The sequence below is a fragment of the Triturus cristatus genome, chromosome 6, assembly GCF_964204655.1.
Source record: "Triturus cristatus chromosome 6, aTriCri1.1, whole genome shotgun sequence".
NCBI lineage: Eukaryota > Metazoa > Chordata > Amphibia > Caudata > Salamandridae > Triturus > Triturus cristatus.
The window spans coordinates 868663615-868807793 of NC_140589.1; the positions used below are offsets into that span (position 1 = coordinate 868663615).

The 144179-nt window shown below is 48.6% G+C and overlaps 1 protein-coding gene across 1 annotated transcript; it reads right to left on the bottom strand.

Annotated features, from left to right (window-relative positions):
• Nucleotides 1–13545: 13545 nt before the first annotated feature.
• On the bottom strand, nt 13546–72098 carry HNRNPU (heterogeneous nuclear ribonucleoprotein U). The gene is made up of 14 exons (XM_085611459.1): nt 71286–72098; nt 70735–70846; nt 70572–70645; nt 66895–67034; nt 65901–66000; nt 65394–65506; nt 64868–65131; nt 44205–44324; nt 43877–44005; nt 43446–43614; nt 42827–43111; nt 42104–42303; nt 14920–14994; nt 13546–14551 (listed from the first exon to the last, which is right to left on the bottom strand). Exons 1-14 carry the CDS (start codon nt 71770–71772, stop codon nt 14498–14500), a joined length of 2322 nt encoding a protein of 773 aa, XP_085467585.1. The 5' UTR covers nt 71773–72098; the 3' UTR covers nt 13546–14497.
• Nucleotides 72099–144179: the final 72081 nt, after the last annotated feature.

Here is a 144179-nt window from a genome sequence, read left to right on the forward strand (position 1 = left end):
ATAAGCGTCTTTAAGGTCTAAAGTGGTTAGGAAGTTGTTTTGGGAAAGCAGTGGAAGTACCTGTTGAAGCATTACCATGTGAAAATGGTCTGAGTGTATGTATTTGTTTAGGGGCCCGAGGTCTAGGATGGGCCGCAGAATCTCGTCCCTTTTTGGTATGAGAAAATATAGGGAGTAGACCCCCATATTTCGTTGGTTGGTAGGAACGTGTTCTATCGCCCATGTCTGTAGGAAGGAGATAACCTCCTGCTTTAGTAGTGTTAGATGTTCTTGTGACATTGGGCGTTGTCTGGGTGGAATGTTGGGGGGGGGGGGGGAGTAGATATTAGTTCTAGGCAGTAGCCTGACTGAATTATTTGTTACCCATTTGTCTGAGGTGATGGTGGCCCAGACAGGGAGGACATTTTGGAGTCTGCCCCCGACCGGAGTGGGATGGTCGGGGGGAGGAGAGTGGAGGGAAGTCATTGGGCAGGTGCGGTGGCAGAGCGGGCAGTGATTGTTTTGTCTCTGCCTTTGTTATTGTTGCCCCTGTAGCCACCTCTTTGGTAGCCCCTTGTAAAGGTGGACTGGGTAGGGGCCTTATATGAAGTGGAATCGGAGGAGTAGCCTCTGGATGTGCTCCGAAAGGAAGAGCGGCGAAAGGAGCGCCTGGGAGGGTGTGATTGTAAAGCTCCCATGGATTTTGCCATGTCGGTGTCCTTTTTCATCTTTTCTAGGGCCTCATCCACTTTTGGGCCAAACAGATGTTCCTGGTCAAAGGGATGGTTGAGGATGGAGGCCTGTACCTCCGGTTTAAAACCGGAGATCCTTAGCCAGGCATGGCAACAGAGGACACTAGTATTGATGGCCCTGGAGGCTGTGTCTGTTGCATCTAGGGCACAACATATGGAGGTATTAATAATGGTTTTGCCCTCCTGAATTAGCTCGTTGGCCCTAGGTTTGTATTGATCAGGGAGATGTTGCAGTATGGCTTCCAATTCGTCATAATGGGCCCTGTCATACCTGGCTAGTAGCGCTTGTGTATTAGCGATACGCCATATGTTGGCAGCTTGGGATGCAGTACGCTTGCCTGATGCGTCCAAGAGTTTAGACTCTGTCAGGTGGTGGTGCTTCGCCTGACGCTTGGGAGTTGGCCCTTTTACGTGCTGTGTATACTACCAGAGAATCTAGTGGTGCTGGCCCTCTGATGTAGGAGGGATCTGTAGGGGCGGATTTATATTTCTTTTCAATGCATGGGTTAATGACCCTGGCTCTGACTGGATCTTTAAAGACTTCTGGCGCATGTTTTATAACTCCCTTGACCATAGGCAATATTGAGGTAGTCCTATGTGTCAAACGTATCTAGGAGGAAATCCTCCTCCACGGGGGCGGAATGGAGATCTACCCCGTGATAGTGTGCTGCCCTTTGTAATAGATGGTTGAACCCCAGTGAGTCTTCTGGTGGGAAAGGTCTGAAAGGGTAGAGATCATCCTGTGGGACGTTAGGGGTCAGGGATATTATAATCGTCCCATGGGTCTGGGGAGCCTGTGGGAGTTGGGTCCCCTGTAGGTAAATCTTGGGGCACGTCTCCTATGTCATCATATGAGTCCCCCGGATGATCATCATCCGGAGAGGGTGTTGGGGAATGATGAGGTGGGGGCGGAGATGCGGAAGGTAGTCTGAAAGGAGAGGTAGCAGAGTCCTTCCTCTTTGGAGGTGGAGCAGGTTTTTCCAGCTGTCTCTATTTGATGGAGAGCATCAAATGTCCGGTTTTAGGATCCTTGGTTAGTGTTTTTTGTAATGGGTCCGGTGTAAAGAGTTCTGGTGATGTTGGTTGGTCCGTCGGCGCTGAAGGCGTCGGGCCGTTGTTTTTTTTGGCTTCATCCGCGCTGGTTCGTTGTTTGGTCGGCACGAGCTGGATTTCAGCTTCGGAGTGTCGGTGCCGAAGATGGTGTCGGCACCAAGGAGCTGGAGCTCGACACAGAGTGTTTCGGTGCGGGGCTCGGTGTCGAAGCAGAGGCCATTTTCTTTTTCGGTGTCTAAGAGTGTTTATCGGCACCGACGGTGGGCTGGCTCGAGCCCGAGCCGCCGGAAGGCTTAATCGGCTTCTTTACCGGGCTTGAAGGTGCGGTGTGGGAAGCAGTGTCTTTGGTCTTGCTTAGGCCCGGAGGCGAAGGCGTGCTCGAAGCTTTTCGGTGCCGGCGAAGGTGTGGGGGGTAGATTAGTACTCACGACCCTCTGTGCCGGAGTGATGTCCTCCACATCTGAATCATCGGCTTCGAAAGGCGCGGACGATTCCCTCGTCGGTGTGGTGTTCTTCTGGAGCGTCGACGCCTTCTCCAAAGAGGTCGTCCGGAATCGCCGACGTGTGCCATGGTTCTTCTAGCCCTTCGGTCTCGAATTGTTGTCTTGGACCGGAAGGACTTACACGCCGGACAATCTCGAGCCTCGTGTTCGGGGGGAGAGGTAGAGATTGCATACTTCATGGAGATCGGTGTGGGGGAACTTGGACCCACATCGAGGGCACTTCTTGAAGGGAGTCTTTCCATTAGCCAGTACAGGAGCTTGGGTAGGCCCGAAGGCCGTCGTCCAGAATCGAAGGTTTTTGCCGATGAGAGGCGCGTCGAGTGAGGAGATCGCGATCGAAAACAATACCGCGAGTTGGGGTGAGGATTGCGCGTCAATCGTCAAACTGGAAGCTGCTCGGAACCGGAGCGCGAAGACCACATCCGAGCCCGATGACGGAAAAAAACAAATCGAGGATGGAGCCGAAGCCCATGCGCAATACGATCCAAAGGAGGAGTCACCGACCTCGTGACTTCCAAAGACTTTCCAAGAGGAAAAACAACTGCAAACATCCGGGCCCAACACCAGATGGCGATCTATGCACAAGTGTGTAATCTGCAGTGCATATGCCTTAAACAAAATTCTATTGTTTTTGTCAAGCAGGGTGTACCTTGTCCCTTTTTGTGAATGTTGTAATGTGTTGGATTTGTGCCTGGTGGTGAGAACGGTCGTGTGTATCATGTATGAAAGGTGTGTGAATGGCCTGTAAAGCGGTTGGTGCCTTGACGTGGCTTTACAGCTCATGAGCTGCGAGTCATTGGTTCCGTTTTTTGACCTTTCAATTGACAGTGCATTTCGTTTTTGTGAAATCTCTTGTTAATATTATATACTGAACCATCACTCGCCCTCGTGCCAAATCCAACAAGTATGTGTGTGTTTGAGGAATAGGGGGCTGTGCAGTAATCCTTGTCAGTTTAGTCTCTGCCAAGCTGTACATTTCATTTAAGAATAACCCAACAACTGTAGGTTGTCATAAACGGAACACCCATTGGAGTGCATGGTGATGTCTCTCTTGTGGATCCCAACAAGTTAGCTTACCCACAATGTCCTGCAAACCTCAATATGTGACTCACATTTTCCTTGCATTATTTTGCCCAAATTTTCACACGGCGGAAAGTAACAACAAACTTCCAACCCCCCTGCATTTCGCCAAGTATCCCAATAGAAATGGTACCTCACTTGTATGGGTGGGCCAAGTACCCGTGGCAGGGAAGGGCCCAAAACCTATTGATATGACATCAAAATTACCTATCACAAACCAACCTGGTTTTGTAAGGGGGGGGGGGTCCCATGAGTTTTTGGTCAGGGGCTCAGCAGCCATCTAAGGAAACCTACCAAACCCACACATTTCTGAAAACTTGACACCCGGGGGCTTCCAGGGAGGTATGGCTTGCGTGGATCCCCCAACGTTTCCATACCCAGAATCCCCTGCAAATCTCAATTTTTGCTGTGAAAAATAATTTTAAAAAACACTTTTTCCACACATTGTGTGGGAAAGTTGTGGCATCACCAGGCTCACACAAATTTCCCACCAGCCAACATTCCCCCAGGTCTCCCGATAAACACGGTGCCTCACTTGTGTGGGAGGCCCACGTACCCGCGACAGGCAAGGGCCCAAAACGTAGTGAGGCGACATCAAAATTGCCTATCAAAAAATGTTTTGGGCCCTTGCCTGTCGTGGGTACTTGGGCCTCCCACACAATTGAGGCACCATTTTTATCAGGAGACCTTGGAGAACGCTGGGTGGTGGGAAATTTGTGTGAGCCCCGTGATGCCACAACTTTCCCCAGACGAAAACGTGCGAAAAAAAGTGCTTTTTTCCAGCTAAAATTGAGGTTGGCAGGGGATAATGGGTAAGGAAACGTTGGGGGATCCACCCAAGCCATACCTCCCTGGAAGCCCCCGGGTGTTGAGTTTTCAGAAATGTGTGGGTTTGGTAGGTTTCCCTAGGTGCCGGCAGAGCTAGGGTTCACAAACTACAGCTAAGCACTTTGCCAAAAAAGGGCAATTTTTCACTGCAAAATTGAGGTGTGACCACATTGCGTTTTGCGCAGTTTCCTGTCGCGGGCACTAGGCCAACCCACACAAGTGAAGTACCATTTTTCTCGTAAGACTTTGGGGAACACGGTGTGGGTGGAAATTTGTGGATCCACGCAGATTCCAGAACTTTCCACCACAGAAATATGGGGAAAGTGTTTTTTTGGACAATTTTTATGTTTGCAAGGGATTCTGGGTAACAGTGGGAGGCAGTCAAGTCACCCCATCCTGGATACATTTTTGAACTTTCCATCACAGAAATGTGGCTTGACAATTTTTTTTTAGGTTTACAAGGGATTACGGGTATGGTGGGAAGTCACCCCATCTTGGATTACCCTGGGTGTCTAGTTTTCAAAAATGTATAAGTTTGGTAGGTTTCCCTAGGTGCCAGCAGAGCTACAACTAAACACTTCGCAAAAAAAAAAAGTGTAAATTTTCATTGTGAAAATGTGGTGTGTTCACGTTGGGTTTTGAGCCATTTCCTGTCGTGGGCACTATGCCAACCCACACAAGTGAGGCACCATTTTTATCAGGAGACTTAGGGTAGTTCAGATTTGTAAAGCAACTGTTATTACCTACTGATTTTTTATGCATTTCTCCCTTCCAAACGAGACTGTGTAAAAAAAAAAAGAAGAGGCCTAGCAGCAAAGTGTTGAAGATGGTGGCAAAATATTTGTATTTAATAAACAAGAAAACACAAGAGAATAATAGACTTCGTGATATTAAGCAGTCTATGAAGTCAATGTTTAAGGAGGTAGAAAGAGGAAGTATTTGCCTGATGTAGCTGAAGATTTATGGTCTGTATCAGCTGAGGAAGATAATTTGAATAAAGGCCACGGGGGTAAGTGCTTAAAGAAAAAGAAGCATAGTTGGAGTAAGAATTTGGTTTCACAGGAAATAGATTCCAAAGCAGCTTGCAAAGAAAAGGATTGCATAGTGGCACGGTAAGAGTGAAGGTATTTGCTGCAAATAAAGGGGTATTAGAGCATACCAATATAGAAGGGAAAAATAGAGATTGGGACAAATAGGTTTTTGATCTGGAAGCACATGACTGGTCAAGTATTGAGTTTGCAGATTTAGATGATGTACAAAGGGATATGAGGAATTCAGTTAGGGACTCGCTGGGACTAAGATTAGTTGATCCAAAGGATGTGAGAATCATCCAAGAAGTTCAGATTAGTGGCCTCAACATCATGTGGCAGATTATATTAAATAACGTATTTGAAGACCTCTCGAGCAAGAGGAGAGGAATATTATATGAGCAGAAAGCTCAAGACCCGTTATAGGTGATAAAGAGTCAATGTCTCCAAATTTAGATCCGGAATATCATCGATTTACTAAAATGTGGGCAAGATCCTAGAAAGTGATCAGAACATGCTTTGAAGCAGTGTGAGTATAGGTTATTAGATGAGTCCGCTGGCTTGTGTCAATGGAAGAGACATGAAAAGTGAGTTCTTAAGAGGATGGAATCAAAGGACAAACTGCATTCTGGAGAATGCAAATGCTAGCCTTATAGAAGAAGAAAGGCAGAGTTATTGGATACAAGTCCAAGATTGGGTAACTTCGCACAAAAAGATACCTCAAAGAATAGCTAAAGGCATACTATTTGGAGAGTGGATAGTAAAGTCCCTTAGAAAATGTGTCCAAATTCAGTGTTGGATAAAGCACACACTTCTATGAGAAGAGTGTTTAGTGGACAGAATTTATATGGTAGGGTCAGAAGGACAAACTATAGGGCTCAGTATAATCAAAAGGTGTTTACAGAAGGTACAAGTTGAGGGGAGGATTTTATCCACAAAGAGGTCGAGGCAGAAAAACAAGGGTCTCAAGAGGGAGAGGTCGATAAGCTAATACACCTAAAGTATGAACAATATTACTTAATCTATCCAGGAAAGAGGTGGGAGGAAGGTTAAAATGTTTTGTGGAAGAGTGGAGAATTACACATGATCCATGGCTGGTTTCAACAATAGAAGGATATGAAATATATTTCAAAGAGGTTCCATTTCAAGGAAATGAGCCAAGAAAGTTAGTGTTCAGCAAATAGCAGAAAAAGGTTGTAGAAAAGGAACTATTTCAGGGGTAGAAATTATACAACAGGAAAAGTATCCTTTTTTGGTGGAGGACAAGGGTTGAAGATCAGTAATTTTAAGAGAACGCAATCGTTGTGTCATTTACGGGCATTTCAAAATGGAGTGTGTGTATTGAATATGCTACTTACCAGTATGCATCTGTTCTTGGCATGTAGGGCTGCTGACATTCATATCTGTGCATAGAGCGCCACCTAGTGTTGGGTCCGGATGATTGCACATTGTTGTCCTGGAAGAGTCTTCGAAGTATCACGAGATAGGTGACTCCTCCCCTGGACCACAGTGCGCATGGGCATCCTCTCCATCCTTAGATTGTTTTTTTCCGCCATTGGGTTCGGATGTGCTTATCTTAGCTCAAGTTAGGAGCAGGATTGGATGGTGAAGTTAGATCTGAAAGATGCTCATTTTTCCGGTCCAATGTACCAAGAGTCAATTCTACAATTCAGATGGGAAGAACAGTTGTATCAATACAATGCCTGCAATGTATTTAGTCTGCACCATGGTGTTGGACGATGGTCTTGAAACCAGTAGTAGGTTTGACTGAACAAGGTGCGAGAATGATTATATATTTGGGCAACATTCTCATCATGAATCAGGATATGTAGGTTTTCTAAGAGCACTTGTGTATGGTGAAGGGACTTCGAGAAGGATGTAGATTTGACTTCTTATTGGCAATTAAACCTACATTTTCCAAACTATGGAGTTTTTAGGTTTTGTAATAAACCGTGAAAGTCCAATTGCAAATGCCAGAAGGAAGATATGTATAATAAAATGGGAAGTGAGGAAGAGAGGAGTGGGCATTAGGAGAGCTGGCATCTGTAAGTCTTCTTTTTATCTTCAAATCCATGTATGTTTCCATGTCTGCCACATACAGGACTCTGCAACGCTTATGAAAACCAGGTTTAGCAAGGAGACAGACTTCAGATGATGGAAAAGGTGAGAAACGAGTAAACTGGGTGGTTGCAAAATTTGGAGGCATTGAATGGTCATGCAGTTTTTGGGATAAGTGATATCTTATATTGGAAACATCTGTAAGCAGTTTTGGCTGGGGAACATAGTGTACAAGTCAGGAAACTGGAGGGAAATGGAACGTGCATGATAGGAAAGAGCATATAAACCCCTTGGAAAGGACTGCGAGTGTTTGCTCTTTGCAGTTTCAAGAACAAGTTGAAAGGGAGGTCTGTCTTGTTAAAGATGGACATTATAACCCCAGTAACCTACATAAACAAGTTAGGAGGGAGCAGGTCAAAGAGACATACAAAGATTGCGATGAAGCTATGAGACTCGTCAGGAGAACATAAATCAAAGGTTACCCCAGTATTTACCAGGAGAGGAAAATTTAGTGGCAGATTGCACCATCCAATCACTCAGATTGAGTTCCAGACAGAAATTTTCAAAACAATAGGAGTCATGTGTAGGACCTATAGAAGTAGATCTCATCAGCGTCAAGTTGAATCGATATTTTACACTAGTTTATAAGAGGACAACGGATAAGTGCCTTAGATTCCCCCATTGGATGATCTCGGTCTTTATAAGCGGCCCTTTACGCTTTCCTGGCAGCACCATCCATGGGCTATAAGAGTGCTTATAAACTTGTGTCAAATATCGACTGGACACTGATGAGAAGATACTTTGGGCATGTGACTATTGGGCCCGGCTTGTGATTTAACTAACACGGGACTATTAAGTCGGTTTGTGTGATCCAAAAAGCCCTGAAGAAGTTCTTGGCTATATGCCATACTGAACGAAACGCATTGGCTGCTTTTTTATGAAACTTCACTTGAAATTGAAAATAAAGGACTAAAAGAAATTTAAAGACTGAATACGTTTTTTGTTCACATGCACCGCTCTACATAAAACCAAATAGTGGTATGTTGACGCGCACCTGACCACGAAAAAAAAAACCTACTATTCCAGACCCAACCACTAGATGGCGGAATAATGCACAGCATAGTGAATCCAGAAAAGATTCCCACTGCAAAAATTGGGTTGTTGGTTGACTGGGGTGTAAAGAGTAAAAATGAGTTTTGTTAATTGTATTGTTCATTTATCAGATTCATATTTTATGATTGTACATTTTAGTCTAAATGAAAATCTGCCATCTCATTTATACTTCTCTACAGTGGTGACAAAAACCGCAAAATCTGTGTTGGCTGTACCTCAGGAACAATAATTGTAAATTGGAAGAACATTTGAACTATGGTAACTCAGAATATTTTCTTTCTTCTGTTAAGAAAACAAAACGGTTACTTACCAGTAGTAAATGTACAGCAGAAGAGTTTTCTGGATTCACATGCTGTGCCTTAGATTATGTAGCGTTTTCCCCCTGCTTGGGGTGGTTGTGGTAAGATGAGGAAGACTGAAAAAGGTACCTTTTGTTCTATTTGAGCTCCCTTAGTCATCTGTATATCCACACAGTAATGTGTGGTGAATGTATGTGGGGACACCCACGTTGCTGCAGCACATATGGTGTCTATTGGCCATGAAGGCCAGGGTTGCCCCTTTTTTTTCGATGTTGAGTGGGTTTTTGGCCACGTGTTGAGATTTTCAGCTGAGGCATATAATACTTGAATTGCCTCTACAATCCAACGTGCTATTGTCCCCTCCGTCACGTCACAGGTGCATCCTTGTTGCACTTTGAGACAAATAATTGACTGCCTTTCTAGAATGGTCGTTTCCTGTAGATAGTTTAGTAAAGCCCTTCTTATACCCAGGGTATGCAGGCTCCTTTCTAGTCGTGTTTGTGGGTTTTGGCAGCTAGATGTATGCTTTGGTTCATGTGGAATTTGCTTACTACCTTAGGTAGGAATTGAGGAGTTGGTCCTTTGCATGTCTGGTTCCTCAATAGTTAATGCTCGTAGTTCACTTACTCTCCATAGGGATGTTATAGCTATTAAGAAGGCAGTCTTTATAGTGATATTTGGAGGTTTTTTGGCAAGCACTCGAATGGTCCTGTCATTAGTTATGTTAAGACTGTTCAAGCTCCACACTGGGGCTAGAGCCTTTCTGGGGGGTGCAATCCTCTTGGACCCTTCAAGGAATAGTTTGTTGACAGGTGCTGTGAAGAAACTTTAACATGAATCTTCCCTGGTGCAGACTACAAATGCTGCCAGTTGCACCTTAAGGCTTGAGTAGTTTGTTACTGTCAAGCAAGTGTGTAAGATATGTGCACTGTTTCCTGGGTGGAAATCAAATTTAGGGCATATTTTTCAGCTGTGTTGGATCTAGTAACACTAGTTCTTCTAGGTTGTCTTAAGGCATTTGTAGCACTTTGCACTGCAACGGAACAAAGTGAATGGATTGCGATTGAACATACGCTCAGTGTTTGTTCCACATTCTGTTAAGATTTGACCAGCACCAGACCTCCGCACATGACAAAGCCATCTCATGAGATATGAGAAAATCAAATTGTAAACTGAAAACATCAGTCAGGTGTAATTCTCTAAAACCCCACCAGTTTCAGACTGCAATGAAGACAAAAGCAATAAGTATCAAGCCAGAACAGTACTCAATTGCACAGAATTGTATGCACCAAGACAAAGAAATTACTCTTGGAAGGGCTGATCTGACTTTGTGGATAGTTCTTGTTTGAGACCATTGTGCAATACTAGTCTATTCCATTTGTGAATTTTTCAAAGAATCATATTTGCCTAGCAAATTCAGCAGACGTGGCAGAATCAACTGCATTGACAAGCCAAAATGAATGTAACAATTTACACCGGCTGCCAGCATAAATTTGGAGTGGTAAATTTTTGGGAGTTGGTCACACAGGGGCTTCCTTCCGGAATGGTTCTTATATTCTTGATTTGTTGGAAGTAATAGAACCACCAAAAGATTGCAGTGGTCACGTGCGCATCCCATATGGCTGGAGGTCACATTGGAAAATAAATATGCTGATCAATGGCAAGGTATTGTGCACTCGAAAATGCACCTGCAAGATCAAATGAGCAAATAACAGTGCAAGAACAAAATGCAGTGAAAGTTCATTATAGTGCAAATCGTTGTCCTGTTAAACCCAATACAGCCCTAATTTTGGCCTGCCAACTCTTGGGTCAAAACCTGAACTTATTTTAAAAATGACATCCTTATATTGATTTGCACAGCTCTTCAGATTGAGGACGATAACTCCAATGGGAATGCCTGCTCAATCATCTGCACGTGAAAAGATGGACACCATTAAAAATAAGCTGGCTAAATTGTGGGCATCCACTAATTTGAAATGGTATGATGATACCTCATGAGATTTATAAGTATCCCAGACAAAAAGACTGGACTTTCGTACAATGAAGTGTTAAAGGACAGAACCATGAGGATGAAAACAAGTTACTAACCTGTAACTTTGGTTCTCCAGGATTGGAAACTTTCCTAGATTCCCATGCTTGAATCATGCCCCATAGTAGAGATGGAGTCCCCGGTATACATAAAATAGCAATAGAAACCATTACAGAAAATAAACCAAGCCCATTCTAGTTTAGCGACAGCCACCTCTTTTTGTAAGAGACCAAATAAAATGAACTAATCCGATTAGCCTCACCCTCTAGAACCATCCTGAGAGAACCTCAGATTTCCTACCGCACGTTGTGCAAGGGAGTCTCCACGGAGCACTGCTCAGTTGTTTTTCACCCGTTTTTCTTCAAGAACTGCTTAGACTACTTGCCAGCATGAATGACAAGAAGAAAGCCCTCTTTAAACCGTGTGCAACCTGCTCTAAGAAGAGACTTTGTGGAGGACAAGCACAAAGATTGCATTAACTGTATGTACCCAGACCATAAGGTAGTAGACTGCAAGATATGCCAGACCTTCTAAACAAACTTTGCGAGACCGTGAGGGGCGTCTCCTGACCTCGCTCCAGAAGCTTAAGTCAAGGAAGGAGCCAGTCTCCAGTGATCGTGATGAGGCCTGCTCCGCTGCATCTTCTAGGTCTGTGAAAAGGGGTAGGTCTTCACCTTCTAAATAAAGACCATCCAAGTAAAGCCTTGAAAAAGACCTCGCATAGGTCTGAAAGGGGCAGTCCTAGCAAATCTCCTCACAGATGTGTAAAGGAGAGGGAAGGACTATCTGTAGGAGTGACATCCAGTTCAGTTCCTCCACCTTCTTTGGCAGGTCCAAAAGCCTTCAAGAAGCCCTCATCTGTTCCTTCTGATGGCAAACCTGTGAAGAAAATGTATCCAGCGACGACTGTCAAGGAAGACTTCAGAGGTACAGTCAAAGTCCTTGTCTCCTTCAAATCTGACTCAGTCGGCGGCGATTTACTCGTCCCCTTCGCCTAGGCGTCAACGGCATACACGCCAATTGTGGCAACTCAGTCGTAATTTGTTGTTGTTGTAATGGTTTCGATTGGTTTCTATTGCTATTTTATGTATACTGGGGACTCCCATCTCAACGACGGGAAGTGATTCAAGCATGGGAATCAATGAAAGTTAAATACTGGAGTAATACATTTATACCTGCCACAGTCTGGCTGATGTGTGGTGAGATCTGATTTATCAGGTGATTTGACAACAGCATCGGTGCCATCAAAGGCACCTAGGAGACTGCATACTGGTGAAGAAGCATCTCCAATAGAGCTGCTGTGGAACGTTTCAAGGGACCATATCACGCCGTGCTTGTTCAGTGTGCCAGTCTTGCACAGTGAATCTAAGCAGCTCACATGAGAGGAGTGATGACTTCTGATAAAAAAAAACATTGATTCAGTCAAGCTCAAGTTTGCGTGTATCCATACAAGGATCAAAAAAAGATTGCAACTGGTGAAGTTGCTGATGATCTTGGTGAAAATACAAGTTTTTAATTACAACTGGAGGATCAGAATGAAGAACTTTTGCTAAGTCACGAGCACCAGCAAGTAAAAAGTCTGATCCAACTCATGGAAAGCTTTTGCTGGAAATTCGAACCGCAAGAACCCGAACAGGAAGAAATCAGTGAGTGAAGTTGCTGAGCAAAGTAAAAGTTCATCTGCGTGAAAATGACTCCGCAGCAGTTGAAAGTAAAGATAGTCATGTCTCATAAGGCAGCGAAGAGAACTTGTAAGAGAAGACACTGGGAAAATGAAAGCTAAAACAGATGACCCAAAAGTAGCTGAAATTGATTCAGAGAATAATGATAGTGAATTATGTTACCCAAAGAACAACAAGGAGAATCCGGATCAGAAAGTTTACTTACTCATATTCAGGTTCTTACACCTGTCTGAAGGACTTAAATGAGAACTACTGCAACTGAACCCCCTCGAAAAAAATGTTATAAGTAAGTTTATGAACTTTGCAAGAAAGAATTCTGTTGAAGACATGAGTTGAGGCTAAGAACAGAAAAACGGTTTAGAGAAAGTGAATTGTTTTTGATGGTTAAAAAAAAAAAAAAAAATAGTAAAAAGTTTCTTGAAGACAATTGAGCCCTGAAATTTTGGTTTAGTCTCATTAGAAATCACAACTTGCATACCTACTAAACCCATACAATCACCCACACAACCCCTTACATACCCATTCATGCACACAAACTACTCCGATCAAATCACCCACACACCAATATAGATTCAAAAACAAAAAAACCCAAAAATGAACCAAGAAAAACTACTGATTCAGACCCAAAAGAAACAACTGCTCATACAACATACTAAGTTTAGGTACTGCAGATTGATGTGCACATCTTAGTACATATTTTGAGAGGGAGAAGTAGAATACTTTTGGGTGATATAGTGTGGCTTGGTGGACGCAAACAGTCTTTTGCGCCAGCTTCTGGAGCAGATGCCACCCGATTAGTACTGAGACCTTACAATGACTTCTCGTGGAGCAAGCCCAGTAACCATACAAAATTAGAACTATCAGCTACTGGAGATAAGTGGGTCATCAAGCTCTGCTGGACAATAAACAAGCAGGACAGAGCAAGAGTAAGCAGTGTTTGACCCTTCACAGTATATGCATTTTAAAGTTGCACAGCCTAAAGACTAAGATTATTGCTACTTAGACAATCAACGAAAATTAATCAGAAGCTAGTCAAGCTATACAACCAGCATTCACTTAGACTGCTTAGTAAATGTGAGTAGCGAACATTCGGGTTTTCCATGCAACAGTAACTTTTGGAAAATTGTGAAAATTCCAAAACTGTGTGATAAAATTATTTTTATTGGGAATGCCTAAACTGTTTGTTAAATAGTAGGCATGTACTGCAACATTAAAGAACCAACATGATTTTAAAAAAAATTCGATAAATGGGTCACATTTTCATTATTACAACCAGGGTGTCTTAAGCTACAAGCACACAAGGTATACAACCATTTTTGGGATAAATACACAAGGTTTTAGATCCCATTAGACAACTCAATTTACAACAACTGTCATTTAATAAGAAACAGGCAGGCAGCCTTTTCTTGTCAGAATCAATACGCATACAAATTGAAAAAAAATCCTTCACAAGTTAGAACTGCCACAGTGCACACACATCGCAACCAAGTATATTTAGAGTGCCTCAACATACACACCACCCTCGCTATTAGCCTGCAATAGTGTTTAGACAGAGCCACTTTATTCTTTAAACTTGCCAAGTACTAAAGAGGGGATGGTGTGTATGACTATTATAGTTCCTTTACATTGAGATTTTTTAAAAGGGCAACTACACAATCTCCTACAATCTGGTGGCTAGCATACTGTAATTTGCGACAGTGGCTCTCGCTATTTGTTCTCAACTAGATGGGAGTGCTAAATCTCTTAATAAATGACACCAGATACAAAGCAACATTTTTTTTACTTGTGGTAAAAAAATTACATTTTATACAGATAAAATGTAGAACCCTGAAATACTGACACATTCTCTTCCGTGCACAATGCTGAAGTTCTTACAAGTTACTTTAAAACGGCAATTTAAAAAATGTACAAAAAAAATTAAACTCTGAAGCATCTAAAAAAAAAAAAAAAAAAAAACCCAAACAAAAAAAAAAAAACGAATAGGAACCCGCAGGCACTTCCTCATGGAATGTTCTTTAAAAAGGACTACTAAAGAAAAGTCGTTTTCTTGTGAAGGATTGTGACATAGGAATCAGTTCATTTTATTTGGGCATTTAGTAATATCCTTGGTGGTATTGCTGACTCCATGGCTTCTGGCCCCAGAAATTCTGTATGGAAGAAAAGAAATAATCAATACTCCGCTTTCTTTTGTAAGCCAATAAAGAGAACATGTACAAGTTTCTAATGGACAGGTCTTCCCTTCTACATTTTGACCTCAAAGCACTAAAAGTGCAAAATTAAATATGGATTGCAAAATGTAACCAGCGATTAATACAGATGTTGACTGGTGGATGAGAATGCCCTCGAGTGTAAAAGTTTGGACATGCAGGTGCATACAGTTGGATAAAGTATTTGGTGTGACAAACATGCATTTACTGTACTATGCACCTTTTAAGCATTTTTGCAAAACCAATACTGGCACTATGATAAATTAGCTAGGATTCACTATAAAAAAAAGAAAATAAACACAACTTACACCCTGCTGCTGCCACTGACTGTAACCCTGAGATGGATTTTTGTAACCACGGTTATTTCCTCTTCCTCTGTAGTTCTGAAATGAATAACAATGTATCAGTGTGAACGTCAGCTGTACACGACTTGCATAACTGATATTTAAATCCCCCCTGGCCTCCAACATGCCTACTCCTAAACACAAATTCAGTTGTGTACCTGCTCCAGTACTATGTTCAAGCTTTTGAAAACTGACAGATTAACAATTAATCCTTCTCGTGCAGAAAGGGTCCTAGTAATCTTTTGCAAAATATTACATGGCCAGTTCCACTAGAGGCATATTTAATAATGAAATAATTTAATTAAACGCTACTGAAACCAAAAATATCGCTGAATGCAGGACCTTTTCAACTTCAGAGTTGTGGGTTGACATTAGAGAGCTGCCGCATGCGTCTTGAACTGTTTTTTTAAAGACAATCTACCAGGCTGTCGTCCGGGCTTTAGCTCACAGGATATTGGTTAACCTGATGTCTCGGTCTTTTTGACTGATGGTGTATGTAGTTACCACCAACAGGGGCAGCCATATTACCTGAACCAGAGGCAAAGTAAAGACTAGAATTCAAGGGTTCAAGTAGTACATTCCATATAACAATCTACAAAAAGATATAGTATATAGATCACAGAACAAAAAAAATAAAAATTCAATAAGGAAGTTATGCCCCATCACAAATTCAAAATATAAAAAATGTAATAGGACAATATAAGAATCGGACAATGGCGCTCTAGGTCACACAAAAAACCCTAAAGACAACAGTTCAAACAAACAGCGGCTGAGGAAACTTACAAAACAAAAAGAATACCAAAGATGGCATCCCATTCAATCAAGGCCACATGTAGGAGTCGACTGAGTTTCGACGACATTAAAACTTGAGTGGTCATCATCAGGACAAACATTTAACAGAGCATCCAACAGAAACATTTATTCAATCTCCTTACCACGATGAGTCCAAGATAATCATCGTAATATACTCCAAGGGCATGTGGTCCATGTACAATTGTGCAATGTAATATATCAATATACACAAGATGAGTGTCAGCGAAGAATCCAATAGCTCTCCCAAATGGGCCGATTAATGCATTAACGGTCCTTTGAAAAGACAGCCATAACTGTTCCAGAACTATGAACAAGTCATCGTCAGGTGCGCCGTGTCAGCGTCTAGGACTGAAACCGGAAGTGAAGGGGTATGTAGACATGGAAGGTCACTATAATGGTCACCATTTATGCTAGAGGGACTCCGTTGACAAGATAAAGAGGTTTGTTGCACGAAAAAAGAAAAAAAAAAAAAGAAAAAAAAAAATGGAATATGCTACTTACCAGTATGCATCTGTTCTTGGCATGTAGAGCTGCAGATCTACACACTTTTGCATAGATCGCCATCTGGTGTTGGGCCCGGATGTTTGCAGTTTGTTTTTCCTCTTGGAAAGTCTTTGGAAGTCACGAGGTCGGTGACTCCTCCTTGGTATTGCGCATGGGCTTCGGCTCCATCCTCAGATCGTTTTTCGCCAGCAGGGAAAGATGGAGCGTAGTAATAACAGCGAAGAAACCCATGTGTGTATCTAAATAAGATAAACTGGAACAGATACAGGTAGCCGGGGAGGCGTGTGTAGATCTGCAGCTCTACATGCCAAGAACAGATGCATACTGGTAAGTAGCATATTCCGTTCGAGGCATATGAGCTGCAGATAACACACTTTTGCATGGACTATATAGTAGTTCCCAACCTTAGCGGCGACCACCGGTATCTGTTGCAGTGGTTTGAAATAATGTTGAGTACAGCCTGGCCCACACTAGCTTGTTGCTTAGTTTGCACATCTACACAATAGTGTTTGGTGAAAGTGTGCGGTGTTGACCATGTAGCTGCTTTGCAGATATCATCTAATGGGATGTTCCCTAAAAATGCCATGGAAGCACCCATCTTTCATGTAGAATGGGCTAGAGGGGAACAGATAGCGTTCCTTTTGCTTTGTGGTAGCAAATCCGAATGCATTTTACAATCCACCTAGCTATCCCTGATTTTGAGATGGGGTTGCCCTTGTGTGGTGGAGAGAACGAGACAAACAGTTGTTTGGTCTTGCGGAAAGGTTGTGTTCTCTCGATGTAGTAGAGTAAGGCTCGTTTGACATCTAGTGTGTGCAGAGCCCTTTCTGCAACGGTCTGTGGTTGCTAGAAAAATACTGGTAGTTCTAGCGATTGGTTTAGGTGAAAAGGGGAAATGGTAGGAATTTTGGGTTGGTACGGAGAACAACCTTGTGATGGTGCATTTGAAGAAAAGGTTCTTGTATGGTAAGTGCTTGTATCTCACTGACCCTTCCAAGGGAAGTGATGGCTACAAGGAAATCCGTTTTCCATGTTAGGAATTATAGTTCGCATTTGTGCAAAAGTAGGCCCCATTAGGCTGGTGAAAACAATATTTAAGTTCCACACAGGTGAGGGTGGTACTCTGGGGGGAATTATTCTTTAAGCCTTCCAGGAAGGCTTTAATGGCAGGTACTCTAAAGAGTGAAAGATGTTGCCAGTTTTGAAAGTAAGCTGCAATTACTGCGAGGTGTAGTCGAATGGACGTATAGGCTAGATTACACCTTTGTAGGTGGAGTAAGTAGCCTATGATGTGTTGAATGGACAGGTCCAGGGGATTGATGGTGTTATGGCAATAAACAAATAGTTTCCACTTGGCAGCGTAGCACGCTCTAGTGATAGGTCGTCTAGCTTCTCTGATGACCCAAATTCTAGCATTTCAGGAGCCAGATCGCAAGGTTGAGCTGAGCTGGGTCCGGGTGTCTGATCTCTCCATGGTTCTGGGTTAGGAGGCATGGCGAGAGGTGTAGTTTTAGGTGTGGTACTACAGCGAGTTCTAGCAGCGTGGTGTACCACGGTTGTCTGGCCCTTGCTGGAGCTACTAGGATTAGTGTGAGGGAGTGTTGTTGTAGGCATCGCACCACTAATGGAATGAGTGGGAGAGGCGGAAAAGCGTATGCAAATTTGCCTGACCAGTTCATCCATATCGCATTTCCTTTGGACAATGGGTGTGGGCATCTGGCAGCGAAGCTTGGGTATTTTGTGTTTGTGGGTGGCAAAGAGGTCTATCTGTGGATGCCACCACATTTGAAAGAAGGGATGAAGAACCTGTGGATGATGTTCCCACTCGTGGATTTGTTGTATCTGTCTGTTGAGCAGATCTGCCACGGTGTTTTGGGACATGTTGAGCTAGGAGAAAGATTGTGGGGAATTGCCCATCTCCATATGCTCTGTGCTAATTGAGAGAGCTGTGGAGAGTGTGCCGCCTTGTTTTTGTATATAATACATGGCCGTCATGTCTGTGCGAATGACGACTGCCTTGCCTGAAATCTGTATTTGAAAATATTTTAGGGCTAAAAAGATTGCTAGTAACTCCAGATGGTTGATATGGAGTAACTTTTGTTGAGGCGTCCATGTGCCCTGCACGGTGAGGTGCATTAGGTGAGCTCCCCAGCCTGGAGAGCGATGCGTCAGTTGTTAGTATTATCTGGGGAACCGGGTCCAGGAACGGTCGACCTTTGGAAAGGTTTGTGGTGGTCCACCACTGCAGAGAGCGATGGGTGCGACCGTCTACCAACACCAGATCTGTTAATTGACCTTGGACCTGGTTCCATTGGCACGCTAAGCACTATTGGAGAGGACGCATCAGGAGTCTTGCGTGAGGTACTATGAAGATGCAAGAGGCCATCATCCCCATTAGTTGCATAAACACTTGAGCTGGAAGGGAGTGTTGAGGTATGAATTTGTGTCGCAAAGTCTGCATGCTTGCAATCCTGGCCGGATTGGGGTAGGCTATCGCTTTTGAGGTGTCTATGGTTGCACAGAGGTATTGTTTTATGTGGGATGGCTGTAGCTGTGACTTTTGGTGGTTCACTGTGAAACCTAGTTGGTGAAGTAGTTAGATTGTGGTGGAGGTGTGTTGTACACACTGATTGTATGAAGTGGCTTTTATTAGCCAATCGTCTAGGCACCACTGCTAGGCACTTGGTGAATACCCGTGGTGCTGTTGTGACTCCGAACGGGAGCACTTTGAATTGGTAGCGTTGTCCGTCCACTACAAATCTGAGGTACTTTCTGTGAGCATGGTGCACTGGAATGTGGAAGTATGAGTCTTTCAAGTCCAGAGTGGTGAGGAAGTTGTTTTGGGAGGAGCGGCAGTACCTGCTGAAGCGTTACCATATGAAAATGGTCTGTGTGTATGTATGTGTTTAGGGGCCGGAGATCTAGAATAGGTCATAGTCTCGTCCCATTTTGGTATGAGAAAATGTAGGGTGTAGACCCCCATATTTTGTTGATTGACAGGAACGTGTTCTATTGCCTGTTTTTGTAGGAGGGAGATTACCACCCGTTTTAGTAATTTTGAATGTTCTTGTGACATTGGGCGTTGCCTGGGTGGAATGTTGGGGAAGGGGGGGGGGGGGTAGATATTAGTTCTAAGCAGTAGCCTGACCCAATTATTTGGGTCACCCATTTGTCTGAGGTGATGGTCTCCCAAACATGAAGGAAATCTGGAGTCTGCCCCGGACAATGGTCGGGGGGGGGGGCCTCTGCCCTTGTTACCCCTGTAGCCCCACCTTTGGTAACCTTTTGTAAAGGTGGTCTGAGTAGGGGATTTGTATGATGTGGACGCTGTGTCTGAGGAGTAGCCTCTGGATGTACTCCGAAAGGAGGAGCAGTGAAAGGAGCGTCGTGGGCGGGTGAGACTTAGTCAAGCATGGCGACGGAGAAGGACGCTTGTGTTGATGGCCCTGGAGGCTGTGTCTGCTGCATCTAGGGCACAACGTATGGAGGTATTCGTGATTGTTTTACCCTCTTGAATTAACTCGTTGGCCATAGCTTTATATTTTAGGGAGATGGTGCATTATGCTTTCTAACTCGTCATAATGAGCCCTGTCACATCTGGCCAGTAGTGCCCGAGTGCTTGCTATACACCTATGTTGGCCGCCTGGGATGCTGTGCGTTTGCCTGATGCATCTAGTAGTTTTGATTCCTTGTCAGATGGTGATGCATCACCTGACACTTTTTTCGTGCCATAGATACTACTAAAGAATCTAGTGGCGCTGGTCCTCTGATGTAGAAAGGATCTGAATGAGCAGGTTTGTATTTTTTTCAATACGTGGGTTAATGACCCTGGCTCTAACTGGGTCCTTAAAAACTTCTGCCGCATGGACAGTATGGAGGTGGACCTATGTGAGGTATCAAATGTGTCTAGGAGGAAATCTTCCTTTATGGGGTCGGTATGGAGTCCACCCCGTGATAATGTGCCGCACTTTGCAGAAGATGGTTGAACCCCAATGAAACTTCTGGTGGAGATGGTCTAGAAGGGTAAAGATAGTCTTGTGGGACGTTGGGGATATCTAGAATATTGTTATCGTCCCATGGATCTGGGGATCCTGTGGGGGTGGGGTCCTGTGGCACATCCCCTATATCACGATATGGGTCCCCCTGATAATCATCTGGGTCGGAGAACAATGAGGTGGAGAGGGCGGAGGTGGGGAGGGGGGGGGGGGGGGAAGGAGGAGGGGGGTGGTATTCTGAACGGAGAGGTAGCAGAGTCCTTCCTCTTTGGAGGTGGAAGCGGAGCAGGCTTCTCCAAATGTCTTTTTGGTAGAGAGTGTCAAATGTCCAGTTTTTGGATCCTTGGTGAGAGTTTTTTGCAAGGGATCCGGTGTAAATAGCTCTGGTGAGGTTATTTGGTCCGTCGGCGTCGTGGCCGATGTCTTTTTTAGGTTTTTCTGTGCCGGTTTGTTGCTTAGGACCCTCCGATCTCTTGGTCTGCACCGAGATGGTCTTCGGCTTGGAAGGATCGGTGCCTGGTGTGGTTTGGTCGGTACCGAAGAGCTGGGTTTCGACCCAGAGGGCTTCGGTGCGGAGCTCGGTTTCTTTTTCGGTGCCGAAGTGTGTTTCTAGGCACCGCTGGTAGGCTGGCTCAAGCCAGAGCCGCCGGAAGGCTTACTTGGCTTCTTCACCGGGCCCGAAGGTGGGGTGTGTGAAGCAGTGTCTCTGGTCTTGCCTATGCTTGGAGGCGAAGGAGTGACCGAAGCCTTTTTGGGTTTCGGCGTGGGTGGTGGGGGAAATTGGTACCCACGACCCTCTGCGCCGGAGTGATGTCTTCCACATCCGACTCGCGGTGCAATGATGTTCCGGATCGTCGAGGTAGTCTCCGAAGAGGTCGCCAGGAATGGACGTCGAAGAGTGTGCCATGTTCCTTCTGGCTCTTCAGTCCCGAATAGTCTTTTTGGACCGGAAAGACTTACAGGCCGGACAGCCTCGAGTTCAGGGGAGAGGCAGAAGTGCATACCTCGGTGTGGGGAAATTTGGACCCACATAGAGGGCACTTTAAGTGGAGTTCTTTCCATGACCCGGGAACGGAGCTTGGGTGGCCCGAAGGCAGCCGTAGATGACTGGAACTGAAGGTTTGTGACGATAAGGCACGTTGATTGAAGAGATAGTGATCAAAACAATACAGCGAATTGGGGTGAGGATTGAGCGTCGAAGATTACATCCGAGCCAGATGGCGGAAAAAAACAATCTGAGGATGGAGCCCATGCGCAATACCATCCAAAGGAGGAGTCACCAACCTCATGACTTCCAAAGACTTTCCAAGAGAAAAAAAACAAACTGCAAACATCCAGGCCCAACACCAGATGGCGATCTATGCAAAAGTGTGTAATCTGCTGCTCATATGCATCGAACATATATATTATATATACACCTACATTTAAGGGGTGGGTAGGTAGTTTCATTCCACCAGCACAGACAGTGCTACATTACAGCACGAAATGCATATTGGCGAACTCCACGTAAAATCGCAGTTTTAATTCAACTCCGCAGAATATAAAGATTGAATATGCTACTTACCAGTATGCATCTGTTCTTGGCATGTAGGGCTGCTGACATTCATATCTGTGCATAGATCGCCGCCTAGTGTTGGGTCCGGATGTTTGCACGTTGTTGTCCTGGAAGAGTCGAAGTATCCTTGGATAGGTGACTCCTCCCCTGGACCACAGTGCGCATGGGCATCCTCTCCATCCTCAGATTGTTTTTCGCCATTGTGGCAGTGATGGAGTAGATACAGAAAGTGATGACCATGCTTACAGTAATTCTGAGAGCTGCAGCTGCTACAGGCGCCGGGGAGGAGGGAGGGCGATATGAATGTCAGCAGCCCTACATGCCAAGAACAGATGCATACTGGTAAGTAGCATATTCAGTTCGAGGCATGTGGGCTGCTGAATTCATATCTGTGCATAGAATGTATAGCAGTGCCCTCTATTAGCGGCGGCCACCAGTGCCAGCTGCAGCGGTCTGAAAAAGGGTTTTGAGAACAGCCTGTCCTACAGCTGCCTGCTGTTTTGATTGCACATCTACACAATAGTGTTTGGTAAATGTGTGTGTAGTGGACCAGGTGGCTGCTCTACATATATCATGCAGGGGAATATTTCCTAGAAAAGCCATGGAGGCCCCTAACTTACGTGTTGAGTGGGCTCGTGGGGGAATAGTTAATGTGCGTTTTGCCTTTTGATAACAAATTTGGATACACTTAACTATCCATCTGGCTATCCCTGCTTTGGAGATGGCGTTACCTTTGTGGTGTGGGGCAAAGGCAACGAACAGTTGTTTTGTCTTCCTAAAGGGTTTGGTCCTGTCGATGTAATACATGAGGGCCCTTTTGACATCTAGTGTGTGGAGTGCCCTTTCCGCGACAGTTTGTGGGTTTTGGAAGAAAACGGGCAGTTCAATAGTTTGATTCATGTGGAACTGCGATATTACCTTGGGCATGAATTTGGGGTTGGTACGTAGTACGACCCTGTTGGCATGAACTTGAATAAATGGCTCTTGAACTGTTAGTGCCTGGAGTTCACTAACTCTTCTTAAAGAGGTGATCGCTACCAGGAAGGCTACTTTCCAGGTGAGGAATTGAATCTCGCACGAGTGGAGAGGTTCAAAGGGTGGACCTATCAGGCGTGTGAGGACCAGGTTGAGGTTCCACATTGGAGCTGGTGGGTGGCTTGGTGGAATGACTCGTTTGAGTCCTTCCAAGAATGCTTTGATGGCAGGCACTCTGAATAGAGAGGTGCTGCCTGGTTTGTAGATAGGCTGATATTGCGGTCAAATGGACACGTATAGAGGTGTACGCCAGATTGCATCGGTATAGGTGTAGGAGGTAACAAATTATGTTTTGGATGGATGCGTCCAGCGGATTAATGTCATTATTACCGCAGTAAATAACAAACCTTTTCCATTTGGCTGCATAGCAAGCTCTTGTAGTGGGTCTTCTGGCCTCCTTGATGTCCATACAGTCAGGTGGCAGGTTGAGGTAGCCAAACTCTAGGACTTCAGGAGCCAGATCGCCAGGTTCAGCTGTTGCGGATCTGGGTGCTGAATCTCTCCATGGTTCTGCGTCAAATGCGCGGGTTTGATCCGCAGCCTTTGATGCGGCACCACGGAAAGTTCGAGGAAGGTGGTGTACCATGGCTGGCGTGCCCACGTAGGAGCAACTAGGACGAGTGTTAGGGAGTGTTGTCTGAGTTTGCGAGCCACCAGCGGTATCAACGGTGCTGGGGGAAAAGCGTACGCAAATCTGCCGGACCAGTTCATCCATATCGCATTGCCCTGCGACTGCGGATGTGGGAACCTGGCGGCAAAGCTTTGGCATTTTGCGTTTTCGCTTGTGGCGAACAGGTCTATCTCTGGATGACCCCACTGCTGGAAGTACGGCTGGAGTACTGATGGGTGTAACTCCCACTCGTGCATCTGGTGGCCGTGTCTGCTGAGCAGATCCGCCATTTGGTTGTCCTTGCCGGGGAGGTGTTCCGCCATGAGGAACATGTTCCTCTGAATGGCCCACTTCCACATGCTCTGAGCCAGATGAGACAACTGTGGAGAGCGCGTCCCTCCCTGCTTCTGTATGTAGTACATTGCGGTCATGTTGTCCGTCCGGATCAACACGACCTTGTTGCACAGATGTACTTTGAATGCCTTCATGGCTAGGAAGATTGCCATCAGTTCCAGAAGGTTGATGTGCATTTTCTTCTGTTGTGTCGTCCATAGTCCCTGCACTGTGTAGTGGAGTACATGAGCTCCCCATCCCTGGAGAGACGCGTCTGCTGTCAGTACTATTTGTGGAACAGGCTCTTGGAACGGTCGGCCCTTGCAAAGGTTTTGTGGATTCCACCAATGCAGAGAGTTGTATGCCCGACCGCTCACCAACACTAGGTCTTTCAATTGTCCTTGAGCCTGATTCCACTGACTTGCCAAGCACTCCTGAAGCGGGCGCATATGTAGTCTCGCGTGTGGGACTATGAAGATGCAGGAGGCCATCATGCCTATCAACTGCATGAACACTCGCGCCGGAAGGGAGTGTTGAGGTTTGAACTTTGAAATCAGCATTTGCATGCTGTTGATTCTCACCAAATTGGGCTGAGCCGTGGCCGCCAGAGTGTCTATAGTCGCACCTAGGTACTGTTGTACGTGTGCGGGCTGCAGATGGGATTTTGGGTAATTTAGTGAGAACCCCAGACTGAAGGAGGTGAATGGTGCGGGACATGTGGCTGGCACATTGCTGGGCTGACTTTGCTTGAACGAGCCAGTCGTCCAGGTAAGGGTAGACGTGTATGTGCTGCCTCCGTAGATGTGCCGCTACAGTAGCTAGGCACTTTGTAAACACCCTTGGTGCCGTTGTCACGCCGAAGGGAAGGACTTTGAACTGGTAGTGCTGCCCTTGAACAGTGAACCTGAGGTATTTTTTGTGTGATGGGTGAATGGGTATGTGGAAATACGCATCCTTGAGGTCCAGTGTGGCTAGAAAGTCTCCCTGCTTGAGCAGCGGGAGGACTTGCTGTAGAGTGACCATGTGAAAATGCTCGGAAAGAATGTATCTGTTTAGGGGTCTCAGGTCTAATATAGGTCTGAGTGACCCGTCCTTTTTCGGTATTAAAAAGTACAGGGAGTACACCCCCGTACCTTGCTCGTGGACGGGTACGACCTCTATTGCGCCTTTTAGAAGCATACTTTGCACCTCCTGCTGTAAGAGCGTTAAGTGCTCTGAGGACATAGGACGGTTTTTTGGAGGTATTGTGGGTGGAGTGGAGGTTAGTTCTAGACAGTAACCGTATTTGACAATATCTTTGACCCACCTGTCCGTGGTGATGGAGTTCCACGTGGACAGGAACCTTCGTAGCCTTCCCCTGACAGGTGTTATGTGGTCGGGAGGAAGGGAGAGGGCGTCACTGCTTGTTCTTGGGGGAGGACCTGGTGTTGCCGTAGCCGCGTCCTCTGCCCTTTGTACTGGAGCCACGAGATCCACCCCGGTTTTTATCATAGGTGGTTTGGGTATTGCCTTTGTTGTATGTCTGCTGTGACCCCTGTCCTCTACCTGCTCCTCTATTTCCGGGGCGACGAAAGGAGCTGCTCCGAAAGGACTGAGTCTGGAGAGCCCCCATGGACTTTTTGGTGTCCGTGTCCTTTTTTATTTTCTCAAGGGCCGTGTCAACCTCCGGCCCGAATAAATAGTCGTGGTGGACAGGTTGGTTCAGTATATAATTTTGCACCTCAGGTTTGAATCCGGAGATTCGCAACCAGGCATGTCGTCGCAGCATGACGCTTGTGTTTATGGCCCTGGCCGCCGTGTCTGCGGCATCTAGTGCACACTTGATGGAAGCATTTGTGAGTAGCTGTCCCTCTCTGATAAGAATTTCTGCACCTTCTTTGAACTGGTCAGGGAGATGGAGTAGTTGCTCCATTGTATCATAGTGCGCTCTATCGTAGCGAGCGAGGAGCGCTTGAGTGTTGGCTATGCGCCATATGTTGGCAGCCTGGGCGGCAACTCGCTTGCCAGAGGTCTCTAAAACCTTGGACTCTTTTCCGGGGGAGGAGCGTCACCTGTTGATTGAGAGTGTGCCCTCTTGCGAGCATTCGCAACGACAATGGAGTCGAGAGGTAATTGGCCTCTGATGTAAGTAGGGTCCCCAGGTGCTGATCTGTACTTTGTCGATCCTGGGGTTTATCACCCGTGCCCTGGTGGGTTCCTTGAAGATGTCCTTGGTTGGTTTGAGGACTCCTTTCAGCATGGGCAGAGTCTTTACATGCCTTTCCGAGGAAGCGAAAGTGTCCATAAGGAAGTAGTCTTCCACGGTGTCAGAGTGAAGCTGCACGTCATGATTATTTGCAGCACGTTCAATAAGAGCGTTGAACGCTGCAGTGTCCTCTGTCGGAGATGTTTTCGCTCCATAGAGTTGTGGGTCCTGTGCATCTAGAGGTCTGCAGGGTCGCCCCAAGTTTGATCAGGGTCCTGTTGGTCATCAGGGTCCATGTCTCCGTGGTAAGGGACTTGGTCATCCATATAGTCTGCCAACGCATCCGTGTCGGAGTGTGTGGGAGAGAAGGATAGTGGGTCCTGGTAGGGCGAGTCGAAAGATTCGCAAAGCACAGGTTCTGAGTCCACAGGCAGCTTTCTCTTTAGTGGGATCCTGAAAGGGTCCAAGGGTGGCTCTGAAGTTATCCTCCGGTCATGGATAACCATCCTGCCGGTGTTGGCGTCGATGTAACGGGACGGAGACGTCTCAGCAGGTGTAACCGTGGTGTGGGTGACCCGTGTCCTGAGTTGGAACATTTTCGGGATCGTGGATGGCGGCAGGCCAAAGGTTATGTTGGCTGGCGCCGAAGAGGCTGTTTGAGCTTTTAGTGGGCCGGAGCCCGATGTGTCCTGGAGGACCGCTTGGGTTTTGTTGCTTTGTGCTGCAACGGTTCGCGCGTGAAGCACTTTCGAGGCCTTAGCGCCCAGGTTGGTAGAGGCGGCTGTGGACTTTTTCGGCGCCGGTGGGTCATCGGGTCGAGGGGCGGAAATGGCAGTCGACGTCTTCGATGCAGGAGGCTTCGATGTTGCCGCGGAAGCGACGTGAGACGCAGCAGGTGGTATGACCTTTGGTTTAGGAGTCGGTGGCGTCGGCGCCGAGAGCCGAGCAGGTTTGATGGCACCGAGGGCCTTTTTCCGAATGCCGACTCCGGCGTCGGCCGCTTCGAGTTCGGCACCGAAGTCTCGTTTGGTGCGCTCGGTGCCGATGCGTGTCGCTGGCGTCGAAGGTGTGGAAGGCCTCGATCCGACTAGCGCCACTTTCGGTTTCATTTGTACCGGTGCAGCTTTCGGTTTGGTAGAAGGGAAACCAGCCGGTGTAGATAATAATGGCTGCCGCTGAACGTCCGAGGCCGGGCCCGAGGGCGGGGCCGGAGAACCGCGGGATAGGTCTCGGGTAAGGCCCGAAGGCGATCCCTCGACCGGAGCCATAGACTGTGGCACTGGGCCCTCGTCAGTCTGAACGGGTAGGCCTTGCTCGTCATTGGAGCTACTCTCTTCGGCCCCTAAGGCCTCATCGTCGTCTCCTACCTCGGCGTTGTCTTCATCTCTGCGAAAGAGTGATTCGTCGACGTCGTCCGAACTGGAGTCATGTTCGGAACCGGGATTGGAGGGTAGGATTTCCAACTCCTCGACATCTTCGGCGTTGAAGATGTCTGCCGGGGCCAGTGCCGCGTGCTGCGCTTCGAGTCTCGCCGCTCGACGATTCCGTAGAGTCTTCTTGGAACGGAACCGGGCACAGGCCATGCATGTCGATTCGTCGTGGTCCGGCGACAAGCATTTGTTGCACACCGGGTGGACGTCGATGTGGGGATATTTCGCATTACACACGGGGCACCTCTTGAATGGTGTCCTCGACTCCATCGTCGGTGTCGTCGATGGTCAGGTAAAAAGCAAAAAGTTGTTTCCGAAGTTAGTAAGCTAACAGGTAGGGTCGAAACCGATCGAGTGAACAGTACCGACGCGAACTAAAGGCCTTTTGGCCTCGACTAACTTTTTCCTAACTGGAGTTAAGATAGCACATCCGAACCCAATGGCGGAAAAAAACAATCTGAGGATGGAGAGGATGCCCATGCGCACTGTAGTCCAGGGGAGGAGTCACCTATCCAAGGATACTTCGAAGACTCTTCCAGGACAACAACGTGCAAACATCCGGACCCAACACTAGGCGGCGATCTATGCACAGATATGAATTCAGCAGCCCACATCCCTCGAACCTATATAAATCTACACCTCAATACTAGAGCGCATGCTTCTTCCCTCGAGTAGCTGGTGAGCGACCGGCAGCAGAGTCAGATACCCATAAGTAGCTCTCCTGTGACCAGCTCAGCCTACTAAAGCAGACACGTTTGAATAAGGAATATGCTACTTACCAGTATGCATCTGTTCTTGGCATGTAGAGCTGCAGAGCCACACACTAAGGATAAGATCGCCATCTGGTGTTGGGCTCGGATGATTGCAGGTTGTCGTCTTCGGAAGAAGTCTTTGGTCACGAGATAGGTGACTCCTCTGGACAACAGGGCGCATGGGCATCCACTCCATCCTCAGATTGCTTTTCGCTATGATGGGAAATGGAGTGTTTAAGAAGTAAAGATAAAGGATGTCCATGTGTAGTGTCCAATTAAGACAATGCTGGAACAAATACAGGTCCCGGGGAGGCGGGTGGGCGTGTGTGGCTCTGCAGCTCTACATGCCAAGAACAGATGCATACTGGTAAGTAGCATATTCCGTTCGAGGCATATGAGCTGCAGATCACACTAAGGATAGACTATATAGCAGTGTCTCCCCTAGCGGTAGTCACCTGTATCCGTTTCAGCAGTTAGGAATAGAGTTTAGGACAGCCTGGCCTACTGAAGCTTGTTGTTTGGATTGCACATCGACACAGTAGTGCTGCTTTGCAAATGTCTAAGGGGATGTTCCCTAAGAATGCCATAGAAGCCCCTATTTTACGCGTGGAGTGCGCCCTAGGGGGAACTGTAAGAGTACGTTCAGCTTTCTGGTAACATATTTGGATACATTTAACTATCCACCTGGCGATACCCGATTTGGAAATAGGGTTGCCTTTATGTGGTGGAGCGAAAACAACAAACAGTTGCTTGGTTTTTCAAAAAGGTTTGGTTCTGTTGATGTAACAAAGCAAGGCTCTTTTAACATCTAAGGTATGAAGTGCCCTCAGCTACCGAGTCTGGATTAGGGAAGAAGACTGGCAGCTCGACTGACTGGTTTAGATGGAAAGGGGAGAAGACTTTAGGGAGGAATTTAGGATTCGTCCTCAGAACCACTTTGTTACGATGTAGTTGTAGGAAGGGTTCTTCAAAAGTTACTCTTCGCAGGGATGTGATTGCGACAAGGAAAGCCACTTTCCAAGTTAGGAACTGCAGTTCGCATTTGTGCATTGGTTCAAATGGGGGACCCATGAGCCTTGTTAGAACAATATTAAGGTTCCACAATGGGGAAGGTGGTAACCTTGGAGGAATAATTCTTTTAAAACCCTCCATAAATGCTTTAATGGCTGGTACTTTAAAGAGGGACAGGTGTTGTCTATTTTGCAAGTAGGCTGCTAATGCCGCTAGGTGTAGACGTATAGAGGAATACGCAATTGCATCTTTGCAAGTGTAGTAAATAACAAATTATGTTTTGGATGGAAGCATCCAGTGGTTGTACGTCATTGTTAGTGCAGTAAATGGCAAATCTTTTCCATTTTGCAGCATAGCATGCCCTAGTAGTAGGTCTTCTGGCTTCTTTTATGATATTCATACAGTCTGGAGGAAGGTTGAGGTACCCAAACTCTAAGACTTCAGGAGCCAGATTGCAAAGTTCAGTGTTTGAGGATCTGGGTGTCTGATTTCTCCATGGTTCTGGGTTAATAGATCCGGGGAGAGACGCAGTTTTTGATGTGGAACTAGCGATAGTTCCAGAAGTGTGGTGAACCAGGGTTGACGTGCCCAAGTAGGAGCTACTAGGATGAGTGTTAGCGACTGTTTCAGTTTGCGTACCACAAACGGAATGAGTGGGAGAGGCAGAAAAGCATACGCAAATCTGTTTGACCAGTTCATCCATATTGCATTGCCCTTTGACCGTGGGTGTGGGAACCTGGCGGCGAAGGTTGGGCATTTTGCGTTTTCTTGTGTGGCGAACAGGTCTATGTCTGGTTGTCCCCACTTTTGGAAGAATGGGAGTAAGACTTTGGGGTGTAATTCCCATTCGTGTATTTGCTGTGTGTGGCGACTTAGGAGGTCGGCCACCTGGTTCTGAACCCCTGGGAGGTGTTCTGCTAGCAGGTAGATGTTTTGGGGAATTGCCCATCTCCATATTTGTTGTGCAAGTTGGGACAGTTGTAGAGAATGTGTCCCCCCCCCAGCTTCTGTATGTATTGTGGTCATGTTGTCCGTGCGGATGAGGACAGTTTTGTTTTTTAGATGCACTTGGAAGGATTTCAGTGCTAGGAACACCGCCAGAAGTTCTAGGTGATGGATGTGGAGCTGTTTTTGTTGAGTGGTCCACCTGCCCTGAATGGTGTGTTGAAGGAGGTGGTCTCCCCACCCTGTGAGAGGCGTCGGTGGTCCACAACTTGTGGAAGAGGCTCTAAGAACGGCCGCCCTTTGGACAGGTTGATGGTGTTCCACCACTTCAGTGAACGGCTGTCCACCAACACCAGATTGGTAAGTTGTCCGTGGGCCTGGTTCCACTGTTGTGCTAGACATTCCTGTAAGGGACGCATTTGAAGGCGTGCGTGGGGTACTATGGAGATGCATGACGCCATCATGCCTATGCGTTGCTTGAACACTCTTGCTGGAAGAGTGTGTTGTGTTTGAAATTTTTTGATGAGATTTTGTATGTTGGCTATCCTGGCTGTGCTGGGATAAGCTATGGCCTTGGATGCATCTATGGTGGCTCCCAGGTATTGATGTACGTGGAAGGGCTGTAGTTGAGATTTTGGATAGTTGATGGTAAATCGCAAGTTATGTAGGGTTTGAATAGTGCGGTGAGTATGGAGAACGCATTTTTCTAGAGTATTGGCTTTTATGAGCCAATCGTCCAGATAGGGGAAGACATGGATTTGTTGTCTCCTGAGATATGCTGCCACAACTGCTAAGCATTTGGTGAATACCCTGGGTGCAGTTGTTACTCCGAATGGGAGAACTGTAAACTGATAGTGCTGATGACCGTCTACCACGAATCGTAGATACTTCCTGTGAGCGGGATGTATAGGGATGTGAAAATGTGCCCTGATGTTGTAGTGGAACAGGTTCTATTGCGTGTTTTTGAAGCAAAGACTGAATTTCCTGTTTGAGGAGCATGAGGTGGTGAGACGTCATGGGACGGTGCTTGGGTGGTATGTGGGGGGGGGGGGGGGCAGTTTATAAGTTCGAGGCAGTAGCCAGACTGGATAATTTGTCTTACCCACCTGTCTGTTGTGATGGAAGTCTTCCCCCGACCGGAGTGGAATGGTCTGGGGGGAGTGGTGGTAAGTCACTGTTTAGTGGCTGGAGAGGTGCGGGTGTTGTTGCCCCGTACTAGTCGTTTAGTATGGTTTCCCCTGTAACCTCTAAAATATCCTCCGTTAGGGGATGTTTGACCTGATGTTTTGAAGGTGGAAGAGGTGTCTGTTCCCACATTTTTGGAAGCCCCTCTATAAAAGGAGCGACGAAAGGAGCCTCTGGGTTGAGTAGACTGCAATGCTCCCATTGATTTGGCAGTCTCATTATCTTTCTTCATTTTTTCTAATGCAGTGTCTACTGCGGGTCCGAATAGTTGTTCTCCAGTATTAGGGTGTCTTTCATAGATTCACATGCTTGAATATTCCCCGTCGTCGGAGTGGGAGTCCCACGGTAAATAAAATAGCAATATATACATATATATATGTAGTAAAATATATACATAAGTAATCATATAATTAGTGCATATAGGTGTAAAACACACATAGTGTACCTATAAGAGAAAAACTCCATAGGAATACAATGGAGAGAGACAAAAGACCTTTGTAGTCTATCTCTGTCATTATGTAAGTCCGAACTCCAGCCAATCAGGCGTCAGCCCCTCTCTAGAACCTTCTCCTCAGAGCTTCTCACCTCAGATTTTCTACCGCACGTCGTGTGACAGGGAGTCTCCCTGAGCTCTGCTCAGTTTTGTCAGTGAGGATGTCTTCTAGTAAGAAATCTTTGTTTAGACCATGCTCTTCATGTGGAAAACTGCGTTTGTTCTCTGAGGACCCACACAGTAAGTGTATTTACTGTTTATATCCTGACCATGAGGTGGCAAAATGTAAGTTTTGTAGAACTTTTTCTACAAAAACTCTAAAGGACAGAGAAGGCCGCCTGCTTTTATGGCTACAGAGACTGAAGGACAAGGATAACTCTCCCTCTGATGTGGAAAGTCTCTTTTCTGGTCGTTCTCAACCAGCCTCTAAGCGCAGTAGTGTGCAGGAGTTACCATCTCCTTTCCTGAAGAAAAAGAAGCTGGCTTTGCCTCTGACAACTGCCACCTTTGTGGTTTCACCTACTGCTTTGTCGCCTATGGGACACTGTTCTCAGGCTGCTGAGGCGTCTACTTCCTATTCCTCGGGGAAAACTTTGTCAGCCTCGTCGACGATGCTCCCGACGACGAGATCTGCTGTTTCTACCTCGTCGACGGTGACCCCGACGACGACGTCAGCTGCTTCGTCATCGACGAGCGTTATGTCGACGTTATCCTCGTCGACGATTACCATCACTTCTTCAAGGGCAGTGACTTCTGTTGTGCCCATTACTTCGACGTCGACGAAGAAGGTAAAGGTTCCGTCGACGAAGACTGTGTCGTCGACGAAGACGTCGTCGAGCTCGTCGACGCCCATTCCGTCGGCGAAGAAAAAGAAGATCCCGACGACGACACTGTCGACGGTGGTTCCGTCGACGAAAGCCTTGTCTACGAAGACCTCGACGACGGCTCCGTCGGCAGCGGCTCCGTCGACGGTGGCTCCGTCGACGGCGGCTCCGTCGACGGCGACCTCGTCGACGGCGACCTCGTCGACGGCGAATCCGACGACGGCAATCTTGTTGCCACAGACGTCGTCGACGATAATTCCGTCGACCATCATTCCTTCGACGACGGCTCCGTCGACGAGTACATCCCCACAGACATTCGTAAGGGTACGAATACGCGGTGTGGCGACTACCCAGAAAACAAGAAGGGAAGGAGTTTCTTGGACACCATTACCTCCTACTGTGGGCTTGGAGAGCCAGGAACATAATATTCCTTTGGGAGTTGCACAGCCTCCCTCACCATTATTTGCTACAGATTCGGATCAGGAATCCGAGGGGTTACCGGAGTCTTTCGGAACGGCACAAAGTCCATCCGACTTGGTTATTAAGTGCCAGGATGTCAGTAGTGAGGATGAGGATCCGGTATTTATACACCAGGCCCCTCCGAAGCATAAAACGGCGACTCTTCCTCTGTCGCTCATTACTAATCTCCAACGCAGGTTGGACGACTACAACCAACGGTTCCCTCTATCCCCTCAACGTTCAGAGGTTCCGTCAACCCCGGTGATTCCAGCAATTATTCCACCGGTACCTATTGTAAATCCTGCTCCACAGATGCCGCCTGTACCTCCACGACAGGTTCCGGAAAGGGTGTTGCCTCATTATGAGCCTGTAGAGGAAGGCCCTCAGGACCCAGAAGAGGGTGAAATCCCAGATGATGATGGGGATGTAGATGACAATGATGATGATATGGCGGAGTGGGACAATTACCAGGCACAAACACCATCCCCCTCACAAATAGTAACAGGGGATTCACCTCCAGTGGACATAGCCAATTTTCACCAACTGATGGAAAGGGCATCACACCGTTTTAAGTTAACAACGGAGCGCAGGGAGGAAGATTGCTTCCTTTATGATTTCAAGAATCAACCCTACAAACAGACTCATGCTATTCCCATAGTTGAGTTTATCTGGGAAGAAGGCAAGAAATTAATGCAGACACCGAATACCTTGCCAGCTCAGGTGCCTCGATTGGAAAAGAAATATAAGGCACCGATAGGAACCCCAGCATGCCTCACGGGTCAGGCTAAACCTGAGTCGGTCGTTACGCAGGCAGCGCAACGTAAGGCGAAAAATCCGGCATCTTCTATCACCTCGCCTCCGGATCGTGACGGACGTCGGATGGATGCCATAGGGCGTAAATTCTCTTCTATGGCCTCTACGGTGGTTAGAGCAGCTAATGCCTTGGCCATCCTGGGACGATATGACAGACAAGTTTGGGCTGATATCTCGGATGTGGTTCAGGAGTTACCAGAGCCATCTAAACTGGAGGCAATGAAGTTGCTCCAAGAGGGAGAAGCGGCATCGGCGGAAATAATCGATTGTGCAGTGGACATCGCCTGCATGGGTTTCCGTCAGCTTGCCGGAGCGGCTGTTCTGCGTAGGCAAGGATGGTTAAAATCTACATCCTTTCGTCAGGAGGTTCAGTCTATGATCTTAAACATGGCATATGACGGCGAGTCTTTATTTGGGAGCCACGTCGATGAAGCTCTACAGTCCATAAAGAAAGACACTGAAACAGCTAGATCACTAGGAAACCTTCAATTTCAGCGGAGTAATTTTCGTGGTGCACGCGGACGCGGCACCTCCTCAAGTTTTCGAAAAGACAATAAACAATACAAACCTTACAATCAAGGGTCCAACCGTTACTCTTATGGACAGCAACAGCAAACATCACGGCAGCAAACCTCCAAGTCATATAGAGGAAAATCCTCATACAGAGGATCCGCATCAAAGAGACAGTGACTCTTCCCGGACAGACAAGGTTGGAGGTCGAATCTCTCTGTTCTTTTCCCAATGGTCCTCCATCTCAAAGGACCGTTGGGTTTTGGACATTGTGAAGAAGGGACACGCCTTAGAATTCACCAAATTCCCTCCTCCCACTCCACCCTCCGGACCGCCACCAGCTCACATGAAAGAACTGTTGCATCAAGTCCGACTTTTAAGGCAAAAAGGAGCTATAGAACTGGTACCAGTGTCTCAGAAGGGAAAAGGTTTTTATTCCCGGTTCTTTTTGATCACAAAGAAAAACGGAGAGTGGAGGCCCATCCTCGATCTAAGAGCACTAAACAAATATATAAAGAGCCAATCCTTCCGTATGATGACGCTGGTAGACATCTTGCGCTTACTCTTGCAGGAAGATTTTCTGGCGACTATAGATCTCCAGGATGCCTATTTTCATATCCCTATTTTACAGCGGCATCGAAAGTTCCTGCGTTTTCGAGTGGGTCAACACGATTACCAATTCAAGGTGTTACCATTTGGCCTGCGCTCAGCCCCTCGAGTGTTCACGAAGGTACTGGCTCCAGTAATAGCGTATTTGCGCCTCCAGGGAGTGCAAATATTTCCATACCTGGACGATTTTCTCCTGAAATCTCAGTCAAGCACTCACCTGCGACAACACACTCTTCTGTGCCAGAACGTGTTTCGCTCTTTAGGCCTGTCCGTAAATGTGGAAAAATCCCAACTTCATCCGTACCAACAAAGAGATTTCCTGGGCGCAACTCTGGAGACTGTGTCGGCGAAGGCATTCCTCTCCCAGGAGCGTCTCAAAAAGATGCTGCGACTGGTGGCTCTGATCAGATCAAGAGAGTCAGTTTCTGTGAGACTATTGAAATCATTTCTGGGGATGGCGTCATCATCCATTGCCTTGATCCCTCATTGCCGGCTGAGGACACGTCCTATCCAGGAAGCTCTGGATGCTCAGTGGCGTCAGGTAACGGGATCTTTCCACGACATGATATGTGTCACAGATCAGATAAAGTCAGCACTCGCATGGTGGGCAATTCCAGCCAACTTGACGGAAGGCATGTCCTTTCTGTCGCTGCCACCGGACAGAACACTCACAACAGACGCCTCATTGGAAGGATGGGGCGCTCATTTGGAGGATCTCTCTGTGAAGGGAAGATGGTCCACACATCAAAGATCTTGGCACATCAACAGGTTGGAGCTCATGGCGATTTTTCTGGCTCTAAAATCGTTTCTGCCTTTGCTCCAAGGAGAGTCAGTGCTAATACAGACAGACAACACAACCTGTATGCACTATGTCAACAAACAGGGCGGAACAAGATCCCCAAGTCTCTCCAGGCTAGCTCAAAGAATTTGGGACTGGTCTCTCAGTCATCAGATCTTGCTTACGGCAGTCCACCTGCCAGGAGTATCCAATGTCCTAGCGGATTCCCTGAGCAGGTCCTCCTCGTCGACCCACGAGTGGGAGTTACACCAACCCACTCTAGAGAGGATATTCCAACTATGGGGCCGTCCGCAACTCGATCTCTTTGCCACGCCGGAGAACCGGAAATGCCGAAATTACGCAAGCTGGCATCCCCACAAGCAATCACAAGGGAATGCCCTTTTGATAAACTGGTGCAATCTATTTGCGTACGCCTTTCCTCCAATACCCCTCATACCTCGGGTTCTTTGGAAGATGAGGAGACAGCCTTGCCACCTGATCCTAATAGCCCCGCGCTGGCCACGGCAAGCGTGGTTCTCAGAACTGCTCCTCCTGTCCCAATGCCAGCCAATCCTCCTGCAACATCGGACGGATCTGCTTACCATGAGCGAAGGGAGAATTTGTCATCCAAATCCCTCCTCACTGAGCTTATCAGCATGGAACCTGAACACCATGAGTTCGCCCACCTAGACATCCCCCAGGATTGTAGGGATATTTTGGCCCAGGCTAGAGCACCTTCTACAATCAGAACGTACAAGTTTAAATGGAAACGATTCTGCCATTGGTGTGCTGCTAACGGAGTTCATCCGATACATTCCACGGCAGAGCAATTGCTACCATTCTTCTTGCACCTAGCCAGTTCTGGACTGTCGCATGCAACCCTAAGGGTTTTTCTAGCAGCCATTTCCCGTTTCCGGCAAGATGGATCAAGTTCCCTTTGTTCCTCAAGAATAATCCGCCAATTCTTTAAGGGCCTATTCCGGAAATTTCCGCCAGTTCGGCGTCCTCCTCCGTTGTGGCACCTCAACGTTGTGTTGGCACAATTGATGAGACCTCCGTTTGAGCCCATTCACAAGGCCGACCTAAAATATCTCACTTGGAAAGTAGCTCTACTTCTGGCACTAACGTCTTCTCGTCGTGTCAGTGACATCCATGCTTTTACCATCAAACCTCCGTTCCTGCAGTTCAAACCGGATGCTGCAGTGTTACGCACCAATCCATCATTTCTACCCAAGGTGCCTACTGACTTTCACATTAATGAGCCAGTAATATTAAAGACCTTTTTTGCCAATCCTCAGACACCTGCAGAACAAAGATTACATTCTTTGGACGTCAAGCGGTGTCTTAAGTTCTACATCAGTAAGACAGCTTCTTTCAGGAAATCCGATCAACTTTTTATAGCTTATGGACGCTGTCATAAAGGACGTCAGGTTACTAAACCAACGATTGCACGCTGGATCTCGGCAGCTATTGTCTTCTGCCACCAAAGGGCAAATAAACCTCTGCAGTCTCCAGTGAGGGCACACTCCACTAGGGCAGTGTCATCATCTACTGCCTTATTTGCTGGAGTATCTTTGCAACACATCTGCAGAGCAGCTACGTGGTCGACCAGACACACGTTTACTAAGCACTACTGCTTAGCAACTTTAAGCGAGGAGGATGCTGCGGTGGGACAGGCAGTGCTGCGCAATCTTTTTAAGTAAGGTGAGCCTCTTCCTCCCGCCTCCATATTGTTTCCATATATATTATGCATTTACAATGTTACAGTTGTTCAATACTGTTTTTATGCATAAGAAGATTGATTATCTATATATGTTGAATCTATTTGGCATGGAAACAATGGTGATTGTTACTGCTAGCTATTCTATATTCAAGCATGTGAATCTATGAAAGACACCCTAATACTGGAGAAGAACAATTGTTACTTACCTGTAAACAGGTGGTTCTCCAGTATTGGTGTCTTTCATAGATTCACATGCGACCCTCCCTCCTCCCTTCAGAGGCTCTCTTCTCCTCATGCACTTTACAGTCACTCTTGTGCTACGAAAATCTGAGGTGAGAAGCTCTGAGGAGAAGGTTCTAGAGAGGGGCTGACGCCTGATTGGCTGGAGTTCGGACTTACATAATGACAGAGATAGACTACAAAGGTCTTTTGTCTCTCTCCATTGTATTCCTATGGAGTTTTTCTCTTATAGGTACACTATGTGTGTTTTACACCTATATGCACTAATTATATGATTACTTATGTATATATTTTACTACATATATATATGTATATATTGCTATTTTATTTACCGTGGGACTCCCACTCCGACGACGGGGAATATTCAAGCATGTGAATCTATGAAAGACACCAATACTGGAGAACCACCTGTTTACAGGTAAGTAACAATTGTTCCTCCTGATTAAAGGGTTGAGCAAGAATGGTCGTTTGTACTCCCGGCTTAAAGCCGGAAATGCGTAGCAATGTGTGGCGTCTAAGCAATACGCTTGTGTTGTCCGCTGCGTCTAATGCACATTAGATGGAGGCATTTGATATTAATTTACCCTCTTGGATGAGGTCATTGGCCTGTGATTTGTATTGATCTGGCAGGTGCTGCAAAAGGTCCTCTAGTTGATCATAATGAGCCCCATCATAGCGAGCCAATAGGGCTTGTGTATTGGCAATACGCCAGTGGTTAGCAGCTTGTGCGGCAACCCTTTTGCCGGAAGCCTCCAAGAGTTTAGACTGTCGGGGGGCGGCGTGTCTCCGGTTGTTTGGTAGTTCGCCCGTTTTCTGGCATTTGACACGACCAGAGAGTCTAAGGGGAGTTGCGTTTTGATGTACGCAGGATCATGTGGTGCCGGTCTGTACTTTTTCCGATCTGGGGGTTGAGAACGCTGGCCCCAACAGGGTCTTTAAAAACCTCAGTGGCGTGCTTCATCACTCCCTTAACCATGGGTAGATTGTGAACGGTCTTTTGTGACTGCTCAAAGGTCTTGAGGAGAAAATCTTCCTCAGGTGCGTCTGTGTGCATGGTGACGCCGTGAAACAGTGCCGCCCTGTTTAAAAGCTGACCAAACCCTAAATGGTCATCAGGAGGGGAGGGTTTTGAGGGGAATGGAGTGGGATCAGGCATAGGGTAAGTCCAGTCATCTACTGGTGCTGTGTCCGGGAGTGCAAAGGGATCAGTAAAGAAATCCGGGTCTCCCTCTCCCCCTAAATCATCATCATCCCGTGGAAGTGGTGTGTGAGAAGGAGATGGAAGAGGCGAAGGCGGTGGGAAGGTATAGGAGGTAATGTAGGAGAGGAAGGACGTATGGGTGAAGTGGCACAGTCCTCCTTTGGAGGAGCTGTTGTGTCCAGCTTCCTTTTCTTGTACGGCACCGCTGTGACATGTCCGGTTTTAGGATTTATGTAAATCAGTTTTTGCTTTGGATCTGGCCGAAAAAGTTCCTCAGTGTCCGAAGGTGGCTTTGGTGCCGACTTTTTTGGTTCCGATCTGGATTTTGTGAGATCGGCAGGTTCTTTGTGGACTTGATCTGGAGATCTTCGGAGTCGTCGTCGGGGACATCCTGTGCAAAGAGGTCTTCTGGTTCCGGGACCGGTTTGGCCATGATATGGCGTCGAGCTCTTCGGTCTCGGATAGTTTTCTTCGAACGGAATGCGGCGCAGGCTGGGCAGCTGGATTCGTTGTGGTCTGGTGAGAGGCACAAATTACAGACCTCGTGGTGATCACTATGAGGAAATTTGCTCCACATTGGGGGCATTTTTTAAAGGGTGTCCTTTCCATCAGCCGCGCCCGGATCCGGTCCGATGGGATTTCGACGTCGAGTTATACATTTGAGAGTTGCGACTGCTAGAAGTTTTCTGCTGGAGCGGAAAAAAGTTCATCCGAACCCAATGGCGGAAAAAAACAATCTGAGGATGGAGTGGATGCCCATGCGCAATTTTACGCTACTGCAGGGGAACCATGTCTGATGCACTGCGGTGACTACGGCTGGTAATCTAGCATATGGTGGGCATTAATGCAATATTCTGACGTGGTCAGTATTAAAACTCTACAAATTAGTAGTGCAAGATGAGTTTCACTTGACAAAACTAGCTATTGCAGAAAAGGTTGGGGAACCCTGCTCAAGTGAATTAACTTAAACGAGATTGTAGTGAAATATGCTGTTCCCCAAATTAGAGGTGCATCTGTGCTTAACCTTCCTATGGGTGTAATCCTTGAAATTCCACACCCTCAAAATCTAAACACACGTGTATATATAAAAATGTTTTGAATTTGTTCAATTATTTTCGTCACCAAAGCAATTTTGTAAGATGAATTTTTGGAGAAGGGACTTAATCACTGAGAAAAAGGAAAACATGTAAAGCGATGACCCAGACCTACACTAATTGGAGCACAAACATCCACTTTCTATCAAAAAGTACATGTTTTATCTACTCCAATACTAAATGATACACATAGCTCACACGCAATTTCAAATCAGATATTAAAATAGCTAGAATCTCGGCATTCAGGCCAGTCGTGAAGTACTAGCGAACAAGGTAACGTTGCTAAAATAATGGTTTTCATTGAGTAGAAAAAGCTAAAATCTGCATTAACCAAAAAAATGCAGGTGATCTAAAAGATTAGTTTTCTAAAAATGCACCCATAACACAGTAAATCTAAAACTTCCCAGACAGCTGGAAATACCAGTCAGTGCTCTGCTGAAGAAACCCTTGTCAAACCCAAAAGACCTCAGCAACAGGTCCATCTTATCTGGCTCCTACCCTTCCCAGTCAAAGTCCTGGCGAAAAATCAACAAGGGACTCTCCACCCATCTTGAAGAGCACCACTTCCTGGACACTACCCAGTCAGGGATATGCAGCAACCACAGCACAGAAACAGTCCTCTGAGGAAGAGGCTACATCCAACCAATCATGGACAGGAGAAACTAACGCTCGACAGCATAGAACTGTCTCACTGGCACCCTCACTGCCAAACTTCACGGATCAGAAATTAAAGGGCCAGCCCCAAGTTATATCACCCCCTCCCTTCCTCTTCAACAGGACACTCTCTACTTCACCTCAGAAAACAAGATGCTAGTCTGGGGAATTCCACAGGGCTCTTAGTCCTACCCTGTTTGAATTTTACATGGAACCTCTCGCCCACATCATAAGAACCCGTGACATCAACTTTGTCTTCTATGCAGACGACTCCTCATATCCTCACTCACTGAAACGAGCACCACTACCAGAAACTACTTCTCCAGCTGCATGTCAGACGTTGCCAAATGGATGGGAAAGAACTGCTTCAAATGTAACATGGACAAAAACAGATCCTGATCCAGAACACCCCATGGGATGACTCTTGGGGGCTACACAAGCAGAGTCCCTGCCATCAATATCCCATTATCACTGGATTAATACCAGCCGTAAATTCTGGAGTAGCTTGCTACTCGCTGTAAATTGCTTTGCCTCAGGGATGAGCACGCTAGATACATTTAAAATACTAATACACACTTTTGTACATCTGCTTTCCATCAGACCATTTGTACCTCAAGTCGGATAACACTGGCTTTGCATGCAGAAGATACAAAGGCTTCATAAGCCATAGGAGTAGCTAGCTATTCCAGCCTTGTCCGAAAGGGAGGCAAATAGGTGTTCCTCAGCCACACCTTGTTGTGTGTTTAAAAAGCTGCAGAAATAACTGGCACCTACAGTCCAATTAACAGACTATGGGCATGGTGCAGGAGTCTACGGCAAATGCCACCATACACCCAATATAAAAAAAAAAACTGAGGTCAAGGGTTACATACTGAATGCAAGTGAAGGAGATTCTAAACCAATGTAAGCATGATCTGCCACATTAGTGTAAACCGTAACACGCAGTACTGTCACCGCTAACGACAGTGGACGCAAAGGCTTAATAAGCATTTAATGGTACCAAACTTCAAATTTAAATGCAGTTAACCCATTATGGTTATGGCACTATACAATTAACCAAAGTTAGGGGAAAAGGTACTCTATTGGAGACCTTTGAACAAGGCCAGGGAATGAAGCAGGACTGTCCACTAGTGTAATGTAGTAATTTTAACTAAGAGTAGCTTATGGAGGATTATATAGTAAGACTTGCAAGAGAAGCAAATTTTTCTCTGTACCACTATCATCCATAACTGTATTCTAACATACCCAGTGCCTTGCCTAGCGACTAATGAAGCAATGATTGTCAGGTATACATTGTATGGTTCAGTCACACAAAGGTTTGTGCAATCTTCAACCTCCAGCTTCAAAAGCTCTTTGTGGCTTGTAAAGGGGAGCAAGACCATTTTCTAGTCCATTACCTGGTTGTAGTTCCCTCTGCTGGGCATTCCTCCGCCTCCTCGGCTGTAGTTTCCTCGGCCAGAATATCCACCACCGCCTCCACCACCTCTGCTAGGGTACACGGGTCCACGAGGGTACGGATACCCAATAGATCCGCCACCACCACCTCGCTGTGGCAGATTTCCTCGCCGGTTATATCCACCACCACGGTTACCTGGGACTGATTAATATGGAATTAAGTCAGCATTGAAGGAAGGATAACTATCCAATTTAAAGCAATCGATCTAGCTATTGACTGTGTGCAAGTAAAATTGTTGTGCCATCAATTGCCAAAACAGTATCCTGCTGAAGCATAAATGTGCATCAACTGCCCCCCCCCCGCCCCCCCCCCCCAAAACATGCATCAATCCCCATTATCTGTAGCTTCACCGATTTTAGGGTACACACGAAAACACAAACAGTAATCTACCATTTAACAACTGCATCTCAAACCCACATTAAATATACCCATTGCTTCCAACTTAAGATTTTCCTCTGCGCACCCACATCTGCAAACATGCTGTTGCTATTTTGTCTTCTAACTTTGTTCTCTGCACACCCCGAACAGAAACACTTTAGACAACTTCTGATCAAAAGTTAAGAGTAGAAGACTAGGTCTCAAACAGCTTACTTCTAAAAACATCCAATACTACTTTATAGTTGTAAAACATACTACCACTAGTAACACTAAAAAAAGTACTTACCACCTCCTCTAAAGTTGCCACGCATATTATACATTCCTCCACCACCTCGTCCTCTGTGACCTTGACCGCCATGACTAGGTCCACCTCCCCCTCTGTTGAACGGAGATTTGCCGCCTTTGTTCTTGTTAGTTTTCTTGTTGCCAGTGTTTTGCTTTTTCTCTGGTGGGAGAGACTTCTTGCTTTCTTCTTTATATTCCTCCAAGAGTTTTTGTGCATCTTCCTTTGGCAATTCAACATATATTACTTCATCAAAGCAATCGCCAACTTCAGGAAGAGTGAAATTCCCTAATTGAATGAAGGACGGTAATATGGTTAGCTTATTAGAATCTCTCCACCACCCCAGTGCCTATAGAAGTCAAATTACTAGCTACGGCACTGCTACCTTTCTAGCAAGTACAAATTACCCAAGAGGTAAGACTTCCTTTTAGGCACGATTATAAACCATTGAAACTGCTCAGTGGGACTGCCACATGCGTGCTTACAAACAGCGTATATCGCTGGATCCAAAATTCCACCACTGTTCTACCCAATGGCGAAGTTTCTGGTGGCACCTTACACTTCAGTGTATGAGCCAGGTTTAGCAGAATAATGGTTTGTACTTTAGTACAATTATGCACACCTTTCATTTTAAGAACGGCATGTTCAGGAAGATCTTTCCCCTCCACCTCTGCCTTCTTCTGTGTTCTCTGCTTATATTCTTCATCTGTTGGGCATACAACAACTGCTTTGCGTTTGAAGCCTGCAAAGAGGCACATTTTTCTCCTTTGAGCAGCTGCTGACACATTTGTCTGGGGAGGAAAAGAAAGCTTACTGCTTAGCCAGTGACAACAACTTAACACAACTTGCAAGACTTTCATAAACCTAATGTGGCCTTAGCTTACAGACCACTTAATGATCACATGAAGGCTATTCCCATAGGAATATACCAGTTACTATTAATGTGTCCAACGCAACTTGCGTATGCTTAAACCTCAAATTGCTCATTCTGGCTATAAGAGTATAATTAAAAATGTAATGTTTGCGTTTAACACGCAAGTTTTCTGAAAATACCTGGTCTAGTATGAAGTTCCGCTTCTTACGAGCTGCAATCTCTATGAATTTGCCAAGGCATTGCGGGGCCCTTTGCAGCAATGTATTCAGTTTTCCGGTGTCAGACATTTGTTTTTTGAATCCAGAAACCTGTAAAACAGCATTTTTTTAAAATCCACATTATAGTTAAAGGCATCTGGTTAACACATTCATAAACAGCAGTAGCTCCTCATCCGAAACCATTACTGACTGGTGGCAGAGTTCATATTCAGTGTTCCAAACGGGATGTACATGCATGATCTCAGTAAGCAGAAAATGCCAGAATTCATATTAGTGTTTGAAACCTTACCATCATTTTATCCATAATGGTATTTGTTCCGAGGATGTTGTATTTTCCCAGATGCTCTTCTGCATGCTTCGTGACCCATGTACTTTTTCCCGCTCCAGGTAATCCAACAAGCATAATCACCTATCGGAAGCAAACAGTACAATTTCACACAAGAAAACTTCAACGTTTAACTTGCAGAAGATCTCTTAAAATGCACAATACTATAGGTTTCGATGCCCGTGGTCTGAATTCTAGACAGCCTCCAAGCGATATTCAGACCAACGGCAGTGGGGCTATACAGTGAAGAATGACTTTCCTGCCAATGCGGGCCAGGGTGATGTACTCGCCGCAGAACACATTTTAGGAGATCTTTGCAGGCCCAGTGGTATTTTAAGATTTAGTTGGCTGGGGAGGTACATGTGCGATCAATTTGGACCAAGAACCAGACCTCGCCGGGGAACCTCACCTTGCTTTAACACCGTATGGCATTTTTTTCCAATGTATATTGGAAAATGGTATGCCTCTTCCGAGCTCTTTCTATGCATCCCCTCCCGTAACTCATTTTAATATTCATCAATTACCCTTTGATTTGCTCTACAGTCTAAATGAACTTTAGTGTGCATTAAATTGATCAAACGATATAGAATTATTCGAACGAATATCTGTTGCCCTGTTTTGACCAAGTTTTACTCAATATGGTTATTTCCTTTAAGATGGCACAAAGGTACCACCCCCCGCCCAAAATGCAGGCATACAACCATCAACTTCTCTCGTAACTAGGTGGGTTTAAACAGTTAAACTCACCTTCTTATCAAAGTACTAATGTATTTAGAGTGGTCTGAAATGATTTACCCCATTTCAACGTATTACACTGTAATAGAAAGGGGTCAACTGTGTGTAAGAGTGGAACATCTTAAAAAAAATAAAAGTATTTCAGGAGATGCTCCGGTAAGGATTTTTTCAATTACAGTAGTTAAAAACTCTTATATTGTTTTCAGCATCCCAAGGACTAGGTGCCAATATCATAACTGACCGTTTCTCCCAGTAAATCTATTGCATTTCTAGAGTAGGAATCCCTAGCAGTTCCTTAATAGTTATTATACATTTGCTAGTGGTACCCGAGGAGTAATCAATCTAGCGAAGTCCAGGAGACACCAAATTTAACGACTGCATTGGAATCCGACAAGGCAGAATCACATGCAATGAAGTACTATCAAGGCTTCGTTCCTGGCTTGCCTATGCTGCGTACAAGTTTATTTGCACTTTTCTTTGCGGTCTGCCACATGAAGACGAGCTCATGTGAACATGAACCGTCAACATGACGTAGCAAACGACTACCTGGTCTGAAAAGTGATGTAGGATCTCCACAGGACGAGGGACATAACCACAAAAATTAAATAAACCTAGAGTAGTCCGTTCTAACATTCTGGCTAGCCTAGCTTTCAGTTAGAGTTCCGGGCTTTGTTACCGGATGGGCTGTGGAAACCCAAAAGGCACTCAACTGCCCGGTATCTTGGACTTGTTTTTGAAAGCCCTATTGTCCTAGACCACACAGCATTCAGTCTTGGACTAAGAGCAGAGCCCTGTTGCCACTACTCTGGTTTCTTGTAGGTTTGAGACACTCCCATTCATGCATCCACACATCATTATCTCACCCTACAATATGTAGCCCCTAAAGCACTTTGAGACCAAGAGGTAGAAATGGACCATCCCGGTTGCAAAAAGCAGCATGTGAAGCAACCGGGTCAGGGAATTTATTGAAGCCAATGCTGGTAAGGCCACACCACCGATAGTGTGGGATACAACAAAAGCATACATTTGGGGCATTAAGCTCCAATTCACCTTAAAACAAAACAGGGTTAAGGATACTACGACAAGCTATTTGAGTTGAAAACATTGCATGCTCAGGGAATACTCTAGGGAGGGCAGAACGAACAAGCCTTAGATCTTAAGCAAATTAGATTAAGATTTCTACTAGGGCGAGGGCAAAGGAGAAAGATAGCAGATCGCCATCTTTCCCCTTTTGATACATACTATGCGCAAAAAAAAAAAAAAAAAAAAAAAAAAACGCAGCTTTACAATGAGGATAGGGTGAGGAGAGTCTAGGCCAATCAAATTTCTGACAGGCAAAATCCACTACAGAATCTATCAAAGGCATCAAATAAGGCTTACTTACTCTCACCCGTGTGCCATTATGGAGCAATTTTCATTCTATGTCAGGAATTACAGTCAGCCCCAAGAGATTTTTTTAGTCTGGTTTGACGGAATACATTCAGATCTGTAGGCTATCCTGTGCAACAGAGGGCCAGGTATCTGAGCTGAACAGCTCTTACTATGGGTGGATTGGAGGCCGCCCTTACCGCCTTGCCTTCGGGCAAAGCAGCAGGCGATACCATACCACTAGAGTTCTATAAAGGTGTTCAAGGAGATACGGCCATACTATTCAGGGTGAACACTTAGTTGGTCCCTGCCTTCTTGAGTATTACAAATGTTGCAGTCTCAAGAAAGGAAAGCTGCCAGAGGATACGAGCTCATTTTGACCAATTTCTCAGATTAGTGCCGACACCAAGGTATTCACCAAAATTTGGACCACTCATCTTGCCCCCACCCCCCCTCATCGATTGCCTTGTACAGAGCCATGCTGTTAAGAGAGATAATGCAAGCCATATGAACATGGCAATTGTAGCATTTGATGTGGCGGAAAAATCTAATACTAGAATAGGTATGATACTATTAGACGCTAAGAAGGCATTTTAATGCATAGCATTGGAGTGTGTGGGCCAAGCTAGGGGCTTTTGGTATGAGGGGTGTCCGTTATCTCCCCTTCTATGTGCTCTCTATATAGAGCTATATTTGCAATCATTACACAAGAATGGAGGAATCCAGCCTGTTTTTAGGTCTCGCCTGGCAAAAGCAGCGCATGCGCTGCTCTCACGAGTACCGTTTAGATTCTGCCGAGGGCTTGCATGCACGCGTCTGCATGGACAAACATGGCTGCTGATGCCAATTGTCCATAGCAAACCGCATGCGCGTGTCCGGACTGTGGACAGTCAGATGCCATCTTGTGCCAATAGCTTCACTTCCCGTGGTCCATAGTAACCAAGCTTCTTATCAGAAGCTTGGACATGTTACTTTCCTGTTCCCACCCCCTCCTGTTGGCCGGGTTCTCAATCCCCCCCACCCCCTGGTGATTAACGTTTTTTTTTCTTTAATTTTCTTAGAGGGCCCGGAAGCTGCCATTTGAAGCTGGGCGCTCCAGTACACGAAAAGCGTGTTCACACCCATAAAATTTCAATTTTACTCAAGCCATCTAAGTGGCGTCGGGAAGATGTCCTTTGAAGTGGTTGTTGCATGCATGCATGTCACAATGTTATGTGGGTCATGGGGCACAAACTTCATGCCTGGCCCCTTGCTGGTGTTCAGTCTGCATGAGTAGCTGGTCCAAAATACAAATGACTGCTAAAAACATTTACAGATGGCTCCAGCAAATGGCATCACATAGCGGCAGCTGTGGTTACCTACCTCATTGAGAATACATCACAGAATCAGCAAAGCCAGCTTTCATAATACATGACTACGGTGGATACTGCCTTATAAAGGAAAATGCTACTTACCACTTACCAGTATGCGTCTGTTCTTAACATGTAGAGCTGCAGATCCACATAGCATAGATCGCTATCTGGTGTTGGGCCCGGAAGTTTGCAGTGTGTTTTTCCTCTTGGAAAGTCATGAGTTCGGGGACTCCTCCTTTGGTTCGTATTGTGCATGGGCTCCATCCTCAGATTGTTATTCGCCAGCAGGGAAAGATGGAGCGTAGTAGTAACAGTAAAGAAACCCATGTGTATTGTATCTTAATAAGATAAGGCTGGAACGGATACAGGTAGCCGGGGAGGCGGGCGGGCGTGTATAGATCTGCAGCTCTACATGCCAAGAACAGATGCATACTGGTAAGTAGCATATTCCGTTCGAGGCATATGAGCAGCAGATTATACACTGTGCATAGATTACATAGCAGTACCCAACCCTAGCGGCGACCACCGGCATCCGTTGCAGTGGTTTGAAACAGTGTTTTTAGTACAGCTGGGCCCACACTAGCTTGTTGCTTGGTTTGCACATCTACACAGTAATGTTTCGTGAAGGTGTGCGGTGTGGACCATGTCGCTGCCTTGCAGATGTCATCTAGTGGTATGTTCCCTAGGAAAGCCATAGAAGCCCCCATCTTCCTTGTAGAGTGGGCTTTAGGGGGAACAGATAGTGTTAGTGTTGCTTTTTGGTAGCAAATCTGTATGCATTTTACAATCCACCTAGCTATCCCTGATTTAGAAATAGGGTTGCCCGTTTGGTTTTCCTGAAAGGTTGTGTTCTCTGGATGTAATAAAGTAAAGCCCTTTTAACATCCAGTGTGTGTAAGGCTCTTTCCGCAACTGTTTGGGGTTGCGAGAAAAAGACTGGTAATTCTACTGACTGGTTTAAATGGAATGGAGAAATGACTTTGGGTAGAAATTTGGGATTGGTGCGGAGAACAGCCTTGTTGTGATGCATCTGAAGAAAAGGTTCCTGTATAGTGAGTGCCTGTATTTCACTAACTCTTCTGAGGGAAGTGATGGCCACTAGAAAAGCGGTTTTCCATGTGAGAAATTGCAGCTCACACTTATGTGAGAACTATGTTCAAGTTCCAAACAGGTGAGGGTGGCACTCTGGGTGTAATTACTCTTTTGAGGCCTTCCATAAAGGCCTTGATGGCAGGCACTTTGAAAAGTGAGAGGTGCTGCCTATTTTGTAAATAGGCAGCAATTGCAGCGAGGTGTAACCGAATGGAAGTATATGCTAGGTTACACCTTTGTAAATGGGGTAAATCACATATGTGTTGCATGGATACATTTAACGGATTGACTGCGTTGTTGTGGCAGTAAACAACAAATATTTTCCACTTTGCTGCATAGCACGCCCTAGTAGTAGGGCGCCTAGCTTCCCTGATAATGTTCATGCAATCAGGGGGGAAGGTTAAGGTATCCAAATTCTAGGAACTCAGGAGCCAGATGGCAAGGTTGAGTTGAGCTGGGTCCGGGTGCCTGATCTCTCCATGGTTCTGGGTCAGGAGGCATGGCAAGAGGCGTAGCTTTTGGTGTGGTACTACTGTGAGTTCCAGCAGTGTGGTGTACCACGGTTGTCTGGCCCATGTTGGAACTACCAGGATCAGAGTTAGGGAATGCGGTTGTAGCTTTCGCACCACTAATGGGATTAGTGGGAGAGGTGGAAAAGCATATGCAAATTTGTTTGACCAGTTCATCCATATCGCATTGCCTTCGGACAATGGGTGTGGATATCTGGCGGCGAAGCTTAGACCTATTCGTCACCCACAAACACAAAAAATGCCCATGTGTGGATGCCCCCACTTCTGAAAGAACGGGTGAAGAACCTGTGGGTGAAGTTCCCACTCGTGGATCTGCTATGTCTGTCTGCTTAGCAGATCTGCCACGGTGTTCTGGACTCCTGGGACGTGTTGGGCTAGGAGAAAAATCTTGTGGAATTGCCTATCTCCATATGCTCTGTGCTAACAGAGCTGTGGCGAGTGTGTGCCCCCCTGTTTTTGAATATAGTACATGGCAGTCATGTTGTCTGTGCGAATGAGGACTGCCTTGCCTGAAATATGCGCCTGGAAGGATTTTAGGGCGAGGAAGATCGCCAGTAACTCCAGATGGTTGATGTGGAGTAACTTCTGTGGCGGCATCCATGTGCCCTGTGCTGTGAGATGTAACAGATGAGCTCCCCAGCCGGAGGAGAGCGATGCATCTGCCGTTAGGATTATTTGTGGGACCGGGTCCAGGAACGGTCGACCTCTGGAAAGGTTTGTGGTGTTCCACCACTGCAGAGAGCGATGGGTGCGACCGTCTACCAACACCAGATCTGTCAGTTGCCCCTGGGCCTGGTTCCACTGGCGCGCCAAGCACTCTTGGAGTGGGCGCATTTGGAGTCTATCATGGGGCACTATAAAGATGCAAGAGGTCATCATCCCTATGAGCTGCATAAACACTCGTGCTGGGAGAGAGTGTTGGGATAGGAATTTGACGCAGCGCTTGTATTTTTGCACTCCTGGCAGGGTTGGGATAGGCTATGGCCTTTGAGGTGTCTATGGTGGCACCGAGATATTGTTGTGTGTGATGGTACCAGGTGGGATTTTTGATGGTTCACCGTGAAGCCTAGCTGGTGAAGTAGTTGGACTGTAGCGGCAGTATGTCGCACACATTGTTGTTAGGACGTGGCTTTTATCAGCCAATCGTCCAGATAGGGGAAGACATGAATGTGCTGTCTTCTGAGGTGTGCAGCCACTACTGCCAGGCACTTGGTGAACACCCTTGGTGCTGTTGTTACCCCGAACGGGAGCACCTTGAACTGGTAGTGTTGTCCGTCTACCACAAACCTGAGGTACTTTCTGTGAGACTGGTGTACTGGGATGTGAAAGTACGCGTCTTAAGTCCAGAGTGGTGAGAGTCGTTCTGGGAGAGGAGTGGCAGAACCTGTTGGAGGGTTACCATGTGAAAATGGTCCGAATGAATGTAAGTGTTTAGAGGTCTGAGATCTAAGATAGGTCGTAGGGTCTTGTCTGTTTTTGGAATTAGAAAGTACAGGGAGTAGACCCCTAAATTTTGTTGATATCTGGGGACCTGCTCTATTGCTCCTTTTTGCAGGAGGGAGATCACCTCGTGTTAGTAGCGCAGTATGTTCTTGCGACATAGGGCGGTGCCTGGGTGGAATGTGTAGATGTTAATTCTAGGCAATACCCTGACTGAATAATTTGTGTCACCCATCTGTCTGAGGTGATTGTCTCCCAGACGTGAAGGAAATGTCGTAGTCTGCCTCCAACCGGAGTGGAATGGTCTGGAGGGAGCAGGGGACAGTCACTGGGCAGGAGGTGTGGCAGAACGGGCAGTATTTGTTTTGCCTCTGCCCTCATTATTGCCTCTGTATCCGCCTCTTTGATAACCTTTTGTGAAGGTAGACTGAGGAGGGGATTTATAGGACGTGGATGCACTGTCCGATGAGTAGCCTCTGCCCGTGCCCCGAAAGGAAGAACGGCGAAAGGCGCGCCTGGGAGTCTGTTTGTAGGGCTCCCATAGATTTCGCCGTGTCTATCTTTTTTCATTTTTTCCAGGGCTTCATCTACCTTAGGGCCAAATAGATGATCTTGGTCGAATGGGTGATTTAATAGAGGCTTGAACCTCTGGTTTAAACCCTGAAACCCTGAGCCAGGCATGGCGACGGAGAAGGACACTGGTGTTTATGGCCCTGAGGCTGTATCTGCTGCATCTAGGGCACATCGTATCGAGGTATTGGTTATTGTTTTTCCCTCTTGTATAAGTTAATTAGCCCTAGTCTTGTACTTTTCAGGGAGATGGTGCATGATGGTCTCTAGCGCATCATAGTGCGCCCTGTCGTATCGGGCCAACAGTGCTTGCGTATTGGCAATACGCCATATATTGGCCGCTTGTGACGCAGTGCGCTTCCCTGACGCATCTAGGAGCTTGGACTCTTTGTCAGGTGGGGGCGCCTCGCCTGAGAATTGGAGCGCTTCCTGGCTGTAGATACCACTAGGGAATCGAATGGTGCAGGGCCCTTAATGTAAGAAGGGTCTGTAGGGGCGGCTTTGTACTTTTCTATCCGAGGGTTTAGGACCCTGGCCCTGACTGGGTCTTTAAAAACCTCAGGGGCATGTTTAATTACACCCTTTAACATAGGTAGAATGGCAGTGGACCTGTCTAGGAGGAAGTCCTCCTCCACTGGGTCGGTATGTAACTCCACCCCGTGGTAGTGTGCCGCCCGTTGTAACAAGTGGTGAAAACCCAAGGAATCTTCAGGAGGGGGATGGCCTAGATGGATAAAGGTCATCCTGTGGGACATCTGGGATGTCCGGATTGTTATAATCATCCCATGGGTCTGGGGATCCAGTAGGGGTGGGATCTTGTGGCACATCTGCTGGATCATAGTAAGGGTCCCCCAAATTGTCTGGGACAGGAGACAAGGTGGGGGGGAACGATGAGGTGGAGGAGGTAAAGGAGGTGGGGAAGGCACCCTGAAAGGAGAGGTAGCAATGTCCTCTCTCGGTGGAGGCGGCTTGTCCAAATGTCTCTTTTTTGAAGACAATGTCAAGTGTCCGGTCTTTGGATCCTTGGTGAGGGTTTTCTGCAGAGGATCCGGTGTGAAGATCTCCTGTAACACTGGTTGTTCGGTCGGCGCCGAAGGTTTCGGGGCAGACGGCTTTTTAGGTTTGTCGAAGCCGTGCTTCCTGGGAACCTCTGGTTTTTTTTAGTCAGTGCCGAAGAGGGTTTCGGCACGGGAGTGTCGGTGCCGAGGGTCTGGTGATGTTTGGCCGGAGCAGGTTTCGGCACCGAAGAGTTCGGTGCCGGGTTCGGTGTGGAGGACGATTTTTTCTTCGGTGCCAAAGGGTGTTTGTCAGCACCGGTGGCCGGCTGGCTCGAGCCGCCGGAAGGCTTAGAAGGCTTCTTTACCGGGCCCGAAGGTGGGGTGTGAGAAGCAGTGTCCTTGGTCTTGCCTAGGCCCGGAGGCGAAGGTGTGACCTTTTTCGGGATCGGCGTGGGAGGGGAATTGTACTCACGACCCGCTGCGCCGGGGTGATGTCCTCCACATCTGAGTAGTCGGCCTCGGATGCGCTGACGAGGTAGTCGTCCTCCTGTTCGATGTCCTGCTGTCCCGGAGCTTCGACGTCGTCCCCGAAGATGTCGACTGGAGCGGAGGTCGAGGAGTGTGACATGTTGCGTCTAGCCCGTTGATCTCGAATGGTCTTTTGAGCGAAAAGACTTGCAGGCGGGACAGTCTCGGGCCTCGTGTTCTGGGGAGAGGCAGAGGTTGCACACCTCATGGAGATCGGTTTGGGGAAACTTGGACCCACATCGAGGGCACTTCTTGAAGGGAGTTCTTTCCATCAGCCGAGACCGGAGCAGGCCCGAAGGCCGCCGCCGACCACCGGAATCGAAGAAATGCCGAAGAGAAGATGAATAAGATGATTTATGTCGTTGAAGAAGCTCAATGAGCGAGGATTTGTGCGTCGATCGGTGAACTGGGAAGTTCGGAACTGGAGCGTGAAGTTTTACATCAGAGCCCGATGGTGGAAAAAAACAATCTGAGGATGGAGCCGAAGCCCATGCACAATACGAACCAAAGGAGGAGTCACCGAACTCGTGACTTCCAAAGAGGAAAAACAAACTGCAAACATCCGGGCCCAACACCAGATGGCGATCTATGCAGTGTATTATCTGCAGCTCATATGCCTCGAACAGCAACTTTCCAGGTTAGCAATTGGAGCTCACATTTATGTAGAGGTTCAAAGGGAGGACCCATTAGTCTTGCGAGAAAGATGTTTAAATTCCACACAGGTGAGGGTGGTACCCGGTTTGGGGAGGGGGTGAATTATCCTTATGATGCCTTCCATAAAGGCTTTGATGGCAGGCACTCCGAAGAGTGATGGGTGTTGTCTATTTTGCAAATAGGTTGCAGCCTAATTGATGTGTAGGCTAAGTTGCACCTTTGGAGATGTAGTAGGTAACCTATGATGTGTTGGATAGGCACGTCTAGGGGATTGAGGTTGTTGGTATGACAGTGTATTACAAATCTCTTCCACTTGGCTGCATAGCAGGCTCTAGTTGTGGGACATCTAGCTTCTTTAATGACGTTCATGCGTTGCGGGGGGGGGGGGGGGGGGGGCGTGTGTTAAGGTAACCGAATTCTAAGACCTCAGGAGCCAGATCGCATGGTTGAGCTGAGCTGGGTCCGGGTGTCTGATCTCTAAGAGGTCTATCTCTGGTTGCCCTAACATTTGAAAGAATGGCTGAAGAACTTGTGGATGAAGTTCACACTCGTGAATCTGTTGAGTTTGACGGCTTAACAGATCGGCTATGGGGTTTTGGACTTCTGGGACATGTTGAGCTAGGAGAAAGATGTTCTGGGGCATAGCCCATCTCCATAAGCTCTGTGCCAGTTTGAGAGCTGCAGAGAGTATGCCGCCTTGTCTCTGTATGTAGTACATGGCTGTCATGTTGTCTGTGCGGACTAAGACAGCTTTGCCTGATATTTGTTTTTGGAAAGCCTTCGAGGCTAGGAATATGGCTAGTGGCTCCAGGTGGTTGATGTGGAGTAACTTGTTGGAGTCCACCTGCCTTGCATGGTGTGATGTAGTAGGTGCAACCCCCCCCCCCCCCTCAGCCGGAGAGCGATGCGTCCGCTGTCACGACTATCTGTGGAACTGGCTCTAGGAACGGTCACCCATTGGAAAGGTTCTTGGAGTTCCACCACTGCAGAGATTGATGAGTGCGACCGTCTACCAACACCAGATATGTTAGCTGACCTTGAGCATGCATGCGGGGCAAGTATCAATGCTAGACTTGGACCATTTAGAGGTAAAGGACCCTATAGGAAGGGTACCATGCCTTAGCTGAATATACAGCTTTCGAGCAGCTGGGGGTTCAATTAAATCCATGAATTCCTCAGCCTTAGGTTCTGGTTTTACAGAGAGGAACTCTGATGTCAACCTACCCAATAATGTAGAGCTCATTAATGTGTGATGGTTTAACGAGCGTAACAGAGGAGTGTATTCTTGGATATCCCAGTGCAACAGATCTCAGGAGTGTCCCCTAGTCCAGGAAAACCGAGCCAGGCACTAACTCTACTAATATACTGAAGCCATGGAATAGTTGTGTGTTTAAGAATAGGCCAAATCTCAGAAAATTCTGTAATCAGCTAATTCAGGAACAGACCATAACCTCTTCCAATACATAATTGGTCTAGTACTTATGATCTCTTCTATTGGAGATAGGCCAAGATAGAATCTGAGAGGGATCAATGGCGTGCTAGGCGGTAGTCCAACTAAGTTTCTAGCAAAAGATTGCTCCACCTTTTTAAGATCCATAATCTGCTTATGCCCCCACAATTCAGCCCCATAAATTGCTGCCATTCTTGCTTGGCGACTATATATTCAAGTGCAGGGGAAACCGGCCTATAAGTAGATTCCTTAAAAACTTTGCTCAGTCCCCCCCCGCCAGCTGAGATTGCCAAATCTACGCTTAGGCTATCTGCTTGTGCCAATCAAAATTCTCAGTAAGAGTAAGACCCAGATAAGTGAATGTCTTGACCCTTTCCAAGGGTGCATCATGAAGTACTGGATTTGGACGCACCCTTTTGGGAGGGGATTGAAGATCATAAACTTTGTTTTGCCTATATTGATTTCCAACCCCCGAAGGTCACAAAATTCCACAAAACCATCAAGGATTTTTCGAATGCCAGTTGATGTTTTAGACAGCAACAAAGTGTTGTCTGCAAACATCAGAGCGGGCACTCTGCCTGAGGCCAATCTAGGGGCATCGTTATTTGCCACAGCATTCAAGTGATCTACTAGGCCATTTTTGTAGAGGCTAAACAAGGTTGGTGCCAACACACACCCTTGACGAACTCCTTTTAGGACAGGGAATTGGTCTGTAAGTTCACCATACCTCCCACTCCTAACCCGCGCAAAATTGTTTAAGTGGAGCCTCGAGAGGGTAGCTAGCAGGTAGGGTGGGAGGCTTAAATCTGCCAGTACTTTCCATAATTTTGCACGCGGGATCAGATTAAAAGCAGCCCGCAGGTCCACAAACACAAGGTAGAGGCTGCCACCCTCCACTTTTGCTGTTTTCCAATAAAGGACCTGCAGGCGGAATATCTGGTCTAAGGTGGAAGTGCCAGACCTAAAACCTGCCTGGAATGTAGATAAAATCCCCTTTTCCTCAATCCACCCAAGAATAACCCTCCCCATCAGCTTTTGCGATGTATCAATAAGACTGATGGGTCTATAGTTAGAGGGAGTTAGTGGGCAACCTTTTTTAAAAATAGGCACGATTTCTGCTCCTAGCCATGTGGGAGGCAAGTCGTCACCCTGCAAAATGCCATTGAAAAGAGTAACCAAATAAGGGGCCCATGTTTTTGGTTGTGTGCGAAACAGGTCTCCTGGCAGTTTGTCCAAGCCTGGAGCCTTGTTTGGGAGCAAAGTTCCTAATGCTACCTCTACCTCTACCTCTGACAAGGTAATTAGTTCATCTGCAGGAAAGCATGGACGGTCGATAATTGACCGCCCAGGATCTACTGCCCCGCTAGCCCTTTGGGATCGCTGGGGTTCGGTAGTATTAACAAACGTACCACCAGACTCAGAAGTGCCATAAAGAGCGCAAAAATGACTTTCCCAAGCAGAGGGGGCTATATTGGGGACAAATGCAGGGACATGCCCACCAAGTCCAGTTGCAACCAGGGTCCAGAATAGTTTAGGATTCTTATTGGTAAGTGCGGATGCCAAATTCTCCCACTTAGTGGCCTCCCATTCTCCCTTTGCCTTAAGAAGTGCCTTTTTATACGCAGAGCGTTGTGTTTTAACAGCCTCCCTATTAATTTTTAAAACTCTAAAGAGTGCCCTTCTTGCATTGCGACAAGAGGCATTATACCACGAAGCGGACGTAGTCAGCAACCGATTTTCCCTTCTCTCTGTGCAGAAAATATCTTTAATTGCTATGACCAGTTTGTTATGTATATCAGATGCCCTACCTAAGTGACCAATATTGCCCATCTCTTCAATGAATGGAATAATGATCTCATAATGCAGCAAGTTTGCTGTCGGACATCTGGAATTCTGGCCATTTAACCCTACGTCTGCTATTTGAAATAATAAGAGGCGCTGTGGCACAATTTTCACCCAATGTTTGACATTTCAACCCGAAGCTCCCCATCTTTAATGAGCGTACCAGGGCATTATGGTCACTGTCAGATCTTTCAGTGACCCTAAACTCCTGCACCCTATCCCAATGTCTAGCTTCTACAAAGATATAATTGGACTGGTTTAGTCGATTGAATGTGGCTTTCCCAGGTCTATCGGGTTCAACCCTCCCGTTACATGCTCGTAGAGAAGTGATGAACGCAAATGACTAATTGTAAAACTAAGGGGGTCCAAGCCTTAACCCGAGTAGTCAATGGCTCGGGGATAATCCACAATGAATCAACATCATCCAGGCCGGCCGAATTAGTGTCCATAAGTGGTTCAAAATGGCTATTGAAATCACCTCCCAATATTAACACAGTGGAAGAGTCCATTGACCGGATAAGGGTCAGCAAGGTTTCAATAGCCTCAGACACAAGGCCCGCCTGACTGGCCTTGAGTATACATTAATCAAGGCAATATTTGGCACTTTTAGAGTGGTCAGCAATACGCACTGGACATCCAACGAATTAGTTGGAATTTGCGATGCCTTAGCTCCCAAGTGCGTGCCGACCCATATAGACAATCCCCCAATAGGTCTGCCCTTCTCACCCTTACTTGCCAAAATATCGTACACAGCAAATCCCTGGGCTATACTTCTTTTTAATGCCTAAGTTTCCTGCAGCATACAGATGTCGTGTAGGGCCATAAAAGAGCCCCACTCAGGAATAGGCAATTTGCTCGAGTCCCGCCACATTCAAAGAAAGAATTTTGACATAAGCAGACGGCAGTTCTGGACTAATTGGATCATAGTCCAAGGAATCAGAAACATTAGTCACTACAGAACTAATTTCTATTGCCGGCTCATTCTCACAAGTCAGTGAGAGTTGGTCAGTAGGGGAGGGGGCAGTTACGGGATGGATAAATTGTGCCAATAACAAAGTTTGCACCGGGGGGGGGATTAACTGGTCATTCAGAGCCTGATGCTCGGTAGTGGGCGGCATACCCTTAGGGGATCCCCCTGTCAGTCGCAATCATCAAAGCCTGAAAAGGCATCAAATCTGTTAGTAACTTCCAACGGGGTGAATGGTAACCGATAGTCTGCCCTCCTAGAACTATATCTATAGCTCCTGGAGGGGGGGGGTACAGTATCCCATCCAGGTGCATTTTCAATAGGCATGGGATTGGGTGCATAAGTTGTATGCCAATTATTAAAAGGTATAAATGGAGCAGGCAGTAATAACTGCGGACGCACTGTAGCCCCAGGGTACATCATAGGGGTCTCAGATAAAAATAGGTCATATCACACGGGAGAATTGAAGTGCTAGTTTTCCCTGGGATATAATTTAAAATGTAATTAACTGCTCTAGGATCTCTAAAGTTGATAACAATCAGGTCCCCCTCAATGTCTTTGGCTCTGCATCCCAACCATATAAGTATGCAAGACGCCCTTATTTCTATTAGCAGCATGAACACTCTCTCTGGGGGAGAGTGTTGAGGCTGAAATTTGGTTGTGAGAGCTTGCATGCTTGCTATCCTGGCTGGGTTGGGATAGGCCAAAACTTGGTAGAAGTTCCAGACAGTAACAAGATACCATTTGTCGCACCCACCTGAATGTAGTGATGTTGGTCCAGACAGGCAGGAAAACCCCAACCGGAGTGGAATGGTCTGGGGGAAGTGGAGGAAAGTCATTGGGTAGGGGGTGGAGGCAGAGCGGGTGTTGTTGGTCTTGCCTCTGCTATGGTTGCCTCTTCTCTGGTTACCTCTGGTAAACTTACGACTGGGCAGGGAGCCTTGTAAGAGGTGGAGGGGTTGTCTGAGGAGTAGCCTCTGGGGTGCCCTTGTAAGGTGAGCGACGAAAGGAACGTCTGGGAGCTTGTAACTGCAAGGCTCCCATTGATTTAGCTGTGTCCGTATCCTTTCATCTTTTCAAGGGTTGAATCTACATTTGGGCCAATAGGTGCTCTTGATCAAATGGCTGGTTGAGGATGGAACTTTGAACTTCAGGTTTAAAAGCAGATGCGTAGCCACGAATGCCTACGCAAAAGAACACTTGTGTTTACTGTTCTAGAGGCGTTGTCTGCCACGTCGAGAACGCAACCGATGGAGGTGTTAATCAGCTTACCCTCCTGCATTTATCTGGGAGGTGCTGTATTATGGACTCTAGTTCATCATAATGTACCCTATCATACCAGACTAACAGCGCCTCAGTGTTGGCGATGCGCCAGGTTAACCACTTGTGAGGCTGTTCTTTTGCCAGATGCGTCCAAGAGTTTAGACTCCTTGTCGGGTGGTGCAGACCTGATGTCTGCGAATTGGCCTTTTTTCTAGCATTGGAAACTACCAGGGAATCTAAGGGTAGTGGGCTTTTAATGTAAGCTGGGTCATCATGGGCAGCTTTATATTTTTTTCTTGATCCTGGGGTTAATAACTCGAGCCCTAACAGGATCTTTAAAGACTTCAGGTGCATGCTTAATAACACCTTTAGGCATCGGTAGTATTGAGGTGGACCTTTGAGTTGTGTCAAATGTATCCATTAGGAAATCCTGCTCTATGGGGTCTGTATGCAAGGCAACCCCGTGGTACTGGGCAGCTCTGTGGACCAGCTGATTAAAGCCCATGGTGTCCTCTGGAGGGGAAGACCTGGAGGGGTAGATGTCATCCTGTGGAACATTAGGGAAAACTGGCATGTTATCATCCGAGGGGTCTGGGGAAGAAGGTGGACTAGGATCCCCTAGTTGCACATCATTCGGACCCTCCCCCATGTCATCCAAGGTGTCATCGTCTACTGGAGTAGGTGTGGAGGTGGTAGAGGAAGAGTTGGAGAAGGGACTCTTAGAGGAGATGTGGCAATGTCCCTCATTTTAGGTGGTGGAGCCGGTGCAGGTGCATCTAGTGGTCTTTTCCTAGAACTAAGAGTCAATTAACCAATTTTAGGATCCCTAATGAGTCTTTTGAGCAGGGTCTGGTGTGAACAGCTCTTCTGCTGGAGGTTGGTCCTTCGGTGCCAATCGTTTCGGTTCTGTAGACTTATTCGGCACAGGCTCTGTAGTGGTTGTGTGTTGTTTTGGAACTGTGCGTTTTTACAGTCTGGCCTGTGGAACTTGGGTTCCGAGGCTTTCCTTGGCTCCGAATCCGAAGGCTTTGGGAGTGGTTTTTTGTTCGGCTCCGAATATCTTTTCGGTGTCGTCAGTGCTTGTGGGTTTTGGTGCAGTGTGCTTGGCTGTGAAGCAGCTGTCAGCACGGAGGAGAGTGGTTTCTTTTTCGGTGCCGGCGATTGTGTTTCAGTACCAACAGCAGGCTGACTCTAGCCCGAGCTGCCAGAAGGTTTAGTAGGCTTGTGTCTCAGGATCAACAGCAGGCGGACTCTAGCCCGAGCTGCCAGAAGGTTTAGTAGGCTTCTTTGCCGGGCCCGAGGACGGGGCATGGGAAGCAGTCTGTGTGCACCTGGGCGCGAAGGTGTGACCGAAGCCTTTGACGGTGCAGGGATGGGGGGTGGATGATGCCGACGTGCTTACTTACGACCTGCTGCGCCGGAGTGATCACTTCGGAGTCATTGGCTTCTGAGGCGCTGACGAGGCCTTCTTCGACCCACTCTGGCGCCCTCTCGGAAGATGTCGACGAGCGAGCAATGGTTCTTCATGCGGTCCCGAAAGGTCTTTTTGGAGCAGAAAGAGGCACAAGCTGGCCAGTCTCTGGTGACATGCAGAGGTTGCACATCTCATGCAGATTGATGTGGGAAAACTTGGACACTTCTTGAACCGAGTCCTTACCATGAACCAGAAGCCAAGGCCCGATGGCCTTGGTCGACGATTGGAAGACTTTGATTTGGAGAGACGCGCGACGATTAGGGTTCGCGATTGAGACAGTACCGTCAAAAGGGTGAAGGATTGCGAGTCTAAAGTGGTAATGGTCCCGAAATGGAACGCGACAAACAGAGCCCGATGGCGGAAAAAAAAACAATCTGAGGATGGAGCCGATGCCCATGCGCACTATAGCCTAAAGGAGGAGTCACCTATCCTGTTACTTATAAAGACATTTCCAGGACAAAAACAAGTGCAAACACCCGGGCCCAACACCAGATGGTGCTCTATGCTCAGTGATCTGCAGCCCATATGCCTCGAACATTTAATTACTCATTAATTTATGAATGCATCCACTCACCAATGCATCTTGTTGTGGCAGCATGTGACCATGAAAAGTGTGAGGTCTGGGGCAGGTTGGCCCAGCTGACACCCCCATTGTTAGTATCCTGGGCCGCAGGACAATCGTTTCTCGTTTTTGTACCACCTTCTCTGGGGCCAAAATGACATTTGCAAGAGTAACAGGAAAATCTAATTTTTTCTTGGTTGTAAACGAAAATCTTATTTTATGCTACGTTAGGTCAGAGATTTGTCTAGTGTTGTATTGCCAATAATATGACTTTGTGGCTCTGTCCGAGTTCAAATACCTTCACTCATTGGTCTTTCAAGGTTTGCTCACAGACTTGTTTAAATTGGATCATCAAAAGTGACTTGCTTTTTCAGGTGTATGCTTGGTTGTTTGTGTGTTGCAATGGTTAGTGTTGTCACGTGTGTCGAGCGTTTACTTCCACCATAGAATGTCTCCAAGCAGCAAGTCTAAGATAAACTTGGGTACCTTTTCCTACAGTCTCCACGAGTTTGTGTTAGGGGGCTTTGGTGGGGGCCATTGACAGCACCGATGACACATGGTCTAATTAAGCGACAAGTCATCAGTAAAACTATGGGCCATGACTCTTAACAGTGTGTACAGAGCTGGGAATCCCCTTGTAAATGAATCCCTCCCACAAGTTGGAAGCGGTCTTATCCTTTTAGACTTTTCTTTTCGGGGAAACCTCCAGCCTTTGGTTTTTGGCAGATGCGAGCTTACATATGCGGATGTTATTTTTTTGCTCTAAATCCCTTACTATTACGGGGTCAATTTATAAATGAGGCTGATAGGTATGGAATCTTCATGGGGGTACAAACTGAATGTAGCCAAAACACAGGTGTTTCTGTATTATAAATCGGATTTCCAACCCCAGCTTTAGTCTCAACTGCTGTACATCTCGACAAAGCTATGCAGCGAGGTGGACGATATACAATTACTCTTCGGTTTCAACCCCCTTAACTTCCCCAGGCCTTGCCAAGCAGGGTCATGGAATACCCGTGGAAAGATAAGATTTTTCCCATAGTGGCCTGCTTATGATAACTGGGATCCCCCAGTCTCTTAATATAAAAACAAAATGTGAATTCTGACCCCTGGTGAGTCTATATCCTAAAGCCACAGTATCAATCTCCGCCGGGATTAACAAACAATGTCCAGCACATGCAGCCCAGGAAATATAGCCTGAAAACGGAAGCTGTAACCCCACTTGCTTATATGGGAGTTCCAATCACAAATATGAAATGTAATTAATTTGCGCAGTGGACATGTTAGTCTTGTTATTTGGATTGAAAAGGAATAGTGGGCGAAAAGAGGGAAAGGCTCAAAGTTTTTTTTTGGGGGGGGGGGGGGATTTCAATGCAGTAGGAGGGGGGTTTGGGGTGAGTAAAGGGGATGTGGAGGGGGAAGAGTCAGAGGGAAGGGTTTAGAAAGGCTTATTAGGGAAATTTGAATAGTAAGATGAGATGATGCAAGGAGGAGTAGAGAAGTTCGGGATCATAGTGGTATGGGGTTAGGGATGAACAAATGTGAAGGTAGAGAATATATTGAGTGGTATAGGGTGTGCATTGGAGAGAGTAGTTAATGAGATTTAAGGTTTGTCAGAGTGGAGGTAGAGGATATATTACAGAACTCCTTTCAGATTTTCTCTCTCAGGTTGCAAGTACAAGACTGACCTCGAAGGGTTTTTCCAAGTCAGATCTGAAGCCTATACAACGGACCATCTACCACGTTTTGTCAGCATATACCCAATGCTAGCGTTGTTAAAATGTGCATTAACTCGTAAAGAGATTTTGTTGGGAGTTAAGCAGGAACATGACCGGGGTATTAAACACTTGTTTTCAATAATAGTGTCTGTTCGGTTCTGTGGTAGCCACAATTCGGAGTCTAAATTGGCCTTGGACAAAGCTAGAGAGGTCTTGCCTCTCTTGAAAATTTTAATCGATTCGGAGTAGGTTTTAATTAAGATGCTTTGGTTTGTGGATTACAGTCATGCCAGTTTGTTAACTGAAGTATATTGTTATTAGTTCATTTTATATCCGATATTCTAGACTTGACCTTAAAAACAGACTTTCATTATTGTACTTTTAAGTTAAGCTTGTAATAAGTGCAGATTCCCTTGTATGCCGATTTTGGATTGCTCAATTTGATATTTACATAAGACTTGCAAAAGAGAAGACATCCATACACACTCACGAAAAGCCAAGGTTAGAGCATGAGCGTGGAGGAACAGGACAGCAATGTGACCTAGACGAGATGTAAGCAGCGAGGGACGAGGCGACGACTCATGGCAAAGTGTGGCTCCTAAAATAGCTCGAAGGCGCAGGAGGACTGCCCGCGGCCGACACACCCAGAGAGAACACTGAGGTGCCCAGGGAGGAAGAAACCCAAAAAGTGCCGATATAATACGAGCACAGGCAGCAAGAATAGGGAAAAGAACATGAACTGGTGGCAGCGGCCAAAACACCAGCACCTAGCAAGCAGACGACGGCGAATATAATTCAAGAAAGCAATAAGTGGTGGGCGTTCCTTCTCTTACAACGCTGTTAAGCTGTGGGACACCCTCCCTTTCCATCTACGTCAGTAATCTAGTCACCTGACCTTCCGGAAATTCCTTAAAACTTGGTTGTTCCAAAAATCTGCATAAGCATCTGTGTCTACTCCGTCCGCTGATGTTGCGAGCGCTGGGCAGCCTTAAGGTAGCTATGCGCTTTATAAGCGTTTCTTCATTCATTCAATAATGGTGAGCAAACCAGCACGATTGTGCAAGAATGTTTGTATAATTTGCGCTGAGGACATAAGGCTCACCCCCAGGGCCCCAACGCCTCCTCCGAAGAGTATGGGGATGTCCACGCCAGCGCTACATCACTACCCACACAGTTAAGGGGGGGGGGGGCAGACAAACCAGCTATGGTAGGGCTGGCACCCGAAGCATACAAGGAGGCACACTGGGGCAGCCATACATGGTTACCACAGCCACGGTCATCCAGATACCACTGGCACTAGGACACATATAGTGAAAATAATTCTTGGACATATTTTCAATTTGAGATTCGAGCCTTCCACGTGTACCTTACCACATGCGACAGGAATGCGATTAGGGCGCGTCTGTGTACATGCAGCATAAAATGATGCTAGCCAGGGTGGCCAGGAGCTGGTCGGGGAAGGGTGGTGCAGCCCTTTAAGGGAGTGGGGGGGATATCCCAAAGTGAGTCAAGAGAAACAGAAGCCATTCCACACACTGGAGGGGAACATTAACTGGTAACGGTGCATCAAGAATGTGTCACCCCGGGCCTGTTCATCTCGCCGATTGGCGTAGTAGAGGGGCCTTACCCAAACAGCACTCCTGAAAACAATCTCCAAAGCAAACATTGCCAGTGAGGCCCCAAAAGCAGGAACGCAGAGAGATTTAAGACTAAACCTTCTACTAGCATCCTACGTACAACTCAAGAAGAAAAGGCAACTGGGTTCAAAAGCACGGCATCGGATTTTGCAGCCAGATGCACCGTGTCATCATTAAATAGCGGATGCTGGAAGACGCCACAGCTCTAGTTTCGTGCGTCAATTCCCAGCTCAGACCAACGACATCATCCAATTCTCTAGGGTACCAAATATCCGAGTGAGATGCCAATAACACTGCTGCATAAAGAGTCCTGCAAAAAATACTGGGAAACAACCAAAAAAGGACCACTAATAAATCAAAGTTGGTTTCTATTTCAGCTCATTTGTGCCATCCAGTGCCGCAAGAATATTAGTATAAGCTAAGATGTGGCAATTAAACAATTCTTACCTCACAGTCTTTCTTACTGTCTGGTCCAATGGGCCCCCGAGTCCGCTCTTCCAATGGAACATTCTGGATGAATGTGTATCCTTCAAGTATGGGGAAGTATGGTTCAGCCTTCTGTCCAAAGTTGAACTCAATTGCACAGTTGTGGCAAAGGACATGAGGAAAAAGTGGCTCTTGTATGACATCCGCGCCAATTTTGAACGCTACACCCAGGTCCTTACCATTTCTGGTGTAGGAAAGCTCAATTCCGTCATCTCCATCAAAGTTCTGTAAAACAGTTTTAACATGCTTAGACAACAGGTTATGCACTCAAGGAGAGACCACTGCAAATATTTACTTGTCAGTATCAAATTTACTATATAATTTCAGCGAAAACGGGAGTCAATCTCGTCTACTTTGGGTGGATGATTTGAGCCTCAACATCGGCGATTCGAATACTACAAGAGTTGGGTGAAAGCAACCCAACTTGCAGAGCTACAAAGAAAGCCACAAGCTAATTTGAAATGGAGCCAATTGTTCATCAACTTACAACAAAGCATCCGATCACGTCATTTTCATCATACTTCTCGCCATAGTCCTCAGTGGTGCAGTTGATAGTCTTTAGGCCTTTCATGGAGTAACCATAAGAATATTCTTCTTCACCTGCCACACAAGAAAAGGACAAGACATTGACACCTGTGAAGTTAGTTGAGTTGTCAATCAACAAAGCTTGATCAGGAGGTAGCCTGACCGAAAAGGGTTAGATGGGAGGAGTTTATAAAATCTGGTAAGCAATATTAATATTTAAGAGAACCAATGGTCTTTTATTGACAGGCACAAAGTGTAGTAAGAAATACCACAATCCCCCAGTACACAAGTCGTGTATCGTTCAGACCATCTATTTTAAGGCAGACTGCAAGATGACCTATAGCTGGAAGTAATGCTGCCCCCCCCCCAATATATTACACTACACGGGTCTAAAATGCAGCAATAACCATCGAGAGACATCGGATCACTACATAGAAATACACAGGAATAACAGCCACAATTAACTTACCCAGAAGCATTGCACATTTGTTTAAAGACCAGCCAACACGCACTTCGTGTATATCTATATCTTTAGTATACAAGTGTTTAACTGGGATCTTCTCAGTCACCTGGTCAAAAACAGAAGTTAAGCTGGATTTAGTGAAGAACATTGATTAAATTGAACACTACACATCATGCCAGAAGTTTTAAATGGCCTACTCAACCCCTTAACAGGACGGGCGAGATCACCACCACCCTGATCAGTATCACCCCCGAATCTAATAAAACGTGCCTTAAATCCCCAAATTATAAAATAATTGCCATCAATCATGCTGCTGGTTAGTCGCGGCAATGGCAAGATGCGAGCGCTAGAAGCTCCAAAAAGCTTCAAAGCAAAGGTAAAACCGCTAGACAGTGCGCAAGCATGTAGGGGCACTGCAGGATATGCAGAAAACGTGTAGGATTGCCTACTGTATATCTACCAACGCTACAAAGTCAAATCCTCTGGCATGAGGGCGCAATAAGACAAATGATCACAAGTACAGGCCACACACACAATTGGCAGTTCAAACATTGCTACTTCACTTCCTCATCACGCAAATACTTACCATTTATAAGTCCGAAAATGGATAAAGGCGAAAAGCACGCATGTCTCCTCCGAAAAGCGGTAATAAGAGGGCAACTTCAAAGTAGTAGCAGAACTACAAGGTGTAATTTTATATTGGTTGGGTCCTTATACCATAACTTTTGTTCCCAAAACACTAAGCAATTTTACATACCTCAAATGACAAGTATTGTAACAGTGAAGTAGCGGCACCGAGTGATCGCGTAACATCCCAGGTACAAAAAGTTGGACAAAACAAACCCGTTGTAATTGCTCCACTATGTGTTGTGCACTGCTCCAAAAGGCATGGAAAAAATGCTTCTACATTAATGCAGCCGACTACACAGATCACTAACTCAGTCGCTGCGTAGAGCTCAGAGTTAAATATCATTCCACCCAACAAATAAATAAAACTAACCTTCATCTCAAAGCAGACTTTGCCTTTAGAAACTCCATAGGAAGCCCTCCCTCCAGCCCAAAGGAAGGCAAAGCTTTCCATGGTCAGAGAAGAAGCACTTAAGCGATCTCTTGAGATTTTGAAGTGAAGATCACTGTTATCTGTCAAGACAATAAACATGACAGATTATTTGGTCTTAAACCATTCAGATGCCTGGATTATAGTTTACAGAAAGCATCATCAGTATTTGAAAATTTCACATGTAACAAGCATGTAGACTACTGCACAGATTAAGCATATTACAGCCAGCAGTCAACAAGGACTGGAACAATCGGATGTTACGCCAACTAAGGAATAGAAGTAAGTTAGCACAATGTTCGTTTGGCATTCATTGCAACGTTGCTTTTGACATTATTGCAAGCGATGTAAAACTTGCAATGCAAATCGGCAAAGTCAGTACATTAAATCTCAGGTGCATTTGATTAATTTTAAACTGAGCGTGTTGGCATTTTGGAAAACGCCTCAATGCAATTATTAGCACACAATACAATGTGGATGTCAATGGAATATATAAAACAAGGTCTGAAAAGGGTTGGGAAATCAAAGTCCAATGCATCCAAGCTTACCATCATTTATCGTGTTAAGAAAATGCACTTTTAGTGCGGTCCCACGTGCAAACTACATTACATCACCCAAGACGTGCTCCTGGGTGCAACAACGTTTCAGTTGGAACACTATAGATAAATGGACGCCTCAGTTTAAATCGCAAAATTCATTCGATATTCACGTCACGGTTAGTAGATGCCAACCAGAAATAAATGACAAAGCAGTGAGCCTACTGTAGATTTAAGCGTTGAAAATGGGCCTGTGTCCCGACCATATTTACTAAGTGGGAAAGGTCCCTATATTTAGCTTTCCAAAAGAAGGATCACCCACACCTCACCATCCAAATAAGTGCATTTAAGTGTATTAAAATTGTAAAGTGCTTTGGGTTTCTACTCTGCAATAAGGGGTTGCTACCTCGTCTTTTACGGTACCCAATGCTGACAGATGGTAGCCCTAGAATTCAAACTTAGTTTTTACAAAGTGGCAAATATATATGCAATTGGAGAGCACCAGTTGTAACAAAAAGTATGCTTCCGACAACTTCAAAACAGAAATTTGTCCCACACTAAATGCGAGTCTTTACAATATATATGCCGCTTGAGTAGGCGATATCGGCCTTTTCTTCTGAGTGCCTATCCAAAACGTTCTACTGCCCACCCCACCATCCATTGCATTCGTCTTGCGTACCTGACAGGGAGACGAAAGGTAATATCGAAGAAGCTGGCATGACATGCTTCCACTATAACAGACACCACCACCTGGTGTCAGCTTCTGCCATGATTTAGACAACAGATGGACTATGCTCGTATATCACAGGTCAATCAACAGCAGGTTTGCATTTGACTTCAACCCCTGACTAAACCCCCGGGCCACAAGATTTGGCTTCGAAAGCGAGGCGGCGTGAGAGGTACGTCGCTCTGTATTTGCAAGCAGTCAGGAATATACAAACAATGCTTATTCTGTATATTTCTACACCCCACAGGCAAGCAAGCTATATAGCAGGGATGCTCAAAGTGAGGCCCGCACTGTTTACATGCGCCCACTGCTGAACAGCTGCGCTATGCTGCTCTTTACTACACTGAACGATAACATTCAGAAATCTGGCAAACAGAAAAGCAGTTATTTACACGTGGATCACAAGACTCAAAAGGCACCCTGCCATTGCTTCTTAAAAGCACCTTATTTAAAGATATGTTAAAATGGGATAGTATTTTCAAAATCCAAGAATGTACGTCATTAACATGCAGAAGGACATCAGATTATATCACTTCCTAGAAGAAGGTTCATTTTAAAAGGGGTGGTTTTCATAACATGAATTTAGAAACATGTATGCCTTACCTGGGATAACACCATTATTGAACCAGGAGGAAAGCCGTACGCTATTGTTGGTCTAGGTTATTATACATGGATTTGGAAGCCAGGACTTGTTCCGTTTTCTGGTTCCACATAATGCAATCCAGACACAAGTTAGGTATCTCTTCCCCTCTCATTTACATCACGAGTAGTGCTAGTTCTTTGCACAACAAGTTAGGATGTGGATGAAGGCAAACCCTCAGGGAAGGCCCACGGATCCAAGAGAACCTTGAGTAAGCCAGATCCAGGCACTTTGCTTGAAGCCTGCAGAGGCCTGCCAAGCGCTCACAAAGGCAATTAACAGGACAAAGACTCCGAAAGTATCATTCGTCTGCCGTCAATGTAGTGATTCAGAATTCATATGGCTGGGTGTTCTGTATTCAACTGATTACATCAAGTGTCTGTTCAGCTACAGCCGATGCCTTACCAAATACAAGTGTGTAGTTTCCTACCTGAACAGCAAGTGTTTACTCAAGAGCGCACAATTAGTCACAGGGTGAGGCCAAGATTGAGAGGTTCCATGCATAAACAAATGTGAATGTGCGATGGAAAATAGTGACTTGAATAATCTACTCGACCTAACTAATGTACAGGACCTGTAAAGATTAATAGTGCGATCCTAGGAAAATGTTTTATTTTGCAGAGCCACCTTTTTATTATCCCATACGAGAGCACATACATAAATACACGTATACAAGTTCAGCATTACTGTACAGAAAGATTTGATTTAACATTTGCTCCATATATAAGAATCTATTCGCATGATCCCAGACTTGCACCTTAGGTCGCCAATAGCATGGTCATCAAGGCATGAATGCTTCTCAGGTCAGGTTTTAAAAAACGCAATTATAATAAATAGGTTACTAAAGCATGATGACAAACATTTTCCTATTGAAATGGCCACAATCTTTCCCACTAAGCAGCTTTCCCAATGCAGCTTCCCACAATGAAAATATGTCAATTACAAAAAGTTATTTCATAACTACTTAAACATATTGTTAAATATTTGTACAGTTCATAACAAGCCACTTAAGTGTTAGAAAAAAACCTTGTACTACAGCCTCTCATTTCAAACTATGTACAGTACTGTCAGCTCGATTAATACAATCCGCTTGACTTCAGTAACATAAGCAGACATTTGACCTCTTCCTGAATGCAGATTAAAGTTGACAAGATACCCAAGATTTAAAGGTATCTTTAGTGCTCGTTAACTTCTGAGTGAACAGAACACCTGTTTTGTCAACCCGCTAGAATGGACAAGTAGGCCCTAAAAATAGCTCCCACTGGTCAAACCCGGCTCACATTAAAAGTGGGAGTAGATTTCTCGAGGTCTGTTCGGATAAAGCAATAAACACAAAGATCAAAGTCTTCTATTGTCACAACTAGACCTCGTGTCTGTGATCCCTTCAGGACTTTTTTTTAATAAGAAAAGAAATCCCACTACCAAGCACTCCTGAGGTTTACAGAAACGATAGAAAGCATAAGGAGATTGTGAGGCACAAGATTATTTTTTACTCTAATAAAAAAAAAAACGTTAATTCGAGCGGCAGTAATACCGGCTCAATATTCTGGTGACTATGACCCTAATTTAGAGGGCAATGTAGAATGAGACCCGCAAAGTACTTTCCCGACTCACTGTTAACACATGAACATAGTTATCTGTACCGGTTTATAAGTTTTGTGGTGCTACTTTCTCGATACTAAGAAACTCGGCTACTCGTAAACAAAAACTGACTTACATGCATCAAGAGAAACAGCAGTGTCGTCCAGCTTTTCATCTTCCTCCTCTACTGGTGGCTGTGGTGATTTGGCCCTTAAGTGCAAATAGACAAGCTTTTAAATAAATAAAAAGGCGCAACGCACAAAAGTAAGTAATGGCGCTTGTGTACTTTTTATCCATACCGACTATACTTGTTTTCCTCGATATACTCAAAATATCCACGACCATGATCTTCACGTGGCCTCTTGACACCCCTCTTCTTGTCGCTCGCCTTAGCATCGGATTTAGAGTCGCCTGCAAAAAGAATCGAGGAATCATTGAGGAATGGTGTGGGGGAGATTAACACATAAAATATAACCAAATCATACTTGTTTCGACTGCGATTTCACGAGAGTGGAAAACTGAACTTCATAGTTAACAATACCATGTAAGCGTCAATAACCCGGGACTTTAATAAACGCCAAGCATTGCCAGGTTACAGATGGTCGTTTAAACTTGGCGGTAAGACGGCGAGCCATGTCCACCGCCATAAACACGCCTTCCAGAGACCATGTGCGATGCACAAAAGCGCGGATACAAAGAGCCCGCGCCGCCCCGCCCTCTATGGCAGCCATTTTCTGCAGCGCCGAGCCGGGAGCTCGACTGCAAATGGAGGCGCCGACAGCTGCGTCCCCTCCCCCACTACAGCACCATGCCTACCACCGGCTTATGGACACCATCCCACCGTACTCACCCGCGGTTGCCTGCCCGGTGCCCGCCGCCTTCTTGGGAGTGTCTTTTTTAGCTTCCTTCCCGGAGGCCGAACCGTTTTCACCATCTTCATCATCATCCTCGCCCACGGGAATGCCCTCGTCTTCCTCCTCTTCCTCGCCCTCCTGGAAGCCCTGGTCATCGCCATTCTCGTCCTCACCGGAGGCCTGTGCTGCGGCGGCCTCGTCTTCTCCTTGTTCCGCTGCATCCTCCTCTTCCTCCATCTCCTCTTCTTCTTCCTCTTCCTCCTCCTCCTCTTCTTCGTCGTCGTCGTCCGCTGCGGGTTTAGTGCTACTCTTGGCCTCCGGTTTAGGCTCACCCGAGCCTCCACCGGCCTCCTCCTCGTCCAGAGCAGTTTGCAGGCGTTCCATGAGTTCAGCCTTCAACCCCTTGTCTGAGAGGTTACGCTTCTTGAGCTCATCTTTAAGCTCGGACACCTTCAGCTTCTTTACGCTAATTGGTGAACTCATTGCACCGCTGAACTGCTACACCGCGAAAGCTCTGCCTCTTCAGGTAGCGGCGTGGGAGCCCAATATGGCGCCACAAAGCTGCGGGGCGCGCTCACTCGGGAGGGGCCGGGCGCGACTAGAGCGAAAACGGTAGCCGATGAAGCAAAAAAAACGCGAGACCCCGAGAAAAGGTGCACGCGGACACTCGGGGCCACCTATAGTTGCAACAGCGCGACAACTACTAATGCGTCCGGCCCTTCCTGCCCGCGCGCGATAAAGAGGAGAGCCGTATCGCGAGCACGCAAGGAAAAGGGTAAGCACTCCTAAAGGACGATGTTGCACGTCACTGCGTCGTTACCACGTGACCTCTGTCTTGGCCCCGCCTCCTATCTGTCGTATTTTCTACTCTGAGGAAGTCTGCTTCTCTGCGCGAAGAACGGGTTGGGACTAGCCTGCAGCACTGGGCAAAGAAATTCTTGGGGCTCTAATAGTAAATAATGTAGTGATGGCGAATCTGGCCCCCCAGTTTCAAAGTCGGCATCTATGTAGGTATTAGGCATTCTGTGTTATGAATGTTGCTCCCCTTGCTGCATCGCAACTGTGTAGAACATATGTTGCGTCACACAGTAATTAAAATATAGGAATATTGTACACTTATACTATAAGATATTGTGGTATTTTGTGGATTTTACGTAGGCTTCTGGAGTTCATTGTTAAAGTCCAATTCAGTAACATGCATGTCAACATTTTAGACAAGGAAAGTGGGAGATTTTGGAGAAAAAAAATTGGACCATGTATTTTCCCAATTGACACTTACTACAAAAGCAATTTTCAGCATAAAAAACGAGTCTCTCGTATGAATTGGGTCTATTGGCATGTATTCCTTTATCCACCTCAGTAGTTTACAGTCTCCAAAGACTAGCTGGAAAGCCACTTTGTGCAGTGGTTTGCAGGTCGTCTTCCCTGCCACCGTGTGATTTCGGCTCCTCACCTGGTGACCATGAGAAGGGAGCCAAAACCGTGTTACACGTGAGTTGGCAGTCTACACCTGGGCGGAGAGAAGTGTTCATGATCGAAGCACTTTTATGGCAGTCACTGCAGTTGACAGTAAAGCAAATAAGAAATGAATGTGCCTTAAACTTGACACAAAGCAGTTGGTTCTGAGACAGGAACTCGCAAGATGTCGAGGGGAGGGGGGGCGATGTTATATGGAAATTGTGTCCTAAGGTAATAGATACTGAAAAAAGCTTTTTACATTTCTAATTCTGATTGTCTAACGGAATATGTCTCAGGACGGGGCCAACCTCAAGCACAAAAGTGACGAGTAGGAAGGACATTGAGGTAATGACTGCCTTAAGTTCACCAATTTTTGAAATACAGGTGCAGGAAGTTGGCTCCACATATACTATACCAAAATGAGGTATAGTGTGCACAGAGTCCAGTGGAACCTCAAAGGTAGGCAGAGGTAAAAGTATATAGCACCCTACTCTCTATTTGTGGTAGTCTGGTCGAACAGTAAGGCTGTATCAGCGGGAAGTGTTAAGCATTTGTTGTACACACTGGATCAGCAAATGATATCACACACTCAAAGACTGAACTTCAGACCAATTGGTTTTGTATAAAAATATTCTTTTAGTTTTTTTATTTTCTAGAACCAAGCAAGCCTGACACGGCTAAGCAATAAATACTTTACAGTAGTAATGCAGTTAGTAAACAGTTTGATTTGCAATTGTATATGCACTTTGATACGATTACAGTAGAGCTACTAGTAATGTAATACTTTTGATATACTGTACATATACTTGGTATTGGCTTTTTAGTAGAATGTCAAGTAGATTACTTTACAGATTACTTTTTTTACACAGTGCAGTATACCTGAATACTGCACTGTGACATTTCCTGTAACCAGGTAAGTAAAAGCGTTTTTGTTATTTAGTTAGTTTTAAAGGTTTTCATAGATTTTCCAACTCCACACTTAGATACTTTACACAGAAAAACAGTCACTGTTATCCTATGGAGGAAAATAGTGTTATCGGTTAACAGGTAAGTGCTTTGTTGTGGGAGTTGGTATTCTGGGGTAAGACTCAGGGGTCCCCTAGACTCAAGGATGCACTCTTGTTACACCCTCAGCGGCACTAGGGTGGCCGGTTGCAGAGCGCTGAGGCCCAATATTATCCAATGGGAGATAGGAAGCCTCTGGTTGGTGGCTGCTGACGAGCAGGCCACTGGGTTGTGGGAGCAAATCTCCCGGACTTAAGCTCAGGGCAAATGGGGGTTTGAGCCAGCACAAAAGATGCACCCTCAGCAGCACTAGGACGGCCGGGAGCAGAGTGCTGTTTTGGAGTCGGTAGCCCTGTAGCTTTCAATGGGGAGTCTCCGGTTTGCAAACACACTGCAGGCTTGGATACAAAGCTCTTCTGGGTGCAACCACCACTCGGAGAGGTAAGTTGGGATGCTGGGGATTGGCTAGGCACCGTCAGTTGGACCATCCAAGGCAGTGCGGCGTCAGGTGCAGGTGTGCCTTTTAAGGTTGGATCTTCTTACCAGCTCCTGGTTGCGGTTGGGGGGACCTTCTGGTTTGAGGCTGCAGGTCAGGGGTCACCGGATTTCGGGTCAGGCTTGTTTTTACAAAGTGCCTGCCTAATACATTTGCTTTTAAGAAGCTGGATGTGTTTGCAATACTGAACTCAATATTTAATACTATTCTATAATAGCAGGTGAGATGAGCATATGATAATTTCACCAAGAACAGGAACATTTGTTGCTCCAGCCCTGTTTACAATGTATTTTGCATTTTTAAAATCAGAACATAAATTAGCATGCCCCGTCATTCTTAATGGAGTGTCTCCAACTCAACTTAAAATACCATTTGAAGTTGTATTTTCTTTGCTTTTGAATGTTTTCTTACGTTTGAACGTTTAATTAACCGGTCTGTCTATTTTTACACATAACAGAAATACATTTGAATGCACAATCTTACTCATGAACATTGGAGAATTACGTTTTTGTTATCTGCGAATTTTGTGAACTTTCTTTGCACCTTTATACTAGACACATTTTTGTGCAGATTACTGGATGAAGGGCACCTACTATTCTATTGAAAATAGAGAGATCGTCAATCAGAGGGCCATCTAGCAATTATTAACCAATTACTGGCTATTTTGCATCTGCACATGACAGATCCCTGTGCAGGAATATCTTAAAGAAGTATTTACACTGTCTTAAGCATATAGATGCCCTTTGGTTGTTTAAGTAAGCTAATCCACAATTAATGTCCCAAACTTAAATTGTACCTACAATACTTAATAAGGGTTGGGCACTTCACTTGGGATCTTTAATTACTTGAGGGGAACTATTGGCATTCCTGCTTTTTTGGGTTATTGTCTTTTGGTGACATTCTGTGATCCTTTTTAGGTCTCGCCTACGCAGTGCGCATGCGCTGCATAGGAAGATTTTTAGCCATTGTTCTGCTCTTTTTCGAAGCACATACTCGGGCTTGTGGCGGCATCCACCTTGCGGGAGCGAGCAGGGGGCGCGCCACAAGCACGAGTATGTGCTTCGAAAAAGGGCAAACTGCGCGCACGCACGCACTCACCACTCCCGGGACAGCAAACACACGATTGCAGTGCCAGCAGTGTGTTTTGCTTTTACTGTGACAAGCACGCATGTGCTTTAAAATAGCAGCATTGGTTATTCACTCGTGCACGGCTATCATTTACTTTGTGTTTCGCTTTTACTGTGACAGTTTTATCATCACTTCTTCCCTCGTGCTCCATCTTGCTTTCTGTTTTTTTATCATTCACTCTGTTTTTGCTTTTACCTTTTCTCACTATTTGTCACCACATCCACTACCACGTCCACCACTTCCACCACCACCACGTCTACCACCACCACCCCCATGTCCACCACCACCCCCATGTCCACCGCCACCCCCATGTCCAACCCCACCACCACATCCACCACCACCACGTCTACCACCTCCACCCCCATGTCCACCTCCACCCCATGTCCCCCACCACCCCCATGTCCACCACTACCCCCATGTCCACCCCCACGTCCACCACCACCACGTCCACCACCACAAAGTCCTCCGCCACCACCACGTCCACCACCACCACGTTCACCACCACCACCACCATGTTCACCATGTCCACGCCCAGCACATCCAGGGAAGAGGTGTGGCGCAGCGACCAGGGTGACTGACGCCAGACGCTGGGGATCATGGTTCGATCCCCAGCACCGGTGGCAGGTCAGCCCAGCACCATGTGACTCTGGGCAATAGCTCGCTTAATCTTCCAGACGGCCCCCAGCACCGGAATGCCTACGGGTATCTGTGCGCTTTACAAATACTGGATTTACATTTACATTTTACGTCCACCACCACGTCCACCACACTGTCCACCACACTGTCCACAACCACGTCCACCACCACGTCCACCACCACCACGTCCACCACCACGTCCACCACCACCACGCCCACCACCACGTCCACCACCACGTCCATCATGTCCACCACCATATCCACCACGTCCACCACTACCACGTCCACCACCACCACGTCCACCACCACGTCCACCACCACGTCCACCACCACCACGTCCACCACCACGTCCACAACCACCACCACCACCCGTGACAGGTAAAGTGTTACTGGAGGGCAGGGGTAATAGGAGTGTCAACCCCGGCTCTACATGGGACATTTAAGGATGCATTGGGTGCGAGAAGACAGGAATAGGGGCTAGAAGTATTACACCAGACCCAAGATACATTTTGAAGAGGCGCAATGTCACATGAGAATTTACAAGTCCTGTTTACAATTAGTATTTATAAAATTTTAATTAGCCAGGATTATATTTGCAATTTAGAGTGGTACAACAAATTTATTTAAAAAAAAAGTTTTGTCCTATTTGAAATCACAAAGCAATTCATGCCCTTGGGAAAACACAAAAAGGAAAAGATTTCCCTTGGGATGGTTCAATTCAGAATGCCGCCTGCAAATAACTGTCCTTAATATGATGCGTCTCAGTTTAATCAATAATAAAAGCGAAGCAGCAAAACAAAAGTCCAATGCAGGGAAAAGAAAATATCATACACTTTTGATAGGAAAGAAACATGAGTTTTTTAAACTTTCATTGGAATCAAGTGTAAGAAGCCATATCACAGGCAGGGTAATACAAAAACATTTTGGTGGCTGGTCAATACAGTTAAAAGTTTTTACAAGCAACCTGGAGCACAAGTCAGCAAAGCCAAATGGGCGGGATATATATTAATGATTTATATACAAGTTCCTCTTATCAAGAGATAACTGACCTTAGTGTACAGTTGTCTGAACCTCTACAATTAACAACATCACATGAAATAGGGGTTAGCGCGGATGTAATTGCCAATATACAAGCCTCCCAGGCAGGTGGTCTGGATTGTCTGCCATATTCAAGGCAGTCCCTCTTTGTTGTGCACGTTTACTCAGCTCGTTTTTAGATCGAGCTTTCGAGACCTTTAGTATATACTTATATGTACTTTGTGGGCTCTGGAGATCAGCCCTAGGACTTGTCTGCTTCCACATATGGCCTTTTTTTTTTGTTCAACTGCCTCTATTTAACTGTCTTGATAGAAAACGACCAGTAGAGGTCAGTGAAATACCAGAATTGCTTTCTGCTTATTTAACTGCCTCTATTTAACTGTCTTGATTGAAAACGACCAGTAGAGGTCAGTAAAATACCAGAATTGCTTTCTTCTGAGGGACTTTCTTTTTATAATTTTTCTGGCAACTGCCTCCATTTAACTGTCTTAATAGAAAACGACCAGCAGAGGTCAGTAAAATACCAGAATCACTTTAGCATTCTCTAGATTCCAGTCCATAGAAATTGTCTTTCACGAGCACCCGTAGACAATAATATTTTTTTCAAATTTTGTATTTTCAGTGATATGACCATTGAAGGCCCTGATTTTATATTAAAAACAGAGCTTTGGATTATACCGTTTCCCGCTGAAAGGCAATATTTCTCTCCATGTGTTCCCATACCTGGCGTGTCACGCAGTTTGGTGCTTATTTTCCCTCCATGTTAAAGAACAGTAGATGTTTCAGCACCCAGGCTAATGTGCTGCATGCTAAATACATATGGTCCCAAAGGCAAGACTGATTGCATTGCAAATGCTTGTTTAAGTGGGTGTCGTCTAGCGGTAGAAAGGCAGTCGGTTGGAACCTGCTAACTACAGGCTGATTTCTTGGCACTACCTCAAAGATCTAAGCAAAATCACTTTTAACCCACCTTGAAAATTGGGCATTTTCATCAGGAATTATCCCTAGAGAATAGATGGCTTTAGAGAAAACTACTCCACCGTGGATCACTATTTGGCCCTTTAAACGGCGTCAAGGAAGTCAATCCTGTCAGGTGGCAAATTATGCTGCTACTTTGTAGGCTTCCGAGCCACGTTTGATCTGGTCGACCATGAGATACAGTGGAATAAATTAAAGACCTTCAAAATCCCACACAGCCTATTATTTAAGATTCAGAAGTTTCATATGAGAAATTGGGTTCATGTATATTTGACTGGACTGGGAACGCTCCGCAATAATTCCTGCGCAAAAAATGCCTTCAGCAGGGGTGTGTTTTAGCGACCCTCCCATTTAGTCTATTTTTATTTAGCCTAACCATACCACTGTTGGGTTACAGCGTAAATTTAATGTACTTATCACAAGCTATGAAACCATTAGACGTGTATATAATTAATGTAGAAAAGGCTATGGCTTACATTTTTTTCTAGAGTTTAAATACATTTATATGGTTTCCTAATAAAGTTCCATTATAGCGGGTTAGTGTTTACAAGTACTTAGGTCTCATTTTTGCAAACTACTTGAAACAGGATAAACATTTAGGAGTTTTAAAAACCTCGTCAATGGCCACGCAAATGCTTTTAAACAGTTTGATGTATGCTATGGTGGTTTATCAGTTGATCTACTAATGAAGGCAATTCTGAGTACATTTATCCCGCAGGTGCTTTAAGAGCAGAGCTACTGTCTCTTGATCAAACAGTAAGCTGGGTCTATTTGGGCTACAGAGAGACCTGGCCCAGGTAAAGCCCTGGCTAGCAACAAGCTTATCTGTCTTAGTGCTTTCACAGCAGCAGCAAGCAGTCCTGAGCAGGGAGAGACTAAGGACAATTTCATTGCCGTTTATTTGTTTGTAGCTCCCTGTGCCAGGCCCAGTCTTTACTTATACACAGGAAGCTCAAGAAGTAGGCGTGCAATCAGACAACTTTTAAGTCCTCAGGGCCTTGCATAAGAAGACAGCCTAAGGTATGGAAAAGATTAGTAATATATCCACTGAGGCCTCTGGAAAAAGCCTTAGGTATCAACACTGAAATTATGAGTATGTGCAGGAAACCTCTGTAACACATGCTGTCCAAGGTCAAGTGTCACCCACGGGTACCCAGGAACACCGGGTACAAGTGCAAAGGAAAATAGTGGGAGAGACTAATGATTATTATATATATATGTTATATACTAGTATATGCAATTCACACTGACGTCACTGATAGGGGACATCACAAGAAGTAGTGCCATGCCCTTATAATAATCCTCACTTAATAGGTAAATGGCCTACTATACAACAACAACAAATGAATAAAACAACAAAGGAATGTGAAAAGAACATGTTTCAGGTTTTACTTTTTATATAGCGCTTATCTTTTCTCCACATATAAATTCGTAAGCAAGCTGGGAAAAGAATGAAAGTGACATATTATTAAACACACATGTGGAACTTTGAAATTGCATTTTTGAACTGCATGTTGTAAGTAAACAAAATGTGCTGGGTCTATCTTTAAAACACTTATCATGGCTGTTAATGTGCTGTCATTCGTTATCTAGCGTCAAATCACTTCACACTTGCAGTTGGTTATGGAATAGAAGGGTTAGCAGTGTGAACGTCTGTTTCTTCTCAGAAAAATGATTAAAACATAACCCCCTCTAGGGCCATATTCACAAATAAAGGAGATGCTGCCAGTGGGAAGGTAGATTTAAAAACATCCTGAGGCCTTTTTGTGTACAGGTGTTCAGTATTAGCAAATCCAAGCAGCTTCAGTGCTGGGACACAAGGTAAATACTTCTCAGCCTCGGGTTAAGGGGAAGGATGTCCCCTTTCTAAAACCGGTGGGGCGACCTAGGTGCACGCTCAATTTGTATTTGGCATGCACAACATGTATCTAGGAAGCAACAAAATACAGCTAAAGCCTCCATTGATCCTGCTTCCACCACTCTACCTGCGATATAGAAGATCCTGGAAAAGTACCTTCAGGGGATGGTGCCCAGCAAAGAAGAATCCCAAATCTCTTCCCCCAATTTTCCTCCAGTCTGCTTCGCTAGATTCAGAACGCTTTGTGAACGTGACCCCTGCTAAACAGGAGTCAAGATCCACTTTAAATATGTTTGAATTTGCATACCCATAATTGGCATATGTAACTTTCATATAAGGACCTAGTATATAATAAAGATTTACACAAATGGAATGGAAAGTTAAATGCCTCTTGTGGACTGCAGCATTTCGTATGCCATCCACTAAAGAGGCAGGGAACACGTGGCCTAAGGACTACCACGTGTTGCCGGACTTCAGCTGCCTAATCCTTTCAAAATAACTCTTTTTGACAAACGAGAAGCATTGTTTTTACATATTAATAAGACACTCCTAAGTACACCTTGTTGCCCATGAGGTAGAGCGCCTGATATTGAAAAGTGGATCATGTACTTAATGAAAATGGGCATGTTCCTCCAGTGACTAGACCCCAAAAGCTATTTTTAAAAGAAGGGTGTAGCTGAATACTAGAACATGTCCAATTACAGATTATACATTTTAATATGTAACTTTGACAGGGGGCGGACAGTAATGCCATGCTTTGGGCAGCACTGCCAAAGGGCTCCACAGTCACCCAGCAAAGCACCGGCCCCTCCCAGTCCCTATGCCCACCCAAAACAGCCTGCAGCTGGGACCCTGATCTCTACTGACCCGTGGGCACATGGCTTGTTCAACTAGGCGTCTGGGGTGCTGCAGATGATCCTGATGCATTAAGGAGGATCGGAGCTGCCTGCCATGCTAAGATGGTGGCTCTGATGTGTACAAAGTGGCGCCTGCAGCTCGCCAGACGGGTGGCCCCAGAATGAGAAGCACATTAAGACTGAAGGCACAGCCGTGCTGCATCGGGGGGTGATCTGGGCTCCTGCCGAGACAAGATGGCTGACCCTATGGGTTCTTCCCGTGAGGAAAGAATAGATCCATTGGAGCACATATCCTTGTATGCCAAGCTCACTGCTCTCCCCACATTGGCCGCAGTACCTGAGCAGAAGATGAGGAGACTGCCCTTGGTGGTGTCCACGATTGGCCCTCCCCCCATTTTGTTGGACTGCCTACATCATGGAACTTGGTGGCCTCGCCCGCTCTCCTTTGGCGGCCTGAGAGCCCGGTGGCACTGCTTACTTGTTTCTGCAGATGACCGGCCAAGGATCATCCAGGCAGCGGAGACCTGCAATTCTGGGGGTTTCGAACTATGTGCTGGGCCCAGCTGCAGCCTGAATTGCGGCACCAGCATTAAAGTCATATTAGACTCTGTAGCCCAGTGCTTGGGGACCTGCAACACTAGTCCAGTTATGGGGAAATGGGAACCCCACTGGGTCTGCTTCTCCCTCCACCATCCCACCTACTGCACTTGATGTTTGACATGTATGGCCACCCCTCCTGCCTGGGTGCCCTGCCAGTATACAATACAAGGCTAAAGAACATACCTGCAGAGTGTGGCTGCGGAGGATCTGAGTGTTGCGGAGACCCACCATTGTTCGGTATTCGATTTTGGATATTATCTGGGATTTCATTTTTTGGGCTGGCAAGACTCTCTCCCCTAAAGAACTTTCCGTAACGGAACTGGTTGGCCCTTATAATAGGGAGTTAGATTATGGTTATTGCCTATTTATGTCTGGACAGGGTGTACTTTTGACACACTCTGAGGAGGGTGATGTGGTTATTTAGTTGGTTAGTTATGTGTTTTTGTTCCGTTTCTTTCTTTCTGGGTGAGGGCATGGTGGGTGGGGCTGTGGGGCGCGACTGGATGGTGGTGCTGTGGTTGTGTGACTGGCAGGGAGATCCTTTGGGCACAGACCCACACACAATGCAGCAATGTCTAACCACATCCGAGTGATTACCTGCAATGTGCCGAGGCTTAATACGCTGTCAAAGCGGTATAATGTGCTAGCATACATAACAAGCATTAAAAATGCAATAGGTCTTGCCGGTCATTAAGTTAAAGTCATTTGCCTTGCTATACAATACCATTAGCAAAGCTAATGGTTTTAACGTAATCAAAGGCGAGACCTATTGCATCTTCAATGCTTGGTTTTTTGTGTGCATATTTATATAGCGCGAACTCGACCCAAAGGTATTGGAGCGCTTTACATAAGCACCGTATTTTCATTACACATTCAGGCATGGGGAGATTAAGTGATTTGCCCAGAATCACAGGATGTGGACGCGACCCTGTGGCTCCAACCCTGGTTTTCAGCACCAAAGTCGGCAGCTCTAGCCGACGGACAACATCCTCTCCCATAAAGAGAGAGGGTTAGTTTGGGGATTGCTCTGAATAATCTGGAAAAAACAGAAGCGCCTGGAAGCAGCATTTATTGCAGCAAAGCGCTCATTCTGTTGTCTCGCGGTCTTAGAACACCCCCAGTTGTAGCGGGTTTTCACCTGCTGGAACTGGTCCTGGTGCGTATTTGGTTTCCATGGCAGCAAGATGTGGACAACGGCATCTTAGTTACCGTGATGAACCACGATGAGCCTGCGTGGCAGGCACATGAACTAGTGCATTGTGGGAGTTGTATTCCTGCTTCAGTTAAACTGAATAAATTTGACATGAAGACATCTGATAACCTTAGCCATCGGGGACTCCATGGACAGCCCTGTAACAGCGTGCGGACATGACACCCCCTCCTGTTCCCCACTCCCAAGGGCTCCTCACTGCTGGCATAGAAACCCACTCTTCTACTGACTGGGGCAGGGATGAAGCCGATGTTTGCTGGATTTCCACATAATGGGCAGGAACAGGTGAGGGTTGAATGTCCGCTACCTTGCCCCAGGAGTATTTTTCCACAGGGAGCAGAGCCGGGTTTTATTCACAGTAGCAGGCCGAGGATGTCGTCGAGCACAGTTTAAGAGATGAAGACGGTGAGTAGTGTTTCTGTAGAGTCTGTTTACCTGAGTGCAAGTCTTTTGAATATTAAACTCAGGACCCGCCCTCCCTTCTTGTGCACGTGAGGTGACCTTTGCTCTTTATGTGACCACTGACATGGGGCTTACGTCATCAGTGTCTCAGTAGAACCCCTGGGCAATGTTGTTGTCACAGTAGTCTCACACCTCCCCCACCTCATGGCTGCGCAGATCTCTGCACTTGCACTCCGCCCCCCCACCTACGTGTAAAAAACCACCGTGAGAAAAGGTCCCATGTTCCCAGTGCCTCGCCTTTCAGTGGATTCTTCCGAGTGCTGCAACTAATACTGCCCCCCAGCGTCCGTGGTATTAACTGTGTCTACATCCTCGAATGATGTAAGTTGTCACCTTATGTAATGATCTATCTCACTATATATAAATAAATAAAAGGTCTCTCTTCCGGGCCACAAGCTTGGCCTCAGGTTGTGCTAACGCCTTCACTGCTCTTAGTGGGGGCACTGGGACTTCTCTGACCCCACGTGCTCCCCTACACTAATATCAGTCACTCTTCCCCCAATTTTGAGTTCCCCGCCCCTCGCTCTGTGGCTATCACATTTAATTTGTCTCTCTGCCTCTTCTCCAGTGTACAACCCACTTCATCTCCTCCCTAATCCACCCCACCCCCCCAGGACCCCTAATTACAAGCAGCCCCACAGAGAGCTACTTCACTAAGGGATGAGCTCATCTCTCTCTGCCGGGAGGGGAGGAGGGGTCTTCAATAATTCTGGTGGGAGCAGGAGAGAGTCATCCCCGGAAGAGAGAGTGAGAGCACTCCGGGCTGCCAAGAATGGCATTTGTCAGCAAAAACTGGCTGTGTTGCTTGAAAGGAGAGCTATTTTTGTCTTGGGCGGGAAGGAGGGGCGTCGGGATCCACTCATGCATCCATCCATCGAGAGGGACTGAGGCCGGCACCCTGAGTCACTCATGGAAGATGGGCTGGGGATAGCAGCCTAGTTGTTTCACTCATCAGAGGTGGGCGGCCTCAACCAATGGAAGAGGTGTCATTCATTACAAAGTAGTCTCACCCGCTAGAAAAGGCGTCACTCAATGAAAGGTCTCACTCACTAGAAGTAGGTCTCACTCGCTGCAAGGTGGTCGCACTCACTGGATGGTGGGCTTACCCACTGCGTTTGTCCAACACCTTTGAAGGTAGTGTCACCCCCTGGATGTGGTCTCACTCGCTGGAAGGAGATCTCATTTAGCATAACATATCCAACTCGACTGGAGGTCGTTTCGTTAGATGGTGGTGACACTCGTAGGAGAGTGGTTTCCCTCATTAAGGTCTCTAATCAAAGGCGGTCTTATTTGCTGGAAAGTGAACACAGCCAAATGTTTCCCCCCTGTTGTGTGAGACTCCTCCGTATTGAAGTATAAGGGGGGAGCTGAATGTCAGGACTGAAATACATTGGCTGAACCAGGGAGGGGTTCTAGTTCGGAGACAGAAAGGGTAGTGCTGTAAGAACGGAGGTGCCTCGACGGTGCTGGAGAGGGGGAGGGATGGGGCGGAGGGGGTTCCATTTTGATCAACAGGAGTAGTGCTGTAAGAACTGAGGCTCCTCGACGGTGCCGTGTCTATGTCCCAGATCTGGGTGGGGGCGGTGTCCAGTTCGGTGACAGAAGGTGCAGTGCTGTGAGGACTGAGGACGTGCCTCGACGGAGCTGTGCCTGTGTCCCAGAGCAGAGCTCCCGAAAGCAAAAGAGGATCTCTTGTCTTTATGGGGCCATGTGTTTGAAACACATGGCCCTATAAAGATAAGAAAACGTTTACGACGCACGGAAAGCAGGAGAGCCCGTCCAAGTAGGCCGTCCCAAAATGCGAAAGGGAGGCAACCTAAAACCCTCATTTTCAATGGGAAGCCAGCGTTTAACATAAACGCTGACGCTACCCAATGAAAATGAGGGGCGCGCCTCGAGTCCCCTTCTCCAAACTTAGCTATTACTATAAGTCTCGAGGCGAGGAGCTCACGCGCGCTACAACGCCAGCCGAGACCTAAAAAGTAGAGGGGAGCGAATAGCTTTTCTTCAGGAGACACACTTGACTGACAGTGAGGGCAGGGCTCTTAGGAAGGGGTGGAGGGGGCAACTTTACTAAACAGCATACACAGCACCCTGGTCTGGATTAGTGCGAGAGTACCTTTCCAGTTACATAAAGCTAGGGGGCATTATGTGTTGGTGAAGGGAAGATTGGTTGTTAGGGCACCACTGAATGTGTATGCCCCAGATACCGAACATCACGCTTTTCTGACTGGCCTGACAACCACGCTGACAGCCGCGCTACATTGCCAAAAAATAATTGGCAGGGACTGTAATTGTGTGGAGGACCCCCACCTGGATAGTTAATACCTTCCAACAACTAATACCTGCCACACAAGCCATTCTCATAGCTTTGAGGTCCTCGAACAGTGTGAATTGCCACCCTTGTAGCATTGTGATGGCTAGTAGTTGTGTATGTACTGTAATTGGCAGCACAGCAGGTGCAATGTATGGTGCAAGCTGAGGTGGCCTCCTGACGAGGGTCCTGGCACTTATTTGGTAGCAAATTAAGCACTGCACACAATACTTCAAAACCAGGATCCATCGGGCAAGGATGTGTTCTCACAGGCAGAGATTAACGGGGTGTTCACCCAGTATTACCACAAATTGTACGGTGGTTGTGGAGGCTGACATACTGCAGTGTATAGCAGACTCATCCCCCACTGCCCTGAGCCCCTACACGCGGGAGCGAATAGGTGCTGACATTATTGTACAGTAGGTGAAGGGTGCGATCAAGGAAATGGGACAGGGCAAGGTCCTTGGTTAGATGGGCTCCCCATTGAGTTCTATGCTACATATGTGGCGTCACTTGCCCCTAAACTGATGGAAGTCTCTAATGGGGTACTAGCGCAGGGTATGCTCCCACCATCTCCGCACGATGCAGTAATATTGCCCATATCCAAAAAATACAAAGATCTGGGACTACCGCCCCCTTTCTATTCTTTAATTTTTTTAAATTATTTTTATTGAAGAATCGCCAAGACATAATAAACATTACAGAGGAAGCAAGTACAATACATTCAGCAATGGTAGTAATGAATAGCAGATAGTGTAGGAGCGGCAATGGGTATAAATTATGGGGATGGGAGATCGTCATGGTCTATCACAAGCGGGGGGGGGGTTACAGATATGTCCTCTGTATGCGTTCCAGGAGTCCCATGTCCTGGGCCATTTTTTGGGGCAGCCACGAGCTGTGAAGACTGTCTTTTCTCTATACATGCACCAGTCTAGGTCCTCTTTCCAGGCGTGCACTGCAGGTGCTTGTGGCGCCCACCACTTTTGTGCTATATTCCTTTTTGCCACCATAAGTCCTAGCGTGGCCCATTGCGTGTGAGAAACATTGAGATCAGTGGGCTTCCAGATATTTAGGAGGCATTACCTTGCTTTAGGGAGTAGGACGACTGAAAGCACCTCACTCAGTACTTCGTGGATCTGGCGCCAATATGTTTGGATATATTCACCTTCCCATATCACGTGCATATGACCCTTCCCGCCCGCACCCCCTCCTTCAATCCTCGGAGTCAGATCTAACCATACGGACCAGGGTAGGCCCTGTGATATAGACTCTGAAGAATTTTAAATTGGACTAGCCTAAGCCTTGCCGAAATAGCCACAACTCTAGGTGAGGACACTGCCTCCTGCCAATCTTCATCGTCTAATTCGAGGCCATCTCGTACCCATTTCTCACGTAGTGACCCGAGTGGGTCTATGATATGGTTTATTCGTTTTTTGAAGGTTAGTGATATGGCTTTTTCGGGTAAGTGTCCGTCCAACAATCTGTCTTCTAAAGATGAAGATGCCGGAGGGGAGGAGCCGGCAGGGAATTGGGATTTTAGTGCATGACAAAGTTGTATGTACATGAAACGTTCTGAGTTAGCCAACTCATGACGCTGCTGCAGAGAGATAAAGGACTTCAGTTTGCCCTTATCCCACATGTCTTTAATCAGTGAGATTCCGATAAGATCCCACCTATCAAATCCCTTGGACTGCCATAAGCTGCATAGTTGCTCAGAGTCCCACAGGGGGGTTGCCAGTGTTAGTCGTCGCTACCAGCCCAGATTTTTGGTAACTGTGTTCCAGATGTGGACAGAATGGTTAGTTGGACCAGTAAGGTGGTACCGCTTGGGCTTGGAGTATATACCCCAATTGAAGTAGAGCCCATCTGTCCATGGCATAGCCAGGGTCATCAAGTGGACGATAGGTGCCCTGATTAATGACTGCAAGGTGCGCTGCCCATTAATATTTTTTAATATCGGGGAGGCTGATCCCCCCATCATACCAGTTAAGTGTGAGTTTGGTCAGAGCAATACGGGGCTTCCCGTCCCACAGCAGCTCTCTTTGGAGGCTTTCAACCTCTCTGAAATATCCAGCTGGGACTGGGTCCATGGCGTTCTGCAAAACATAGAGAAAGTGGGGCAGTGACATCATCTTGAAGAGGGCCGCTTTGCCTAACAGTCAAAGCGATACCAAAGGGGATGACGGATGGAGCGCTTGAGCAAATCAAACATTCACCCCCAGTCAACTGATCTGTTTTTAATCCATCATCTTTAGCTCACTTCACCACCCCAAATCAGACATGGCCATATGCAAATCAGTCTGACCCTGTGCTTCATGGGAACAGTCCAGCATGAACTGCCAAGCCATGTCTTCCCTGGGCAGGAAACAAGCATCCTGGGACAGGTTTCAGGTTCATAACCCTCATCAGCCATGCTATCTTGAATCCAGTGGCAAAGTGAGCAAGGGACCCACGTCTGGGCATACCCTGCCAACTTAGGGCAAACAAAGCGATACCAAAGTGGATAACGGACGGAGCGCTTGAGCAAATGAAACACTCACCCCCAGTCAACTGATCTGGGTTTAATCCATCATCATTCTTTAGCTCACTCCACCACCCCAGTTCAGACATGGCCATATGCAAATCAGTCTGACCTTGTGCCTCATGGGAACAGTCCAGCCCGAACTGCCAAGCCATGTCTTCCCTGGACTGGAAACAAGCATCCTGGGACCGGTTTCGGGTTCATAACCCTCATCAGCCAGGCTATCTTGAATCCAGTGGCAAAGTGAGGCAAGGGTCCCACGTCTGGGCATACCCTGCCAACTTAGGGCGAACAAAGCGATACCAAAGGGGATGACGGACGGAGCGCTTGAGCAAATGAAACACTCACCCCCAGTCAACTGATCTGGGTTTAATCCATCATCATTCTTTAGCTCACTCCACCACCCCAGTTCAGACATGGCCATATGCAAATCAGTCTGACCTTGTGCCTCATGGGAACAGTCCAGCCCGAACTGCCAAGCCATGTCTTCCCTGGACCGGAAACAAGCATCCTGGGACCAGTTTCTGGTTCATAACCCTCATCAGCCAGGCTATCTTGAATCCAGTGGCAAAGTGAGGCAAGGGTCCCACGTCTGGGCATACCCTGCCAACTTAGGGCGAACAAAGCGATACCAAAGGGGATGACGGACGGAGCGCATGAGCAAATGAAACATTCACCCCAGTCAACTGATCTGGGTTTAATCCATCATCATTCTTTGGCTCACTCCACCTCCCCAGTTCAGACATGGCCATATGCAAATCAGACTGACCCTGTGCCTCATGGGAACAGTCCAGCCCGAACTGCCAGGCCATGTCTTCCCTGGACCAGAAACAAGCATGCTGGGACCGGTTTTTGGTTCATAACCCTCATCAGCCACGCAATCTTGAATCCAGTAGCAAAGTGAGCAAGGGGCCCACGTCTGGGCATACCCTGCCAACTTAGGGCGAACAAAGCGATACCAAAGGGGATGACAGATAGAGCGCTTGAGCAAATGAAACACTCACCCCCAGTCAACTGATCTGGGTTTAATCCATCATCATTCTTTAGCTCACTCCACCACCCCAGTTCAGACATGGCCATATGCAAATCAGTCTGGCCCTGTGCCTCATGGGAACAGTCCAGCCCGAACTGCCAAGCCATGTCTTCCCTGGACCGGAAACAAACATCCTCGGACCGGTTTCGGGTTCATAACCCCCATCAGCCAGGCTATCTTGAATCCAGTGGCAAAGTGAGCAAGGGACCCAGATCTGGGCATACCCAGCCAACTTAGTGCGAACAAAGCGATACCAAAGGGGATGACGGACATAGCCCTTGAGCAAATCAAACACTCACCCCCAGTCTACTGATCTGGGTTTAATCCATCATCATTCTTTAGCTCACCCCACCACCCAGTTCAGACATGGCCATATGGAAATCAGTCTGACCCTGTCCCTCATGGGAACAGTCCAGCCCGAACTGCCAAGCCATGTCTTCCGTGGACCGGAAACAAGCATCCTGGGACCGGTTTTGGGTTCATAATCCTCATCAGCCAGGCCATCTTGAATCCAGTGGCAAAGTGAGCAAGGGACCCACGTCTGGGCATATCCTGCCAACTTAGGGCGAACAAAGCGATACCAAAGGGGATGACGGATGGAGCGCTTGAGCAAATGAAACATTCACCCCCAGTCACTGATCTGGGTTTAATCCATCATCATTCTTTGGCTCACTCCACCTCCCCAGTTCAGACATGGCCATATGCAAATCAGTCTGACCCTGTGCCTCATGGGAACAGTCCAGCCTGAATTAACAGGCCATGTCTTCCCTGGACCAGAAACAAGCATGCTGGGAACGGTTTCGGGTTCATAACCCTCATCAGCCACGCTATATTGAATCCAGTAGCAAAGTGAGCAAGGGGCCCACGTCTGGGCATACCCTGCCAACTTAGGGCGAACAAAGGGATACCAAAGGGGATGACGGACAGAGCGCTTGAGCAAATCAAACACTCACCCCTAGTCAACTGATCTGGGTTTAATCCATCATCATTCTTTAGATCACTCCACCATCCCAGTTCAGACATGGCCATATGCAAATCAGTCTGACCCTGTGCCTCATGGGAACAGTCCAGCCCGAACTGCCAAGCCATGTCTTCCCTGGACCGGAAACATGCATCCTGGGACCAGTTTCGGGTTCATAATCCTCATCAGCCAGGCCATCTTGAATCCAGTGGCAATGTGAGCAAGGGACCCGCGTCTGGGCATACCCTGCCAACTTAGGGCGAACAGAGCGATACCAAAGGGGATGACGGACGGAGCGCTTGAGCAAATCACTCACCCCCAGTCAACTGATCTGGGTTTAATCCATCATCATTCTTTAGCTCACTCCACCACCCCAGTTCAGACATGGCCATATGCACATCAGTCTGACCATGTGCCTCATGGGAACAATCCAGCCTGAACTGCCAAGCCATGTCTTCCCTGGACCGGAAACAAGCATCCTGGGACCGATTTACGGTTCATAACCCTCATCAGCCAGGCTATCTTGAATCCAGTGTCAAAGTGAGCAAGGCACCCGCGTCTGGGCATACCCTGCCAACTTAGGGCGAACAAAGCGATACCAAAGGGCATGACGGACGGATCGCTTGAGCAAATCAAACACTCACCCCCAGTAAACTGATCTGGGTTTAATCCATCATCATTCTTTAGCTCACCTCACCACCCCAGTTCAGACATGGCCATATGCAAATCATTCTGACCCTGTGCCTCATGGGAACAGTCCAGCCTGACCTGCCAAGCTATGTCTTTCCTGGACCGGAAACAAGCATCCTAGGACTGGTTTCGGGTTCATAACCCTCATCAGCCAGGCTATCTTGAATCCAGTGGCAAAGTGAGCAAGGGACCCACGTCTGGACATACCCTGCAATCCTGGGGCGAACAAAGCGATACCAAAGGGGATGACGGACAGAGCGCCTGAGCAAATCAAACACTCACCCCCAGTCAACTGATCTGGGTTTAATCCATCATCATTCTTTAGCTCACTCCACCACCCCAGTTCAGACATGACCATATGCACATCAGTCTGACCCTGTGCCTCATGGGAACAGTCCAGCCCGAACTGCCAAGCTATGTCTTCCCTGGACCGGAAACAAGCATCCTGGGCCCGGTTTCGGGTTCATAACCCTCATCAGCCAGGCCACCTTGAATCCAGTGGCAAAGTGAGCAAGGGACCCACGTCTGGCCATACCATGCCAACGTAGGGCGAACAAAGCGATGCCAAAGGGGATGCCGGACGGAGCGCTTGAGCAAATCAGACACTCACCCCCAGTCAACTGATCTGGGTTTAATCCATCATCAATCTTTAGCTCACTCCACCACCCCAATTCAGACATGGCCATATGCAAATCAGTCTGACCATGTGCCTCTTGGGAGTAGTCCAGCCTGAACTGCCAAGCCATGTCTTCCCTCGACCGGAAACAAGCAGCCTGGAACCGGTTTCCGGTTCATAACCCTCATCAGCCAGGCTATCCTAAATCCAGTGGCAAAGTGAGCAAAGGACCCACGTCTGGGCATAGCCTGCCAACTTAAGACGAACAAAACAATACCAAAGGGGATGACGGATGGAGCGCTTGAGCAAATCAAACACTCACCCCCAGTCAACTGATCTGGGTTTAATCCATCATCATTCTTTAACTCACTCCACCACCCCAGTTCAGGCATGGCAATATGCAAATCAGTCTGACCCTGTGCCTCATGGGAACAGTCCAGCCCGAACTGCCAAGCCATGTCTTCCCTGGACCGGAAACAAGCATCCTGGTACCGGTTTCGGGTTAATAACCCTCATCAGCCAGGCTATCTTGAATCCAGTTGCAAAGTGAGCAAGTGACCTGCGTCTGGGCATACCCAGCCAACTTAGGGCAAAGAAAACGATACCAAAGGGGTGACGGACAGAGCGCTTGAGCAAATCAAACACTCACCCCTAGTCAACTGATCTGGGTTTAATCCATCATCATTCTTTAGATCACTCCTCCACCCCAGTTCAGACATGGCCATATGCAAATCAGTCTGACCCTGTGCCTCATGGGAACAGTCCAGCCCGAACTGCCAAGCCATGTCTTCCCTGGACCGGAAACATGCATCCTGGGACCGGTTTCAGGTTCATAATCCTCATCAGCCAGGCCATCTTGAATCCAGTGGCAATGTGAGCAAGGGACCCGCGTCTGGGCATACCCTGCCAACTTACGGCGAACAAAGCGATACCAAAGGGGATGACGGACAGAGCACTTGAGCATATGAAACACTCACCCCCAGTCAACTGATCTGGGTTTAATCCATCATCATTCTTTAGCTCACTCCACCACCCCAGTTCAGACATGGCCATATGCAAATCAGTCTTACCCTGTGCCTCATGGGAACAATCCAGCCCGAACTGCCAAGCCATGTCTTCCCTGGACCGGAAACAAGCATCCTGGGACCAGTTTCTGGTTCATAACCCTCATCAGCCAGGCTATCTTGAATCCAGTGGCAAAGTGAGGCAAGGAACCCACGTCTGGGCATACCCTGCCAATTTAGGGCGAACAAAGCGATACCAAAGGGGATGACGGACGGAGCGCTTGAGCAAATGAAACATTCACCCCCAGTCAACTGATCTGGGTTTAATCCATCATAATTCTTTGGCTCACTCCACCTCCCCAGTTCAGACATGGCCATATGCAAATCAGTCTGACCCTGTGCCTCATGGGAACAGTCCAGCCCGAACTGCCAGGACATGTCCTCCCTGGACCGGAAACAAGCATGCTGGGACCGGTTTTTGGTTCATAACCCTCATCAGCCACGCTATCTTGAATCCAGTAGCAAAGTGAGCAAGGGGCCCACGTCTGGCATATCCTGCCAACTTAGGGCGAACAAAGCGATACCAAAGGGGATGACGGACAGAGCGCTTGAGCACATGAAACACTCACCCCCAGTCAACTGATCTGGGTTTAATCCATCATCATTCTTTAGCTCACTCCACCACCTCAGTTCAGACATGGCCATATGCAAATCAGTCGGACCCTGTGCCTTTTGGAAACAGTCCAGCCCGAACTGCCAAGCCATGTCTTCCCTGGACCGGAAACAAGCACCCTGGAACCGGTTTTCTGTTCATAACCCTCATCAGACAGACTATCTTGAATCCACTGGCAAAGTGAGCAAGGGACCCACGTCTGGGCATACCCTGCCAAGTTAGGGCGAACTAAGCGATACCAAAGGGGATGACGGACGGAGCGCTTGAGCAAATCAAACACTCACCCCCAGTCAACGGATCTGGGTTTAATCCATCATCATTCTTTAGCTCACTCCACCACCCCAGTTCAGACATGGCCATATGCAAATCAGTCTGACCATGTGCCTCTTGGGAGTAGTCCAGCCTGAACTGCCAAGCCATGTCTTCCCTCGACCGGAAACAAGCATCCTCGGACCAGTTTCTGGTTCATAACCCTCATCAGCCAGGCTATCTTGAATCCAATGGCAAAGTGAGGCAATGGACCCACGTGTGGGCATACCCTGCCAACTTAGGGCGAACAAAGCGATACCAAAGGGGATGACGGACGGAGCGCTTGAGCAAATGAAATATTCACCCCCAGTCAACTGATCTGGGTTTAATCCATCATCATTCTTTGGCTCACTCCACCTCCCCAGTTCAGACATGGCCATATGCAAATCAGTCTGACCCTGTGCCTCATGGGAACAGTCCAGCCTGAACTGCCAAGCCATGTCTTCCCTGGACCGGAAACAAGCATCCTGGGGCCGGCTTCGAGTTCATAATCCTCATCAGCCAGGCTATCTTGAATCCAGAGGCAAAGTGAGCAAGGGACCCAGGTCTGGGCATACCCAGCCAACTTAGGGCAAAGAAAACGATACCAAAGGGGTGACGGACAGAGCGCTTGAGCAAATCAAACACTCACCCCTAGTCAACTGATCTGGGTTTAATCCATCATCATTCTTTAGATCACTCCTCCACCCCAGTTCAGACATGGCCATATGCAAATCAGTCTGACCCTGTGCCTCATGGGAACAGTCCAGCCCGAACTGCCAAGCCATGTCTTCCCTGGACCGGAAACATGCATCCTGGGACCGGTTTCAGGTTCATAATCCTCATCAGCCAGGCCATCTTGAATCCAGTGGCAATGTGAGCAAGGGACCCGCGTCTGGGCATACCCTGCCAACTTACGGCGAACAAAGCGATACCAAAGGGGATGACGGACAGAGCACTTGAGCATATGAAACACTCACCCCCAGTCAACTGATCTGGGTTTAATCCATCATCATTCTTTAGCTCACTCCACCACCCCAGTTCAGACATGGCCATATGCAAATCAGTCTTACCCTGTGCCTCATGGGAACAATCCAGCCCGAACTGCCAAGCCATGTCTTCCCTGGACCGGAAACAAGCATCCTGGGACCAGTTTCTGGTTCATAACCCTCATCAGCCAGGCTATCTTGAATCCAGTGGCAAAGTGAGGCAAGGAACCCACGTCTGGGCATACCCTGCCAATTTAGGGCGAACAAAGCGATACCAAAGGGGATGACGGACGGAGCGCTTGAGCAAATGAAACATTCACCCCCAGTCAACTGATCTGGGTTTAATCCATCATCATTCTTTGGCTCACTCCACCTCCCCAGTTCAGACATGGCCATATGCAAATCAGTCTGACCCTGTGCCTCATGGGAACAGTCCAGCCCGAATTGCCAGGACATGTCCTCCCTGGACCGGAAACAAGCATGCTGGGACCGGTTTTTGGTTCATAACCCTCATCAGCCACGCTATCTTGAATCCAGTAGCAAAGTGAGCAAGGGGCCCACGTCTGGCATATCCTGCCAACTTAGGGCGAACAAAGCGATACCAAAGGGGATGACGGACAGAGCGCTTGAGCACATGAAACACTCACCCCCAGTCAACTGATCTGGGTTTAATCCATCATCATTCTTTAGCTCACTCCACCACCTCAGTTCAGACATGGCCATATGCAAATCAGTCGGACCCTGTGCCTTTTGGAAACAGTCCAGCCCGAACTGCCAAGCCATGTCTTCCCTGGACCGGAAACAAGCACCCTGGAACCGGTTTTCTGTTCATAACCCTCATCAGACAGACTATCTTGAATCCACTGGCAAAGTGAGCAAGGGACCCACGTCTGGGCATACCCTGCCAAGTTAGGGCGAACTAAGCGATACCAAAGGGGATGACGGACGGAGCGCTTGAGCAAATCAAACACTCACCCCCAGTCAACGGATCTGGGTTTAATCCATCATCATTCTTTAGCTCACTCCACCACCCCAGTTCAGACATGGCCATATGCAAATCAGTCTGACCATGTGCCTCTTGGGAGTAGTCCAGCCTGAACTGCCAAGCCATGTCTTCCCTCGACCGGAAACAAGCATCCTCGGACCAGTTTCTGGTTCATAACCCTCATCAGCCAGGCTATCTTGAATCCAATGGCAAAGTGAGGCAATGGACCCACGTGTGGGCATACCCTGCCAACTTAGGGCGAACAAAGCGATACCAAAGGGGATGACGGACGGAGCGCTTGAGCAAATGAAATATTCACCCCCAGTCAACTGATCTGGGTTTAATCCATCATCATTCTTTGGCTCACTCCACCTCCCCAGTTCAGACATGGCCATATGCAAATCAGTCTGACCCTGTGCCTCATGGGAACAGTCCAGCCTGAACTGCCAAGCCATGTCTTCCCTGGACCGGAAACAAGCATCCTGGGGCCGGCTTCGAGTTCATAATCCTCATCAGCCAGGCTATCTTGAATCCAGAGGCAAAGTGAGCAAGGGACCCAGGTCTGGGCATACCCAGCCAACTTAGGGCGAAGAAAGTGATACCAAAGGGGATGACGGACATAGCCCTTGAGCAAATCAAACACTCACCCCCAGTCAACTGATCTGGGATTAATCCATCATCATTCTTTAGCTCACTCCACCGCCCCAGTTCAGACATGGCCATATGGAAATCAGTCTGACCCTGTCCCTCATGGGAACAGTCCAGCCCGAACTGCCAAGCCATGTCTTCCGTGGACCGGAAACAAGCATCCTGGGCCGGCTTCGAGTTCATAATCCTCATCAGCCAGGCCATCTTGAATCCAGTGGCAAAGTGAGCAAGGGACCCACATCTGGGCATCCCCTGGCAAATTAGGGCGAACAAAGCGATACCAAAGGGGAAGACGGACGAAGCGCTTGAGGAAATCAAACACTCACCCCCAGTCAACTGATCTGGGTTTAATCCATCATCATTCTTTAGCTCAATCCACCACCCCAGTTCAGACATGGCCTTATGCAAATCAGTCGGACCCTGTGCCTTTTGGAAACAGTCCAGCCCGAACTGCCAAGCCATGTCTTCCCTGGACCGGAAACAAGCACCCTGGAACCGGTTTTCTGTTCATAACCCTCATCAGACAGGCTATCTTGAATCCACTGGCAAAGTGAGCAAGGGACCCACGTCTGGGCATACCCTGCCAAGTTAGGGCGAACTAAGCGATACCAAAGGGGATGACGGACGGAGCGCTTGAGCAAATCAAACACTCACCCCCAGTCAACGGATCTGGGTTTAATCCATCATCATTCTTTAGCTCACTCCACCACCCCAGTTCAGACATGGCCATATGCAAATCAGTCTGACCATGTGCCTCTTGGGAGTAGTCCAGCCTGAACTGCCAAGCCATGTCTTCCCTCGACCAGAAACAAGCATCCTCGGACCGGTTTCTGGTTCATAACCCTCATCAGCCAGGCTATCTTGAATCCAATGGCAAAGTGAGGCAATGGACCCACGTCTGGGCATACCCTGCCAATTTAGGGCGAACAAAGCGATACCAAAGGGGATGACGGACGGAGCGCTTGAGCAAATGAAACATTCACCCCCAGTCAACTGATCTGGGTTTAATCCATCATCATTCTTTGGCTCACTCCACCTCCCCAGTTCAGACATGGCCATATGCAAATCAGTCTGACCCTGTGCCTCATGGGAACAGTCCAGCCCGAACTGCCAAGCCATGTCTTCCCTGGACCGGAAACAAGCATCCTGGGGCCGGCTTCGAGTTCATAATCCTCATCAGCCAGGCTATCTTGAATCCAGAGGCAAAGTGAGCAAGGGACCCAGGTCTGGGCATACCCAGCCAACTTAGGGCGAACAAAGTGATACCAAAGGGGATGACGGACATAGCCCTTGAGCAAATCAAACACTCACCCCCAGTCAACTGATCTGGGATTAATCCATCATCATTCTTTAGCTCACTCCACCGCCCCAGTTCAGACATGGCCATATGGAAATCAGTCTGACCCTGTCCCTCATGGGAACAGTCCAGCCCGAACTGCCAAGCCATGTCTTCCGTGGACCGGAAACAAGCATCCTGGGCCGGCTTCGAGTTCATAATCCTCATCAGCCAGGCCATCTTGAATCCAGTGGCAAAGTGAGCAAGGGACCCACATCTGGGCATCCCCTGGCAAATTAGGGCGAACAAAGCGATACCAAAGGGGAAGACGGACGAAGCGCTTGAGGAAATCAAACACTCACCCCCAGTCAACTGATCTGGGTTTAATCCATCATCACTCTTTAGCTCAATCCACCACCCCAGTTCAGACATGGCCATATGAAAATCAGTCTGACCCTGTGCCTCATGGGAACAGTCCAGCCCGAACTGCCAATCCATGGCTTCCCTGGACCGGAAACCAGCACCCTGGGACCGGTTTCGGGTTCATAACCCTCATCAGCCACGCTATCTTGAATCCAGTGGCAAAGTGAGCAAGGGACACACGTCTGGGCATATCCTGCCAACTTAGGGCGAACAAAGCGATACCAAAGGGGATGACGGACGGAGCGCTTGAGCAAAACAAACACTCACCCCCGGTCAACTGATCTGGGTTTAATCCATCATCATTCTTTAGCTCACTCCACCACCCCAGTTCAGGCATGGCCGTATGCAAATCACTCTGACCCTGTGCCTCATGGGATCAGTCCAGCCCGAACGGCCAAGCCATGTCTTCCCTGGACCGGAAACAAGCACCCTGGGACCGGTTTCGGGTTCATAACCCTCATCAGCCAGGCTATCTTGAATCCAGTGGCAAAGTGAGCAAGGAACCTGCGTCTGGGCATACCCTGCCAACTTAGGGCGAACAAAGCGATACCAAAGGGGATGACTGATGGAGCGCTTGAGCAAATCAAACACTCACCCCCAGTCAACTGATCTGGGTTTAATCCATCATCATTCTTTAGCTCACTCCACCACCCCAGTTCAGACATGGCCATATGCACATCAGTCTGACCATGTGCCTCATGGGAACAGTCCAGCCCGAACTGCCAAGCCATGTCTTCCCTGGACCGGAACAAGCATCCTGGGACCGATTTACGGTTCATAACCCTTATCAGCCAGGCTATCTTGAATCCAGTGGCAAAGTGAGCAAGGCACCCGCGTCTGGGCATACCCTGCCAACTTAGGGCGAACAAAGTGATACCAAAGGGGATGACGGACGGATCGCTTGAGCAAATCAAACACTCACCCCTAGTAAACTGATCTGGGTTTAATCCATCATCATTCTTTAGCTCACCTCACCTCCCCAGTTCAGACATGGCCATATGCAAATCATTCTGACCCTGTGCCTCATAGGAACAGTCCAGCCAGAACTGCCAAGCTATGTCTTTCCAGGACCGGAAACAAGCATCCTGGGACCGGTTTCGGGTTCATAACCCTCATCAGCCAGGCTATCTTGAATCCAGTGGCAAAGTGAGCAAGCGACCCACGTCTGGACATACCCTGCAATCCTGGGGCACACAAAGCGATACCAAAGGGGATGACGGACGGAGCGCCTGAGCAAATCAAACACTCACCCCCAGTCAACTGATCTGGGTTTAATCCATCATCATTCTTTAGCTCACTCCACTACCCCAGTTCAGCCATGAACATATGCACATCAGTCTGACCCGGTGCCTCATGGGAACAGTCCAGCCCGAACTGCCAAGCCATGTCTTCCCTGGACCGGAAACAAGCATCCTGGGCCCGGTTTCGGGTTCATAACCCTCATCAGCCAGGCCATCTTGAATCCAGTGGCAAAGTGAGCAAGGGACCCACGTCTGGACATACCCTGCCAACGTAGGGCGAACAAAGCGATGCCAAAGGGATGCCGGACGGAGCGCTTGAGCAAATCAGACACTCACCCCCAGTCAACTGATCTGGGTTTAATCCATCATCAATCTTTAGCTCACTCCACCACCCCAGTTCAGACATGGCCATATGCAAATCAGTCGGACCCTGTGCCTCTTGGGAACAGTCCAGCCCGAACTGCCAAGCCATGTCTTCCCTGGACCGGAAACAAGCACCCTGGAACCGGTTTTCTGTTTATAACCCTCATCAGACAGGCTATCTTGAATCCACTGGCAAAGTGAGCAAGGGACCCACGTCTGGGCATACCCTGCCAAGTTAGGGCGAACTAAGCGATACCAAAGGGGATGACGGACGGAGCGCTTGAGCAAATCAAACACTCACCCCCAGTCAACGGATCTGGGTTTAATCCATCATCATTCTTTAGCTCACTCCACCACCCCAGTTCAGACATGGCCATATGCAAATCAGTCTGACCATGTGCCTCTTGGGAGTAGTCCAGCCTGAACTGCCAAGCCATGTCTTCCCTCGACCGGAAACAAGCATCCTCGGACCAGTTTCTGGTTCATAACCCTCATCAGCCAGGCTATCTTGAATCCAATGGCAAAGTGAGGCAATGGACCCACGTCTGGGCATACCCTGCCAACTTAGGGCGAAAAAAGCGATACCAAAGGGGATGACGGACGGAGCGCTTGAGCAAATCAAACACTCACCCCCAGTCAACTGATCTGGGTTTAATCCATCATCATTCTTTGGCTCACTCCACCTCCCCAGTTCAGACATGGCCATATGCAAATCAGTCTGACCCTGTGCCTCATGGGAACAGTCCAGCCCGAACTGCCAAGCCATGTCTTCCCTGGACCGGAAACAAGCATCCTGGGGCTGGCTTCGAGTTCATAATCCTCATCAGCCAGGCTATCTTGAATCCAGAGGCAAAGTGAGCAAGGGACCCAGGTCTGGGCATACCCAGCCAACTTAGGGCGAACAAAGTGATACCAAAGGGGATGACGGACATAGCCCTTGAGCAAATCAAACACTCACCCTCAGTCAACTGATCTGGGATTAATCCATCATCATTCTTTAGCTCACTCCACCGCCCCAGTTCAGACATGGCCATATGGAAATCAGTCTGACCCTGTCCCTCATGGGAACAGTCCAGCCCGAACTGCCAAGCCATGTCTTCCGTGGACCGGAAACAAGCATCCTGGGCCGGCTTCGAGTTCATAATCCTCATCAGCCAGGCCATCTTGAATCCAGTGGCAAAGTGAGCAAGGGACCCACATCTGGGCATCCCCTGGCAAATTAGGGCGAACAAAGCGATACCAAAGGGGAAGACGGACGAAGCGCTTGAGGAAATCAAACACTCACCCCCAGTCAACTGATCTGGGTTTAATCCATCATCATTCTTTAGCTCAATCCACCACCCCAGTTCAGACATGGCCATATGAAAATCAGCCTGACCCTGTGCCTCATGGGAACAGTCCAGCCCGAACTGCCAATCCATGGCTTCCCTGGACCGGAAACCAGCACCCTGGGACCGGTTTCGGGTTCATAACCCTCATCAACCAGGCTATCTTGAATCCAGTGGCAAAGTGAGCAAGGGACACACGTCTGGGCATATCCTGCCAACTTAGGGCGAACAAATCGATACCAAAGGGGATGACGGACGGAGCGCTTGAGCAAAACAAACACTCACCCCCGGTCAACTGATCTGGGTTTAATCCATCATCATTCTTTAGCTCACTCCACCACCCCAGTTCAGGCATGGCCGTATGCAAATCACTCTGACCCTGTGCCTCATGGGATCAGTCCAGCCCGAACGGCCAAGCCATGTCTTCCCTGGACCGGAAACAAGCACCCTGGGACCGGTTTCGGGTTCATAACCCTCATCAGCCAGGCTATCTTGAATCCAGTGGCAAAGTGAGCAAGGAACCTGCGTCTGGGCATACCCTGCCAACTTAGGGCAAACAAAGCGATACCAAAGGGGATGACCGATGGAGCGCTTGAGCAAATCAAACACTCACCCCCAGTCAACTGATCTGGGTTTAATCCATCATCATTCTTTAGCTCACTCTACCACCCCAGTTCAGACATGGCCATATGCACATCAGTCTGACCATGTGCCTCATGGGAACAGTCCAGCCCGAACTGCCAAGCCATGTCTTCCCTGGACCGGAAACAAGCATCCTGGGACCGATTTACGGTTCATAACCCTCATCAGCCAGGCTATCTTGAATCCAGTGGCAAAGTGAGCAAGGCACCCGCGTCTGGGCATACCCTGCCAACTTAGGGCGAACAAAGTGATACCAAAGGGGATGATGGACGGATCGCTTGAGCAAATCAAACACTCACCCCCAGTCAACGGATCTGGGGTTAATCCATCATCATTCTTTAGCTCAATCCACCACCCCAGTTCAGACATGGCCATATGAAAATCAGTCTGACCCTGTGCCTCAGGGGAACAGTCCAGCCCGAACTGCCAATCCATGGCTTCCCTAAACCGGAAACCAGCACCCTGGGACCGGTTTCGGGTTCATAACCCTCATCAGCCAGGCTATCTTGAATCCAGTGGCAAAGTGAGCAAGGGACACACGTCTGGGCATATCCTGCCAACTTAGGGCGAACAAAGCGATACCAAAGGGGATGACGGACGGAGCGCTTGAGCAAAACAAACACTCACCCCCGGTCAACTGATCTGGGTTTAATCCATCATCATTCTTTAGCTCACTCCACCACCCCAGTTCAGGCATGGCCGTATGCAAATCACTCTGACCCTGTGCCTCATGGGATCAGTCCAGCCTGAACGGCCAAGCCATGTCTTCCCTGGACCGGAAACAAGCACCCTGGGACCGGTTTCGGGTTCATAACCCTCATCAGCCAGGCTATCTTGAATCCAGTGGCAAAGTTAGCAAGGAACCTGCGTCTGGGCATACCCTGCCAACTTAGGGCGAACAAAGCGATACCAAAGGGGATGACCGATGGAGCGCTTGAGCAAATCAAACACTCACCCCCAGTCAACTGATCTGGGTTTAATCCATCATCATTCTTTAGCTCACTCCACCACCCCAGTTCAGACATGGCCATATGTACATCAGTCTGACCATGTGCCTCATGGGAACAGTCCAGCCCGAACTGCCAAGCCATGTCTTCCCTGGACCGGAAACAAGCATCCTGGGACCGATTTACGGTTCATAACCCTCATCAGCCAGGCTATCTTGAATCCAGTGGCAAAGTGAGCAAGGCACCCGCGTCTGGGCATACTCTGCCAACTTAGGGCGAACAAAGTGATACCAAAGGGGATGACGGACGGATCGCTTGAGCAAATCAAACACTCACCCCCAGTAAACTGATCTGGGTTTAATCCATCATCATTCTTTAGCTCACCTCACCTCCCCAGTTCAGACATGGCCATATGCAAATCATTCTGACCCTGTGCCTCATAGGAACAGTCCAGCCAGAAGTGCCAAGCTATGTCTTTCCAGGACCGGAAACAAGCATCCTGGGACCGGTTTCGGGTTCATAACCCTCATCAGCCAGGCTATCTTGAATCCAGTGGCAAAGTGAGCAAGCGACCCACGTCTGGACATACCCTGCAATCCTGGGGCAAACAAAGCGATACCAAAGGGGATGACGGACGGAGCGCCTGAGCAAATCAAACACTCACCCCCAGTCAACTGATCTGGGTTTAATCCATCATCATTCTTTAGCTCACTCCACCACCCCAGTTCAGACATGACCATATGCACATCAGTCTGACCCGGTGCCTCATGGGAACAGTCCAGCCCGAACTGCCAAGCCATGTCTTCCCTGGACCGGAAACAAGCATCCTGGGCCCGGTTTCGGGTTCATAACCCTCATCAGCCAGGCCATCTTGAATCCAGTGGCAAAGTGAGCAAGGGACCCACGTCTGGACATACCCTGCCAACGTAGGGCGAACAAAGCGATGCCAAAGGGATGCCGGACAGAGCGCTTGAGCAAATCAGACACTCACCCCCAGTCAACTGATCTGGGTTTAATCCATCATCAATCTTTAGCTCACTCCACCACCCCAGTTCAGACATGGCCATATGCAAATCAGTCGGACCCTGTGCCTCTTGGGAACAGTCCAGCCCGAACTGCCAAGCCATGTCTTCCCTGGACCGGAAACAAGCACCCTGGAACCGGTTTTCTGTTTATAACCCTCATCAGACAGGCTATCTTGAATCCACTGGCAAAGTGAGCAAGGCACCCACGTCTGGGCATACACTGCCAAGTTAGGGCGAACTAAGCGATACCAAAGGGGATGACGGACGGAGCGCTTGAGCAAATCAAACACTCACCCCCAGTCAACGGATCTGGGTTTAATCCATCATCATTCTTTAGCTCACTCCACCACCCCAGTTCAGACATGGCCATATGCAAATCAGTCTGACCATGTTCCTCTTGGAAGTAGTCCAGCCTGAACTGCCAAGCAATGTCTTCCCTCGACCGGAAACAAGCATCCTCGGACCAGTTTCTGGTTCATAACCCTCATCAGCCAGGCTATCTTGAATCCAATGGCAAAGTGAGGCAATGGACCCATGTCTGGGCATACCCTGCCAACTTAGGGCGAACAAAGCGATACCAAAGAGGATGACGGACGGAGCGCTTGAGCAAATGAAACATTCACCCCCAGTCAACTGATCTGGGTTTAATCCATCATCATTCTTTGGCTCACTCCACCTCCCCAGTTCAGACATGGCCATATGCAAATCAGTCTGACCCTGTGCCTCATGTCAACAGTCCAGCCCGAACTGCCAAGCCATGTCTTCCCTGGACCGGAAACAAGCATCCTGGGGCCGGCTTCGAGTTCATAATCCTCATCAGCCAGGCTATCTTGAATCCAGAGGCAAAGTGAGCAAGGGACCCAGGTCTGGGCATACCCAGCCAACTTAGGGCGAACAAAGTGATACCAAAGGGGATGACGGACATAGCCCTTGAGCAAATCAAACACTCACCCCCAGTCAACTGATCTGGGATTAATCCATCATCATTCTTTAGCTCACTCCACCGCCCCAGTTCAGACATGGCCATATGGAAATCAGTCTGACCCTGTCCCTCATGGGAACAGTCCAGCCCGAACTGCCAAGCCATGTCTTCCGTGGACCGGAAACAAGCATCCTGGGGCCGGCTTCGAGTTCATAATCCTCATCAGCCAGGCCATCTTGAATCCAGTGGCAAAGTGAGCAAGGGGCCCACATCTGGGCATCCCCTGGCAAATTAGGGCAAACAAAGCGATACCAAAGGGCAAGACGGACGAAGCGCTTTAGGAAATCAAACACTCACCCCCAGTCAACTGATCTGGGTTTAATCCATCATCATTCTTTAGCTCAATCCACCACCCCAGTTCAGACATGGCCATATGAAAATCAGTCTGACCCTGTGCCTCAGGGGAACAGTCCAGCCCGAACTGCCAATCCATGGCTTCCCTAAACCGGAAACCAGCACCCTGGGACCGGTTTCGGGTTCATAACCCTCATCAGCCAGGCTATCTTGAATCCAGTGGCAAAGTGAGCAAGGGACACACGTCTGGGCATATCCTGCCAACTTAGGGCGAACAAAGCGATACCAAAGGGGATGACGGACGGAGCGCTTGAGCAAAACAAACACTCACCCCCAGTCAACTGATCTGGGTTTAATCCATCATCATTCTTTAGCTCACTCCACCACCCCAGTTCAGACATGGCCATATGTACATCAGTCTGACCATGTGCCTCATGGGAACAGTCCAGCCCGAACTGCCAAGCCATGTCTTCCCTGGACCGGAAACAAGCATCCTGGGACCGATTTACGGTTCATAACCCTCATCAGCCAGGCTATCTTGAATCCAGTGGCAAAGTGAGCAAGGCACCCGCGCCTGGGCATACTCTGCCAACTTAGGGCGAACAAAGTCATACCAAAGGGGATGACGGACGGATCGCTTGAGCAAATCAAACACTCACCCCCAGTAAACTGATCTGGGTTTAATCCATCATCATTCTTTAGCTCACCTCACCTCCCCAGTTCAGACATGGCCATATGCAAATCATTCTGACCCTGTGCCTCATAGGAACAGTCCAGCCAGAAGTGCCAAGCTATGTCTTTCCAGGACCGGAAACAAGCATCCTGGGACCGGTTTCGGGTTCATGACCCTCATAAGCCAGGCTATCTTGAATCCAGTGGCAAAGTGAGCAAGCGACCCACGTCTGGACATACCCTGCAATCCTGGGGCAAACAAAGCTATACCAAAGGGGATGACGGACGGAGCGCCTGAGCAAATCAAACACTCACCCCCAGTCAACTGATCTGGGTTTAATCCATCATCATTCTTTAGCTCACTCCACCACCCCAGTTCAGACATGACCATATGCACATCAGTCTGACCCGGTGCCTCATGGGAACAGTCCAGCCCGAACTGCCAAGCCATGTCTTCCCTGGACCGGAAACAAGCATCCTGGGCCCGGTTTCGAGTTCATAACCCTCATCAGCCAGGCCATCTTGAATCCAGTGGCAAAGTGAGCAAGGGACCCACGTCTGGGCATACCCTGCCAAGTTAGGGCGAACTAAGCGATACCAAAGGGGATGACGGACGGAGCGCTTGAGCAAATCAAACACTCACCCCCAGTCAACGGATCTGGGTTTAATCCATCATCATTCTTTAGCTCACTCCACCACCCCAGTTCAGACATGGCCATATGCAAATCAGCCTGACCATGTGCCTCTTGGGAGTAGTCCAGCCTGAACTGTCAAGCCATGTCTTCCCTCGACCGGAAACAAGCAGCCTGGAACCGGTTTCGGGTTCATAACCCTCATCAGCCAGGCTATCTTGAATCCAGTGGCAAAGTGAGCAAAGGACCCACGTCTGGGCATAGCCTGCCAACTGAAGACGAACAAAACGATACCAAAGGGGATGACGGACGGAGCGCTTGAGCAAATCAAACACTCACCCCCAGTGAACTGATCTGGGTTTAATCCATCATCATTCTTTAGCTCACTCCACCACCACAGTTCAGGCATGGCCATATGCAAATCAGTCTGACCCTGTGCCTCATGGGAACAGTCCAGCCCGAACTGCCAAGCCATGTCTTCCCTAGACCGGAAACAAGCATCCTGGGACCAGTTTCGGGTTCATAACCCTCATCAGCCAGGCTATCTTGAATCCAGTTGCAAAGTGAGCAAGTGACCTGCGTCTGGGCATACCCAGCCAACTTAAGGCAAAGAAAACGATACCAAAGGGGTGACGAACGGAGCGCTTGAGCATATCAAACACTCACCCCTAGTCAACTGATCTCGGTTTAATCCATCATCATTCTATAGATCACTCCACCACCCCAGTTCAGACATGGCCATATGCAAATCAGTCTGACCCTGTGCCTCATGGGAACAGTCCAGCCGGAACTGCCAAGCCATGTCTTCCCTGGACCGGAAACACGCATCCTGGGACCGTTTTGGGTTCATAACCCTGATCAGCCAGGCTATCTTGAATCCAGTGGCAAAGTGAGCAATGGACTCACGTCTCGGCCTACCCTGCCAACTTAGGGCGAACAAAGCGATACCAAAGGGGATGACGAATGGAGCGCTTGAGCAAATCAAACACTCACCCCCAGTCAACTGATCTGGGTTTAATCCATCATCATTCTTTAGCTCACTCCACCACCCCAGTTCAGAAATGGCCATATGCACATCAGTCTGACCCTGTGCCTCATGGGAACAGTCCAGCCCAAACTGCCAAGACATGTCTTCCCTGAACTGGAAATAAACACCCTGGGACTGGTTTCGGGTTCATAACCCTCATCAGCCAGGCTATCTTGAATCTAGCGGCAAAGTGAGCAAGGGACCCGTGTCTGGGCATACCCTGCCAACTTAGGGCGAACAAAGCGATACCAAAGGGGATGGCGGACGGAGCGCTTGAGCAAATCAAACACTCATCCCCAGTCAACTGATCTGGGTTTAATCCATCATCATTCTTTGGCTCCCTCCACCTCCCCAGTTCAGACATGGCCATATGCAAATCAGTCTGACCCTGTGCCGCCTGGGAACAGTCCAGCCCGAACTGCCAAGCCATGTCTTCCCTGGACCGGAAACAAGCACCCTGGAACCGGTTTTCTGTTCATAACCCTCATCAGACAGGCTATCTTGAATCCACTGGCAAAGTGAGCAAGGGACCCACGTCTGGGCATACCCTGCCAAGTTAGGGCGAACTAAGCGATACCAAAGGGGATGACGGACGGAGCGCTTGAGCAAATCAAACACTCACCCCCAGTCAACGGATCTGGGTTTAATCCATCATCATTCTTTAGCTCACTCCACCACCCCAGTTCAGACATGGCCATATGCAAATCAGTCTGACCATGTGCCTCTTGGGAGTAGTCCAGCCTGAACTGCCAAGCCATGTCTTCCCTCGACCGGAAACAAGCATCCTCGGACCAGTTTCTCGTTCATAACCCTCATCAGCCAGGCTATCTTGAATCCAATGGCAAAGTGAGGCAATGGACCCACGTCTGGGCATACCCTGCCAACTTAGGGCGAACAAAGCGATACCAAAGGGGATGACGGACGGAGCGCTTGAGCAAATGAAACATTCACCCCCAGTCAACTGATCTGGGTTTAATCCATCATCATTCTTTGGATCACTCCACCTCCCCAGTTCAGACATGGCCATATGCAAATCAGTCTGACCCTGTGCCTCATGGGAACAGTCCAGCCCGAACTGCCAAGCCATGTCTTCCCTGGACCGGAAACAAGCATCCTGGGGCCGGCTTCGAGTTCATAATCCTCATCAGCCAGGCTATCTTGAATCCAGAGGCAAAGTGAGCAAGGGACCCAGGTCTGGGCATACTCAGCCAACTTAGGGCGAACAAAGTGATACCAAAGGGGATGACGGACATAGCCCTTGAGCAAATCAAACACTCACCCCCAGTCAACTGATCTGGGATTAATCCATCATCATTCTTTAGCTCACTCCACCGCCCCAGTTCAGACATGGCCATATGGAAATCAGTCTGACCCTGTCCCTCATGGGAACAGTCCAGCCCGAACTGCCAAGCCATGTCTTCCGTGGACCGGAAACAAGCATCCTGGGCCGGCTTCGAGTTCATAATCCTCATCAGCCAGGCCATCTTGAATCCAGTGGCAAAGTGAGCAAGGGACCCACATCTGGGCATCCCCTGGCAAATTAGGGCGAACAAAGCGATACCAAAGGGGAAGACGGACGAAGCGCTTGAGGAAATCAAACACTCACCCCCAGTCAACTGATCTGGGTTTAATCCATCATCATTCTTTAGCTCAATCCACCACCCCAGTTCAGACATGGCCATATGAAAATCAGTCTGACCCTGTGCCTCATGGGAACAGTCCAGCCCGAACTGCCAATCCATGGCTTCCCTGGACCGGAAACCAGCACCCTGGGACCGGTTTCGGGTTCATAACCCTCATCAGCCACGCTATCTTGAATCCAGTGGCAAAGTGAGCAAGGGACACACGTCTGGGCATATCCTGCCAACTTAGGGCGAACAAAGCGATACCAAAGGGGATGACGGACGGAGCGCTTGAGCAAATCAAACACTCACCCCCAGTCAACGGATCTGGGTTTAATCCATCATCATTCTTTAGCTCACTCCACCACCCCAGTTCAGACATGGCCATATGCAAATCAGTCTGACCATGTGCCTCTTGGGAGTAGTCCAGCCTGAACTGCCAAGCCATGTCTTCCCTCGACCGGAAACAAGCATCCTCGGACCAGTTTCTGGTTCATAACCCTCATCAGCCAGGCTATCTTGAATCCAATGGCAAAGTGAGGCAATGGACCCACGTCTGGGCATACCCTGCCAACTTAGGGCGAAAAAAGCGATACCAAAGGGGATGACGGACGGAGCGCTTGAGCAAATCAAACACTCACCCCCAGTCAACTGATCTGGGTTTAATCCATCATCATTCTTTGGCTCACTCCACCTCCCCAGTTCAGACATGGCCATATGCAAATCAGTCTGACCCTGTGCCTCATGGGAACAGTCCAGCCCGAACTGCCAAGCCATGTCTTCCCTGGACCGGAAACAAGCATCCTGGGGCCGGCTTCGAGTTCATAATCCTCATCAGCCAGGCTATCTTGAATCCAGAGGCAAAGTGAGCAAGGGACCCAGGTCTGGGCATACCCAGCCAACTTAGGGCGAACAAAGTGATACCAAAGGGGATGACGGACATAGCCCTTGAGCAAATCAAACACTCACCCTCAGTCAACTGATCTGGGATTAATCCATCATCATTCTTTAGCTCACTCCACCGCCCCAGTTCAGACATGGCCATATGGAAATCAGTCTGACCCTGTCCCTCATGGGAACAGTCCAGCCCGAACTGCCAAGCCATGTCTTCCGTGGACCGGAAACAAGCCTCCTGGGCCGGCTTCGAGTTCATAATCCTCATCAGCCAGGCCATCTTGAATCCAGTGGCAAAGTGAGCAAGGGACCCACATCTGGGCATCCCCTGGCAAATTAGGGCGAACAAAGCGATACCAAAGGGGAAGACGGACGAAGCGCTTGAGGAAATCAAACACTCACCCCCAGTCAACTGATCTGGGTTTAATCCATCATCATTCTTTAGCTCAATCCACCACCCCAGTTCAGACATGGCCATATGAAAATCAGCCTGACCCTGTGCCTCATGGGAACAGTCCAGCCCGAACTGCCAATCCATGGCTTCCCTGGACCGGAAACCAGCACCCTGGGACCGGTTTCGGGTTCATAACCCTCATCAACCAGGCTATCTTGAATCCAGTGGCAAAGTGAGCAAGGGACACACGTCTGGGCATATCCTGCCAACTTAGGGCGAACAAAGCGATACCAAAGGGGATGACGGTTGGAGCGCTTGAGCAAAACAAACACTCACCCCCGGTCAACTGATCTGGGTTTAATCCATCATCATTCTTTAGCTCACTCCACAGCCCCAGTTCAGGCATGGCCGTATGCAAATCACTCTGACCCTGTGCCTCATGGGATCAGTCCAGCCCGAACGGCCAAGCCATGTCTTCCCTGGACCGGAAACAAGCACCCTGGGACCGGTTTCGGGTTCATAACCCTCATCAGCCAGGCTATCTTGAATCCAGTGGCAAAGTGAGCAAGGAACCTGCGTCTGGGCATACCCTGCCAACTTAGGGCAAACAAAGCGATACCAAAGGGGATGACCGATGGAGCGCTTGAGCAAATCAAACACTCACCCCCAGTCAACTGATCTGGGTTTAATCCATCATCATTCTTTAGCTCACTCCACCACCCCAGTTCAGACATGGCCATATGCACATCAGTCTGACCATGTGCCTCATGGGAACAGTCCAGCCCGAACTGCCAAGCCATGTCTTCCCTGGACCGGAAACAAGCATCCTGGGACCGATTTACGGTTCATAACCCTCATCAGCCAGGCTATCTTGAATCCAGTGGCAAAGTGAGCAAGGCACCCGCGTCTGGGCATACCCTGCCAACTTAGGGCGAACAAAGTGATACCAAAGGGGATGACGGACGGATCGCTTGAGCAAATCAAACACTCACCCCCAGTAAACTGATCTGGGTTTAATCCATCATCATTCTTTAGCTCACCTCACCTCCCCAGTTCAGACATGGCCATATGCAAATCATTCTGACCCTGTGCCTCATAGGAACAGTCCAGCCAGAACTGCCAAGCTATGTCTTTCCAGGACCGGAAACAAGCATCCTGGGACCGGTTTCGGGTTCATAACCCTCATCAGCCAGGCTATCTTGAATCCAGTGGCAAAGTGAGCAAGCGACCCACGTCTGGACATACCCTGCAATCCTGGGGCAAACAAAGCGATACCAAAGGGGATGACGGACGGAGCGCCTGAGCAAATCAAACACTCACCCCCAGTCAACTGATCTGGGTTTAATCCATCATCATTCTTTAGCTCACTCCACCACCCCAGTTCAGACATGACCATATGCACATCAGTCTGACCCGGTGCCTCATGGGAACAGTCCAGCCCGAACTGCCAAGCCATGTCTTCCCTGGACCGGAAACAAGCATCCTGGGCCCGGTTTCGGGTTCATAACCCTCATCAGCCAGGCCATCTTGAATCCAGTGGCAAAGTGAGCAAGGGACCCACGTCTGGACATACCCTGCCAACGTAGGGCGAACAAAGCGATGCCAAAGGGATGCCGGACGGAGCGCTTGACCAAATCAGACACTCACCCCCAGTCAACTGATCTGGGTTTAATCCATCATCAATCTTTAGCTCACTCCACCACCCCAGTTCAGACATGGCCATATGCAAATCAGTCGGACCCTGTGCCTCTTGGGAACAGTCCAGCCCGAACTGCCAAGCCATGTCTTCCCTGGACCGGAAACAAGCACCCTGGAACCGGTTTTCTGTTTATAACCCTCATCAGACAGGCTATCTTGAATCCACTGGCAAAGTGAGCAAGGGACCCACGTCTGGGCATACCCTGCCAAGTTAGGGCGAACTAAGCGATACCAAAGGGGATGACGGACAGAGCGCTTGAGCAAATCAAACACTCACCCCCAGTCAACGGATCTGGGTTTAATCCATCATCATTCTTTAGCTCACTCCACCACCCCAGTTCAGACATGGCCATATGCAAATCAGTCTGACCATGTTCCTCTTGGAAGTAGTCCAGCCTGAACTGCCAAGCCATGTCTTCCCTCGACCGGAAACAAGCATCCTCGGACCAGTTTCTGGTTCATAAACCTCATCAGCCAGGCTATCTTGAATCCAATGGCAAAGTGAGGCAATGGACCCATGTCTGGGCATACCCTGCCAACTTAGGGCGAACAAAGCGATACCAAAGAGGATGACGGACGGAGCGCTTGAGCAAATGAAACATTCACCCCCAGTCAACTGATCTGGGTTTAATCCATCATCATTCTTTGGCTCACTCCACCTCCCCAGTTCAGACATGGCCATATGCAAATCAGTCTGACCCTGTGCCTCATGTCAACAGTCCAGCCCGAACTGCCAATCCATGTCTTCCCTGGACCGGAAACAAGCATCCTGGGGCCGGCTTCGAGTTCATAATCCTCATCAGCCAGGCTATCTTGCATCCAGAGGCAAAGTGAGCAAGGGACCCAGGTCTGGGCATACCCAGCCAACTTAGGGCGAACAAAGTGATACCAAAGGGGATGACGGACATAGCCCTTGAGCAAATCAAACACTCACCCCCAGTCAACTGATCTGGGATTAATCCATCATCATTCTTTAGCTCACTCCACCGCCCCAGTTCAGACATGGCCATATGGAAATCAGTCTGACCCTGTCCCTCATGGGAACAGTCCAGCCCGAACTGCCAAGCCATGTCTTCCGTGGACCGGAAACAAGCATCCTGGGGATGGCTTCGAGTTCATAATCCTCATCAGCCAGGCCATCTTGAATCCAGTGGCAAAGTGAGCAAGGGGCCCACATCTGGGCATCCCCTGGCAAATTAGGGCAAACAAAGCGATACCAAAGGGCAAGACGGACGAAGCGCTTGAGGAAATCAAACACTCACCCCCAGTCAACTGATCTGGGTTTAATCCATCATCATTCTTTAGCTCAATCCACCACCCCAGTTCAGACATGGCCATATGAAAATCAGTCTGACCCTGTGCCTCAGGGGAACAGTGCAGCCCGAACTGCCAATCCATGGCTTCCCTAAACCGGAAACCAGCACCCTGGGACCGGTTTCGGGTTCATAACCCTCATCAGCCAGGCTATCTTGAATCCAGTGGCAAAGTGAGCAAGGGACACACGTCTGGGCATATCCTGCCAACTTAGGGCGAACAAAGCGATACCAAAGGGGATGACGGACGGAGCGCTTGAGCAAAACAAACACTCACCCCCGGTCAACTGATCTGGGTTTAATCCATCATCATTCTTTAGCTCACTCCACCACCCCAGTTCAGGCATGGCCGTATGCAAATCACTCTGACCCTGTGCCTCATGGGATCAGTCCAGCCCGAACGGCCAAGCCATGTCTTCCCTGGACCGGAAACAAGCACCCTGGGACCGGTTTCGGGTTCATAACCCTCATCAGCCAGGCTATCTTGAATCCAGTGGCAAAGTGAGCAAGGAACCTGCGTCTGGGCATACCCTGCCAAGTTAGGGCGAACTAAGCGATACCAAAGGGGATGACGGACGGAGCGCTTGAGCAAATCAAACACTCACCCCCAGTCAACGGATCTGGGTTTAATCCATCATCATTCTTTAGCTCACTCCACCACCCCAGTTCAGACATGGCCATATGCAAATCAGTCTGACCATGTTCCTCTTGGAAGTAGTCCAGCCTGAACTGCCAAGCCATGTCTTCCCTCGACCGGAAACAAGCATCCTCGGACCAGTTTCTGGTTCATAAACCTCATCAGCCAGGCTATCTTGAATCCAATGGCAAAGTGAGGCAATGGACCCATGTCTGGGCATACCCTGCCAACTTAGGGCGAACAAAGCGATACCAAAGAGGATGACGGACGGAGCGCTTGAGCAAATGAAACATTCACCCCCAGTCAACTGATCTGGGTTTAATCCATCATCATTCTTTGGCTCACTCCACCTCCCCAGTTCAGACATGGCCATATGCAAATCAGTCTGACCCTGTGCCTCATGTCAACAGTCCAGCCCGAACTGCCAAGCCATGTCTTCCCTGGACCGGAAACAAGCATCCTGGGGCCGGCTTCGAGTTCATAATCCTCATCAGCCAGGCTATCTTGAATCCAGAGGCAAAGTGAGCAAGGGACCCAGGTCTGGGCATACCCAGCCAACTTAGGGCAAACAAAGTGATACCAAAGGGGATGACGGACATAGCCCTTGAGCAAATCAAACACTCACCCCCAGTCAACTGATCTGGGATTAATCCATCATCATTCTTTAGCTCACTCCACCGCCCCAGTTCAGACATGGCCATATGGAAATCAGTCTGACCCTGTCCCTCATGGGAACAGTCCAGCCCGAACTGCCAAGCCATGTCTTCCGTGGACCGGAAACAAGCATCCTGGGGCCGGCTTCGAGTTCATAATCCTCATCAGCCAGGCCATCTTGAATCCAGTGGCAAAGTGAGCAAGGGGCCCACATCTGGGCATCCCCTGGCAAATTAGGGCAAACAAAGCGATACCAAAGGGCAAGACGGACGAAGCGCTTGAGGAAATCAAACACTCACCCCAGTCAACTGATCTGGGTTTAATCCATCATCATTCTTTAGCTCAATCCACCACCCCAGTTCAGACATGGCCATATGAAAATCAGTCTGACCCTGTGCCTCAGGGGAACAGTGCAGCCCGAACTGCCAATCCATGGCTTCCCTAAACCGGAAACCAGCACCCTGGGACCGGTTTCGGGTTCATAACCCTCATCAGCCAGGCTATCTTGAATCCAGTGGCAAAGTGAGCAAGGGACACACGTCTGGGCATATCCTGCCAACTTAGGGCGAACAAAGCGATACCAAAGGGGATGACGGACGGAGCGCTTGAGCAAAACAAACACTCACCCCCGGTTAACTGATCTGGGTTTAATCCATCATCATTCTTTAGCTCACTCCACCACCCCAGTTCAGGCATGGCCGTATGCAAATCACTCTGACCCTGTGCCTCATGGGATCAGTCCAGCCCGAACGGCCAAGCCATGTCTTCCCTGGACCGGAAACAAGCACCCTGGGACCGGTTTCGGGTTCATAACCCTCATCAGCCAGGCTATCTTGAATCCAGTGGCAAAGTGAGCAAGGAACCTGCGTCTGGGCATACCCTGCCAACTTAGGGCGAACAAAGCGATACCAAAGGGGATGACCGATGGAGCGCTTGAGCAAATCAAACACTCACCCCCAGTCAACTGATCTGGGTTTAATCCATCATTATTCTTTAGCTCACTCCACCACCCCAGTTCAGACATGGCCATATGTACATCAGTCTGACCATGTGCCTCATGGGAACAGTCCAGCCCGAACTGCCAAGCCATGTCTTCCCTGGACCGGAAACAAGCATCCTGGGACCGATTTACGGTTCATAACCCTCATCAGCCAGGCTATCTTGAATCCAGTGGCAAAGTGAGCAAGGCACCCGCGTCTGGGCATACTCTGCCAACTTAGGGCGAACAAAGTGATACCAAAGGGGATGACCGATGGAGCGCTTGAGCAAATCAAACACTCACCCCCAGTCAACTGATCTGGGTTTAATCCATCATTATTCTTTAGCTCACTCCACCACCCCAGTTCAGACATGGCCATATGTACATCAGTCTGACCATGTGCCTCATGGGAACAGTCCAGCCCGAACTGCCAAGCCATGTCTTCCCTGGACCGGAAACAAGCATCCTGGGCCCGGTTTCGGGTTCATAACCCTCATCAGCCAGGCCATCTTGAATCCAGTGGCAAAGTGAGCAAGGGACCCACGTCTGGACATACCCTGCCAACGTAGGGCGAACAAAGCGATGCCAAAGGGATGCCGGACGGAGCGCTTGAGCAAATCAGACACTCAGCCCCAGTCAACTGATCTGGGTTTAATCCATCATCAATCTTTAGCTCACTCCACCACCCCAGTTCAGACATGGCCATATGCAAATCAGTCGGACCCTGTGCCTCTTGGGAACAGTCCAGCCCGAACTGCCAAGCCATGTCTTCCCTGGACCGGAAACAAGCACCCTGGAACCGGTTTTCTGTTTATAACCCTCATCAGACAGGCTATCTTGAATCCACTGGCAAAGTGAGCAAGGGACCCACGTCTGGGCATACCCTGCCAAGTTAGGGCGAACTAAGCGATACCAAAGGGGATGACGGACGGAGCGCTTGAGCAAATCAAACACTCACCCCCAGTCAACGGATCTGGGTTTAATCCATCATCATTCTTTAGCTCACTCCACCACCCCAGTTCAGACATGGCCATATGCAAATCAGTCTGACCATGTTCCTCTTGGAAGTAGTCCAGCCTGAACTGCCAAGCCATGTCTTCCCTCGACCGGAAACAAGCATCCTCGGACCAGTTTCTGGTTCATAACCCTCATCAGCCAGGCTATCTTGAATCCAATGGCAAAGTGAGGCAATGGACCCATGTCTGGGCATACCCTGCCAACTTAGGGCGAACAAAGCGATACCAAAGAGGATGACGGACGGAGCGCTTGAGCAAATGAAACATTCACCCCCAGTCAACTGATCTGGGTTTAATCCATCATCATTCTTTGGCTCACTCCACCTCCCCAGTTCAGACATGGCCATATGCAAATCAGTCTGACCCTGTGCCTCATGTCAACAGTCCAGCCCGAACTGCCAAGCCATGTCTTCCCTGGACCGGAAACAAGCATCCTGGGGCCGGCTTCGAGTTCATAATCCTCATCAGCCAGGCTATCTTGAATCCAGAGGCAAAGTGAGCAAGGGACCCAGGTCTGGGCATACCCAGCCAACTTAGGGCGAACAAAGTGATACCAAAGGGGATGACGGACATAGCCCTTGAGCAAATCAAACACTCACCCCCAGTCAACTGATCTGGGATTAATCCATCATCATTCTTTAGCTCACTCCACCGCCCCAGTTCAGACATGGCCATATGGAAATCAGTCTGACCCTGTCCCTCATGGGAACAGTCCAGCCCGAACTGCCAAGCCATGTCTTCCGTGGACCGGAAACAAGCATCCTGGGGCCGGCTTCGAGTTCATAATCCTCATCAGCCAGGCCATCTTGAATCCAGTGGCAAAGTGAGCAAGGGGCCCACATCTGGGCATCCCCTGGCAAATTAGGGCAAACAAAGCGATACCAAAGGGCAAGACGGACGAAGCGCTTGAGGAAATCAAACACTCACCCCCAGTCAACTGATCTGGGTTTAATCCATCATCATTCTTTAGCTCAATCCACCACCCCAGTTCAGACATGGCCATATGAAAATCAGTCTGACCCTGTGCCTCAGGGGAACAGTCCAGCCCGAACTGCCAATCCATGGCTTCCCTAAACCGGAAACCAGCACCCTGGGACCGGTTTCGGGTTCATAACCCTCATCAGCCAGGCTATCTTGAATCCAGTGGCAAAGTGAGCAAGGGACACACGTCTGGGCATATCCTGCCAACTTAGGGCGAACAAAGCGATACCAAAGGGGATGACGGACGGAGCGCTTGAGCAAAACAAACACTCACCCCCGGTCAACTGATCTGGGTTTAATCCATCATCATTCTTTAGCTCACTCCACCACCCCAGTTCAGGCATGGCCGTATGCAAATCACTCTGACCCTGTGCCTCATGGGATCAGTCCAGCCCGAACGGCCAAGCCATGTCTTCCCTGGACCGGAAACAAGCACCCTGGGACCGGTTTCGGGTTCATAACCCTCATCAGCCAGGCTATCTTGAATCCAGTGGCAAAGTGAGCAAGGAACCTGCGTCTGTGCATACCCTGCCAACTTAGGGCGAACAAAGCGATACCAAAGGGGATGACCGATAGAGCGCTTGAGCAAATCAAACACTCACCCCCAGTCAACTGATCTGGGTTTAATCCATCATCATTCTTTAGCTCACTCCACCACCCCAGTTCAGACATGGCCATATGTACATCAGTCTGACCATGTGCCTCATGGGAACAGTCCAGCCCGAACTGCCAAGCCATGTCTTCCCTGGACCGGAAACAAGCATCCTGGGACCGATTTACGGTTCATAACCCTCATCAGCCAGGCTATCTTGAATCCAGTGGCAAAGTGAGCAAGGCACCCGCGTCTGGGCATACTCTGCCAACTTAGGGCGAACAAAGTGATACCAAAGGGGATGACGGACGGATCGCTTGAGTAAATCAAACACTCACCCCCAGTAAACTGATCTGGGTTTAATCCATCATCATTCTTTAGCTCACCTCACCTCCCCAGTTCAGACATGGCCATATGCAAATCATTCTGACCCTGTGCCTCATAGGAACAGTCCAGCCAGAAGTGCCAAGCTATGTCTTTCCAGGACCGGAAACAAGCATCCTGGGACCGGTTTCGGGTTCATAACCCTCATCAGCCAGGCTATCTTGAATCCAGTGGCAAAGTGAGCAAGCGACCCACGTCTGGACATACCCTGCAATCCTGGGGCAAACAAAGCGATACCAAAGGGGATGACGGACGGAGCGCCTGAGCAAATCAAACACTCACCCCCAGTCAACTGATCTGGGTTTAATCCATCATCATTCTTTAGCTCACTCCACCACCCCAGTTCAGACATGACCATATGCACATCAGTCTGACCCGGTGCCTCATGGGAACAGTCCAGCCCGAACTGCCAAGCCATGTCTTCCCTGGACCGGAAACAAGCATCCTGGGCCCGGTTTCGGGTTCATAACCCTCATCAGCCAGGCCATCTTGAATCCAGTGGCAAAGTGAGCAAGGGACCCACGTCTGGGCATACCCTGCCAAGTTAGGGCGAACTAAGCGATACCAAAGGGGATGACGGACGGAGCGCTTGAGCAAATCAAACACTCACCCCCAGTCAACGGATCTGGGTTTAATCCATCATCATTCTTTAGCTCACTCCACCACCCCAGTTCAGACATGGCCATATGCAAATCAGCCTGACCATGTGCCTCTTGGGAGTAGTCCAGCCTGAACTGCCAAGCCATGTCTTCCCTCGACCGGAAACAAGCAGCCTGGAACCGGTTTCGGGTTCATAACCCTCATCAGCCAGGCTATCTTGAATCCAGTGGCAAATTGAACAAAGGACCCACGTCTGGGCATAGCCTGCCAACTGAAGACGAACAAAACGATACCAAAGGGGATGACGGACGGAGCGCTTGAGCAAATCAAACACTCACCCCCAGTGAACTGATCTGGGTTTAATCCATCATCATTCTTTAGCTCACTCCACCACCACAGTTCAGGCATGGCCATATGCAAATCAGTCTGACCCTGTGCCTCATGGGAACAGTCCAGCCCGAACTGCCAAGCCATGTCTTCCCTAGACCGGAAACAAGCATCCTGGGACCAGTTTCGGGTTCATAACCCTCATCAGCCAGGCTATCTTGAATCCAGTTGCAAAGTGAGCAAGTGACCTGCGTCTGGGCATACCCAGCCAACTTAAGGCAAAGAAAACGATACCAAAGGGGTGACGAACGGAGCGCTTGCGCATATCAAACACTCACCCCTAGTCAACTGATCTCGGTTTAATCCATCATCATTCTATAGATCACTCCACCACCCCAGTTCAGACATGGCCATATGCAAATCAGTCTGACCCTGTGCCTCATGGGAACAGTCCAGCCGGAACTGCCAAGCCATGTCTTCCCTGGACCGGAAACACGCATCCTGGGACCGTTTTGGGTTCATAACCCTGATCAGCCAGGCTATCTTGAATCCAGTGGCAAAGTGAGCAAGGCACCCGCGTCTGGGCATACTCTGCCAACTTAGGGCGAACAAAGTGATACCAAAGGGGATGACGGACGGATCGCTTGAGCAAATCAAACACTCACCCCCAGTAAACTGATCTGGGTTTAATCCATCATCATTCTTTAGCTCACCTCACCTCCCCAGTTCAGACATGGCCATATGCAAATCATTCTGACCCTGTGCCTCATAGGAACAGTCCAGCCAGAAGTGCCAAGCTATGTCTTTCCAGGACCGGAAACAAGCATCCTGGGACCGGTTTCGGGTTCATAACCCTCATCAGCCAGGCTATCTTGAATCCAGTGGCAAAGTGAGCAAGCGACCCACGTCTGGACATACCCTGCAATCCTGGGGCAAACAAAGCGATACCAAAGGGGATGACGGACGGAGCGCCTGAGCAAATCAAACACTCACCCCCAGTCAACTGATCTGGGTTTAATCCATCATCATTCTTTAGCTCACTCCACCACCCCAGTTCAGACATGACCATATGCACATCAGTCTGACCCGGTGCCTCATGGGAACAGTCCAGCCCGAACTGCCAAGCCATGTCTTCCCTGGACCGGAAACAAGCATCCTGGGCCCGGTTTCGGGTTCATAACCCTCATCAGCCAGGCCATCTTGAATCCAGTGGCAAAGTGAGCAAGGGACCCACGTCTGGGCATACCCTGCCAAGTTAGGGCGAACTAAGCGATACCAAAGGGGATGACGGACGGAGCGCTTGAGCAAATCAAACACTCACCCCCAGTCAACGGATCTGGGTTTAATCCATCATCATTCTTTAGCTCACTCCACCACCCCAGTTCAGACATGGCCATATGCAAATCAGCCTGACCATGTGCCTCTTGGGAGTAGTCCAGCCTGAACTGCCAAGCCATGTCTTCCCTCGACCGGAAACAAGCAGCCTGGAACCGGTTTCGGGTTCATAACCCTCATCAGCCAGGCTATCTTGAATCCAGTGGCAAAGTGAGCAAAGGACCCACGTCTGGGCATAGCCTGCCAACTGAAGACGAACAAAACAATACCAAAGGGGATGACGGACGGAGCGCTTGAGCAAATCAAACACTCGCCCCCAGTGAACTGATCTGGGTTTAATCCATCATCATTCTTTAGCTCACTCCACCACCACAGTTCAGGCATGGCCATATGCAAATCAGTCTGACCCTGTGCCTCATGGGAACAGTCCAGCCCGAACTGCCAAGCCATGTCTTCCCTAGACCGGAAACAAGCATCCTGGGACCAGTTTCGGGTTCATAACCCTCATCAGCCAGGCTATCTTGAATCCAGTTGCAAAGTGAGCAAGTGACCTGCGTCTGGGCATACCCAGCCAACTTAAGGCAAAGAAAACGATACCAAAGGGGTGACGAACAGAGCGCTTGAGCATATCAAACACTCACCCCTAGTCAACTGATCTCGGTTTAATCCATCATCATTCTATAGATCACTCCACCACCCCAGTTCAGACATGGCCATATGCAAATCAGTCTGACCCTGTGCCTCATGGGAACAGTCCAGCCGGAACTGCCAAGCCATGTCTTCCCTGGACCGGAAACACGCATCCTGGGACCGTTTTGGGTTCATAACCCTGATCAGCCAGGCTATCTTGAATCCAGTGGCAAAGTGAGCAATGGGCTCACGTCTCGGCCTACCCTGCCAACTTAGGGCGAACAAAGCGATACCAAAGGGGATGACGAATGGAGCGCTTGAGCAAATCAAACACTCACCCCCAGTCAACTGATCTGGGTTTAATCCATCATCATTCTTTAGCTCACTCCACCACCCCAGTTCAGAAATGGCCATATGCACATCAGTCTGACCCTGTGCCTCATGGGAACAGTCCAGCCCAAACTGCCAAGACATGTCTTCCCTGAACTGGAAATAAACACCCTGGGACTGGTTTCGGGTTCATAACCCTCATCAGCCAGGCTATCTTGAATCTAGCGGCAAAGTGAGCAAGGGACCCGTGTCTGGGCATACCCTGCCAACTTAGGGCGAACAAAGCGATACCAAAGGGGATGGCGGACGGAGCGCTTGAGCAAATCAAACACTCATCCCCAGTCAACTGATCTGGGTTTAATCTATCATCATTCTTTGGCTCCCTCCACCTCCCCAGTTCAGACATGGCCATATGCAAATCAGTCTGACCCTGTGCCGCCTGGGAACAATCCAGCCCGAACTGCCAAACCATGTCTTCCCTGGACCGCAAACAAGCATCCTCGGACCGGTTTCGGGTTCATAACCCTCATCAGCCAGGCTATCTTCAATCCAGTGGCAAAGTGAGCAAGGGACCCAGGTCTGGGCATACCCAGCCAACGTAGGGCGAACAAAGCGATACCAAAGGGGATGACGGACATAGCCCTTGAGCAAATCAAACACTCACCCCCAGTCAACTGATCTGGGTTTAATCCATCATCATTCTTTAGCTCACTCCACCGCCCCAGTTCAGACATGGCCATATGGAAATCAGTCTGACCCTGTCCCTCATGGGAACAGTCCAGCCCGAACTGCCAAGCCATGTCTTCCGTGGACCGGAAACAAGCATACTGGGGTCGGCTTCGAGTTCATAATCCTCATCAACCAGGCCATCTTGAATCCAGTGGCAAAGTGAGCAAGGGACCCACATCTGGGCATCCCCTGCCAAATTAGGGCGAACAAAGCGATACCAAAGGGGAAGACGGACGAAGCGCTTGAGGAAATCAAACACTCACCCCCAGTCAACTGATCTGGGTTTAATCCATCATCATTCTTTAGCTCACTCCACCACCCCAGTTCAGACATGGCCATATGCAAATCAGTCTGACCCTGTGCCTCATGGGAACAGTCCAGCCCGAATTGCCAATCCATGTCTTCCCTGGACCGGAAACCAGCACCCTGGGACCGGTTTCGGGTTCATAACCCTCATCAGCCAGGTTATCTTGAATCCAGTGGCAAAGTGAGCAAGGGACCCACGTCTGGGCATACCCTGCCAACTTAGGGTGAACAAAGCGATACCAAAGGGGATGACGGACAGAGCACTTGAGCAAATGAAACACTCACCCCCAGTCAACTGATCTGGGTTTAATCCATCATCATTCTTTAGCTCACTCCACCACCCCAGTTGAGACATGGCCATATGCACATCAGTCTGACCATGTGCCTCATGGGAACAGTCCAGCCCGAACTGCCAAGTCTTCCCTGGACCAGAAACAAGCATCCTGGGACCGGTTTACGGTTCATAACCCTCATCAGCCAGGCTATCTTGAATCCAGTGGCAAAGCGAGCAAGGGACCCACCTCTGGGCATACACTGCCAACTTAGGGCGAGCAAAGCGATACCAAAGGGGGTGACGGACGGAGCGCTTGAGCAAATCAAACACTCACCCCCAGTCAACTGATCTGGGTTTAATCCATCATCATTCTTAAGCTCACTCCACCACCCCAGTTCAGACACAGCCATATGCAAATCAGTATGACCCTGTGCCTCATGAGAACAAATCAGCCTCAACTGCCAAGACATGTCTTCCCTCGACCGGAAACAAGCAGCCTGGAACCGGTTTCAGGTTCATAACCCTCATCAGCCAGGCTATCTTGAATCCAGTGGTAAAGTGAGCAAAGGACCGACGTCTGGGCATAGCCTGCCAACTTAAGACGAACAAAACGATACCAAAGGGGATGACGGACGGAGCGCTTGAGCAAATCAAACACTTACCCCCAGTGAACTGATCTGGGTTTAATCCATCATCATTCTTTAGCTCACTCCACCACCCCAGTTCAGGCATGGCCATATGCAAATCAGTCTGACCCTGTGCCTCTTGGGAACAGTCCAGCCCGAACAGCCAAGCCATGTCTTCCCTGGACCGGAAACAAGCATCCTGGGACCGGTTTCGGGTTCATAACCGTCATCAGCCAGGCTATCTTGAATCCAGTTGCAAAGTGAGCAAGTGACCTGCGTCTGGGCATACCCAGCCAACTTAGGGCAAAGAAAATGATACCAAAGGGGTGACGGACGGAGCGCTTGAGCACATCAAACACTCACCCCTAGTCAACTGATCTGGGTTTAATCCATCATCATTCTTTAGATCACTCCACCACCCCAGATCAGACATGGCCATATGCAAATCAGTCTGACCCTGTGTCTCATGGGAACAGTCCAGCCGGAACTGCCAAGCCATGTCTTCCCTGGACTGGAAACGCATCCTGGGACCATTTTGGGTTCATAACCCTGATCAGCCAGGCTATCTTGAATCCAGTGGCAAAGTGAGCAAGGGACCCGCGTCTGGGCATACCCTGCCAACTTAGGGTGAACAAAGCGATACCAAAGGGGATGGCGGACGGAGCGCTTGAGCAAATCACACACTCATCCACAGTCAACTGATCTTGGTTTAATCCATCATCATTCTTTAGCTCACTCCACCACCCCAGTTCAGACATGGCCATATGCACATCAGTCTGACCCTGTGCCTCATGGGAACAGTCCAGCCCGAACTGCCAAGCCATGTCTTCCCTGGACCGGAAACAATCATCCTGGGACCGGTTTCGGGTTCATAACCCTCATCAGCCCGGTCATCTTGAATCCAGTGGCAAAGTGTGCAAGGGACCCACGTCTGGGCATACCCTGCCAACTTAAGGCGAACAAAGCGATACCAAAGGGGATGACAGACGGAGCGCTTGAGCAAATCAAACACTCAACCCCAGTCAACTGATCTGGGTTTAATCCATCATCATTCTTTAGCTCACTCCACCACCCCAGTTCAGACATGGCCATATGCAAATCAGCCTGGCCCTTTGCCTCATGGGAACAGTCCAGCCCGATCTGCCAAGACATGTCTTCCCTGGACCGGAAACAAGCATCCTGCGACCGGTTTCGTGTTCATAACCCTCATCAACCAGGCCATCTTGAATCCAGTGGCAAAGTGAACAAGGGACCCACGTCTGGGCATACCCTTCCAACTTAGGGCGAACAAAGCGATACCAAAGTGTATGACAGACGGAGTGCTTGAGCAAATCAAACACTCACCCCCAGTCAACTGATCTGGGTTTAATCCATCATCATTCTTTAGCTCACTCCACCACCCCCGTTCAGACATGGCCATATGCAAAAAAGCCTGACCTTTGTGCCTCATGGGAACAGTCCAGCCCGAACTGCCAAGCCGTGTCTTCCCTGGACCGGAAACAAGCATCCTGGGACCGGTTTCGTGTTCATAACCCTCATAAGCCAGGCTATCTTGAATCCAGTGGCAAAGTGAGCAAGGGACCCACGTCTGGGCATACCCTGCCAACTTAGGGCGAACAAAGCGATACCAAAGGGTATGACGGACGGAGCGCTTGAGCAAATCAAACACTCCCCTCCAGTCAACTGATCTGGGTTTAATCCATCATCATTCTTTAGCTCACTCCACCACCCCAGTTCAGACATGGCCATAAGCAAATCAGTCTGACCCTGTGCCTCATGGGAACAGTCCAGCCCGAACTGCCAAGCCATGTCTTCCCTGGTCTGGAAACATGAATCCTGGGACCAGTTTCGTGTTCATAATCCTCATCAGCCAGGCCATCTTGAATCCAGTGGCAATGTGAGCAAGGGACCCGCGTCTGGGCATACCCTGCCACCTTAAGATGAACAGAGCGATACCAAAGGGTATAACGGACGGAGCGCTTGAGCAAATCACTCACCCCAGTCAACTGATCTGGGTTTCATCCATCATCATTTTTAGCTCACTCCACCACCCACTTCAGACATGGCCATATGAAAATCAGTCTGACTCTGTGCCTCATGGGAAAAGTCCAGCCCAAACTGCCAAGCCATGTCTTCCATGGACCAGAAATAAACACCCTGGGACCGGTTTCGGGTTCATAACCCTCATCAGCCAGGCTATCTTGAATCCAGTGGCAAAGTGAGCAATGGACCCGCGTCTGGGCATACACTGCCAACTTAGGGCGAACAAAGCGATACCAAAGGGGATGACGGACGGAGCGCTTGAGCAAATCAAACACTCACCCCCAGTCAACTGCTCTGGGTTTAATCCATCATCATTCTTAAGCTCACTCCACCACCCCAGTTCAGACACAGCCAAATGCAAATCAGTCTGACCCTGTGCCTCATGAGAACAAATCAGCCCGAACTGCCAAGCCATGTCTTCCATGGACCTGAAACAAGCATCCTGGGACCGGTTTCCGGTTCATAACCCTCATCAGCCAGGCCATCTTGAATCCAGTGGCAATGTGAGCAAGGTACCCGCGTCTGGGCATACCCTGCCAACTTATGGCGAACAGAGCGATACCAAAAGGGATGACGGACGGAGCACTTGAGCAAATCAAATACTCACCCCCAGTCAACTGATCTGGGTTTAATCCATCATCATTCTTTAGCTCACTCCACCACCCCAGTTCAGACATGGCCATATGCAAATCAGCCTGACCCTGTGCCTCATGAGAACAGTCCAGCCCGATCTGCCAAGCTATGTCTTCCCTGGACCGGAAACAAGCATCCTGGGACCAGTTTCGGGTTCATAACCCTCATCAGCCAGGCCATCTTGAATCCAGTGGCAATGTGAGCAAGGGACCCACATCTGGGCATACCCTGCCAACTTAAGGCGAACAAAGCGATACCAAAGGGGATGACAGACCGAGCGCTTGAGCAAATCAAACACTCACACCCAGTCAACTGATCTGGGTTTAATCCATCATCATTCTTTAGCTCACTCCACCACCCCAGTTCAGACACAGCCATATGCAAATCAGTATGACCCTGTGCCTCATGAGAACAAATAAGCCCGAACTGCCAAGCCATGTCTTCCATGGACCTGAAACAAGCATCCTGGGACCGGTTTCGGGTTCATAACCCTCATCAGCCCGGCTATCTTGAATCCAGTGGCAAAGTGAGCAAGGGACCCGCGTCTGGGCATACACTGCCAACTTAGGGCGAACAAAGCGATACCAAAGGGGATGATGGACGGAGCGCTTGAGCAAATCAAACACTCACCCCCAGTCAACTGATCTGGGTTTAATCCATTATCATTCTTAAGCTCACTCCACCACCCCAGTTCAGACACAGCCATATGCAATTCAGTATGACCCTGTGCCTCATGAGAACAAATCAGCCCGAACTGCCAAGCCATGTCTTCCATGGACCTGAAACAAGCATCCTGGGACCGGTTTCCGGTTCATAACCCTCATCAGCGAGGCCATCTTGAATCCAGTGGCAAAGTGAGCAAGGGACCCTCGTCTGGGCATACCCTGCCAACTTAAGGCGAACAAAGCGATACCAAAGGGGATGACGGACGGAGCGCTTGAGCAATAAACACTCACCCCCAGTCAACTGATCTGGGTTTAATCCATCATCATTCTTTAGCTCACTCCACCACCCCAGTTCAGACATGGCCATATGCAAATCAGCCTGGCCCTGTGCCTCATGAGAACAGTCCAGCCCGATCTGCCAAGCCATGTCTTCCCTGGACCGGAAACAAGCATCCTGGGACCAGTTTTGGGTTCATAACCCTCATCAACCAGGCCATCTTGAATCCAGTGGCAATGTGAGCAAGGGACCCGCATCTGGGCATACCCTGCCAACTTAGGACGAACAGAGCGATACCAAAGGGGATGACGGACGGAGCGCTTGAGCAAATCAATCACTCACCCCCAGTCAACTGATCTGGGTTTAATCCATCATCATTCTTTAGCTCAGTCCACCACCCACTTCAGACATGGCCATATGCACATCAGTCTGACCCTGTGCCTCATGGGAACAGTCCAGCCCAAACTGCCAAGACATGTCTTCCCTGGACCGGAAATAAACCCCCTGGGACCGGTTTCGGGTTCATAACCCTCATCAGCCAGGCTATCTTGAATCCAGTGGCAAAGTGAGCAAGGGACCCACGTCTGGGCATACCCTGCCAATTTAAGGCGAACAAAGCGATTCCAAAGGGGATGACAGACGGAGCGCTTGAGCAAATCAAACACTCAACCCCAGTCAACTGATCTGGGTTTAATCCATCATCATTCTTTAGCTCACTCCACCACCCCAGTTCAGACATGGCCATATGCACATCAGTCTGACCCTGTGCCTCATGGGAACAGTCCAGCCCAAACTGCCAAGACATGTCTTCCCTGGACCGGAAAAAAGTATCCTGGGACCGGTTTCGGGGTCATAACCCTCATCAGCCAGGCCATCTTCAATCCAGTGGCAAAGTTAGCAAGGGACCCGCGTCTGGGCATACCCTGCCAACTTAGGGTGAAAAAAGCGATACCAAAGAGGATGACAGATGGAGCGCTTGAGCAAATCAAACACTCTCCCCCAGTCAACTGATCTGGGTTTAATCCATCATCATTCTTTAGCTCACTCCACCACCCCAGTTCAGACATGGCCATATGCAAATCAGTCTGACCCTGTGCCTCATGGGAACAGTCCAGCCCGAACTGCCAAGCCATGTCTTCCCTGGACCGGAAAAAAGCACCCTGGGACCGGTTTCGGGTTCATAACCCTCATCAGCCAGGCTATCTTGAATCCAGTGGCAAAGTGAGCAAGGAACCCGCGTCTGGGCATACACTGCCAACTTAGGGCAAACAAAGCGATACCAAAGGGGATGACGGACGGAGCGCTTGAGCAAATCAAACACTCCCCCCAGTCAACTGATCTGGGTTTAATCCATCATCATTCTTTAGTTCACTCCACCAACCCAGTTCAGACATGGCCATATGCAAATCAGTCTGACCCTGTGCCTCATGGGAACAGTCCAGCCCGAACTGCCAAGCCATGTCTTCCCTGGACCGGAAACATGCATCCTGGGGCCAGTTTCGTGTTCATAATCCTCATCAGCCAGGCCATCTTGAATCCAGTGGCAAAGTGAGCAATGGACCCGCGTCTGGGCATACCCTGCCAACTTAGGGCGAACAGTGCGATACCAAAGGGGATGACGGACGGAGCGCTTGAGAAAATCACTCACCCCCAGTCAACTTATCTGGGTTTAATCCATCATCATTCTTTAGCTCACTCCACCACCCACTTCAGACATGGCCATATGAAAATCAGTCTGACTCTGTGCCTCATGGGAACAGTCCAACCCAAACTGCCAAGCCATGTCTTCCCTGGACCGGAAACAAGCACCCTGGGACCGGTTTCGTGTTCATAACCCTCATCAGGCAAACCATCTTCAATCCAGTGGCAAAGTGAGCAAGGGACCCGCGTCTGGGCATACCCTGCCAACTTAGGGCGAAAAAAGCGATACCAAAGGGGGTGACGGACTGAGCGCTTGAGCAAATCAAACACTCACCCCCAGTCAACTGATCTGGGTTTAATCCACCATTATTCTTTAGCTCACTCCACCACCCCAGTTCAGACATGGCCATATGCAAATCAGTCTGACCCTGTGCCTCATGGGAACAGTCCATTCCGAACTGCCATAACATGTCTTTCCTGGACTGGAAACAAGCATCCTGGGACCGGTTTCGGGTTCATAACCCTCATCAGCCAGGCTATCTTGAATCCAGTTGCAAAGTGAGCAAGTGACCTGCGTCTGGGCATACCCAGCCAACTTAGGGCAAAGAAAATGATACCAAAGGGGTGACGGACGGAGCGCTTGAGCACATCAAACACTCACCCCTAGTCAACTGATCTGGGTTTAATCCATCATCATTCTTTAGATCACTCCACCACCCCAGTTCAGACATGGCCATATGCAAATCAGTCTGACCCTGTGCCTCATGGGAACAGTCCAGCCGGAACTGCCAAGCCATGTCTTCCCTGGACCGGAAACACGCATCCTGGGACCGTTTTGGGTTCATAACCCTGATCAGCCAGGCTATCTTGAATCCAGTGGCAAAGTGAGCAAGGGACCCGCGTCTGGGCATACCCTGCCAACTTAGGGTGAACAAAGCGATACCAAAGGGGATGGCGGACGGAGCGCTTGAGCAAATCACACACTCATCCACAGTCAACTGATCTTGGTTTAATCCATCATCATTCTTTAGCTCACTCCACCACCCCAGTTCAGACATGGCCATATGCACATCAGTCTGACCCTGTGCCTCATGGGAACAGTCCAGCCCGAACTGCCAAGCCATGTCTTCCCTGGACCGGAAACAATCATCCTGGGACCGGTTTCGGGTTCATAACCCTCATCAGCCCGGTCATCTTGAATCCAGTGGCAAAGTGTGCAAGGGACCCACGTCTGGGCATACCCTGCCAACTTAAGGCGAACAAAGCGATACCAAAGGGGATGACGGACGGAGCGCTTGAGCAAATCAAACACTCAACCCCAGTCAACTGATCTGGGTTTAATCCATCATCATTCTTTAGCTCACTCCACCACCCCAGTTCAGACATGGCCATATGCAAATCAGCCTGGTCCTTTGCCTCATGGGAACAGTCCAGCCCGATCTGCCAAGACATGTCTTCCCTGGACCGGAAACAAGCATCCTGCGACCGGTTTCGTGTTCATAACCCTCATAAGCCAGGCTATCTTGAATCCAGTGGCAAAGTGAGCAAGGGACCCACGTCTGGGCATACCCTGCCAAATTAGGGCGAACAAAGCGATACCAAAGGGTTTGACGGACGGAGCGCTTGAGCAAATCAAACACTCCCCTCCAGTCAACTGATCTGGGTTTAATCCATCATCATTCTTTAGCTCACTCCACCACCCCAGTTCAGACATGGCCATATGCAAATCAGTCTGACCCTGTGCCTTATGGGAACAGTCCAGCCCGAACTGCCAAGCCATGTCTTCCCTGGACTGGAAACATGCATCCTGGGACCAGTTTCGTGTTCATAATCCTCATCAGCCAGGCCATCTTGAATCCAGTGGCAATGTGAGCAAGGGACCCGCGTCTGGGCATACCCTGCCACCTTAAGATGAACAGAGCGATACCAAAGGGTATAACGGACGGAGCGCTTGAGCAAATCACTCACCCCAGTCAACTGATCTGGGTTTCATCCATCATCATTTTTAGCTCACTCCACCACCCACTTCAGACATGGCCATATGAAAATCAGTCTGACTCTGTGCCTCATGGGAACAGTCCAGCCCAAACTGCCAAGCCATGTCTTCCATGGACCAGAAATAAGCACCCTGGGACCGGTTTCGGGTTCATAACCCTCATCAGCCAGGCTATCTTGAATCCAGTGGCAAAGTGAGCAATGGACCGGCGTCTGGGCATACACTGCCAACTTAGGGCGAACAAAGCGATACCAAAGGGGATGACAGACGGAGCGCTTGAGCAAATCAAACACTCACCCCCAGTCAACTGCTCTGGGTTTAATCCATCATCATTCTTAAGCTCACTCCACCACCCCAGTTCAGACACAGCCAAATACAAATCAGTCTGACCCTGTGCCTCATGAGAACAAATCAGCCCGAACTGCCAAGCCATGTCTTCCATGGACCTGAAACAAGCATCCTGGGACCAGTTTCGGGTTCATAACCCTCATCAGCCAGGCCATCTTGAATCCAGTGGCAATGTGAGCAAGGGACCCACATCTGGGCATACCCTGCCAACTTAGGGCGAACAAAGCGATACCAAAGGGGATGATGGACGGAGCGCTTGAGCAAATCAAACACTCACCCCCAGTCAACTGATCTGGGTTTAATCCATCATCATTCTTAAGCTCACTCCACCACCCCAGTTCAGACACAGCCATATGCAAATCAGTATGACCCTGTGCCTCATGAGAACAAATCAGCCCGAACTGCCAAGCCATGTCTTCCATGGACCTGAAACAAGCATCCTGGGACCGGTTTCCGGTTCATAACCCTCATCAGCGAGGCCATCTTGAATCCAGTGGCAAAGTGAGCAAGGGACCCACGTCTGGGCATACCCTGCCAACTTAAGGCGAACAAAGCGATACCAAAGGGGATGACGGACGGAGCGCTTGAGCAAATCAAACACTCACCCCCAGTCAACTGATCTGGGTTTAATCCATCATCATTCTTTAGCTCACTCCACCACCCCAGTTCAGACATGGCCATATGCAAATCAGCCTGGCCCTGTGCCTCATGAGAACAGTCCAGCCCGATCTGCCAAGCCATGTCTTCCCTGGACCGGAAACAAGCATCCTGGGACCAGTTTTGGGTTCATAACCCTCATCAACCAGGCCATCTTGAATCCAGTGGCAATGTGAGCAAGGGACCCGCATCTGGGCATACCCTGCCATCTTAGGACGAACAGAGCGATACCAAAGGGGATGACGGACGGAGCGCTTGAGCAAATCAATCACTCACCCCCAGTCAACTGATCTGGGTTTAATCCATCATCATTCTTTAGCTCAGTCCACCACCCACTTCAGACATGGCCATATGCACATCAGTCTGACCCTGTGCCTCATGGGAACAGTCCAGCCCAAACTGCCAAGACATGTCTTCCCTGGACCGGAAATAAACCCCCTGGGACCGGTTTCGGGTTCATAACCCTCATCAGCCAGGCTATCTTGAATCCAGTGGAAAAGTGAGCAAGGGACCCACGTCTGGGCATACCCTGCCAATTTAAGGCGAACAAAGCGATACCAAAGGGGATGACAGACGGAGCGCTTGAGCAAATCAAACACTCAACCCCAGTCAACTGATCTGGGTTTAATCCATCATCATTCTTTAGGTCACTCCACCACCCCAGTTCAGACATGGCCATATGCACATCAGTCTGACCCTGTGCCTCATAGGAACAGTCCAGCCCAAACTGCCAAGACATGTCTTCCCTGGACCGGAAAAAAGTATCCTGGGACCGGTTTCGGGGTCATAACTCTCATCAGCCAGGCCATCTTCAATCCAGTGGCAAAGTGAGCAAGGGACCCGCGTCTGGGCATACCCTGCCAACTTAGGGTGAAAAAAGCGATACCAAAGAGGATGACAGATGGAGCGCTTGAGCAAATCAAACACTCTCCCCCAGTCAACTGATCTGGGTTTAATCCATCATCATTCTTTAGCTCACTCCACCACCCCAGTTCAGACATGGCCATATGCAAATCAGTCTGACCCTGTGCCTCATGGGAACAGTCCAGCCCAAACTGCCAAGCCATGTCTTCCCTGGACCGGAAACAAGCACCCTGGGACCGGTTTCGGGTTCATAACCCTCATCAGCCAGGCTATCTTGAATCCAGTGGCAAAGTGAGCAAGGAACCCGCGTCTGGGCATACACTGCCAACTTAGGGCAAACAAAGCGATACCAAAGGGGATGACGGACGGAGCGCTTGAGCAAATCAAACACTCCCCCCAGTCAACTGATCTGGGTTTAATCCATCACCATTCTTTAGTTCACTCCACCAACCCAGTTCAGACATGGCCATATGCAAATCAGTCTGACCCTGTGCCTCATGGGAACAGTCCAGCCCGAACTGCCAAGCCATGTCTTCCCTGGACCGGAAACATGCATCCTGGGACCAGTTTCGTGTTCATAATCCTCATCAGCCAGGCCTTCTTGAATCCAGTGGCAAAGTGAGCAATGGACCCGCGTCTGGGCATACCATGCCAACTTAGGGCGAACAGTGCGATACCAAAGGGGATGACGGACGGAGTGCTTGAGAAAATCACTCACCCCCAGTCAACTTATCTGGGTTTAATCCATCATCATTCTTTAGCTCACTCCACCACCCACTTCAGACATGGCCATATGAAAATCAGTCTGACTCTGTGCCTCATGGGAACAGTCCAACCCAAACTGCCAAGCCATGTCTTCCATGGACCAGAAATAAGCACCCTGGGACCGGTTTCGGGTTCATAACCCTCATCAGCCAGGCTATCTTGAATCCAGTGGCAAAGTGAGCAATGGACCGCGTCTGGGCATACACTGCCAACTTAGGGCGAACAAAGCGATACCAAAGGGGATGATGGACGGATCGCTTGAGCAAATCAAACACTCACCCCCAGTCAACTGATCTGGGTTTAATCCATCATCATTCTTAAGCTCACTCCACCACCCCAGTTCAGACACAGCCATGTGCAAATCAGTCTGACCCTGTGCCTCATGGGAACAAATCAGCCCGAACTGCCAAGCCATGTCTTCCATAGCCCTGAAAAAAGCATTCTGGGACTGCTTTCGGGTTCATAACCCTCATCAGCCAAGCTATCTTGAATCCAGTGGCAAAGTGAGCAAGGGACCCGCGTCTGGGGATACCTTGCCAACTTAGGGCGAATGAAGTGATTCCAAAGGGGATGACGGACGGAGCGCTTGAGCAAATCAAACACTCACCCCCAGTCAACTGATCTGGGTTTAATCCATCATCATCCTTTAGCTCACTCCACCACCCCAGTTCAGACATTGCCATATGCAAATCAGTCTGACTCTGTGCCTCATGGGAACATTCCCGTCCGAACTGCCAAGCCATGTCTTCCCTGGACCGGAAACAAGCACCCTGGGACCGGTTTCGTGTTCATAACCCTCATCAGGCAAACCATCTTCAATCCAGTGGCAAAGTGAGCAAGGGACCCGCGTCTGGGCATACCCTGCCAACTTAGGGCGAAAAAAGCGATACCAAAGGGGGTGACGGACTGAGCGCTTGAGCAAATCAAACACTCACCCCCAGTCAACTGATCTGGGTTTAATCCACCATTATTCTTTAGCTCAATCCACCACCCCAGTTCAGACATGGCCATATGCAAATCAGTCTGACCCTGTGCCTCATGGGAACAGTCCATCCCGAACTGCCATACAATGTCTTTCCTGGACTGGAAACAAGCATCCTGGGACCGGTTTCGGGTTCATAACCCTCATCAGCCAGGCTATCTTGAATCCAGTGGCAAAGTGAGCAAGGAACCCGCGTCTGGGCATACACTGCCAACTTAGGGCAAACAAAGCGATACCAAAGGGGATGACGGACGGAGCGCTTGAGCAAATCAAACACTCCCCCCAGTCAACTGATCTGGGTTTAATCCATCACCATTCTTTAGTTCACTCCACCAACCCAGTTCAGACATGGCCATATGCAAATCAGTCTGACCCTGTGCCTCATGGGAACAGTCCAGCCCGAACTGCCAAGCCATGTCTTCCCTGGACCGGAAACATGCATCCTGGGACCAGTTTCGTGTTCATAATCCTCATCAGCCAGGCCTTCTTGAATCCAGTGGCAAAGTGAGCAATGGACCCGCGTCTGGGCATACCATGCCAACTTAGGGCGAACAGTGCGATACCAAAGGGGATGACGGACGGAGTGCTTGAGAAAATCACTCACCCCCAGTCAACTTATCTGGGTTTAATCCATCATCATTCTTTAGCTCACTCCACCACCCACTTCAGACATGGCCATATGAAAATCAGTCTGACTCTGTGCCTCATGGGAACAGTCCAACCCAAACTGCCAAGCCATGTCTTCCATGGACCAGAAATAAGCACCCTGGGACCGGTTTCGGGTTCATAACCCTCATCAGCCAGGCTATCTTGAATCCAGTGGCAAAGTGAGCAATGGACCGCGTCTGGGCATACACTGCCAACTTAGGGCGAACAAAGCGATACCAAAGGGGATGATGGACGGATCGCTTGAGCAAATCAAACACTCACCCCCAGTCAACTGATCTGGGTTTAATCCATCATCATTCTTAAGCTCACTCCACCACCCCAGTTCAGACACAGCCATGTGCAAATCAGTCTGACCCTGTGCCTCATGGGAACAAATCAGCCCGAACTGCCAAGCCATGTCTTCCATAGCCCTGAAAAAAGCATTCTGGGACCGCTTTCGGGTTCATAACCCTCATCAGCCAAGCTATCTTGAATCCAGTGGCAAAGTGAGCAAGGGACCCGCGTCTGGGGATACCTTGCCAACTTAGGGCGAATGAAGTGATTCCAAAGGGGATGACGGACGGAGCGCTTGAGCAAATCAAACACTCACCCCCAGTCAACTGATCTGGGTTTAATCCATCATCATCCTTTAGCTCACTCCACCACCCCAGTTCAGACATTGCCATATGCAAATCAGTCTGACTCTGTGCCTCATGGGAACATTCCCGTCCGAACTGCCAAGCCATGTCTTCCCTGGACCGGAAACAAGCACCCTGGGACCGGTTTCGTGTTCATAACCCTCATCAGGCAAACCATCTTCAATCCAGTGGCAAAGTGAGCAAGGGACCCGCGTCTGGGCATACCCTGCCAACTTAGGGCGAAAAAAGCGATACCAAAGGGGGTGACGGACTGAGCGCTTGAGCAAATCAAACACTCACCCCCAGTCAACTGATCTGGGTTTAATCCACCATTATTCTTTAGCTCACTCCACCACCCCAGTTCAGACATGGCCATATGCAAATCAGTCTGACCCTGTGCCTCATGGGAACAGTCCATCCCGAACTGCCATACCATGTCTTTCCTGGACTGGAAACAAGCATCCTGGGACCGGTTTCGGGTTCATAACCCTCATCAGCCAGGCTATCTTGAATCCAGTTGCAAAGTGAGCAAGTGACCTGCGTCTGGGCATACCCAGCCAACTTAGGGCAAAGAAAATGATACCAAAGGGGTGACGGACGGAGCGCTTGAGCAAATTAAACACTCACCCCAATTCAACTGATCTGGGTTTAATCCAACATTATTCTTTAGCTCACTCCACCACCCCAATTCAGACATGGCCATATGCAAATCAGTCTGACCCTGTGCCTCATGGGAACAGTCCAGCCCGAACTGCCAAGCCATGTCTTCCCTGGACAGGAAACAAGCATCCTGGGACAGGTTTCGGGTTCATAACCCTCATCAGCCAGGCTGTCTTGAACCCAGTTGCAAAGTGAGCAAGGGACACACGTCTGGGCATACCCTGGTAACTTAGGGCGAGGAAAGCGATACCAAAGGAGATGACGGACGGAGCGCTTGAGCAAATCAAACACTCACCCCCAGTCAACTGATCTGGGTTTAATCCATCATCATTCTTTAGCTCGCTACACCACCCCAGTTCAGAAATGGCCATATGCACATCAGTCTGACCCTGTGCCTCATGGGAACAGTCCAGCCCAAACTGCCAAGACATGTCTTCCCTGAACTGGAAATAAACCCCTGAGACCGGTTTCAGGTTCATAACCCTCATCAGCCAGGCTATCTTGAATCCAGTGGCAAAGTGAGCAAGGGACCCGCGTCTGGGCATACCCTGCCAACTTAGGGTGAACAAAGCGATACCAAAGGGGATGGCGGACGGAGCGCTTGAGCAAATCACACACTCATCCACAGTCAACTGATCTTGGTTTAATCCATCATCATTCTTTAGCTCACTCCACCACCCCAGTTCAGACATGGCCATATGCACATCAGTCTGACCCTGTGCCTCATGGGAACAGTCCAGCCCAAACTGCCAAGCCATGTCTTCCCTGGACCGGAAACAATTATCCTGGGACCGGTTTCGGGTTCATAACCCTCATCAGCCCGGTCATCTTGAATCCAGTGGCAAAGTGTGCAAGGGACCCACGTCTGGGCATACCCTGCCAACTTAAGGCGAACAAAGCGATACCAAAGGGGATGACGGACGGAGCGCTTGAGCAAATCAAACACTCAACCCCAGTCAACTGATCTGGGTTTAATCCATCATCATTCTTTAGCTCACTCCACCACCCCAGTTCAGACATGGCCATATGCACATCAGTCTGACCCTGTGCCTCATGGGAACAGTCCAGCCCAAACTGCCAAGACATGTCTTCCCTGGACCGGAAAAAAGCATCCTGGGACCGGTTTCGGGGTCATAACCCTCATCAGCCAGGCCATCTTGAATCCAGTGGCAATGTGAGCAAGGGACCCACATCTGGGCATACCCTGCCAACTTAGGGCGAACAAAGCGATACCAAAGGGGATGATGGACGGAGCGCTTGAGCAAATCAAACACTCACCCCCAGTCAACTGATCTGGGTTTAATCCATCATCATTCTTAAGCTCACTCCACCACCCCAGTTCAGACACAGCCATATGCAAATCAGTATGACCCTGTGCCTCATGAGAACAAATCAGCCCGAACTGCCAAGCCATGTCTTCCATGGACCTGAAACAAGCATCCTGGGACCGGTTTCCGGTTCATAACCCTCATCAGCGAGGCCATCTTGAATCCAGTGGCAAAGTGAGCAAGGGACCCACGTCTGGGCATACCCTGCCAACTTAAGGCGAACAAAGCGATACCAAAGGGGATGACGGACGGAGCGCTTGAGCAAATCAAACACTCACCCCCAGTCAACTGATCTGGGTTTAATCCATCATCATTCTTTAGCTCACTCCACCACCCCAGTTCAGACATGGCCATATGCAAATCAGCCTGGCCCTGTGCCTCATGAGAACAGTCCAGCCCGATCTGCCAAGCCATGTCTTCCCTGGACCGGAAACAAGCATCCTGGGACCAGTTTTGGGTTCATAACCCTCATCAACCAGGCCATCTTGAATCCAGTGGCAATGTGAGCAAGGGACCCGCATCTGGGCATACCCTGCCATCTTAGGACGAACAGAGCGATACCAAAGGGGATGACGGACGGAGCGCTTGAGCAAATCAATCACTCACCCCCAGTCAACTGATCTGGGTTTAATCCATCATCATTCTTTAGCTCAGTCCACCACCCACTTCAGACATGGCCATATGCACATCAGTCTGACCCTGTGCCTCATGGGAACAGTCCAGCCCAAACTGCCAAGACATGTCTTCCCTGGACCGGAAATAAACCCCCTGGGACCGGTTTCGGGTTCATAACCCTCATCAGCCAGGCTATCTTGAATCCAGTGGCAAAGTGAGCAAGGGACCCACGTCTGGGCATACCCTGCCAATTTAAGGCGAACAAAGCGATACCAAAGGGGATGACAGACGGAGCGCTTGAGCAAATCAAACACTCAACCCCAGTCAACTGATCTGGGTTTAATCCATCATCATTCTTTAGCTCACTCCACCACCCCAGTTCAGACATGGCCATATGCACATCAGTCTGACCCTGTGCCTCATAGGAACAGTCCAGCCCAAACTGCCAAGACATGTCTTCCCTGGACCGGAAAAAAGTATCCTGGGACCGGTTTCGGGGTCATAACTCTCATCAGCCAGGCCATCTTCAATCCAGTGGCAAAGTGAGCAAGGGACCCGCGTCTGGGCATACCCTGCCAACTTAGGGTGAAAAAAGCGATACCAAAGAGGATGACAGATGGAGCGCTTGAGCAAATCAAACACTCTCCCCCAGTCAACTGATCTGGGTTTAATCCATCATCATTCTTTAGCTCACTCCACCACCCCAGTTCAGACATGGCCATATGCAAATCAGTCTGACCCTGTGCCTCATGGGAACAGTCCAGCCCAAACTGCCAAGCCATGTCTTCCCTGGACCGGAAACAAGCACCCTGGGACCGGTTTCGGGTTCATAACCCTCATCAGCCAGGCTATCTTGAATCCAGTGGCAAAGTGAGCAAGGAACCCGCGTCTGGGCATACACTGCCAACTTAGGGCAAACAAAGTGATACCAAAGGGGATGACGGACGGAGCGCTTGAGCAAATCAAACACTCCCCCCAGTCAACTGATCTGGGTTTAATCCATCACCATTCTTTAGTTCACTCCACCAACCCAGTTCAGACATGGCCATATGCAAATCAGTCTGACCCTGTGCCTCATGGGAACAGTCCAGCCCGAACTGCCAAGCCATGTCTTCCCTGGACCGGAAACATGCATCCTGGGACCAGTTTCGTGTTCATAATCCTCATCAGCCAGGCCTTCTTGAATCCAGTGGCAAAGTGAGCAATGGACCCGCGTCTGGGCATACCATGCCAACTTAGGGCGAACAGTGCGATACCAAAGGGGATGACGGACGGAGTGCTTGAGAAAATCACTCACCCCCAGTCAACTTATCTGGGTTTAATCCATCATCATTCTTTAGCTCACTCCACCACCCACTTCAGACATGGCCATATGAAAATCAGTCTGACTCTGTGCCTCATGGGAACAGTCCAACCCAAACTGCCAAGCCATGTCTTCCATGGACCAGAAATAAGCACCCTGGGACCGGTTTCGGGTTCATAACCCTCATCAGCCAGGCTATCTTGAATCCAGTGGCAAAGTGAGCAATGGACCGCGTCTGGGCATACACTGCCAACTTAGGGCGAACAAAGCGATACCAAAGGGGATGATGGACGGATCGCTTGAGCAAATCAAACACTCACCCCCAGTCAACTGATCTGGGTTTAATCCATCATCATTCTTAAGCTCACTCCACCACCCCAGTTCAGACACAGCCATGTGCAAATCAGTCTGACCCTGTGCCTCATGGGAACAAATCAGCCCGAACTGCCAAGCCATGTCTTCCATAGCCCTGAAAAAAGCATTCTGGGACCGCTTTCGGGTTCATAACCCTCATCAGCCAAGCTATCTTGAATCCAGTGGCAAAGTGAGCAAGGGACCCGCGTCTGGGGATACCTTGCCAACTTAGGGCGAATGAAGTGATTCCAAAGGGGATGACGGACGGAGCGCTTGAGCAAATCAAACACTCACCCCCAGTCAACTGATCTGGGTTTAATCCATCATCATCCTTTAGCTCACTCCACCACCCCAGTTCAGACATTGCCATATGCAAATCAGTCTGACTCTGTGCCTCATGGGAACATTCCCGTCCGAACTGCCAAGCCATGTCTTCCCTGGACCGGAAACAAGCACCCTGGGACCGGTTTCGTGTTCATAACCCTCATCAGGCAAACCATCTTCAATCCAGTGGCAAAGTGAGCAAGGGACCCGCGTCTGGGCATACCCTGCCAACTTAGGGCGAAAAAAGCGATACCAAAGGGGGTGACGGACTGAGCGCTTGAGCAAATCAAACACTCACCACCAGTCAACTGATCTGGGTTTAATCCACCATTATTCTTTAGCTCAATCCACCACCCCAGTTCAGACATGGCCATATGCAAATCAGTCTGACCCTGTGCCTCATGGGAACAGTCCATCCCGAACTGCCATACCATGTCTTTCCTGGACTGGAAACAAGCATCCTGGGACCGGTTTCGGGTTCATAACCCTCATCAGCCAGGCTATCTTGAATCCAGTGGCAAAGTGAGCAAGGAACCCGCGTCTGGGCATACACTGCCAACTTAGGGCAAACAAAGCGATACCAAAGGGGATGACGGACGGAGCGCTTGAGCAAATCAAACACTCCCCCCAGTCAACTGATCTGGGTTTAATCCATCACCATTCTTTAGTTCACTCCACCAACCCAGTTCAGACATGGCCATATGCAAATCAGTCTGACCCTGTGCCTCATGGGAACAGTCCAGCCCGAACTGCCAAGCCATGTCTTCCCTGGACCGGAAACATGCATCCTGGGACCAGTTTCGTGTTCATAATCCTCATCAGCCAGGCCTTCTTGAATCCAGTGGCAAAGTGAGCAATGGACCCGCGTCTGGGCATACCATGCCAACTTAGGGCGAACAGTGCGATACCAAAGGGGATGACGGACGGAGTGCTTGAGAAAATCACTCACCCCCAGTCAACTTATCTGGGTTTAATCCATCATCATTCTTTAGCTCACTCCACCACCCACTTCAGACATGGCCATATGAAAATCAGTCTGACTCTGTGCCTCATGGGAACAGTCCAACCCAAACTGCCAAGCCATGTCTTCCATGGACCAGAAATAAGCACCCTGGGACCGGTTTCGGGTTCATAACCCTCATCAGCCAGGCTATCTTGAATCCAGTGGCAAAGTGAGCAATGGACCGCGTCTGGGCATACACTGCCAACTTAGGGCGAACAAAGCGATACCAAAGGGGATGATGGACGGATCGCTTGAGCAAATCAAACACTCACCCCCAGTCAACTGATCTGGGTTTAATCCATCATCATTCTTAAGCTCACTCCACCACCCCAGTTCAGACACAGCCATGTGCAAATCAGTCTGACCCTGTGCCTCATGGGAACAAATCAGCCCGAACTGCCAAGCCATGTCTTCCATAGCCCTGAAAAAAGCATTCTGGGACCGCTTTCGGGTTCATAACCCTCATCAGCCAAGCTATCTTGAATCCAGTGGCAAAGTGAGCAAGGGACCCGCGTCTGGGGATACCTTGCCAACTTAGGGCGAATGAAGTGATTCCAAAGGGGATGACGGACGGAGCGCTTGAGCAAATCAAACACTCACCCCCAGTCAACTGATCTGGGTTTAATCCATCATCATCCTTTAGCTCACTCCACCACCCCAGTTCAGACATTGCCATATGCAAATCAGTCTGACTCTGTGCCTCATGGGAACATTCCCGTCCGAACTGCCAAGCCATGTCTTCCCTGGACCGGAAACAAGCACCCTGGGACCGGTTTCGTGTTCATAACCCTCATCAGGCAAACCATCTTCAATCCAGTGGCAAAGTGAGCAAGGGACCCGCGTCTGGGCATACCCTGCCAACTTAGGGCGAAAAAAGCGATACCAAAGGGGGTGACGGACTGAGCGCTTGAGCAAATCAAACACTCACCCCCAGTCAACTGATCTGGGTTTAATCCACCATTATTCTTTAGCTCACTCCACCACCCCAGTTCAGACATGGCCATATGCAAATCAGTCTGACCCTGTGCCTCATGGGAACAGTCCATCCCGAACTGCCATACCATGTCTTTCCTGGACTGGAAACAAGCATCCTGGGACCGGTTTCGGGTTCATAACCCTCATCAGCCAGGCTATCTTGAATCCAGTTGCAAAGTGAGCAAGTGACCTGCGTCTGGGCATACCCAGCCAACTTAGGGCAAAGAAAATGATACCAAAGGGGTGACGGACGGAGCGCTTGAGCAAATTAAACACTCATCCCAATTCAACTGATCTGGGTTTAATCCAACATTATTCTTTAGCTCACTCCACCACCCCAATTCAGACATGGCCATATGCAAATCAGTCTGACCCTGTGCCTCATGGGAACAGTCCAGCCCGAACTGCCAAGCCATGTCTTCCCTGGACAGGAAACAAGCATCCTGGGACAGGTTTCGGGTTCATAACCCTCATCAGCCAGGCTGTCTTGAACCCAGTTGCAAAGTGAGCAAGGGACACACGTCTGGGCATACCCTGGTAACTTAGGGCGAGGAAAGCGATACCAAAGGAGATGACGGACGGAGCGCTTGAGCAAATCAAACACTCACCCCCAGTCAACTGATCTGGGTTTAATCCATCATCATTCTTTAGCTCGCTACACCACCCCAGTTCAGAAATGGCCATATGCACATCAGTCTGACCCTGTGCCTCATGGGAACAGTCCAGCCCAAACTGCCAAGACATGTCTTCCCTGAACTGGAAATAAACCCCTGAGACCGGTTTCAGGTTCATAACCCTCATCAGCCAGGCTATCTTGAATCCAGTGGCAAAGTGAGCAAGGGACCCGCGTCTGGGCATACCCTGCCAACTTAGGGTGAACAAAGCGATACCAAAGGGGATGGCGGACGGAGCGCTTGAGCAAATCACACACTCATCCACAGTCAACTGATCTTGGTTTAATCCATCATCATTCTTTAGCTCACTCCACCACCCCAGTTCAGACATGGCCATATGCACATCAGTCTGACCCTGTGCCTCATGGGAACAGTCCAGCCCGAACTGCCAAGCCATGTCTTCCCTGGACCGGAAACCATTATCCTGGGACCGGTTTCGGGTTCATAACCCTCATCAGCCCGGTCATCTTGAATCCAGTGGCAAAGTGTGCAAGGGACCCACGTCTGGGCATACCCTGCCAACTTAAGGCGAACAAAGCGATACCAAAGGGGATGACGGACGGAGCGCTTGAGCAAATCAAACACTCAACCCCAGTCAACTGATCTGGGTTTAATCCATCATCATTCTTTAGCTCACTCCACCACCCCAGTTCAGACATGGCCATATGCACATCAGTCTGACCCTGTGCCTCATGGGAACAGCCCAGCCCAAACTGCCAAGACATGTCTTCCCTGGACCGGAAAAAAGCATCCTGGGACCGGTTTCGGGGTCATAACCCTCATCAGCCAGGCCATCTTCAATCCAGTGGCAAAGTGAGCAAGGGACCCGCGTCTGGGCATACCCTGCCAACTTAGGGTGAAGAAAGCGATACCAAAGAGGATGACAGATGGAGCGCTTGAGCAAATCAAACACTCTCCCCCAGTCAACTGATCTGGGTTTAATCCATCATCATTCTTTAGCTCACCCCACCACCCCAGTTCAGACATGGCCATATGCAAATCAGTCTGACCCTGTGCCTCATGGGAACAGTCCAGCCCGAACTGCCAAGCCATGTCTTCCCTGGACCGGAAACAAGCACCCTGGGACCGGTTTCGGGTTCATAACCCTCATCAGCCAGGCTATCTTGAATCCAGTGGCAAAGTGAGCAAGGAACCCGCGTCTGGGCATACACTGCCAACTTAGGGCAAACAAAGCGATACCAAAGGGGATGACGGATGGAGCGCTTGAGCAAATCAAACACTCCCCCCAGTCAACTGATCTGGGTTTAATCCATCATCATTCTTTAGTTCACTCCAGCAACCCAGTTCAGACATGGCCATATGCAAATCAGTCTGACCCTGTGCCTCATGGGAACAGTCCAGCCCGAACTGCCAAGCCATGTCTTCCCTGGACCGGAAACATGCATCCTGGGACCAGTTTCGTGTTCATAATCCTCATCAGCCAGGCCATCTTGAATCCAGTGGCAAAGTGAGCAATGGACCGCGTCTGGGCATACATTGCCAACTTAGGGCGAACAAAGCGATACCAAAGGGGATGATGGACGGAGCGCTTGAGCAAATCAAACACTCACCCCCAGTCAACTGATCTGGGTTTAATCCATCATCATTCTTAAGCTCACTCCACCACCCCAGTTCAGACACAGCCATGTGCAAATCAGTCTGACCCTGTGCCTCATGGGAACAAATCAGCCCGAACTGCCAAGCCATGTCTTCCATAGCCCTGAAAAAAGCATTCTGGGACCGCTTTCGGGTTCATAACCCTCATCAGCCAAGCTATCTTGAATCCAGTGGCAAAGTGAGCAAGGGACCCGCGTCTGGGGATACCTTGCCAACTTAGGGCGAATTAAGTGATTCCAAAGGGGATGACGGATGGAGC

Excerpts from the sequence above, each read along its gene's own strand:
- HNRNPU (XM_085611459.1), bottom strand. The coding sequence starts at position 71,772 with ATGAGTTCACCAATTAGCGTAAAGAAGCTGAAGGTGTCCGAGCTTAAA. Across the intron at positions 42,304-42,826 it reads TGGCAACTTTAGAGGAGGTG|TCCCAGGTAACCGTGGTGGT; the intron begins GTAAGTACTTTT and ends CATATTAATCAG. Across the intron at positions 14,995-42,103 it reads GCAGAGGGAACTACAACCAG|AACTACAGAGGAAGAGGAAA; the intron begins GTAATGGACTAG and ends TATTCATTTCAG.